Source organism: Colossoma macropomum, unplaced genomic scaffold, assembly GCF_904425465.1.
Source record: "Colossoma macropomum unplaced genomic scaffold, Colossoma_macropomum, whole genome shotgun sequence".
Classification (NCBI taxonomy): Eukaryota; Metazoa; Chordata; class Actinopteri; order Characiformes; family Serrasalmidae; genus Colossoma; species Colossoma macropomum.
Genome location: NW_023494793.1, coordinates 33,931,949 through 34,056,415, shown reverse-complemented (window position 1 = coordinate 34,056,415; position 124,467 = coordinate 33,931,949). Strand labels below are relative to the sequence as shown.

At 38.3% G+C, this 124,467-nt stretch overlaps 6 protein-coding genes across 10 annotated transcripts; 2 read left to right on the top strand and 4 right to left on the bottom strand.

The window, feature by feature from the left end:
- Window positions 1-3,153: 3,153 nt before the first annotated feature.
- Window positions 3,154-8,475, bottom strand: LOC118813793 (pepsin A-like). Its single transcript, XM_036579339.1, has 9 exons — window positions 8,353-8,475; window positions 7,738-7,879; window positions 6,389-6,506; window positions 6,052-6,170; window positions 4,903-5,102; window positions 4,467-4,580; window positions 3,718-3,862; window positions 3,482-3,580; window positions 3,154-3,340 (listed from the first exon to the last, which is right to left on the bottom strand). The coding sequence occupies exons 1-9, from the start codon at window positions 8,403-8,405 to the stop codon at window positions 3,206-3,208; spliced, it is 1,125 nt and encodes a 374-aa protein (XP_036435232.1). The 5' UTR covers window positions 8,406-8,475; the 3' UTR covers window positions 3,154-3,205.
- A 3,640-nt stretch (window positions 8,476-12,115) lies between these two features.
- Window positions 12,116-15,737, bottom strand: prok1 (prokineticin 1). The gene is made up of 3 exons (XM_036578066.1): window positions 15,404-15,737; window positions 14,198-14,323; window positions 12,116-12,608 (listed from the first exon to the last, which is right to left on the bottom strand). Exons 1-3 carry the CDS (start codon window positions 15,473-15,475, stop codon window positions 12,489-12,491), a joined length of 318 nt encoding a protein of 105 aa, XP_036433959.1. The 5' UTR covers window positions 15,476-15,737; the 3' UTR covers window positions 12,116-12,488.
- A 6,176-nt stretch (window positions 15,738-21,913) lies between these two features.
- Window positions 21,914-25,616, top strand: lamtor5 (late endosomal/lysosomal adaptor, MAPK and MTOR activator 5). The gene is made up of 4 exons (XM_036579338.1): window positions 21,914-22,056; window positions 22,374-22,435; window positions 24,068-24,185; window positions 25,327-25,616. The coding sequence occupies exons 1-4, from the start codon at window positions 22,022-22,024 to the stop codon at window positions 25,385-25,387; spliced, it is 276 nt and encodes a 91-aa protein (XP_036435231.1). The 5' UTR covers window positions 21,914-22,021; the 3' UTR covers window positions 25,388-25,616.
- A 4,015-nt stretch (window positions 25,617-29,631) lies between these two features.
- slc16a4 (solute carrier family 16 member 4) lies at window positions 29,632-57,300 on the top strand. Of its 5 annotated transcripts, none has more exons than XM_036579334.1 (11): window positions 29,632-29,934; window positions 30,726-30,800; window positions 33,729-33,854; window positions 39,669-39,798; window positions 41,444-41,576; window positions 41,757-41,900; window positions 42,148-42,309; window positions 42,681-43,265; window positions 50,152-50,363; window positions 54,559-54,652; window positions 56,836-57,300. In XM_036579334.1, exons 3-11 carry the CDS (start codon window positions 33,832-33,834, stop codon window positions 57,039-57,041), a joined length of 1,689 nt encoding a protein of 562 aa, XP_036435227.1. In that variant the 5' UTR covers window positions 29,632-29,934; window positions 30,726-30,800; window positions 33,729-33,831; the 3' UTR covers window positions 57,042-57,300. The 5 variants fall into 5 exon arrangements, with proteins under 5 accessions (XP_036435227.1, XP_036435225.1, XP_036435228.1 ...); XM_036579332.1 differs by having other exon boundaries at window positions 29,632-29,939; XM_036579335.1 differs by lacking the exon at window positions 29,632-29,934 and adding an exon at window positions 29,947-30,038.
- An 8,461-nt stretch (window positions 57,301-65,761) lies between these two features.
- Window positions 65,762-68,530, bottom strand: rbm15 (RNA binding motif protein 15). Its single transcript, XM_036579331.1, has one exon. It carries the CDS (start codon window positions 68,371-68,373, stop codon window positions 65,797-65,799), a length of 2,577 nt encoding a protein of 858 aa, XP_036435224.1. The 5' UTR covers window positions 68,374-68,530; the 3' UTR covers window positions 65,762-65,796.
- A 4,243-nt stretch (window positions 68,531-72,773) lies between these two features.
- Window positions 72,774-83,339, bottom strand: alx3 (ALX homeobox 3). Its single transcript, XM_036578065.1, has 4 exons — window positions 83,022-83,339; window positions 75,331-75,605; window positions 74,241-74,366; window positions 72,774-73,136 (listed from the first exon to the last, which is right to left on the bottom strand). The coding sequence occupies exons 1-4, from the start codon at window positions 83,308-83,310 to the stop codon at window positions 72,774-72,776; spliced, it is 1,053 nt and encodes a 350-aa protein (XP_036433958.1). The 5' UTR covers window positions 83,311-83,339.
- Between the last annotated feature and the right edge of the window lie 41,128 nt (window positions 83,340-124,467).

Sequence of the window (124,467 nt, the reverse complement as noted above, 5' to 3'; positions counted from 1 at the left end):
TACACTAATTAAATTCTCTGTATTATTAGTGATCCCTTGTTTTTAATGTATAGTGAATATGAATGTTTATCTAAAGCAACATTGAAGGAACGTATATAAATGTAACTCAGAAACTTTCTCAGTACGTCTAGAAAATTGAACAAATTGAAGAAATTGAACATTCTAAGAACCAAAACTTGTGATGTAGAAAGAATGTTCTAATTACCAAAAATTGTTATCTTAGAAAGAGGGGAAATGGTCATGTAAAATGAATGATGACTGTTTTGGTACATCAACACATACAAATATTGTTAGAAAGCTGAAGAAAAACATATACAATTCATGATATGAGCCCAAAAAATTGTTGTTTCTCAGAAAAAGTGGTGTTTTTTGGGGCGTCCATTCAGTGTCTTTTCTATCTCTTTTCATGCAAATCTCTCACTCCAGGTACAAACTGAGAGGAATACAGCTCAACTTTGGACACAAGACACTTTGCACAAGTACATTACTAGACAAGTACTGAATTACCTATATTCATGGGTTAACATACATTAGCATCACCGGTCTTAGACTCAGTGTTGGTTTGAATCAGCTTGATGGTGGAGTTGTAGGGATATTTCTTCCTGTGTCACTGATGTGAAGCGTGGCTTTTAGGAACCACAAAAACTAAAAATATGTTTTATGCCAGAACTTCATAACAAAACAATGTCTCCGGTGTCAAGCAATACATTCATTTTGTGTAATAACTTAATGGGATGTGGCTTTTAGAGCCAATAAAAGCTTTGGACGTCTGGTTCTTAGTATTATAATGATGAACAGTTCTGACTCTGTAAATTTCAGTCTGAATGATTTTGTTTACATCTAAACCATTGAATAAGTGAGTAATTTTGAAAAATCGGTGGAGATCCCCTTTAACTACTCAGGTCGCAGATGCTCGGCCAAAAATCAAACGCAGATCTTTGCTATTACTTTAAGACTTGTCTGTCATATTTTTTTCAGCTGCTGCTCGAGTTGGAGGAATGGTTTAAGAGCAATGAGAGTCTGTAAAGAGTCGGACGTTAAAACAGACAGATTATGCTGACAGTAAATAGTGCTGACGTGCAGCTAGAAGAAGAGGAAAGCCAGCTCTACAGATGAATTCCCTCATTTCATCATTGAATGCATTCCCACCAGCAGTGAAATGAACAGGGTTTGGTTGGAAGTGGACCGAGAGCCTCGAGTTTGTGCCGGACCAGTTCAGCTGTTTGATGCAGACCCAAATATAGGTGGAACGTTCACACACGTCAAAAGGGAGCGAACTAAAGAAAAATGTTTCATAGGTTCATACCGAACAAGTTAGGAGAAACACCCAGAGAAAACTGTCCATCCCTGCGTAGCTGTCTGCACTACGTCTCAAACCGATGACATTTAATTAGCCTGCAACGTTTTTATTTATACGTTTCTACCAGCCCACTGCAAACTAGTGCAAGAGCCGGTTTATGAGAAGCCTGGCCACTTCCTGTTTTCCCCCAATATATCAAAACACGACTGCGAAACGCTAGAAGGTGCACTCAAGCTAGTCCTTAATGAATGGGAGTAAATGGAGCTAAACAACTCCTGAGTACAGGCCCGTGGACCTCTAAAGGGTGCTGCACGGCCCAAAGGTGGTCCGCGGCCCACAGGTTGAGAAACCCTTTTCTACACGGTGAACATGAGTGAGTGACATGCTTCACATCTAAAAACTCAGCCACAAAGCTAGAGCAGTCAAACACTGAATAACATTATAAAGAAAGGAGAAACTGCAAGTGTGAAGGCACAAGATTGTAAAGGGTCACACTGTAGCATTTTTGAGACATTGTTATTCTTTCATTAAATATTCTGGATGTAAGAAACATCCAATTTTCAATCCTGAAGTCTCTGAAAGGGAATCCAGAGACTTTAGACTTGAAAGCAATTTAAGATGCATTTGAAAAACTAACAAAGAGATGCATCAAAGAGTGTGTCCTCCATGTTGCCTCAATAAATAAAAAGGTTCAGCACTTAATGACTCTGAAGGTGCCATTAAGGCACACAATGCCAGGATCAGCTGCAATGTCTTTGCAGTGATCTTCCTTTTGGGCTCATTGAGTGAGTACACATTCAAAGACTTTATTTCAGATTTTATATTCAGTCAGCTCACATCTTTAGTTTTCCTACTGCTGATCTTTCATGCACAGTTGCCTCTAGAGAAATCAAAAACATCCAGTGCATGGCACTTCTGTGAGTGGCTACAGTAACTCTAATGGAGTTATGGATTAACTGAAATTTGGAGGAGGACCATGCCTTAATCCCCTCCTCCTTCCTGTCTAACTCCCTAAAAATAATACAGTTTTCACGTTCTGGGGTTCTGGCCTTCTAGCCCCAAGCAAAAAGCACCCAGAACTCCAGCCAAAATTTTCAGGGTTCTGTCCCCTCTCTGTCAATCAGTCTCCCCTCATACTTTCACCATACATTGTCCAAACTCGCAAACCACTCTTTACAACAGCGGTCATCAGAAAAGCATTTGTGAATGCACAACAAATTGAACCTTGAGGTGGATAGGCTACAATAGCAGAATATCACATTTGGTTCCACTCCTGTTAGCCAAGAACAGGAATATAAGGCTACAGCGGACACAGGCTCAACATAACTGGATAGCTGAAAATTGTAAAAGTGTTGCCTTGTCTGATGAATCTTAGTTACTGCTGCAGATGGCAAGGACAGAATTTGGGATAAACAGCATGAATCCATGGAGCCAATGATAGAAATTTTGAATATTACCTTAATCGGTAATCAAATAGATTAGATACTGTAATCAATAACCAAATTGGTAGTATTGGCTAACAGAGAATGTAAAATGTAATCCAATGGATTTACTTTGAATGTTATATGACTTGTTATATTTTAAAAAGAGATCTGGAGAATGTAAAATGTAGACTGAACAGCTCATCTTAAGCTAATTCTCATGTCATAGAAAAACCTCAGCTGTTTTATATTTTATTGTTGATTCTAAATAAGGTCATCTGTGGGGAAACTGCACTGGAATAATACTTGCTCTCAAGCTGCGGTATTTCTAGTTAAAAGATGCTTTTTCATTGTCAAAATTAAATATTCACTTGATGAAGAATGATTAATAACTGTTTATATTCTAAACGTAATGAAAAAACACAGACTTCAGAGTTTTGATGCTATAGTATATATTGTATTGCTTACAAAAGGTATCAACAGTTTATGCAAGCTGAGCCAGGCCCACGCTGTTGTTCTCCCTGTTAAAGATGGTGTAGTAGTTTCTGATGAAAACATCACCCAAGATCCACAGTGAGTCACTGCTGCCACTAAAACCAGTCATGCAGCCATAGGAGTTCTGAAATAAAATCAATGAGCTTTCATTGTTATTTATGCAAAATATATTCTTTGAAATTGTTTTGTTGTTTTGATACAGCGTTAGGTCTGAGTAAACATTCAAAGTATGCAGTTTGTCACTAACAGATATAAAAGAACTGACCTGAGAAACATAGGATGAAGCAGGGATAGTGAAAGTGTAGCCGTTAAGGGTGAAGGTAACTGAAGGCATGCTCTGGATGTTGCTGCAGCTCACAGTAGCCTGCAAGACAAGCATGAGAACACATCATTTTCAGTTTTCAGTGAAATTTTGTGCCTGATCGGAAGAGGAGCAGAAGTTAGACTTTCTAACGTGACTCAAAACAGCTTTACCAAGCATCACTAAGTACATCAACTTACGTCTCCATACTGGTCTGTGGTGGCGCCCACCCAGGAGTTAATGTTGCTGATATCAGTGGTTGGCCCCACAATCATGGAGGTTCCAGTATCAATAATAGCCTGACACCCACCAGAGCAAGCAACTGTCTGCCCGTTGATGGTAACACTGCAAACATCAATAGGGACAATTTGTAGTTGACATCAGTGTAGATTTTGGTGAGTGAAGAAGTAAGGACTGGATGAAAACTGAGAATTGGGAGCTTGAAAGCTGCGGTGCTCACTTTTAGAGGCATGCAAAAATTCAATGTATATGTAGCTCTAAGAGTATTTGAAGACTACCTACGCAGGGACATCATAATACATGCATAAATAGTGAATTATGTATTTGTCAAGTAATATTTTGCACAAAGTATTTGATGAAGAAAACATCTAAAATGCAAAAGACATTTGCTTTTAAATGTGCCTCAGTAACTCAAGTAGAAATATATACAACTGATATCTGTTAAATAAGCCTCTGCCTTATGAGTTCCATTGCTTGGGAATCAAGCTTTATAACGTGTTATAAATAAAAAAAAAAAGTCCATCACTTCAGTTTGCCAATACCATTTCATTACATCAATAACATCTCATGTTAATACCAGAAGCTGTTCATATGTTCATAAATACACATACATAAACCTGTTGTTCAGTGCTTACGCATGTGTTATGGAGTACTGATATAGGTAGAATTCAAATAACATCTGCATGATCAGACTCTGTGCATAGCTCACCTGTCCATAGTGATCTGGTAGTAGGTCTCAGAAGACAGAGGAATCCAGTAGATGTCGCCAGTGTAGTAGGAGCTGTCAATCTCACCAAAGAGCACCACACTGCCCTCCTCCTCACTGCAGATTTCAAAAGGAGTCAAGTTGAGGTAAACCCCCATTGAAGTTTTTCAGACTCAAACTAAAGAACAGCTAAAGCTAAAATTCCTCCCAAATGTTATTTGAATTTAGCCAGACTAGAGATGATAATAATAATAAATAATGAAGAAATAGCAGTAATTTAGTTGAGTTGAAGTAAAGCTGTAATGTTCAACTAAAGCATGTTGCTGCTGAGACTTTAAAGGCATGGTTACAAACTTTTTCAGGGTTAGGTGATACTGTTGGTCACCTAAGCAACTAGTAAGAACTAGTTAGAAGCAAATTTTTTCAGGTGACATCTTACTTGCTGCTCAGGTAGACAGAGAAGACGTCCTCAGAGACCAGGCCCTGGCTCACCATGTTGTCAAAGACAGGGGTGGCGCCATCGGAGGCAATGGACTGGTAGGCCAGACCCAGGATGCCATCTGCAGCCATGCTAGCCATGAAGGGAGCCTCAGTCTCGCTCAGTCCAAAGATCTGATTCTGAATTGAGATTCCACCAACCTACAACACATGAATTTAGTTTTAGCACAGTGATACACGTTATTCAGTTCTCCCTTCACTCATTACTTTCAGTCAACTTAATTAGCTTTGTGAAGCATAAAGAAGTTAATTGTTTTTACCTGTTTTTTTACAGGCTGAGGTCCCAAGTGAAATGTTACAGCTAAAAGCCAGTAAAAAAATGTTTTGCTAAATAATATTATCTTAGAATAAATGAAATCTGCACTATTCAAGGTTTGGGGATTTGGAGACTTCTTTGGTAGAAATGTGTAATTGCACGCAACATGCAGAATAAGAAGATATTTATAATGTCGCTTTTGCTTCAGACCCCTTCCCAGAGAGGATGAATCTGATGATTACAAGCGTTTTGGAAGAGAGAACTTAAAACTCGGTGTCTACCGAGAATGTAAGTTCATTATCTTCTGTTACGATCATATCTTCATCAGTATAACGCTGATTTTGCATTTGAGACCTAAAAGTCGAGCTAGACCTTCCTTGTGAGTCTGTGTGTGCGATGTTCATATGTAAAGATGCATGATGTGGTATGAAGAACTACCGCAACAACTCCACACATTTTCCTCCACTTTTCAATTATTATTTCTAGTATGTAATCATACATAGTGCAGCTTCAAGCAAATGTATTGCTGGATAAAGAAATGTCAAATTGGCTTATCCAGTTGAATGATATAATGAGCTACAATATCAGTCAGCAAGTATGCAGGTTTATGTGTTACTATTTTTTACAACAACTGGAACCACCAGCTTTCAATTTACATTAGCAGCATTAACTTTGTATGTCTTGCATAAAACTAAAAAACCAAAACAAGATTTCAAAACTACGTTAGTGCTTTATGTTTTGAAGAAAGTACTAAACACCTTTTGATCTCTGTTAACGATCTAATTTTCTAGTGATCTAATTTTCAATGTTAGGATTCTGAAACGCAGTAAGTACCGTCACAGTGTCGTATCCCAGGTATCCAGTCATGCTGCCGGTGCCGTACTGAATGGAGAGAGCCTCATTGGCATTCTGGAAAGTGCTGGAATCAGAAGGGTTGAACTTGTTGTGGTTCTCTAAAGAAAAGAAATACATTTAGTGCTGAAAGCTAAACGAGTTTGTTGTATATCTAAACCGAAACCTTCAAGAGTTAGCTGACCATGAGCAAACACTAGATGAGATTATATCTAACCATGAAGTAACTTCAACTCGTATAGCTGATGTCTATGTCCCTTGTGTTCACAGCAAGTACCAGTAAATTACTATTATTATTTTATTATTATTTTTTACTTACGGCAGGCTTCGCTTGAGCAGTACACTGAAGGCACCCACAAGTTAGAGGAGCCACTATCAAAAATCACTTGGAAGGACTGTGGTGGGGTGCCAATGGAGATTGCACCATAGTAGGAGAGCTGAGAGGAACAATAACGTATTTGTAAGTATCAACAGCACTTTTATTGTTATTGCTCTGTCTTAGAAATGTTAATGTTTAGCATTTTTTTTATTTAATCAGTGAGTGAGCTGTGCACATGCACTTAATCATCCAATCATAATCAGATTTTTATCTGATTATTCAAGTGGTCATGTAAACAGCATACTCTGATTGTTTTTAGATCAGATTAGGGCTTAGAAATCTGCATAAGAAATCTGATGCTCTTACTCTGATTTCTTTCAGTTTTCTCAGTCAGTTCATATGCAAAAACAGCACACAGCATTTAACACAGGACCCACGAGAGGGCAACAAAACACTTTCAGAGTGATGCTGAAACTAACTACATGCTTGACAAAATGAAGAATTTAAATATTCTTGCTCTTCTAGATGATTAATATTGATATTTCCTGCTCAAGTGATTTTCTTTTTAAAAAAGCCACAGCTTAATGAGTTATACATTATGTTGTCACATCTTTTCCATTATCTGATTAATTTGTTTGCAAGTGCATGTAAATGTGTTGAACAGATTTCTGGCAAAATCTGATTTCCTACAGTTATCAGATTATTAAGTTCATATAAACTCACTCAGTGATTCTTCAGGCTCTATTGAAAATTGTTGCATGAAATAATGACTTTAGATACTTTGCACTTTAGACACACACGTTGCTTGATTTGTGGGGGGCCTGGTGGACCTGTTCCACCCCCTTGGCCCACCCCCCAGTGGAGTTCTAGAATCCTCATGCTTTTTTTACACTTTAAATAAACAAAAGAGGCCACCAAAGATCACTTTTGATCATCATCAGTTTTTGGTAGCCACTGTCACCATGGCAACATTTACATGGCTGCATGCCACGATTGGTCATGTACTATTGCAGATGTACCCCAACTCTATTTTCTCATTTTTTTTTCCCCAACAGTAACACATAAATATTGCATTTCACTGTTAGGCTACTACTTACGTACTTAGTGAGTTAGTAACCAGGCAGTTAAATGAGCACATGTGTATATAGTTTAATTTTCTTTTTTCTGGTTATGGTAATAATGGCATACTTTTCTAACAACAAAGCTACATTTAAGTGGGCTAGTTGGTTGTCAGCCTTGCTACAGCAATGGCTGTTGGATATAGTGTTTCCTAGCTACCCCCTAACTTCTGGCTTCGATCCTAAGATGGTAGAACACTTTGACTTGGCTTAGATATTTTGGTAACTTACATCAGCATCATTGGTCATGGACTCAGTACCAGTCTGCACAAACTTGACGGTGGGCCTAAAGGGATGTTCCTTCCTGAACTTCTCCCAAATGCCTTTCTCCATCATCTTCTCACGCACAGTCTTGCCTTTGATCAGAGGAACCCTAAAGCACAGGTTACAGCGTTACTTGTACAGGTTTAAAATTTAACCACAAATCAAGTGTAGAATAAAACAGACTGAATAGCATCATGAAGCCCAGAGAGAGAAGGAGCTGCTATGGTAAAAGCACAAGAAGTTTGAGGCTCATGCAGTACTAATGCCCATATTTATAGACCAGTCAAAACGACTGTATGATCATGAGGACAGTTGTGCCGGCCACACTGCCGTGTCCTCCATAATATTTTGGAGATATTTTTATATTCTCATATAGATGCTCTGGACATGAGTAACATTTTAAACCCCAAAGTCTCTGAATGGGATTTCAGAAAAAAGGATTTAAGAATAGGAAAAAATTTAAGAAGCAGTTTAAAATAAGTAATACCAGTCAATGTGTCCCCCATGTTGCTCTAATAAAAAAAAGAAAGAAAAATATAAAAAAATATAATATAAAAAAATAATAATATATACAGCACTTACCTGAGGCACTCAGAAAGTGCCACTAAGGCACACAAGGCCAGGATCAGCTTCATTGTCTTTACTGTTGGGCTCAAAGAGTGAGTACACACCCACAGAGTTCAGCCTTTATATACAGTCAGCTCACGTCTCCTATGTTTAGTTTTCCTTATCGGCCAGATTCTGACACAGATTAAGCCAGTGAAACTAAAACACGACCTTTTACATAACTGCATTCACATGATTTTCTCAATGTTTCATTGATATTTTGAACTTGAAACATCAGATATACATTGTGTGTGTGAGAGAGATTTTTTCTCCCCTTCCCTCAAGGTTGATAGTCTTGTTCATTTCAAGGTAAACTGTAGCTTATATCATGTTTAACTTTGATAAGCTTAACAAATGGTAACTAATGCAAACAAAATGCTTGAATATTCTATGCACTGTTTAGAATTTACATTACATTTATTCACCTATGAAAGAGTATTAGGTACAGATTTCTTTAAGCTTTAGAAATATGATGTAAATGAGATTATGTGTGCATGCTGCAAGTACGTATGTGACAGCTGCAGTTATTAGAGATGGTTGGTCTGTTACTATAGATTCACGTCAGTTTATTATAGTTATATGCAGTGTGTTATACATAAACATCTAATTTCCATTCCTCAGTTAACTTACTAATAACTCATTTAGTTTCCTTTGTTTTTCCATGTAGTTACTAAATAATACATTTTAGGATGTGGATGTTTGTGAAGGAGACAAAAGGGGAGCATCTAGAAAAAAATACAAGCATTCATTCTAAAAATCAGTTAGGACAGTATGTAGAATGCTAATAAAAACAGAAAAACGGTGATTTAGAAATCCACTTTCACCTGTATTTAAACAAGCACTACAACCACAGGATTTTTAATGTTTTACTTTATGAACTCAATTGTCTTTTTGTAAATATGTATTCATTCATATTTATAAATCATTCTGAGGGATAAAAAGGAGAATCCAGGAAAGGCCTCATCCTTCATGGGCAAGGATTTGAGCAGTTGCAAAATTCTTAGGTATTTCACCCTCTTTTATGCATAATATCTTCAAAAGATATTTTGGGAATCTGGAGCAATCTCTGTGCATAAAAATCAAGGCCAAAAACCGCAGCTGTATGTGTAATACTTTGACAAGCTGTTGTTATGAAACACCATTCTCTGGCCCCAGAAATTAAAGTTGAGTCTGTACTGTGCATAGCGGAAGCCATGTGTCAACAATATTGAGAAATGCCACTAACTTCTCTGGGCTAAAGCTCATCTGAAATGGTCTGATGCACAGTGGAAGTGTGCTGTGGTCTGGTGAGTCAACTTTTCAGCTTGTTTTTGGAGATAATGGACATCATGTTCTTTGAGCAAAAGAAGAAAAGATTGTTTCTAGATTGTTACTAGCATAGAGGACAAAAGCCAGATTCTGTCATTCAAACTAGTATTTGTGAGGTCAGGCACTGATGTTGAATGAGAAGGCCTGGCTCTCAATCAGTGTTCCAATTCATCCAAAAGGTGTTCAGTGGGGTTGAGGTCAGAGCTCTTTGCAGGCTGGTGGAATTCCTCCACCATGTGTTTATGGAGCTCACTTGAAATGCTAGAAAAAGGAAACGGCTTTCCTTAAACTTTTGCTGCAAAGTTAGAAGCAAATAATTGTCTAAAATGTCTTTGTGCGCTGTAGTATTAACTTTACCTTTCACTAGAACTAAGGAACTGAGCCCAAACCCTGAAAAACAGACTTAGAGTTATCCCTCCTTCACCAATCTTTATTGTTGGCACTGCTTATTCTGATAGGTAGCGTTCTCTTGGCACCGGCCAAACCCAGATTTGTCCATCAGACTGCCAGATAGTGAAGCGTGATTCATCACTTCGGAGAACACGTTTCCACTTTTCCAGAGTCCAGTGGCGCTGTGCTTTGCACCACTCCCTCCCAGTGCTTGGCATTGTGTATTTTGATCTTAGTCTAGTATGTAGCTGCTCGGCCATGGAAACTCATTTTATGAAGCTCTTGACACATCAACACAACATATTTTACTGATGTTGCTTTCAGAGGCAGTTTGGAACTCTGTAGTGAGTGATTTGACAGAGTATAGGCGTTGTGCACTTCAGCACTTGCTCTGCAAGTTTGTGGGGTCTACTGTTTTGTGGCTGAGCTGTTGTTGCTCCGAGGTGCTTTCATTTTACCATAATAGCACTTACCGTTGACAGGGGCAGATCTAGCAGGACAGAAATTTCACAAACTGACTTGTGGCAAAGGTGGCACCCTATGATTGTGGGTTTCTTCAGTGCGACCCAGTATACTCAATGATTATCTATCAAGACTGCAAGGCTGTGCGCGTAATTTTATCCAGTTGTTTGCAATGGGTTTGACTGAAATACCTGAATTCAATAATTAGGAGGAGTGTCTGTGTTCTTTTGACTATACAGACAATGAACACATTTTGAAGAAATGTGTGCTGCTTTCTATCCATGCTTATTTCAACATGCTAAGCTTATCACTCATGAACATGCCCACAAGGTTTTTAATCTAGTGTAGACAGTTTAATCATCCCTCAAAAGAGCTTAGTAATGGTGAGTACCTGGATTGTCACACTGATTCATCAGACTACTCAGGCTTTAGCAGGAACTTAAGTGGCAAAGAAGCTGTTTGTTCCTCTTTAGAGTTTGTCTACCACCTAACATGCGCCGATTTTGAAACAAGTATTAATTGATAGCATAAATAAACAAACACTAATTGTTGTATAAGTATTATAAATATGTTCTCCTAACATGTAAAAAGTAAGTGTATTCTGAATACTACCATTTTAAAATGTTTAGCATAGACTGAATACAGATCATTTCCATATTGTGGAAATGCATTCCGAATACTTGAATTCTTCTACATCCCAGTCCTGAACATTGTTGCATTAGGTTAAATTTTTGGTCAGTGCATAATTAATAAATATCACTTACAATTAGATTAAAAGAAATGCAAAGAAATGTAAATTTATGTATGTAAATGTGTATCACACATTTAAGCGATGGTAAAGTTTCTGTTCTTTTGTGAAACTTAACTAATCTGTGATGAATATACTGTTCCTTTGTGTTATTTATCTACTGGAAACATTTCTGTATGTGTCAGGGTTTTTATTGTTAGCTGTTCCTCCAGAGGGAAAGATTCGTGCAAGGTCAGGCAGCACCTGACTTTCTAGTCACCTGTGTTTTTTTCACATCTGATGATATGGAAACGTAAGAACAGCAACAAAATTTCATAAATTAATCAAATTATTTTCTGGTTTTCAAATATAAATTGTGTTTTGGGCTCTAAACCCAAAATAATAACATGAAATATGTCTTATGCAGTACAGTGATTATCTCTTATTATTTATTTAATTTTTACCAGCTCCTAATAACACTGCAAAAATAATATATTAATGAACTTACTGAGGCGCTGAATTAAAGCTCTTTATGTATTTGTTCATTTATGGTATAATTTATGAGTTTATGCCAGTGAAGAAAAGATACACATACTTAAAGCAGTGTTGTTTCGATCACCTAATTTCTTTAAAACTTAATCCTTTGTTTGCCTGCCTTACCCTGTTCACACCCTCTTAAATATTACCTGGAATAACCCTTATGAATAATAGTGTAGAAAACAGGCGTGACACAATGTCATTTTTCCCCTGTGAGAAGCCTATAAGATCTCATAATCCACACAGTAGAAATGTAGGTTTATAACAGCAGCATATCTTATATTACCAAGCATTGAAAAACATGGAGACATTGAATATGGAGCATTAGATTTATTTGGAAATATAATGTTCAATATGTTCTTATCTGCTATGAGCACACATTTCAGTGCATATGACTTATTACATGACCTAAGTTTAAATAGGCCTACACTGAGAGCCAAAGTAAACCAACTATGACTTTGTGTTTCTGAACCAAACACTGTTTTGTGTGGGTGAGAGTACGACAGCATTTCAGAGAAAACCAGATAATGGTGTGTTTAGTGCAAAGTGCATGAATGTGAAAACCAAGAGTCAGGAACAGTGGCACTTATTCTTGTGCTATCTTCATTTCTCCTTCAAGTAATCTTTTCCACTAGCTTGCAGTCTTCCACTCTCTCTCTCTCTCTCTCTCTCTCTCCCTTATATGCATTTAAAAGTCAATGTTTTTGTAGTCATTGGTACATCGGTATCTGTTGTCTGCGAATCTGGTGCACACCAAGTGAGGCAGGCAGGGGCAGGTGTGATGCTGTCTCTTCCCAGGGAAAGGTACCTGTACAGAGAAGTAGGAGAAATACACCTCAACATGTTATTATTTATTACTCCTAAATATGACTTTTTTATTAACAACACCATATTTGACCAAATATGCATGATCAAAAACAGTATCTTAAGAAAACAAGTCCCAATGCCATAGATAAAGATATATAGATCATAGAACACTAAACACAATATAATGCAATTCATCATCATCATCATCACTTTTATTTACATAGTGCCTTTTCTATGTTTAAGGACACTTTACAACCAATTCAGTGCAGTTCATTTCAATTCAAAAGTTGCAATTCAATTGATATACAGTGTATCATCACTGACTAAAGAAAGAAATGTATCTCCAAAATAGTAATTTTACAGGAGAAGTCAAAAATGTTCTGAACTTCTAATGTAAGTTACTGTAAAGAGGTTTCATGATGAGTGATTTTGGAGCTTTTCAAAATTTCTGGACAATGTGAGGTTCAGCTGTGGTGCTTAAATGAGCTAGAAATAATAAAATAAACAAAAATTGAGATTTTTTTTTGCATGGAAAAGATGTGTGAAAAGAGGTCAGTATTCATCTAACTGTGATGTGTCCTTTCCATTCTTTAGTTGAAACAGTCTTCATTCACTGTCTCTTTGGCTCTCCCACCTCAGCATCTGCACGGTTTTAATATCTCAGCATCAGCGAGATGGACAAGGAGAGAGATGTATAACACTGATCTCTGATCTCTCTCTCAGACAGTCAAGAACCTGATCTCAGTATAAGATACACTTGTCAGCAGCGCTGCAGCTGCCCTATAAGCCAACACGGCCTCACAGCTTAAAATGTGGCCTGAGCAAAGGATAGAGCACCTTTTATATTTTTGCTTTTCCGATATGTTAAACTCAACAAAGAAATAGAAATTGTGCACTAAAATTAAATTAAAATAAAGTGTATCTATAATGATGAAGGGAGCTGTAGATAGTTCAGATCATGAATTTAGCTATAAAAATATTTAGCGGTCATACATTTATTCCCAAAACATTTGGATGAACATAAAGACTTGGATGAAATAACATTTAAATCTGCATTATATAAATTATTATTGTATTTAAAACAACAAAAATTAATATGACAACTGATTCCAAACTTTTGGAAGGTAGAGTATATAGAGTCATGAAATATAATGCTGATATATTGTATTCATAACATTCTCTGTATTAAAATCAGAATCCTTAACGCTAATGGTACTCCATAATTTAATTTACCATAATTGCATGTTCCCTCATGCAGATGTATAAAAGCTCCATTGCTGGGTATCGGAGGCACTGTCCACCCCTGCCTGCCTGTACATAAGATCTGTCAGTAATCATTCCTTCTTCCACTCCCTCTCTTCCATTCTCTAAATATGTGTATGCTGCAGTTCACTCTTAAAAAATAAATATTTCTAAACTGTTCTTGGTTTCAATGTATGGGTCTATAAAAACTTACATTTTGCAGAATTTCTTTAAATCTTTAAAAAGGTTCTTTACATTCACAGTTATAAAAATCTATTGAACGGTTCTTTAGGGAATCAAAGAACCACACCAAAGAACTATTTTTGCCAACTTTATGAAAATGTGTACCTTATGGCTGAAAGGATGGCACTCATCTCCCTCTAGCCCTTGTGGCGTGCACATCCGCAGGCCCCTCAGCCACAGGCTGACTGCGCAGCACAGCCCCATGCCACACTGGACGTCTCGGTCACATGCCTAACACACACATATTAAGCATACGTTCATTCTCACACGTACACACATGCAAACATAACCATGTCACGCAGTGCGTCACACTGTCATACAGACACTCCATCATATATAAATGACATTAAAAATTATAGCCTTTGTACTCTTAACAAAAACATACTACACTGTAACTGAGGTGGAACCCTCAAGAGTACGTATTCAGTACCTTTAGTCAGGGAACATAACTGTACTAAATTTTGTTGCAATTATATTTTAATCTCTTGACCCCTGGGTTCTTATTTCATTTTTGTATTTTAATACAAGGAACAAATATGCAAATTTCCTTTGGGAAAAATACTTATTTAAGGTACTCAGTTGAACCTTAAGACCATCATTGTACTTTTGTGGGTACATTTACATTATTTGTAACTTGATGAACAAAAACCTGCACTGTGCTCTTTTTTTCTGTACAGTGTAACATACTTTGCTTGTTACTTAAGCTTAACTGTTAGCTAATACAATCAAAATGGCAATAAAATGACAATAATGGGCTTAACAGTAAAGAAAAAATCAGATCTAGTGCAGACACTGTAAAAGGTCAAAAATATCAGGCGTTGTTTGTATCAAATATACTAGACTCGCATGTGATATGTTATTTTATTTATTCATTTATTTGTTTGTTTGTTTCCAACCCATGAAGTCCTTTTGTATACATTATTTTATGTAAAACTCATTTTTAAGGTTTTTATAGTGTTTCATTTTGAGTTATTTTGAATTAGATGTAATAAACTACAGCTTTTAAACTATAGAAAAAATCATATTAATGCATAGATTAACTGAATTTCAGTGAAGAAATTTCATCTTAGTCCCTTTACTGTAATTCCTGTTTAATCATCTGTCTCATTTTTTTAAGCTATTATAATTTTGTTATAATATCATTTTTAATGGATGCCTCAAATTTGTTCAGCATGACATCTATTGAATTCAGGCAGTTGGTTGAAATGAAATGAAATTAAAACCTGCACTTGGTTCTTTTCAAAACAGATCAATGCTGTTAATCTCTTTTAAACAGTACTTGTCAGTAGTATTGATGTTAGGAGGACTTACCCCAGTGATGACAGCACATCTGCAGCCACTCAGAGACACCAGGAGTACTGAGAATAAGACCACCAGGCTCATAGCAGCAACTCCACACCAGACTATTAGGCTCTCACTATCTTTCCGTTTCCTTGCCCCCCCTGTAACCCTATCTTTCTATCTGTCTCTTTAATTTTCTCTCTCTTCTGGAAGAAGGCTTTCAGATGACCTCGTTTGTTTTAGTTTGAAGGAAATGAGATAGTGGACTCCTGTCCTACTCTGTGTCAGATCCTTTCTTCTTCTTCTTCTTCTTCTTGCCGGTGTCCTGGGTCAAAGAAGCTCTGGTAACTTCTAAAATCAGACTCCAGGCTTTCTCTCTCTTTATCTCCCCTCACCCCTCACCACCCCCTCCCCCCACCTCCATCTCCGCAGGGTCCTCGTCATCCCACTCTATATGACGCTGGACAGGTCGATAAAGCTACGCTATTCAGTGTATCTCAGGATGCTTCCCTTTAAATGTTCCTTTGAGTCAAATGGAGTAATTTGTGGCAGTACTCACAAGTTACATTGCGAGGCTGACGTCAGCGTTATTAAATATAAACAGTCATCATCAAAGAAATCATGGAGATGGCAATCTACATGACCCGATACCTTAAGAGGAATATATTATGATACATAGAGGAAGAAACAATTTCTCCTCTTTTGAGCTGATCAGAAGAGCTTTTTTCCCCCATCTAAACGTCAGGTTTTTTCGATTACGTACAGAATGGATTTTTCATGTCGAAAAGAATTCAGCAAACCTGCAATAACAAATTTCCTGCATGCAAGGCCCAGGTGCAGCTAACAGAAATAAATTCATTTACCATCCTATTCTTCTATTAGATGACCATCTCAGAGAACACCATGCCCTATGACCATGACCTTGTTATTTCCGTCATGCTACTCTTCCACCTTTATATGACCCTGATGTCTGTGGTCGAGGTTTTTGAGCTTAAGAATATCAGTGAACGTCACGTAAGTTCTCCGAAGATGAGTCATCGGAGAACAGAGTTGGCCAGAGTAAGTTTTTATTTCCGTTTACATGTAACCCCATGAAAGCATTCAGCTTGCAGGTAGATCACAACAAATTAAGCACTTGTCACTGTTCTTGAGAAATAGCAGCCTACAGTCACGCAGTGATATAATTCACCCTGTCGTTCACTGACATCCTCAATTTGCACGTCTAAGAATGCCACTCAGGCTGAGATGGTTAGGCGCATGTGACGTTGCGTCCACTTAGGCTTGGATACTTCCTTAACCAATGATACTTTACCACAGCGGCCTCATATGCTCACTGTACAGAATGTGAAACAGAACATGGATTTAAGGAAAGCTGAATCTCAGGGATTCAGGCTGTGGGAAATCACAGGTCTTTTTTGTTAAGCTCCTCCCTGCCACTATATCAAAGTTAGAGCTGCTAGGTTCATGGCCTTGAAGTGTGGCAAATGCCATGTTCATTGTGTACATTTCAGCTCAAATCAATCATGACACAAGATGACATTTTGACTCCTGAATAGCACGCTGCAGAACTGTTCAAACTGCTTACCGTACACTATACAGTACTGTGCAAAGGTCAGAGACCAACCTTTGTTTATTTAATTTCACATCAAAACAGCCATTAAGTACAAGTTAATCATTTTATATGAGATCTTTCTGAAAAGATCAAACATACGATAATCCACTTGCATAAGGAAGGGGAAGGTCAAAGGAAAATAAGTGTAAAAAAACATGAGCTTCCAAAACTGGATTCAGAGAAACTGGGACTTCTGACAACCGTGGTAGACCACCAAAACTATCACTGTCAGAAAAACAGTACTTAAAGCTTTCGTCTTTGAGAGATAAGAGAAAATCACAAAACCACAATTACAGACTGTAGTCCATCTGTTTCTCTGCATACTTTGTTAGCTGGACTAAAAATAGTTCACCAACCAAAAATATCCAGCCAACAGCGTCCTGTGGGCAGCGTCCTGTGACCACTGATGAAGGACTAGAGGATGACCAACACAAACTGTGCAGCAGCAGATGAGCTATCATCTCTGACTTCTTCATCTGCAAGGTGGACTGACAAGGTAGGAGTGTCTAATAGAGTGTACAGTGAGTGGACACAGTGTTTAAAAACTCCAGCAGCACTGCTATGTCTGATTCACTTGTACCAGCACAACACACACTAACATACCACCACCACGTCAGTGTTACTGCAGTGCACATAAATGTTTTGAGTTTACAGCACACGAAAATGTGCTGAAATTATTGTCTGTCATAATCAACCATATGCCACAGATGCAGCAGACAGATATTATGTTTAGAAAAGCTGGAGTATCCCTTTAAGCTGTGCTGTTGAATTTCAAATATAACATTCGATTAACTACAGTGAGGGTAAAGCCACATTAAAGGCTCCAGGGGTGAAAATGCGGGGGCGGAGTGGTGCTATTCATGGCAGTTGTATTTCATGTATCTCCCCGGCATTTTGAATTAGAGGTGAATAAATTATCCGAAGTGGCGGCGACGTGCGTGAGGTATGACAGCCTGGGAGGTGTTGCGTGTGCCTGTTAGATTCTGATTTAGAGCGAGTTGGAGCGTAAAGTGCCATAGGTTAGTCAGCAGGGCATCACTGGGCTGCAGTGGGGAAGATGTATGCCTCTGATTCACCAGCCAAATAATTATATTGCACCTTTTTGCCCTGTCAGCACAGCCGTCTGGCCTATGTCTTGCAGGAAAGGGTAGAAATCATCCATGGGGAGAGAGTCTGAGCAGGCTGAGAGCATCCTTTGGCTATAATATAAAACCACTGTAGAGTTCCAATTTGGCAATAGAGAAGTGGCCACTTGTATAAAGTAAGTTAATTGGAATTTTTGCCACCATTTTAATTCAGTGTGTGAACTTGTGATGGAGTATTCATTCATTCCAGTCCAAGTGATTCAGTTGAAAAGCCTAATGAGTAAGCCAAGCATGATAGTGGCAAAGAAAAACTCCCCAAGACCAAGGTATGAGAATAATAATGAATAAGGGAGTGAATAATGATAATATACAATAATGTATAACTAATAAAGAAATAGTGTGAGGCAGGTGTGTTGGAGTGAATAGTTTTAGTTAGGTGGTCAAACTAATATGTTTATTTATTTCTTATTATTTTTTTAATGACTTCATTATGTCACATTTCATAGCAAATGAACCACCAGAAAGGTCTAAAGACACTTGGATGAAAATCTCATCAAATTAACCTCCAGAATATTAAAAGATATAAAAAAAACTCCTAACAACCTTCAAGACCTGGTAGACAACCAAACCTTAACTATCACATAAACAGTAATTAAAGGTAAATCTTTGAAAGATAAGAGACAATCAAGCTCCACTCTTGCTCAGATCTGAATAAACCACAGGTGTTTCTGTCCATCTTTCCACTGTGAGAAGACAAATTTTGCAGAATTTGCAAATGAATCAAAGAAGCTGCTGGTGTTCAGAACAATGAACTGACCTTTCCACAGTCTAGACCTGAACATCATTGAATGCGTTTGGGATTACTTGGATAGTGAGAAGCAGAAAAAGGTACTATTTAGGTGGTGGATCATTCTCAGCACTGCAGTAACACTGACATGGTGGTGGTGGTGTGTTAGTGTGTGTTGTGCTGGTCTGAGTGGATCAGACACAGCAGTGCTGCTAGAGTTTTTAAGCACTGTGCCCACTCACTGTCCACTCTATTAGACACTCCTACCTTGTCAGTCCACCTTGTAGATGTAAAGTCAGAGACGATAGCTCATCTGCTGCTGCACAGTTTGTGTTGGTCATCCTCTAGTCCTGCATCAGTGGTCACAGGATGCTGCCCACAGGAAACTGTTGGCTGAATATTTCTGGTTGGTGGACTATTCTCAGTCCAGCATTGACACTGAGGTGTTTAAAAACTCCAGCAGCACTGCTGTGTCTGATCCACTCAGACCAGCACAACACAAACTAACACGGCACCACCACATCAGTGTCACTGTAGTGCTGAAATTGTGCCTATGTGGTAAGTATAGGTAGGAGGTGATAAAATGGATGATGAGTGTAGAAACAAGGAGGTGGTTTTAATGTTATGGCTGATCAGTGTGCCTTTTCAAAGAGGTCCCAGATGATACATTCAACAAAAAGAATGAGATCATTCCTTATCCTGTTATTTGACCTGTGGTAAAATACACATCATATTATACAGGGCATATTATGTTTATTAAACATATTCATCAAGAACACAAAATGAAGAAATGTATCTATATAGGAAGCATCCCATTTAAGCTGTTCATAAAACAGTATATTCAAGTTAGGCTGATTTGATTTTGATGCCTTAAAATAGTACTTAAGTGCTCTACTTGCATTTCCTATTTGCATAAATATTGAGTTCATAAAAAAACTCAATTTAAATATGATTGACCGCTGGCTTACTTGCCTAGGAGCAATAGGAGGAAATAAGAGGCATGTGAGATGAGAACTGGCATTTCTTATTGATCTGATATGGAAGATCTAAAACCTGTCCTTACACTAATCTCTCTGACTACTCTGCCAAGCAGTGATCAATGTGTAAAATGCTCAGGAGGATATACAGTCAGTCAGGAAGGCTAAATCCACAGCAGTGGTCTTTTCAAAATAATAAAAAAGGAAGAATTTGATAAGAAACTCCTGCAGGGTCTTCAAACAGAAAAGTCTTTCATGTCTTTTGAGCTAGAGTCTCCTTGTCAGAATCAATTCTTGAAAAAAAAAAAGATGTCGGCAAACACAAAAGACAAAGTTTTGCAGTATCATTGTCACTGGATGGAGAAAGCAATACAGATTTCTGATAAGAACATATACCCTTTTAAGAGTTGGTGAGGAGAAGAATTGGTCTTTTCATGGTATTACAGTCAGTGAAGAGGGTTCATCTGATATCCACATTCACAGTGGGCACTACCGTCCCCCAAAGACCTCACTGACAATAGCAGCTAAATGTGAGCTTAACATCCGGTTGCCGGGATGGTTTCCATGTGCTCTTGCAAAGAAAGGTTGACATACAGTGGTAGTCTGCTTATTTCCAGAGGTAAAAATGAGCTGTGTTGGACAAATGTGTCTCTGCTGAAGTCAAAGCAAGTATAAATAACTTTATACACGAAGCTATGGCTCATCTCAGTAAGGTTATATACATTCATATACACAGATCAGGCATAACATTATGATCACCTCCTTGTTTCTACGATCACTGTCCATTTTATCAGCTCCACTTACAACATAGGTGCACTTCGTAGTTCTACAATTACAGACTGTAGTCCATCTGTTTCTCTGCATACTTTGTTAGCCCGCTTTTACCCTGTTCTTCAGTGGTCAGGCCCCCCATGGATCCTCACAGAGCAGATACTATTTGGGTGGTGGATCATACTGAGCACTGCAGTAACACTGACGTGGTGGTGGTGTGTTAGTGTGTGCTGTGCTGGTCTGAGTAGATCAGAAACAGCAGTGCTGCTGGAGTTTTTAAACACTGTCCACTCACTGTCCACTCTATTAGACACTCCTACCTTGTCAGTCCACCTTGTAGATGAAGAAGTCAGAGATGATAGCTCATCTGCTGCTGCACAGTTTGTGTTGGTCATCCTCTAGTCCTTCATCAGTGGTCACAGGACGCTGCCCACCGGACGCTGTTGGCCACCACCACATCAGTGCTGAAAATAATCCACCACCCAAATAGTACCTGCTCTGGGGGGGTCAATGGGGGTCCTGACCATTGAAGAACAAGGTAAAAGGAGGCTAACAAACTATGATGAGAAACAGATGAACTACAGTCTGTAATTGTAGAACTACAAAGTGCACCTATATAGTAAGTGGAGCTGATAAAATGGACAATGAGCGTAGAAACAAGTAGGTGGTCATAATGTTATGCCTGATCGATGTGTGTATATATATATATATGTATGTATGTATATATATATATATATATATATATATATATACATATATATATATATGATATATATATATATGTGTGTGTGTGTGTGTGTATTGTATACATATATTGAAATATATTTGAATATTTGAAACATTTCCTGAAAGAGTCTTCTATTGAATCTCATCCAGATAAATACAAGCACAAACATATGCCCATTCCAGCCAGGTAGAGGAGAAAAAAGCCTTTATTTTCTCCTCCTGCTCTGTATCTGGCAGCAGTATGTCGACATTTTGACTTTCAAAATGACATTTTCTCAAACCTTTGACATAATGTCTTGAAATAATGACTTATTATCTTCCATAACATATAATACCTCGTTATTTCGAGATAGCACGTCTAAATGTCGAGAAATTTAATCAGTTAGAGGTGCTTAAAACGTTGCTGCCACAAACAGAGAATTAGGAAAAATACAGGCGTTTTCTGTCACTCCCTACCAGAAATCACAACAGGTTTTGTTTTCTGTCAGACCCGCATGTCTTTTAGCCGCTAGATGGCGCCGCTCTATTAACGCTTGCACTTGGCAGCGTTTAATCCTCATAGGCTTCCGTAGCAAACCGATCACATGTTATGCTGTCACCTGATTACTGAAGTTACCCGCATAGCAACTGGGGTAATAGTGCAGCTTTTCCACTTTCTCAAATTAGTTTAAAAATATTTTATTCGTTATTATGGAGGCAACTCTAGAGCAGCACCTCGACGACACGTGAGTGTGCATTTCAGTTATTACTCTGTCGTTGTTTCTCTGAGCTGTGGTGGTTCGTACGATTCTGAATTTAGCTTCTCTTTAGACTTATCGGTTCCTCCTTAAATGGTGCAGCAGTTACATTATGGTGCTTAGGCTTCGGGTTCGTGTCTTTTTTGGGTGGAACTGCTGCACCATTTAAGGTGGAACGGATGATTCCGGTAAGAAGCCAGCTTCAGCCTCACTGGTTTGTATGGTGTGATTGGTTTTTAATGTTTCGCTGTGTTTACTGTGTTTCTGAAGCCTGTAACATCTACAAATGTGTTTCTTTATGTTAGAATGAAAAATCCTGCTATTGTTGGGGTTTTATGTACGGACGCCCAGGGTCACAATCTTGGATGTAAGTATCACTCAGTACTGTATAGTAAATTACAACTTTTTTTCTTACGAAAATGTTTGGTTCCTCTTTAACACCCTTAAATGGCCAAAGTTTTATTACACAATTCTATAACTTAACAATATGTTTGCATTGAAGTCCCTGTAGTTACTCAATAATAAGCCTTAGTCTGTAATAAGCCTGGGTTTTATTGGATTTTAACTTGCATCTTTTTTCTGGTTTAAATGACCATGTGTGAATGCCCCCTCTACTTTTGACCGGTAAAGTAATTTTACACTATCAATTTTTCTAAGAAATGTGGAGATTTGTCCTAGTTTGCCTAAACGGTTATTGCTGGCATGTGCAGATACAGCAAACTTTTAAGTGTAAGCATTTCATATATTGTTGTTAATAACAATGAAACCAAGCAACCCTTGAAACCCTTGTCATGGGTCCAGCAAACAGCATATCACATCACTCATTTTATTCATAAATGGCATACAGCCCTGCCTAACCTCTAAAGTCTTATCACATGAGTTCTGTCATATCTGGAAAATGTTGCTTAAATACTTCCCTAAAATTCCACCAAGTATCCATCAGATTTCTCAGCCGTGTTTGTAATTAGCCAGGAGACATTTTGCTTCAGTTGTGTTGCTGATAGAGTGAGTTTGAATGTTTAGAAGGTGTTTTAATGTTTCATTTGGATATTTCCACACTGCAAGGTTTACATCAGGGATCAGTGATGGGAGGAAGTAGAAACAGTAGACTGTTATTACCCAACTTTTTTAGGGGATAGTGTAGAATACATTCACAGTTCATTTCTGATGCTCTGTCAGTTTGGAGTCACGTTCATAGTGATGTTTTAACTGTCCAAAACCAAGAAAAGTCCCAGAGTGTCAGTGACTGGGTAGTATTGAGGGGGGAGAAGTGCAGAAAAACCAGACTTGAGTGAAAGTAAGGGTTTCTCTATCAAAATTTTACTCAAAAAAAGTGGAGGTATGGAGACAAAAATGTACAAGGGCTGAAGCTATAAAAGTATCGACATTTCAACAAACTCAAACATCAGAAAGTAAAAAGTAGATGTTGTAATGAATAAATTAAAAGTTTTCTTTGGTGGTGTGTGGTGTGGTGACTAATTATCAGTACTGGTCTTTGTACAAAGACTAGTTAGCAGAGTTGAGCAGTTTCATTGTACACTGATGTGAATTTGGTTGGATGTTTTAATAAACACAGTAAATGAAAGCAACTGATTGGCAAGAGTAAAATAGAAAAAATCTCCTGGCCTTTTGAAATGTTTTTTTGAAATACTCTACTAGAGTAAAAATAACTGTGTACTTTTACTCAACTACATTTTCAAAGGAATATATATATATATGTATTTTCCTTTGACAATGTTTTTGAGTAAAAGTACACAGTCATTTTTAATAATACTCTAGTAAAGTACAAATCTCTCAAAAACAACATACTAAAGTACAGTACTAACTCAAGTATTTTCCATCCCGGATAGTGTTTAACTAATCAGGATTTTTAAAGCCTTTTAAACTATTCAAGCTGATTCAAACCAGTGTGTTGATTTCTAACAGGATAACTTGGAGTTACTTTAAGTTTGAAGAGTAGAAAAGAACTGTGTTTTTCACTTGTCGTGTGTGCCTGCAGGCCGTGGCTCCCTGTCTGATGAGCATGGAGGAGTTGTGTCTGTTTTGGCTAAACAGGCTGCCTCTCTAGCTAAAGACCCAACAGACTCCCCTACTGTGTGTCTTGAGTCTGACACTGGGTAAGATACATGTACCGGCTTATATAGTACTTCATACAGCTTCTAGTTCATTAGGCACACTGTTCACTGTAATCCCACTTTGTAGGCTTGCTTTTACTAACTATAGTCCATCTGTTGCTACACAGTTTATCGCTTCCCCCCCATGTACTCTGGTGGGTGGACCATAGGATGACTAGATATTATTTGAGTGGTGGACCATTCTCAGCAGAGCAGTGACACTGACATGTTAGTAGCATGTTAGTGGATGTTGTACTGGTGTGAGTGTATCAGACAGTGTTGTGGCAAGTTTTTACACACCTCATTATGCTTGTTTCCATTAACCCTACTTTTGGTGATAAAAATGCTTTATTTATTAAAGTCATGTCCTGCAAAAGAATTGCTGTTGTATAAGTCTTGGTTTATCAATCAAAAAGTTGGAATTGATATGTTTTCATCTTTAATTCCATGTGTACCTTTTTTCTTTTTCTCAAAAAAAAAAAAATCTAATAGGACATCTCTTAACAATTAACAGCTATCTATTAACACATTTTCTGCAAAAGGTGAACGAAAAAAGTTTTATCCACATTCATATTACCATCAGTTTCTATTTCCATAGCCTACAATGACAAATATTTTGAATTATTAAAGCATTAATGTTTTTTGTAAAAGTGGAAACATAGCTAGCTAGTGTCACTGCTAGGTTAAGAATAGTCCATCAACCAAAATATGCATGGAGATGAACTATAGTCTCTGACTGTACACGTACAAGTTCTGCCATCAAGGTAAGGTTAGTAAAAACAAAACTTTAAAAACAACATAGGCTCATCTTCAGTGCAATGCTAAGCTTAATTTAGTTCTAAAGGCACTGGCCTATGATGGATAGCCTAACTTGACTTTAAGTCCTCAGTTATCATCCAGCTGCTCAATAGAGAGGATATATTAATATTTCCTTTGAGTGTTACGTTTGAAATTTTTAAACTTTATTTTAAATACAGTGTCTGTAGACTAGTTTGTGGTAGCGATTCATGAGTGTACACTGCTTTCTGAGTTGACTCTACAAATGTTGTCTATAAAATAGTTAAATATATGTTATTGTAATTATTTTTAATTATTGTATAAAACTATCTATTATGTACTTGAATAATGCACTTTATTGTTGCAGGAATGTGTTGGTGAGAACACACGGAACCATCACAGTAGCTGTACACAAGATCGTGTCATGAAGTCTTCTGGTTTTTGCCACTGAACTGTAACTCTGCATGTACACATACTCATGATCATTGTTTTTTCATGATTTGCTCTGCTTTTAACCTTTTTTTTGTTTTTGAGTGGTTAAGAAATTTTTCAGTACGTATATTGTATATTTGTTTGCTAATGTTTTGATAACTCAGCTTTTTCAGTTTTTGTTCATTCAATAAATTATTAAAAAAAAACAAAAAAAACCCCAACAAAACAAATCCTGATTATTTTAGCACAAGATGTTAGGCCTGACAGTTAACACATGAATTACTGTTAAGTATCTGAAGTGCTTAATGTAGTAAAATTCATAACACAAAGGATACTATTTTAGAAGGATAGTTGTGCTCTATATTGAAAAAAAGTCTTTGTTTTAAATGTTGTTTGAGTCGGGTGCTGTTTGGGAAAACATCCATTGAGAGAAAAGAGACAAGAAAAGATTAAAAAAACTCAGAACCAAGGAGCTGCTTAAATTAAAAAGTCTTTTTTGTATTGACATGTCCTGGCTGGGCTCATCAAAAAGCCCATATGTGGCAGCTTGTGCCTTCTTCAGGGAATAATACAAATAAGCTAAAGGAAGGTGTGTATATATACATGCCAGGTTCATTAGTCAGGCACAAACACAGATGTCTGATCAGTCAGGTGAAAGTTGAGCCAACTAGACTAATTAACTTGGCCTGTATACAAACACGTTTATTAAGCTTATTTGCATTATGCCCTGAAGAAGGCATGAGCTGTTATGCGTGGGCATTTTTAAACAGCCAAGCTAGAACATGTCAATGCAATAAAGAAGTTTTAAGGAGTGCCTTGGTTGGGAGAGTTTTTTCCTCACTCTTTTTCCACAGTAAACAGATAACCTATTCTTAATAATGTAGTTTCCAACAAACCTTTATGCACTGACTGTGTGAAGTGTGGAATATATGTTTTCTGTTTCTGACGTGCAGCTCAGTGTACAGGACTTGCTTCCTTCTTGATCAGGATGGACCTGGAGAGATGGAGACTGTGGTCGTACAAAATGTTGCGCTGATCTGTAAATATAAACTCACTATAGACTGTTTCTCTGTATGCTTGATTAGCCCTCTTTCACCCTGTTCTTTAACGGTCAGGACCCTCACAGAGCAGGTATTACTTAAGTGGTGGATCATTCTCAGAACTGCAGTGACACTGATGTGGTGGTGGTGTGTTAGTGTGTGTTGTGCTGGTCTGAGCGGATCAGACACAGCATTGCTGCTAAAGTTTTTAAACACTGTTCACAAACTGTCCACTCTATTAGACACTCAACCTTGTAGATGTAAAGTCAGAGACAATAGCTCATCTGTTGCTGCGCAGTTAGTGTTGGTCATCTTCTAGTTCTTCATCAGTGGTCACAGGATACTGTTGGCTGGATATTTTTGGTTGGTGGACTTATTCTCAGTCCAGCAGTGACACTGAGGTGTTTAAAAACACACCCAGACCACATCAGTGTCACTGCAGTGCTGAGAATGATCCACCACCCAAATAATACCTGCTCTGTGGTGGTCATGTTGGGGTCCTCACCATTGAAGAACAGGGTGAAAGGGGGCTAACAAAGTATGCAGAGAAGCAGATGGAATACAGGCTGTAATTGTACAACTACAAAGTGCACCTGTAAAAGTAAGTGGAGCTGATAAAACAGACCAAGAGTGTAGAAATAAAGTGCTCAGTGAGTGTAGATCCAGCTAATTACAGCTATGGCCTTTGACTAGTCCTCCCATACATGTTGAAGTTATAAGAAGCATTTCAGCCTGGACTGTTTGGAAGGAGGCACAATACACGGCATCTCTATTTTTACAACACAATAACAGAAACAACCTCTTTAATTCTAAGGGGTAAAGAGGGGTTGGAGAATGGCCATGTGACCGTGAATTACAACTGTTTTAAGACAGAAAACCACACAAATGTCATAAGTGGACCTCAGCAGGAAAAATCATTTTAAATACAACACAAGAATAGTATGCACATTTTAGGTTGCTTAGTTGAAGTACCACTAGTTTCTCTCAAGGTGGCAGCAGTTGTAATACATTGTAACTACCCCAGCAATGCATTACAAATAAAGTGCCTGAACAAAGTACCCTTAAAGCACATTCAGGAATATTGAGAGAATCCTATCAAGATCCTTATCATTATACAGTTGTGCTGATGCAATACTGTTTGCATGAGCATTGAATTATTAACTCTTGCAGTTTAGTATTAATCCTCATTGCATTCACATTTCCACTCTCATGCATAACTGTAACAAGCATTTCTTGGATTTGAAATAATCATTGTTGAAATGTGAACGATCAGCCGTACCATTCATGTTCCGTTTCTGCTGAGCGCACATGTAGGCTGGAACAGTACATGCTCTGGATAACCTTTAACGGGAATCGAGATGATTAATCTGACCTCTTTAGTTTTTGGGATTTATTATCCATGAAGGAAGGTGACCTCTCTTTGGCCACATCCACTCCATATTGCACCATGACATAAGTCTGTGTGTTTCTACATGGGGCAAAGATCTTTTATCAGGGATGCATACTGCATTGATTAAAAGGTTCCGATTAATAGAACTTGGGACATTTTGGTTTTTCATTCGTTCCACTGAAATTCTACAGCCATTATGGACAGTTCCTTCATGCAAAGAATGAAGAGGTTATACTCTTAGCCAAAAGGGTTCTATATAGTACCCAAAATATTCTCTGACTGTGTAACAATAGTGAAACCCTTTTTGGTGCAGATACAAAACCATATGTAAAAGGTTAATTAAAGAACCATACATAACAGGTTTTCCATCATAGAGAGGAACCATGCAAAGAACCATTTAAGTGGTTCCTTGAGTTGTCTTGTTGGTATATATAACCACTGCCTTTACTCAAGAACACTTGAAGAACCTCCCTTCTTAAGGGTGTATGATTAATGTAAAGCTCAAAAACAGTAATGACGATCTAGGCAATGACAGAAATTAGACCTTAGACCAAACAAATATAACAGTATTAGCTGATAACTGGTGCCAAACAAATATAGCTATGGTCTTCTGCTTCCGTCTCAGGTTCTTCCTCTTGTGCATGCAGGAGTTTTAGGACTCATAGTTTCACTTGGATAAATGTATAGCATAAAACAAACTGTCCAAAGGAGTATTTGCCAAGGCACTTCAATGGGAGTGGTAGAATGCAATGGCTTATTACATTAACCACAGGTAACTACTTAAGTAATTTCCTGAATTATCAGATAAATGTAAGACAAGTGTTTTTGTCTTTTACGTGAGAAGATCCTGAGTATTATTGTAATCCATCTACATCCAGGATTTTGGATTATAATAATAAAGGTTATGCCTACCTCAAAGATAAAGGTGCCAACGAGTTCTTTGGAGCGATGCCATAGAACAGGCCTGCCAAAAGTGTAGCCTGCTGGCCAAAGTTAGCCTGTGAGGACATTTGATTTAACCCACCAGAAAGCCTCCTCACCTAATGAGAGAACAAACGTATTTTTAACACTATATACATTTTAAAATTGTACTTTGGAAGCATTTTAGTAACAAAAAATATAGTGCAGTGTTGTAAAATCCATGTTTGAAAGCTCAAATTTAATTACGCATTGTTTTTCTTTTTGGCTCTCAGCCCACCACAAACATTGCACTTTGGCCCCCTGATACAAAAAGTTTGGGCACCCCTGCCACAGAACAGTTATTGGTTGCCTAAAGAGCCTTTCACTGGATGGTTATTTAAGGAATCAGCTGAAACTGGGGGTGATCTGATACGTTTTCTTTAAAAACTACTAAGCTTAAAATTGAACTGTTTTTAATCAAAGCATTCTCATGATCCAGCTACTTAAACACTGTGCTACATTACATAATGTGAACATATTGTATTACAAGCTAAATGTAAAATAAAATGGGATTCTTTTTTTCAGTATACACTGTGCCATCTCTAGTTACATACTAAGCAGACTAAGCATACTCTAGTTACATACAAGCCAAGAACCATTTAGGAACCTTTATTTTAGGAGTGTAGGTGCTTCAGCATCTCCTCATGTCTGCTGTATCTCTGAAGTAGACATGACCTCTACACTAAGTCAAGACTAATGACACAGCCAAGTTGCAGGAGAGCCATTGCCCCGCTTGTAAAGGGTGAAAGTGTTGAGGCTGCTCTGGAGCTCTTGGCCTCTGCAGTAGGTCTCACGTCGAGTCTTATGGTGGAGATTGCAGTCACGTGGTGGTGAAATTCTCCCCAGGGCTGCAGTGCCCCAGTCCGAGGCTGCAGTGAGCGCAGGAGCCATGTAGCACAAACTGAGAACCCCACCTCACACAGCTCTTAGAGCGGGACAGGCCAAACGAGTCGGACAAAACTGCAGAAAAAAGCAGCCATGGTCAGGCATGACATTAGTACGGCATGTGGTGTTAGAGCGGTAGCTGTGCTGAGGGTCTGTGCGGATGGGGCGCAGAGTGGAAGTGTAGATGCCCAGAGGAGCAGAACACTCCCGAGCTGCCTGCTGCACGAGTGACCACAAGGAGGGACATATCGATGACCTTTTCCACACAGTAAGGTGATATTCGTCCTTTTTTTAAACTCGTTACAAACTGTTCTGTATTCGAGGACAAAATGTGGCCTCGCGTTAAAGTCACAGTGATTTTATCAGAGCTGGGTAGGTGTTTTTCAGTATTGAGAACTCTTTTTTTGTATTTTTCTGAACATATTTAAGTGAGAATTTTAGTTATTCTTGAGTTTATCTACTAAAAATCGACTTTTTACTCAGTTTAATCCTTAACATTTGCTGAGTAATTCTCTTTTTGAATATAATGTTATTCTGTTGGTTGCTGTTGTTTAACCCACTCACTTTCGAGCTTTAAGCTTTTATTTCAGTCCAAAAGGCTCACGAGACGAGAAGAATGACGGCTAACAAACTCTAACTTGCTCTTGCTCATAGATGCTACATGTTCTGTGAAGTTCCACTGCAGTTCTGTTGGGAACTCAGTACTCGAGGGGCTGTTTCGGCAAAATGTTTCCTTCGTCTCGTTATTTAATTAAAGAAAGTACAGCCTACTCGTTCTGTAACTGGGAGAGGCTGTATGCCCTTTAGCCACCTCCTCACACTGTGAGGGAAAGTGAATGTATCGTAATGCTGAGACTGAGGCGCCTAAGGGAGAATCGAGCCCTGACCGGGGCTCCCCTGATCACGTGACCGCAAGGGAGTTGTTGGACCGGCTAACAATTTAAAGAATGATCCGTTCTGCTTCTGTACATAAAGTGAGATAACTCTGTTACGTTCTGTCAGCTACCCAGTCGCTGGTGTAATTCCTAATTATGCTGAAGGGTTGCCTTTTGCTCTCAGGTCTGAACTGAACGTCCACTGGTCGGATGGTGCGCTGCTCTGCAAACACTGTGGACAACTGCGCCCGGACAGCTGGTCAGTACACTACTCTTGTTCCTTTTATCCCTCCCACCTCACGTTGGAGAGGGTAAAAAATACAATACATGTGTTCTTCTTCTTCTTCTTCTTCTTCTTCTTCTTCTTATTATTATTATTATTATTATTATTATTATTTCTGCTCCTGAATTATAATTTAGGTCATTACCTTATGATGAAGTCCATCACAAGCACAGTTATTTAACAAAGCAGGATTTCTCAGATAGCCTATAACTTGAACCCAAAGTCAAGGCTGTCCAATGGGATGAGAGGTCAGGGACACTACTATTGGCCAGTTTTCACATGGGCTTTAGCATACTTTATGCATAGTAATGCATTAGCATAGTAATGCTTTTTTTATGAAATCCCCCAAGTGTGTTAGGCAACCCACATTATGGAAAAACAGTTTTCCTCACTTTTCTGATGTAATCATGGTTAAAGTTTCATAACATGCCTTTCATTCCCCTAACTAAGCTGTTTCAGTTAAACATTTTTGTGATGTCACAGAGTCTAACGCATCTAAAGAAATCCACCTGTTCTGCCTACAGCAGTTTAGCTCTGCAATTGTCACTGAAGTTCTAAGAAGTGTTTTAGAGTCCTTTTTGAATTAACCACAACTCAGAGAAGCAAGTGAGAACAGAGCTTATTTATGTATATCAGTCTTAAAAAGGGGGCAGAATCAAAGAGAGCCTGTTCATTTGGAATGAAGATAGGAAATGGTCGCTTAAAAATTATGACTGTTTTTGGTACATAAACCCATCCAAACATCATAAGTGGACATCGAGGACAAAAAGATGATGTGGCCCTTTAAAGCAGGAAAAACTTGCTAGTTAGTTAGGAGACACTGTCTAAATATAACTGCATTCCTAACATTATTTAAATCACTAATCTTGTTTAGTCTGAACGTGTATGTAATTGTGTTCAAAAGAGAATAGAATCATTATAGAAAGTGGTACTTTCTTTGTTATACGTGTTTGACCATGAATTTTCTGTATTTGGTAATTTTCTCACAAAGGGAGCTAGTCATCAGAGGAGTCAGCGTCACTTTGTATGATGAATAAACATGCATTAAACATGCATTTAACAATATGTTAGATGGTCCTGTGAGGTCATCTGAAATGAAACATTAAAACACCACTGTAATGTTGTAATTAACCACTATACAGTATAATAGAAGGGTGGTAAATTTCCCACGTCATTCCCATACAGTTAAAGGCTACATAATAGCCTAAGAACTCTGTCCAGCTACAATTTCACAAAGCAGTCCTGTTTCTTTGAACTAAACTGAACTAAACTGAAGGCTGAAGTGAGAGATATTACGTAGAAAGTAAGCATAACCAGCATTTTACACAAAAGCCAAATTTGAACAAACTTGTTTGTTTTTCCAGCTCTTGCTGTGACTGCTGAACTACACGCAGTGTGAGGAAGCTGAGGATCCTCATTCTCTCGTTTGGTTAAGGTTACTGAAAATTGACAAACACAGAGATACAGGGCTAACTAACCAGTTAAGCTGGTTTGTATAGTCTATGAAAACACTCATTTTAATTCAAAACAAATTATTATCAAACACGGAAATAACATGGAGGACACAAATGTTGGTACTCGTGAAAGGTGTTAGAGTGAATTCCACATGAATAAACAGAGACAAAAAATAATGGCAAATGGCATTTTTTGGTATAATAGCAGCTTTTTAGTGTCTGAGTCAATTGGCTTATAACAGGCTTCAGGGACAACAGCTGAAAATTAGCCACTTGGCTAAACCTGACACATTTTGTTTTGGGTTTAATGTGCATTGTCTCTGACTTATTAACCAAAACTGCATTAATAACTTAGTGTGGGCATTAATTTCTGTGTTACCCTGGGAATGTTCTTTCCTTCGAACTGACATCACAGTACAGAATGGCTTATTAAATGATGTTTTTGATGTGGAAGGCTCCTTTAAAAATGTCTGTGCACTGTTCCCTCTGCACTCCAGCACCACACAGGCCATCGGTGCAGTGGGGTGGAGATAAGAGCAGGGCATGTCCTCTGATACTGTAGTGAAGCCTCCTGCTCTACCTCCTCCCCCAACAGACAAACAGCACTCTCCTCCCTCTCTCCCTCCCTCTCTCCCTCCCTCTGGAAAAGCCTAGCTTCACTGCAGCATGGACATACTGTCTGCATTTCATTGCAGCACTGAGATGACAGAAAACGTGCTAATACCTCGAGAAGGACCACACGCTAGAGTAGTCTGGTTGTAACTTGCCTTGCAACTTAACAATGGCTTAGCACTCCATTTAACAGATGTCAAAACAAAAGCAGTAGCATTAAGGACTTCAGGGAGGTCAAGGCATACAAATATGAGAATTATATCAGAATTATTAGAATTTATTAACCTGAATTTAAAGAAGCAGTAGGCAAAAAAGTGAGTGAGAAAAAGTCTAGCTAAGAGAGCTGTGCTCCAAGTGGATGGCGTAGAAATAGGTAAGCCAAGCTTTTTGTTTTGCACCCTCCTTGGCCTCTCTCAAGGACAAGGGATGGATTTCACTTTGCTTCACACTTGTTTTATCACAGCCTTCTTAGGCACTTGCTGCAGCACTTCTTTGCCTGCTCATGAATTGTGTTTACATTGAGGAAGATGATAACAGTTGAAGAGCACCAAATACCCAGACATAGATCAGTAATTCAGTTTCTCACTTCAAACTCTGGACACTGAACCCCTCAGGGGAAAGAGATATCCATCACAATCAGCATGTCTGGGAATGACTCTTCTATAGATCTTCCTGTAAATTTCTGCTGAAACAGGTTTGGCCAGGGTGCAAAAGTTCCCTTGCAAACATATAGATTTTGTTGGACCTTTTACTTAGATCCCAGGGTGAGGTACTGATGGCTCAAGTCGTGTTGCTCTTTACTTATTTTAATTGTTACTGAATTGTTCTTGTGTTCTAGGTTTTGTGTTCCGAGGCCTTCAAGCTAAGTTCACAGGTCAGAGGATGGCACTAAGAAAATAGACTGTATACAGTTTCTTCATTTCTTCCACATTGCATCAAATATGCTACCCAAAGAGCACAACAGGTAAGACTGCAAACTATACTCTACTAGCACTGCTTGGTGAGGTCGTGAGGCTTTAATTCATTGATTTTATTGTTCCTGCTGAATGGATAGTATACACTTGCATGTGGAGGTCTGGGCACCCAAGTCAAATTACACGTTTTGTTGATTTTCTAAGTGAAAATAAGCTAACACATCCTTTATAGAGAACACACCTCAGCACATTTAATAATATGCATTCATTAATAGAACATAATACATAATTACTGCTTACTTGCTTAATTGGGCAACATATTGGAAAAAACATAAAATGTGACCTGTACAAAAGATATGGAACATTTTATATTTTATGTATTTTTTGCTCCTAATATACTAAACTCAGCAAATAAATAGAAACCGTGAAATAAAATTTGCAGAAAAATACCAGATTTAAAAAAAATTATGTTTGTCCAGTGAAGGACAGCAAATAAAAACCATCACACATTAGTAAAATATGGAATATTGTTTCTGAATAACTATAGCTTTACCAACTGTTAATGTCAGTTTCATTCATGTACTTATTTAAAACCAAAATACTAACATCTGACAGACACTAACAATGAGAAGATCCTTGTTTGGATTTTTTTTCTCTTTTTCATTTTAAAATCTGTGTAAGCATATGGGACAAAAATGTATTTGTCTTTGTTTACTAAAGGTGGCTTAGTTGTAACGCTGTGTAACAACTAACCCTGCAGTATGGAGGCTATACTTAGGCTTAGCTAGTACTTGCTGTAAGCTTGTCACATGCTTCAAAACAGTGCTACGTTGTAGGAAACAAGGTGGTGATAAAGTAATACAAGATTGCATTTTGTGATTTACGCAAACAGCTCAGTAACTGAAAAAAAACTTGTGTTGAAAAAAATTAATTACTTGCCCGAACACACTCTTTGGCACAGATCTCTTTGGAACACTCTGATGGATCGCTCTAGACCATGGCTAGGAAATGTGGTAATGTGGCCAGAGGCACACGCTGCTTGACCGTTTATGACAATACTAAAAATGTGTTTATATTGCTGTTAGATCTGTCATAAGTATATTTTTTGCAAGCAACAATGTCAAAGCAGTTTCCTTTGTTTCTTTCTTCTCAGTTTTGGTACTACTTATTAACATCATTAGGCTACTAAGTTTTAGCAGCGACCACCTTCCATCTTGCTGAGTGAACCCTGAGAAGTGTCCATTAGATAAAAGCCTGTGATCAGCATTTGTCACTGTCAGTAAATTAGAACTAGATTTTAACTAGTGTCCTACTTTTCAAGGTAGTTGTAGTGTAACTAACAACTGTTCACAGTGAGGTAATCCTTCTACAGATTTATTGCTCCCAGTACACACTCTAACTCAATTTTTGTCAAATATTCCCAATGTTGATTCTGTCAACAGTAACTGAACCTCTGTCAGAACCTTCTCAGTACTCTCTGTTCTTCACTCTTCTAAGTCCTTTCCCATATTGCTCTGTTTAACCATCTAGATTTCGGTCTACTGTCTGTCTTCTGTTTTTCATTACAGCAGCACTTGTCCTGGAAACTCTGCATCTTTTTGAGCTTCTTGTAGAGAGTCTTCCTGTTCTTGGAGAATGTTGAGCTAGTCCTTCCCCTGCTGCCTTTGCAGGCTGCAAACTTGACTTTATGGATTACTAGATTTTTTTTTACATGACCCCTTAACTTCAAATCTAATCGCAGAAAAATGCAAGCTATGCAGAAGACCTGTGGTTAAGCAGGGTAAAGGAGAAAGCAGAGATTGTATTCTCTTTACATTTGGGTGACCAGTTTGTGAAGTATTTGCTTACCTTACACATCCTGTAAGACCTGAACCACAGGGTATGAACAAAATACTAGAATCGCAGTTATCATTCTGAGATTGCAGTGTGCTTTGCAGTATATTAATAACTGCACAAATAACTAATAACTGTGGTGAGACATGGTAAAAAAATTGCTTTATTTTGAGCGAAATAATTTACTTTTTTGACATACATAAGGAATTTGGTTCCAGCCATTGATGTCTCTCTAGAATTAAATGCAATATACAAGCAATATACAAATAATTCACAGACAGTACATAATATACAATATACACAGTGTACACAGAATACAAGCAATATGCAGATTCTATATGGACAAGTAATATGCAGACAATGTAATTAATTACAGACAATACACAATATACAAGCAACATACGGATTATGTAGGGGCAAGCAATATACATAAGTGTGTGTAATAGACTGCAATATCAGTGTTGCAAAAGCCAGTATTACAATAACGATTTGGAAATTATATATTGCACAGCTCTACTGCAGTCCTTTAGAGTGTTACACATGTTAACCTTTTAAATGGCCACAACCGGCCAGTGTGTCCAAACTTTTATTACACTGTTCTGTTGCATTACTACAATTTAACATTGTAGTCCACATAAATACTCAGTAATAAACGGCAGGATGTAATAAGCCTGGAATTTTAAGAGATTAATATTAGGGATGCACAATGACATTGGAATCATATCGGTATCAGCAGATATTTGCTTTAAAAAATTGTGATATCAGACCAATATTTTAAACTGGTATTTTATGATGTATTTATTGTACTCCATATGAGCAGAAATTTTAGGTGACTCCGGGCCACTGGCTATTTCTCTGTACTGCAAATTCATTTGGATCTAGTCCAAGTTTCTGCATTTTACAAATGTTTATGCATCAGCATTGGCAAGTATGTATATGAAAAATATTGGATATGGGCATCAATTCCCAGCTGCAAGAAGCACCATACGTGTCATATTGAGAAATGTACAGTCTTAGTAGATTTAGAGGAGAGAGTACAGCACTGTATGAGGCACCAGAAAGGTTTCTTTGTGTGATGCCGTAGCAGAACCACATTTATGTCATATTCTTTAAGCCTTTAAAAGGTCCTTTACAACCAAAAAAAATAATTCAAACATGGTTCTTTAGGAAACCAAAAGTGGTTCTTCTATGGCATCACACCCTTTGGAACACTTTGTGACACCAATTTTTTTTTTAAGAGTATAATGTGGCTACCACTGCTTTTCTGAAGCATTTGCTCCAGACTGTTCTCATAAAGTTTTAAAGAGGGCCACAGTAAAGATTAGGATCTGTAGACTGGGGCTGCATAGTATGGACAAAATACTAGTATTGCAATTATGTTGAGTTCCTGCATTGTGTGTATGTTAAAAACAGTAATATGACATGTAAAAGACTGGCCAGTTTAAAGAGGACTACAGTAGTACAGCACTCGGCCACAACTACGCCCACACACACACACACCCACACCCACCCACCCACACTCCTGTGAAAAGCACATGTAAAGAAATGCTTTTGCCTGCAACACACAGGCGCAATTCATTGCTCTCTAATCCGCTAAGCAGTTTCTGCCTGATTTGGACTAGGCCTCTCAACATGTCTGCTTCTGCTTGAGTTAACATTCAGAAACTCTTTACAATATGAACCGGCATTTTTTAATACTCCGGGTCAAACAATGTCAGAAGCATTCCTGTCTGATGTCTGGCTGTTGTTGCGTCTGGGTTTCAGAGTGTGTTGCTATGTAACTGTGTTGTTGTGAATGAACTGCTTTAACATCAATTCTAGATCAGTCATCATTTTTAGAACCTACATTGAACACAATCTGAAGCTTATGAACCCTGTCGACTTGAGAGGGTTAATGACCCCTGCTCACTTACAGTGTAGATGTACCTGTTGGCTGAGGCAATAGGCAGGTTTTGAGCTGCCTTCCTGTTTGAGGAGAGAACTGGATTACACCAGATCGGCTGGGTTCCACTGAACACCTTCAGGGCAAACACAGATGGGGAAAAAAAAAACTGGCTTGTGTTCATCTTTACACACTCCTTTTACAGTCTTGCTTGTGCTCTACTGTCTTTTTCTGATGGAATTTTTAGGTCTGTATATATTCAACTGCAAAGCTACATGTTTCTGGTATCACAACCCACAAAAGTACATACACCTCTGCATGTATACCAGGGCATATGCAAAGCTGTTAGTCAAAGTGAATGTGAATCAGAAATCAAACTCATTTTCATGCCGTACTGTGACATATTTCCTAGTTGAGTGTTTTCATCCAGTGATGGTGGGGTTGATGGGAGTGGAAGGTGAAACATGATACTGTCTCAACTGTTGAAACTGTTGTGGTTGTGTAGTTGATCTATTTGCTAACGGGCAATGACAGGTTCAGAATATCTGCCTGCTTTCACACTCTTTTTCAGAATCTGACTAATGGGCTTCAGTTCAAACGTTATAAAAATTATCTATTATATTTCTTTTCTGATTTTGTATGTGCTAAAGTAGCAGCATAGAATGGAAGGGAATAATACAGTTTTTGTGAAAAAAGTGCTGTTATTGTGATAATAGTATGCTTCTCAATCATTGTGTGGTCAGAAATAACTGCTGTATAATGGTTAATACAAACCTCAATTTCAGTTAGGTTGGGTCAGTAGGTAAAATGCAAATTAAAACAAGGAAGCAGTGATTTATAATGTTTTTTTTTATCAGCTTCATTGTTTTGTTTTTTTTCCATATGCTCATTCTAAAATCGATGCCCGCAGCGTGTTCCAAAAACATTTACATGGGTTAATTTAAGACTAGGAATGTTAAGAAAACATCTTAAACGTGTTGCAATCATGCTTGGGTAGAAAAGAAAACATCCAGAAAAGTCCTTGTCCTATATGGGCAAGGATAAGTCCAGACTTGCCACAAAAATATCAGCAAAAAATCCAGAAAAAAAATGTTCCTCGTAAGCAATTTTAGATGTTTCACCCTCTTCTGAGCATAAAAACAACGAAATATTTAAACAACTAAAGATATTTTGTTGAGGCATGAGCTCTTGAGCAAACCCAAGTAAATGTTTATTTAGATATTTTGTATTCAAGACACTACTGCAAATAATTCTCATCTCCGCTCAAATTGTAACCACCAGAAAAATGTGTAATGCTGACGGTGACAGTCTGCTGCCATCTGAGAAGGAAGATGATTAAAGATTTACAGTGACTGCAGAAGATGCGACCCTGCAAGCTCTGATAGATGCCTAGACTTTCATACACTTTCAGTAACTTAGAATACATTCAAACAGTTCTTGTTAAACAGTGAGGACACAACGTCTTACACAATGTGTCCTGATTAGACTTGTTTTCCTTTTGAATGTTGCCCTCCAGAATCTGTTATTGCTGCTAAGTGTTTGTGAGTGAATGAACTGGCCTGGCCTGGTCACTTTGTCTGTAGAAATTTACTCTGAATCTGAGAAAACACTATGGTCGTGAAAGATGTTGTTCCAATTTGCATTTCACACTTTTACTGTGGCCGATATTGGCAGTTGTTAAATGATAAAGCCATTTTCCACTAAAGCTAGCTATGTTCTAGAGCTGGGCGGTATGACAATATTTATCGTTATTGTGTACATATTGAGTACATTGTTGACCTTATCAGTACTCAAAAATCACTTGCTAACTGCATGTTTGAACTTAAACAGAGAGCAGAATGGATTTAGTGCAGCACATTGTGTAAAATGTTGAATACAAGTAAATGAGTTCATAGTTTTTGATAGTATTTTTAAAATGTGGCACTGCTTTGTCTGTTTTAAAAACGTCCTAAAGTATCGTGATATTACATTTTATCATATTGCCCACCTCTACTATGATCACTGAAACCAGTGAAAGCAACTCGAGATGCTGAAAAAAAGAGGTGGTAAAAGAGGTGAAATGTAAGGTGATACAGATATTGATTCCTCATGTCCACTGCCACTAGTTGTTGTTGCTGTTAAATGAGTGTCAATCACTGTGTGTTTTTAGCGAGGGCAAAGCAGCCAAACTCAACCAGTATGAGCAGAAGGTCAAAGCTGCCAAGAAAGAGGAGGAGTTATGTTACGTGAGTCCACCGGATGGAGGATGGGGCTGGATGGTGGTTCTTCACTGCTTTCTGGTATGTGCTGCAGAAATAGTACTGAATAGTACTGAAAAATGGTTTACACAGTTTTCCCTTTACTGCAAATGTAGTCCATCAGCCAAGATCCCATGTAAGCTTCCATTAGTTGTTAGCTGTAACAGCTTCATAGTTCATTACAAAACTAAAACTTCAGTGATGTCCTGGTTGATCTGACTAGATTGGGATAAGAGGACAATTAATGAACTAAATGAAAAAGGGGGGACAGTTCCAGTTTCATGTATTTCAACTATGATAACTGTTGTACTGTAATAAACTATTGTGAAGGCCGACTGATAAATTTGAGTACTAACTAAATAACTAAGTAACTAAGTAACTTTTTAACCCGTCCGTCCATGGTGAGTGAAGCTATGGAAAACTATTGAAAAAGAGACCCGTAGCCACAGAAAAAAGACCCCTGGCTATAGTCCAACACGAGATTCCAGGCAGCTCCAGTTTTGGAGAGACAGAGATGGCTGTTATCAACATATTTGTCATATATGGAAGGCTGAAAAAGTGACACAGTTTAAAAAAATTATGCACTATTTGTAGATCGCATGGTAGCCTGCCTTCAAGTAGACTGTATGCCTCTACAAATCAAAACACCTGGTAGTACGATTCAAGTCTGATGACCCCACCGCTGCTTTTAATCCCTTGACACTTGCACTTTTTTTCACACAACAGTATTCTCTAAAACTAGGTGAGCAAGTGGTAGAAGTGGTAAGTAAATAGCGACAGCCAGCGCCCTCTGCTGGCCAAAACAAGCACAACGCCGGACATCTGCTCATCTGCTCTGCTACAGGTCTTTCTTAGGACTTTCTAGTGTGTTTTTAATTGACGATTAAAAACGGGGACATTTTTGGCAATGGCTCCAGCCAGAGACAAGCCACCAAAAACAGGGACTGTCCCCAGAAAGTGGGGATGTCTGATCACTCCCTGCATACAGTTGTTTCCTAAGGGGCCAATAGACTTCTTTGGGCAGGGGAGAATATGTGATCAACGTCAGGAAGCTGTAGCCATCATACAGCAATTCAAACGTAAAAATGGCTAAACAAAGTATACTTACTTTTGCAGTGATATACAAACTTATACTGATATCTCATGCTCTATATGTCAGTATAAAAACACAAAATAAAATACTAATACTATACTATACTAATATAGTAAACATTCAGTAATTTTGTTGCCAATTACAATGGCATTTTTCTTTCCACTGTGTCCACAAAATTCTTAGTCTGCATTATAAAGATTTTAGTAAAATACCCCAGTAATGATAAATATGACGATAATTAAGAACAAAAGAGGGACTATTAATAACTGTATATTAATAACTGTAAATGATCGTAGTACGGTAAAGAGGAAAATGATTCCAGGACTATAACTAAACAACAAAATCCATTTTGGCTTTAATCAGAGTTTTAAATTGTAATTGACAGCCCTTTTGCAACTCAGCTATGTACTTTTTTCGACATCCATCCCACAAACCCCAAAATATCTCACGCAATTTCAAAAAGTGGGAGAGACATGTCCCCTTTGAACACCAGACCCCTCCCTAATTTGCACCAGCATCTATAGAACTAATATATATGTAACATTAACTGTAGTAATGCTGCCATTTAGCTTTGTGCTGTTTGCTGCCTATTAGGTGAACGTGTTGGTGATGGGGACCTTGAAGAGTTTTGGGATTTTCTTCGTAGCGCTGCAGGATGAGTTTGGTGGCTCAGCCGAGAGTATCAGCTGGATCGGCTCCATCATGTCCAGCCTCAGGCTCTCAGGAGGTGATCCCTCTCTTCTAATTAAGCCCAGAAAGCATTCCAGTTTACAGTTCTTTGTCTATGTATGAAGGTAATGCTAACTCCTGAAATGGCTTACTAAATGGAGCAGGCTGCAGCGTGTTTTATATATTTCTTTATTCCCAACCTCCTGGTGATAGCCACTTAAACTGTTTTTTCCCTCAGGTCCTCTGGCCTCTGTGGCCTGTGCTAAGCTGGGGAACAGAATTACCTCCATCATGGGAGCGGCACTGGTCAGTGCAGGCTTTCTTACCAGCATCTTTGCTACCAGTGTGGTCTACTTGTACATCAGCATGGGGCTGGTGGTAGGTAAGTATTATGGTTGTAGCACCTTTAGAAACCTGCAAAGAGGTGATGAGTATGTGATGAGTATGTTGAGGTCTGAACAAATGAAGCTTTGTAAATGGGCATTAAGGTCTGATACTTTAATGTGCTACTGTATGATGGTCATTGTATATAACAGTAACTTAACTGCTAATTTTGAGGTGTTCTATGTTTAATTGTATGTGCTATAAAGTTATAAAATTGATTAATTTGTTTTGATAACTTCTCCCAGGTCTTGGCTTCGCACTGTTATATCAAGCCACGTCTGTTGTTACCGCGACTTATTTCCGAAAGAGGTTAGCAACAGCATACTCCATTGGCCGCTCTGGCATGGGTTTGACCTTTGCCCTCGCCCCCTTTACCCAGCTGCTCCTGGATCAGTATGCATGGCAAGGTAAATATAATTCAGAGGACTAGGAGCTTTTCACTATCTGATGTGCTGTGTGGTGATTTTGTGTATTGTTCTGTTGGTTGGTGTATCACATTTTCATATACATAAAGATACAGATTTGTGTAAGCATTATTTTCAGTGCTATTTCTTCTTGGTCATGAGGACCAAAGTCTTTTTGACATATTCTTACTGATCCATGTCATGTATGTAAAAAATCCTTTAAAGTTAAAATCAAGATGAAATTTGTTTCTATGTTGGATCTTCTAAAAATATGATGTTCAGTTTTTTATACATGCACCTGGGTATTATGGGCAAGTGCAGCAAATGTTCATTAATTCTAGTCACATTGAATCTCTCTGACTGTCTTTGTCCAGGAGCTCTGTTGATTTTGGGTGGTCTGATGTTGAACCTGGTAGCCTCTGGAATGCTGCTGCGACCAATCCATGTGCGACCTGCTGCCTCCTCTCCCCCTTCCTCGTCTAGCCTCCGCAAAGGTCTGACAGGTTCTCTGAGAGGAACTAAGAAGGAACCTCTTCAGAACGGCCTGAACGTGACTATGGCTATGTCTAATGGCATTGCAAAAACAGAACCCTCTCCTTCTTTTCATGCTGATACACTTATCATAGAGAACCCATCCCTTGGGCAGAAAAACCTTCAAGCTGCGGAACTAACTAGCCTGGTCCAGAATGGTGTAAATGGACTGGACAGTGGCCCAGTAAAGGTTTACCCAGAAAGTAATGGCAAGACAGTTGTGGATTCATTACTGCATGAGAAGACTCCCCCCAAAAAAGCCAAAGTCTTGGACTTCTCACTCTTAAAGAATCCTTTCTTTTGCATCTATACCTGGTCGCTGGTCTTCAGCCAGCTAGCCTACTTCATCCCCTACTTCCACCTATCAGCGAGAGCTAGGAATTTGGGAATCGACCCCATGGATGCATCCTTCATTATATCTGTAGCAGGTGAGTATCGGGGGTTGGAATTCTATCCTGTATTTGATGATATCTGTAACTTAGAATCTCTGCTTCCTAATATATTTTGCACTAGGAATGATTTCATTAATCACTGTTTCAAGTTGATACATTTCAAATGTGTAATTTGACCAGTTTTATGTGGTTTGCAGATTTTCTAAGTGGAAATAAGGAAATAAACCTATCTACAGAGAAAACACCTCTGCACATTTTAATGTTTTAATGCAGAGTTGCTGTTTATTATCTGAAATTAACATATTGTTAAAAATAAAACATAAAATGTGGCTTGTGCAAAAATTATGGCACATGTTATAGTATCTGTAGTCTGTAGAGGATGTATTAATGTCTTTTCGCTTAGAACATCAACATAACATGTAATTTGACTTTTGAATTTTCCCATGACACACTCTATCTCTCTCTCTCTCTCTCTCTCTCTATATATATATATATATATATACAGACAGATAGATAGATATAATATATATATATATATATATATATATATATATATATATATATATATATAAGCCAGGGTATATGTGTAATTTTTTTTTCTTATTATATTTTTTTCAAAGTACATCTATTTTTATTATTTATTTTCAGTCATTACTGTCCATGTGTTTGCTTGTGACTAGGTAGACTTCTGTACAGACGTAATTACCAGTACTCATATATTGTTGCACTGGTCTAAGAGAGCTAAGTAGCTTTTTTAAATGTGTGCTAACCTAAGCAAGGGTTAGTTTGTGCAGTGACAGTTCTAGCAGAAAGTAATCAGAGGGGCCACAGTGATCTTTGGGCTTGCACATGCTTGTCTTTTGAGTTCCAGGCACAGACAGAGAGCTCTACACAGAAAACATGGCATGGTGCACTCGGACCACTGTACTTTGCTGTGACATATTCTAAAGGCTGGTTAAAATTAGATGCAAAAAAAGCACAACTCTGTCAACTTCTGCACATTAATTATTTGTGAGCTGCTCAGAATCTGCAGGCTTATGTAATGAATGTTCTTACATAAAAGCTGAACTTTACCCCAGTGGCCAGAGCTGTTGAGTTCAGAAGTATCCTATTGATGAAGCCACACTATACAAAAAAATAAGAATTTTAAAAAGAATAATAATAATAGCCATCTTTTCTCGAACTGTGCAAGTTCAACTATTATTTGGGTTCGATAATGTTTTTTCTCCTCATTTTATGGATAAATTGCAAACTGATTATTTAAAAGGTCTGTTTTATTTGGTGTAATAGTAAACACGAGTATTGCTCAGAATATATGCTATATTATTGTAATGTACTGGCAAGAATTTCACATTATGGTCAAACATGTGCCATACCAAGTAAAAGTATCAATTCAGTACCTAGAACACAAGCTGCAGCTTTTGTCTTTCATGAAAGCTGGCAGAATACACTGAGTCATAAATATGAGAAGTGGACTGGACAGGATCTACGGCAGACTGGGCAAGGTTTAAACAAAAACTCATGAAAAGTTATCAATCATTGTCTTCATAATATACAGTGAGCTAAGAGGTAAACATATAATCTAAGGCTAACATATAAAATGAGAGATAAGCAGCATTGAATCTATTACTGCATAGCATTTAATGTAGAATACAACACTAGAATAACACTACCGTAACCTGCTGTTTTAATAATTATAAGTGGGCTTGTGGCAGTCTTCTCATATAGACAGCGTGCATTGTGCTTTTACAGAAATGCAGTCCAGTGCAGCCCCTCCCTTTCAATTCAGACCTCTTTTCAAACGGGACAGCCCGGATCAGACCAGGCGAGTACAGCTCAGGCCTCTAAAAGCGGCTCCTGATGGTGGGCCGCTCACTGTCGCTGAACCAGGGGGAGTCGCTAAGCAACGGGCCGAGTGGCTGCCGTGGCGACAGCAGGGCTTCCCAATGCGGCGGCCAGCTCTAGAGTGGCTGACATTGTGCTGGGGCGCACTGAGGCAGCAGCAGTGCACAATAGCAGGGGGACGAGAGGAGCCAAACACGTTTGTGTTTTTAATGAGTGGGCCGGGAAATTGGACATGCATTCGGGCCCGCTGTTCCCCAGTGTTTGCTCTTTGTCTCACTTTGATGTAGTGGGGAACATTGCTTTTTGTGGCCATTCAGGGAACTTCATAAAAGGCATACAAACACCTGTCACATGCCTGATCACTGGACTGAGACAGTGCAGAGTAGGGCCCGACCGATATAACGTTCTGTAAATGTATTGGTGCGTAATAAAAAAAAGCCGTCAATAAGCATCAATATTGCTTTATGTATATACAGTAGTGTGTGTTAAAAAATTTTAATTTGAATTAGCAGAAACCAACAAACTTCTAAAAATTGCAAAGAACTTTGATGGCGAAAAATTGACAATCATAGTCAGTGAAGCACTGTTTTCTAAAACCATAATAGTATAAAGTTATCAAATCAGATATGTGGCATTTTATTTATCAGAATTTTTAGCTCCTTAAAACCCATGTCAGATTGGCGACACCATTTTCATATCGCTTAAGAGGACTGGATGGCAGGCTTGTAAAAGGAGGGGAAAAAGGGGTCTTTTTTCTAAGCTTCGCTATTGAAGTCTATTGTGTGGAGCTTGACAAAGACAGCTGTGAACCTCACTAGACCCACTGCAATTTAAACACACAAACAACTCGCCAAACGTCTCTGTACTCAAGTGGGGACGCACCGGGAGACTGCCTCTGGTGATGCGCCAAGGACACATAAACATTGACCAGCTGTTTCGCTTCATGTTTGACCACTGCTAAGAACCTCACAGGGTGTGCTGTAATACTGCCACTGCATTAAGAGTCGCGCAAACTTTTCAGAGTTGACCTCATTGACTTGCCTCGTCAGTAATGTAGCGCATGCACACGTCTGTATTTGCATGAGGCTCTTGACTGCATTTGGCACGGCTCCTTCCCTCATTCTGCAACTCTCCATTCAATTACCATTGTCAGGTCTAAAGAGATTTTTACTACACCACATTCCGCGATCTTTTATTTAACCCCTTAAATTTTGAGTTCTCAACTCCCAATTTCTTTGTCTACAACTTACCAGCTACATAACTCACATAGTCATTTCATAGTATTTACTTCACAATGATTCAGTATACTCTTAAACATAAATGTGGTTCTAAGAAAACCCCCACATTGTGTGTAGGTTCTTTAAACCTTAAAGCACCCCTAAAGACATAAATTAAAAACCAAATTATTATTGTATTACTGCTTTGGCCATAAAGCTTCTAAGAATGGCACAAAAGTGTCCCTAACCTCAAAACCTCAACACTCATTAAGAATGCTAAGACCAATGAATATGCACAGTTATGCAAATTGTAAATGCCCCCTTTTCTCTACCTTTCTAAACTGTCCCTTCTCCTCACTACCCTGCCCAGTGTAACTTTAATAATGCAAAAATTCTGTCTTTCTGTCACTCTGGCACCAGTCGATTTTACTTGCTCAGTTTTGAGTATTTATCATCTAAAGTTGCCTCAGTGCAGCATCAGTGAGCCAGAATTGCTGGTGGTTTAGCCTTTTTGATAAGCTAACAGTAGCTTCTGGTGCTAATGAGGATATGAATTAAAAGCAGCTTAAGCCAACAGTTCCACAAACAAAAAAACACAAGTTTTCCTTCTCTTTTTCAGTGAGGCTTCAGGGAGCCGGAATGAACCTGCGTGGTTGTGTGTACAGCTACATAGGCCTTCTTGTTAAGCTAATGCTACTTTCTAGGCTAACGTCTAGCGGCATGGCTGCTGGTGATATAGGCTTTCAAAATTTAATGCTGGTAGCATTTTTTGTCAATTTAATTCAGACTGTTAAAATATCCTGCTTATAGGTTTAATGCTGGTAGCATTTTTGATATGGTAATTTAGGCTGTTAAACCATCCTGCTTATAGTTTTAATACTCGTAGCATTTTCTGATAAGCTAATTTAGGCTATTAAAATATTCTGCCTATGATTTTAAAGCTGGGAGCAGTTTTAATAAGTTAGTTAATTTAGGCCTTTAAAATGTCCTACCTAAAATTTTAATGCTTGTAGCATTTTCAGATAAGTTCATTCAGGCTATGCAATTGTCCTATCTTTTATGTAGGGGTCTATTTAGACATCACAACAAGGTAGGACAATTTGTCTGGTGGCACTGCTGTGGGACGCGAGGGCTGAGACTACGAGGAACTGCAGATTAAAGCCGCTTCCCATGGCTCTTGTCGGCACTTAGGTGCTGGTCGCTGATAGTGGACCATGATAGGTTCAAGTGCATTTGTGACATTCAAAACTGAGCCACTACGTCGAGCCCTGTTAATCATTTTTTCGGATATACTGAGAAAAATTTGAACACTGTGCTATTGTAACATTTGACGTATCAGTCTGTATAACTGTAATAAGTCTTCCAAAGAACTTTGGAAAGGATTTTCACACTTATATCTTGTTTACAAAAGTCATTCCCTGAAAAGCCATCTATTGAAAAAGTACTGAATAATAGGTCTAAAGATCATTTATGAAATAATAAATCTGCCAGTTTTAAGTGGTTAATAAGTTGTTAGCATTTTGTAAAGCATTATAAACCTAAAACAATGCTACAGAGCCAAATGCTAAAAGTACTTATCATCATGCTGTATTAGCAAGTGCGCTGCTGTGCCTGCGACTGCTGCCACTGATCCATAAATGTTTTCGCTGTTGTTTTGTTCCATTGATCCCTGCAGCCGTGCTGCCTCAAACCCTTTCCTGAACCGATCAATAGCCCACTGCGGCATAGGCCTACAGTTATGATTTGCACAGGCAGTCACCCCGCCCCCAGCCACTGACATCAAAGAGCAAGGAATTAACTCCTTTAGAAACTGCTGGAGGTTAAAATTCGTATTATCCCTCCATTGGTTCTTTTCTGCACGTTCTGCAAAAGAAAAAAAAAACAGTTTGTTATACCTGCAGGACTCCACAGAGATAATAACATGTTTGAAAGCATCTTTACATGCACATGTGAAACACATTGCTGTGCAGGATGATCGGCTGGTTTTAAGGCTCTTGAGACTGGGGCCTGTTCTCTTTAGCGCTGGGTGCTTGGCTGATTGATAGCCTGCAGGGTCATGGAGCCGGTGATCCAAGTGAAGAGCCCATACAGATGTTAGGCCTCTTAAACCTACTGTTGGCCTTCAACAGCAGCTCATCCTTTTACACACTGTACACAGAGTGGCACACTTTAACAATGACACAGAGGTCACTCACCGCTGAGCGCAATTGACTGATGCCCTGAGTGACTTTTACACTAAGGCTGCAAAGCACTGTGCAAAAGTCAGAGATCACCCTTCATTTATATTTCCAGTCAAAATGGCCATTACGTGTTAGTTATTCAGTTTTCAGGAGACATTTTTTTAGCAGATTAGATATAAAATAATCTGCTTGCATAATGAAAGAGAAAGTCAAAGAAAAATAAGTGAAAAAATAGGAGTTTCAAAAATGGGGCAAGGCCTGTTAGACCACCAAAACTGTCTGGGATTTCTTGGATCATGAAAAACAGAAAATGCAACCAACTTTTAAGACTGAACTTTGTAGGTATGGAAAAATAACCCTGTAGATTTCTTTGAAAACTGAAATGACTATGTTTTCTGTTTTCCCCTTCTGCTGAAAAATGTATAACTTGTACTTAATGGTGGTTTTAACTGGAAATTAAATAAATGAGGGGTGGTCTCCAACGGTGCATACTAATGTAAATATTTGACCTCACAATTCAATTTAAAAATCTCACATTTCACCACACATTTAATTCAGTTCATTTGTTAGGTTATTGATGTTTTAAAAATGCATTTATTACACATATAGGCCTGGAGGGACTGCATACAAAGTAGAATGAAGGCATTAAAAATGGAGATTTTTATGTTTTAAAATAGCCTGATGATCTTATTTTGTCCACAAATGATCGAAGACTTTATTGTAATTGATTAGAATTGATTCAGACATTTCATGTGGTTGAATTACCACCCTCAGACTATGGCTGAACAAGACCCTGTAAAAAATTACGAAAAAAGTAAATTTAAAATCATAAGGCAACTTAGTTCAGCTTTTTTGTTCACTCAGTTTGATGGCAGGGGTTGATCTGACTTCTTTTGACTAATTTTTACAATACCACACTGCAATTCTATTGTATTTAATATGCCTTACAACAGAGGTGGGCAGTATGATGATATTTATCATTATTTTGACAGATTACATCACAACATGCTTTTCTGAGCATATTGTAGATGTCGTCAGGACAGCATATTGTAGATATTGTCAGGACTGAGCTGTTTTCTTAAAAAAAGATCATAATTAGGCTTGTTTAATTGATTTAGTACAGTGCAGTATATGCAATGTTGTGAAAAGTCATTGTATTCCTTTTTTGATAGTGGTGCTTTTTGGTGTGTTGTCTGTTTTTATCAAACTTCAGAAAAACTAAATATTGCAATACCTTATTCTGTATTGAGACATATTGTGATGTTATATTTTTGTCATATTGCTCCTTATTTTAAAAACGCTGGCCAGTTCTTGTTCAGACCAAAAATGAATGATATTTTTTGGATCACATGAATGCCTTTATTTATTCATATCCTATCAAGAAACGTTGAAGATTATTAAACACAATAAACCAGTTTGTCACTGGTTCTAAGGTTTATTTGCATATTGCAACCTTCTGGCTAATATTGCAAAAGCAGCTAACAAAATACTAAGCAACACTACTCCAGATCTAAACGCTCTGACGCATTTTTATATCCCTTCCCATTGCTGACTCAGCATAGGTAAATTGGATAAAGTTATTGGCACAGCTCTCAAGCTCCTACATGCTGCTGCTTAGATGACCCTTTGCACAGATGTAAAATGTGTCAGTGTGTAATGGCTGACCTCTTTCTCCTGCAGGTATAACAGAAACCATGGCTCAGCTGGCATCTGGCTGGGTGGCGGACAGGAACCTGGTGCATAAATACCACTATCACAAGGCCTATCTGATCCTATGTGGTGTAGTGAACCTGCTCTCCCCCCTCGCCACCTCCTACATCCTGCTGATGGTCTATGCAGTCTTTTTTGCCATCTTCTGTGGAGGCTACATGGCCCTGCTGCTGCCCGTCCTGGTGAGTACAAGACTGACACAAAGAGAACACAAACAGTGCTGTCAGAATTTAGTATAGTTTTAGCTATAATCGTACATTCTGAGGGTCGTAAACACATGAACACGTGAATTTCCAAGTTTACTGAAGGGAAATTGCACGAGAATGGCTGACAAAGTTGTAAATACAAGTGGTAAACTTGTATGTTACTCGAGTTTACGAGTTGTGATGGATCACCAGCCTGTACATTCTCTAATACCACGGCAATACAATAGACCAATACAATTGCGTGAAATTAATGAACAAACATAATGACAAATATATCAATGACTGTAAGAAGTCAGTAAGCACCCAACAATGCCTAATTTGTCCCTGTCATAATAAAACTTCACATCGCTGAAATACTAGCTGTACTTTAGAAGTAAAATACATTAACTTTTAATTTAAGTCAATATATACGGCTTCATTTGAAGTCATTTTGGAAACATACTGTTGGTCCATTCGTCATGAAAAGTTCAAGCACTGTAAAGGGCAGCCAGTCATGACCACCCAAATGCAAACAATGGTAGTTACGATTTGGTGACATGACAGTGTTGCTTTGATGAGTGGACAAGGGCCATCCAAAAGTACCATTAAGGCAAGGCACTGCAATCATTCCGGTCATTCCCTTCAAGGTTCCATTAATAATTTTCCAATTTTTTGACAATTGCATGTGTGACATGTCTTCTTTTAAACCACAATCATAAAAAATGTCAAAATGTTTATTTCAGCATCCTTTTTTCGGTTTGCTTCCACTTCTGTCTAACCTTATTCTCAAAAGTCAGCAACTTTAATGAATACAGTTGAATCATGTACTGTAGGATTAACTAGAATATCCAAATATGTCTATTTCCCTTGTATGAAACAATGAAAAAAATCACATCACGATAATATTATTTTATAAAAATAATTTTTACAGAGTATATCACGGAAGAGACACGATCTGTTTATAGTTTATGGCCCAGATTTGAGGAAAAATGGGTCAACTTTCAGTAGACAAAAAAATTGTGAGTTCAGCTTCTTTTATAATAAAGTTTAAAAAGTACATTACCCATCTATTTGACTGGAAAGAAGACAGTTACAGCTCTCATACGACACCCACCTTTTGATTGTAGCTTATGAAATATGAAAGTTATGAAGAATATGATGAAGTGCGTTTGGGAACCACCGGTGGTCTCAAGGAGTTGAAGAGGTTTTAAGTACTGACAATATCCTCAATATGCTCAGAAAATCTGTTCTATAAAATCCTTTCTCTAAATTGTGTCTTGAAATAAACATTTTAATTGTAACATCATTCAAAGGGTAGATGTTTTAAAATATGCAAATGTATGCATGTTTAATTAGGCAGTGTCTCATTTGTGTATATAAATGTAATGTTTTTGGAAAACTACGAATAAAACAGTACTCACTGGAATATCAGTAACCAACTGGCAAATATTCGTTGTGATATCTATTGTTTTAAAATAGATATCACTTGTAGTGTCTCGCCTTTAAGGCTCCAGCAGTGCAGAATGGATTGCAGTGTATTTTGGGGAATGTAGTTTTTCAGTCCACTCCAGTATTGATGAAGATGATGCTTAGCAAAGCCCCACATCTCATTAAATGCCCCATGGTTTTGAAAGCACTGTGCATGTACTTTTGCTGGTAGTGTTAGGTTGAGGTGTTGTTTTCAGTTGCTGAGACTCTGCGCTGCGTCCAGGGTTCAAATGTGGTGTAAATTGAGAGGGCTATCTTGCTAGAGTCCAGCTCTCAGGGCAGCTGCAGTAGCGGTTGGCTGCCGTTTGCTCACTCCTCTGGTTAGGTCGTATTTTGCCTTTCAAGTATTTTTACAACCACTTCAAACTAATTCCCACAGTGTAAGGCAGCCTGGGCACTCTGAAGATGGGGTCCACGTGATAAACGTCAGTCAGTCTTTGATGTTATGCTAGTCTTAAGAAAAAACAGTGCACCTGGGTGCAGAAAAGTCTGTAATTAAAGATAATGACGTTTCATTTCAGAACTCTGTATCTAACTTACAGATGTCTTTGAACACTCTTATTTCTTAAATGCTTTAAATCCCTTGTCCTGGCCTCGGCACAGTGAGGAGTGAAAGTAGACAGAAGAGAAATATAGCATATTACAATATAGTGAAAGTTAAAGAATTCTGGGAGAATTTATCTAGGTTTTATTTTTTATTGGAAAAGCAATCATTTCTGCTGACAGATCCTCAGTTGTAGCTGTCAGAGTGAAAAATGGAAGATTTTAAGTTGCCCCAAGACAGGTGAAAATTATGAACCTGAAACCTCAGGTATATTCCACACACGTATCAGAGTAAAAGGGAGTTGGCAAAAAGTGTTCATAAAAAACATACAGAAGATAAAGCCAGTGAGACGTTTTAAAAGTAGAGAGTTTCATAGCCAAGCTGAAAAGAAGGACATAACTTGCAGTGCTGATACAGTTTTAATATTATTTCTTTTTCTTGGTAATTATTACCTGTGGGATTGTTGTTGCAGTAGCAAGTCCTAGTTTACAGTCCAGTCGAGGGTTCCACCTCTCAGGATATTGGTGGGAAGCCGTGCCATCTTGGTAGTGTGCACATAATGAATACTTTCCAAAGAGGCACTTCAAAAGGACCTTTGACTTTCAGAATCTGGTCTAACCTTATATTTGGAGTGTATTGCTGAATAGATCACTTTACCCAGTAGAAAAACAGGCATAATCAGTCTCTAGATCAGGGGTGTCAAACCCAATCACTGAAAGGGCCATATTAAAAAATCTCAACAAATCTGTGTGCTACAGAATGTTTTTATATCATTTTAAAATAACTGTTAATTTTTTAAATAACAATTTCTGAGCTGCTGAGCTGAGTGTTTGTATTGCTTGACCTGTAGCTGAAATGCATCTAGTGTGTTTGGTGATATGACTGGTGTGGAATTGTGTAGAATTGCCTACAGTTGTGGTGTAACCGCTGTCCCATAGATTGTTGTTGGGGGAGGGGGGTGGGAGCGCACAGCACATTGCTGCGGTGCATGCTGGGGATTGTAGTGCAGCACACTGTGAAATGGGCTTATATCAATAGAAAATCAATAATAATTATGTGGGCCAGGTAGGATTGTGCCACAGACCTGATCTGCCCCACGGGCCTTGTGTTTGACATATGGGCTATAGATCATCCTATAGCAACTCTATTTCAAGATGTTGCCTAAGGGTAATAAACCCATTTTCCACACTTTACAGTGACATTATACACATTCAGTGACATTAAAAAGCTTAATAATGAAGAGACTCATAAAAAGCTTGTACATGGTCACTGGATCTCTTGGTATGCTGCAGAGAAGTTTGCACTGGACAGTTCCCCTCAGAATAATGATTTTTCATCTATTTTTATCCATCAGAAAACAATTTGAATGTGAAGTTCATTATTTAGCTTTCAGTATCGTATAAATGATTTTTATGTTATGAGAAACTACTTAAATATATGCATCATTCTACCAAATTAGTTCAAAGTCAGAGTTAAAAACACATTTTGGACTTTTAACTTGTACTTGGACTGGGACTAAAATTCCTTTTGCTTTGAGTGACCCTACACCTTAATTATGTTTACTTTTTCTAACTTTACTTGACTGCAGAAAATGTGATTCAGTTGTGACAGTTCTTCAGTTTATACACAGATTTTCAAACTTTGGGACACATTTACTTCAAAACAATGGGATTTAACTACTGACCTTGTGGCCATGAAGGACAGGGATGCAGATGCAAATGTCACTTATGTAGCCTCTTGAGAAAACAATGCAGTTACAGTTTAGTTTTTCCTTTTAGATTTTTATTTTACAAGATTTTTGTAGTTTTGCTTATTAAGGAAATCGAACTGTAATATTTTATGCTCACTTAATAGTAGTGGTTAGAAGCCTATTCTAGTCAAATATGTATGTTTTACTTGTGCAATTAATAGTTTTTGTTTAGAAAATTTTGATTATTTGACAAATGACTTGATTATTTTTATGTTTTAAATTGTTTTACTTGGTTTTAACAGATTGTTTTACTTTACAATTGAGTAATTGCTTCACAATGTTACATCATGAGATAGTTTTTTATGACTGTCTGCATCATTTTAGTCTCATCATTTAGTTTTATTGTTGCACAACACAAGCTGATCAAGTCACATATACCACTATGCCAACTGTTTGTTTTTTTTTCCCAGGTTGACTTGGTAGGACCTGATAAGTTGAACAACTCCATGGGATTTTCGATGTTCTTTGTGGGACTTGGATGCCTAACAGGTCCTCCTTTAGCAGGTAGGTGTTTTTTTTCTTTGTGAAATCTGTGCTGAATGTCGTAAGTAATAAATATTAGCTAAATGCCACATGTGACATCATGGAATTGAGAGTGTTTCTAAAAGCCAATGCCTGAGGTGCCTTCAGGCGGTGGTAAGACGTGGGAGTTGCCCCCCGCCGGTGTACTTGTTGACCCACTTTGTGTGTGTGTGAGGACACACATGTGTGAACAGTGTCACCTTTCTTAAGGGAGGAAATCTTCCAAGAACAGATTTATCTGCTTTTGACACTGTTAGGCAGATCATATCACCTGTCTTTATTTAGCAGCAGGTTAATGTCTTTGGTTAGATCATGGATGTTTTTACCATTGACCTTTTATTTCTATAGAACTTAGCCTAAGTGAATAGACAGTGTCTCTAAATTTAGCGTAAACGTTAACATTAGCTGCACCAACAGAAGTAACTTAAGATTCAGCACTTTGATCCAGTTGCCATTCTGTTCACATGGAAAATATGAGTTCATTACACAGTAAAGCACTGGTAGATGTCTGTACAAGCAGTCTGCTGACAGAGCTGCAATTCTTGGAAACGCAAGAGGCTCTCTCTCACTTAGAGGGGCCCTGTGTGGGAGGGGGCTGTGTAGGCCCTATTTGGACAGAGGGTATGTAGACCCTCTTTGGGTGGGGGGCTGTGTACGCTCCCTTTGGGAGAAGGGTGTGTAGACCTTGAACTTAGCCCCACATAGTCACTCTAACCCAAACCATTTTGTCAGGAACCCCCCAAACTTGAGCCCCAGCTGGGGAAGCAAAATGTGATTAGTTAACCCCCATGTGGGCTTTTCCGGACAGAACCTTTTGCTGTTGACTGGCCCTGCTGGTCACGGCTGGAGCGCACCACAATCCACACTGACCTCTGCTACATAGGAACCAGAAACATGGTTCAGCCTCCCTCAGCTTCGGCTATATGTCCTATAGTATTGGCAATTAGCAAAACAAGCGAAGAGAGAGATTCTGTAAAGCACTTTTCACTAACGTTCCACAAGACCTAATAGTTTTGCAGTTGGTCCATTGGCTTTCCCATCCTGGAAAAGACATGTTCTGGTCTTGAAGGGGAACTCCACCAATATTTCTAAATTTCTGCATAGATTAATCAGTGAGATGTAAACAAGGTTTGATGTGAAATATGGTTCATTATAGAGAAACGTACCGACTTCTTTACAGTGATGATAATAACCAAGGGATGCAATGTCTTAAACGCAAATGTAACAATTTTATTTAAGATCCAAATGATAGAACAACCTTATACACTCTCAGAAATAAAGGTACGAAATTCACTGGGGCAGTTACCCCTCTTGTCACTGGGGTGGTACCCTCAAGGGTAGCCAGGGAACATAATTGTACCATAATCCACTGAAATCATATTTTCTAAGTTGTATTGACTCCACACAGCCAGTCTCGTCTCCAGGCTTTTTATTTTATTGTTCTGTTTTAAAACATTAGATTATGAAAATGTACAAAAATGTTCTTTTCACATGGGAAAAACTTATTTAAGGTACATAGTTGGACATTAAAACCACTGTTGTATCTTTGAGGGCACATTTCCATTGTTTGTACCTTGATGTACAAAAGATGTACCTGCACAGAACCTTTATTTCTAACAGTGTAGAACACCCTGCAAGTACCTTTTCGGCATGAACGGCTTTTAAATAATACATTTTTGATCAAAACCTATTGCAAAATGATCACAAAACAATGTCTTGGGCATCATGCAATGTGTTTGTACCCAATTTATGTTAGTCATAAACGCTTTGGGCATCTACCTCCTACCAGCATCACTGAGAATAATTCTAGCTATTTCATATCAAACCACCCTGAATGACAATTTTAACCAATTAATTATTCCAAATTTTTTGAATAAATGTAAATCTTTAATGCCATTTCTTGATAGAGGGACCTAAAAAAGAAGTAAATTGTCTCATATGAATTAGCTGGTGGATTTTTTTCATGAATGAATTGGCAAAAAAACAGATTTACACAGTTTTCCTTTTATCTTAATTGTGTGACATACCGCTGCTGCCGTTCTTAGCTATGGGGCATAATTTTGTCAAGCTTTTATAGGTAACAGTGATCAGAAGCGAATCTATTTTGAGATGGGCCCCATATCTCAATCAGATTAAAGGTCTGACTCCTCATCTGTATCCTCCAGGTTTTCTGTACGACTACACTCAAACGTACGACTGCTCCTTCTACCTGGCTGGCGTGTGTTACCTGCTGTCATCAGTCTCTCTCTTCCTGGAGCCACTGGCCCAGCACTGGCAGGCAAGAAAGAAACGACAGGAGCTGCTCAATAAAGAGCTGATGTGGAGCAACGGCTGCTTCTGTCCAGTGCCTCAGAGAAATGGGGTGGTGTAGATGAAGCAGAGCAGCACACCATGGCCACGTCTTTTCTCGAGGTTTCATCCTCCAAGAGTTACCCTAACCTCAGCTTTGGGGTGGACTACAGTACTAGCCTTTTTGAGGGAAGGACGTTCATTTGAATGGCACAGATATTATGACCAACACAGTCTTAAAATGCTTGAAGACACCATACTGGATACTGCTTTTAGTTCCAGAGAACAGACGGTCAGGTCCGTTCTGTAACTTCCAATAAAGCCAAATTGATTTCATGTTACAGTAAAGTAGTAACCTTCCCTGTGAGTGAAAAACTGTCATCTGTAAAGGCTTTTTTTGCCCAGTGGGAGAAACAAAAACAAGTTTTTTTTATTGTTTTACTTTGATTTAATGTCTACATCTTCACTTTTTGTGTATTGCCAACATCCAGTTCAATATCACCGGAAAACTCTGTGCTTCCATTGGTATCGGTGCATCAGAGGGTATGAGGGTTACGCAATAGATTATTCAATGAATGAGTAAGTAAATAAATAAAAACCTCTTTAAAGTTTTGCATACAAAACCATGCACTTTACTAAATGCTGATTGTTCTCTATGCAACTTGTCTGCTGGTTTGAGGTAATAAGCAGCCAGCAATCCACATCAGTTTATTTTTGCTGTTTATACACACAAACACAAGGTCCAGTACTATCAATCAGCCACATACATACTCTAAAATGAGCTCATCTAAGAGAGTCGTTTAGATTCATTATGTTTTAAAGATAAGTTGTTCCTATTGGGTCACAGCCCTGTTTCTACATCTTAGACATGCATTTTTTTCAGCTGGTGGTGCCAAATTATGGTCATGCCATTAACCACTAATAATAGTCCAGCAAATTTCCAAAACAAGCTGCTTTATTCATGCTATGAGTAAAAATCCCTGCCACTAATTAGCTAAGGGCTGAGTCTAAGAGATTTAGGGCACTGTGTGTAGATTTACCCAGTCTTAGATATAAGTTCATTTTACCTTCTTTTTTACCACAAACTGTAATTGTACTGAATTATCTGTAGTGTTATGTTTATCACCAATATTTGTCTTTTATGTACTGCCTAACTGTACTAACTGTTCTGTAATATGAGCCAAAGATGCAACTGAGATTAGGAACTATGCATATTACCCACAGACATGTATAGAATTTCACTTTTTCATTTATCTTTTGAGTCAAAAACTTTTAAGTTAGCAAAAGTTTACTTGACAGATGGTCAAATACCACATATGGGGTCCTCTATCAGGTAGTGCCCTCTAGTGGCACCACATAGTCCCGCTGAAGGGGAGCATTAATTTTGTGTATAATCCTTCTTCTTAAATCCTCCTCTTGCTTAAGTGCCTAGCAAGATTAATTGTTTAGGCCTCATTTTTTTACCTATTTTTATCAGGTCTAAATAATTGTATATGTTTTGGCTTGGCAAAGGGCCTACAGGACAAATTCTTACTGAGCTCACCCTTAAAAACACTCCTGTTGAAAGGCTGGCTTTGTGTTCTCTGAATGTCTTTTTACTTCAGTTAGATGTTAAATACTTTTGATGCTTTAAAGCATTTTTTGTATCACTTTTATCTTTGAAGGCAGGGCTTTCAGCGACCTTGGACAGGTGATGTAATGCCTAAATATCATGTAGAAAGTGTTAACTGTGGAAAAAGAAAACCTCCAAAGACTTTGTCTTAAGGGGCCACAATATTACACAATCATGGAGCCTCCAAGGGCCACATGACATAGTTGATGGATAAAACGATTACAAAGCACAGTGGCCGATTTGTCATCTCAGTGGTAATTTGCCACTAACTATCTGTGAGGACAGAAGGTCCGATTTTTTATATTGATAAATATTACAGTGTAAATTCTGGAACTGGTTCAAAAAAAGTTGATGTCAATCATTTTTTGTCAAGATTTTCTTAACTGAAATAAAAGCCAATGGTGAATTTGGCAACACAGTCTAAATTCCATGTAACGTGATACGGCTCTGCTGTTCAAAAATTAAACCAGGTTTTCCATAAAGTATTCTCTGTTGATATTGCATGTAATCTTATTACTTGCCGCATGCAGTGTTCAAGAAATTACACAAACCAATATGAAAACATTGTTTATTCACATTTATGATAAATGTACAGACATCACAGAGGTATTTACTGTCATTTTCCCCACAGTAAATATTTTACCCTCCCTTAGACAAGTTTTATTATTATAATAGGAAATGCATTTCCAGAAAGAATATCATTGCTGTTGCGGCAAAACTTTGTATCTCCCTTTTTGCCGTTTTTTCTTTTTTGCATAATTAGAAAAATCTAGTTGCCTTTTGCATTGTGCTAAATTTTATAATGAAAGGACCAACAGAATTGGTCCAAAATAACTTAGGAAAACATCCTTTTACAGTAAGTACCTTGTACATTTTGGAGATACAAGGTTTTGTTCTGACAGTGATAATATATAAGTTTTATAGTTTACATTTACGTTTTAAAATCGATATAAAAAGGTCCAGTACTTACGATTCCGAAGCAATGGTGACAGTCTGTGGTACTTTACTGCTTTTGTAGAACAGATAATTTACTGGACGATGTGATGTTCATGATCCAACATCTGACTGGGGGGGGAAAATACTAATAGGCAACAAAGTTTGAAGGAGATTAACAATAAAGATCATATAAGCGTGCACACAGACAGAAAACGGGTCACCACTGCATCCTTCCAGCCATGTCAAAGGTCCTCCATCATCCTGGAATGGATTCAGTGTGGAGCTCTAGGGAGGAAAAGCATGATTTAACATGAGGAAATTTAATAATGTGATTAATGCATGAGATCATTTAAGGTAAGATTTATTCTCCTCTATTCTTAAATTGTTCTTATGGTCTCTCTTACAGAAAAAAACAGAGCCTAATGAACACTCATTCATATGTTGTTACTGTTAGAACAAATTGTGTATCTATACTTTTTTCTCCATCATTTGAAGATGCCAGCGCCCTTTGCATTGTGTGAACAATTAATGATGAATGCACCAATAGAAATGGTCTAAAATGACTAAAACATTCATTTACATTACTTTAAAGGCTGCCTAGTTAACTTTTTTCCAATGAAGTTTTTTATATCCATGAAAGGTATTGCGTTATTACTGTTAAGTCCACTTTTAAAACTGATTACTTCACTGTTAGATTATTTCATTCCTAATATAATCAATAATGACAACCTTAATTTTTACAGTTTGTAATGTCCAGAAGTTTAATTATGATTTACCTGTAACTCATTTCCTGAATTCTATAAAGAAAGTGGCAAAGCAGTTTCTAAACAGAACATACAAGTGTGTGTTTCTGTGGATATCAGAAGGCAAAAGTATGAAAACATACAGATGTTCAACCTGGTCCATAGCTAAAACTAGTGTTCCTTAACTGTCTAAACGGCCTTTTCTTACCTAATACAGCAGTTCTAAGTAGATTTTTATTTTCTCATTCACTGACCAAATTAACATTCATATTAATCTATATGTTCTAGGGACTGTAAATAGAACGATAAGCCACATTAAATCATATACTGACAGGAATTTGCAGTTAATAGTTCTGTATAACTGCACCCACAACAGTGCCTTGTTTGACACTCCACTGCCTTATGTTGGCCCAGATTCAACTGTATTAACTAGGACTTAAAGATTTTCCCCTTTATATCCAAAGTTTAAGTAAATAAGTATGTATACTGTTCTTTTCTTTTCTTAGAGGTTATTTACATTGCTTTAATTACTGGATTATATAATTTCTAACTAACTATCTTATTAATTCTGAGAACGTGACTTTCATAAGCAACACTAAAGGAGTATGGTATGGCAAAAAAATAATACATACACTCATTCTGTATGATATTTCAACTACATTACCTGCATTTATCAGTTAAGATTAAGATCAATGAGACTGGAAACAAACTAAGCATTCTGGAGAAGAACAAAGCTGCCAGCATACAGTCTTACAATTTAGTCCTAAATATCGGGACTTATTCAAGCAAACACTGATCTATAGCTCTGTTATCCCTAACACTCACAAGCAAACTGTCAGCTTTGATGCTAAACTGATGATTTTATTCAGTACAACATGTACGTAAAGTTTACACTAAATGCTCCAATTTTCACTCATACAGGGATAAATCCATGAATAAACACTTCTGTGGTTGAAGCAGCAGAGATTAGGGTCACACATAATTGTGCAACCAAGTAACAACAGTGCGTCATTCATATGAGCGACATCACAGAAGTGCATTACTGTATTTGGACTTCCTATTGATTTTACACCGTGTGCTTTTTTTTATTATTATTTATCATTGCGCATTAAATGGTTTGTGTTCTGTGCAACAGTTTTCTCATTTCCACTGGCTTAATTACTGATGCTACTGTGACACAGAAACATATAGCCCTGGGCTGCCTGGCAAGATTTTATGGACTGATTAGAGCTGCATCTTAATTGGGCTGTTAGTTATTAGTGAGTGTAGCTCAGACCACACAATGAGGCATATTTATGTTTAGTTACTTTTTCTCTCCTTTTACCTCGGTGCGATACTCAATTCAATTAACTCTGTATTCACGTTAAAATGAACATGTATAGGGCAGGTTCACCTGTTTCTACTGGGCTGGACCAAAATTTATCATTATTGTGATCAATTACATCAAATTATATCAGAATATGAGTTTTCTGAGCATACTGCAGATACTATTAGTACTTAAAGAATACTGACCAATTGCATGTTTCATTGCAAAGACAGCACTTTGTCCTATTGAACTGAATTCACACCTAATTATAGTTTTGTTTTTTTTGTTTTTTTAATGTGGCCTCACTGATGCCTTTTTATTTTTTCCAACTTATCAGACCTGAGAAAAACTAAATATTTTGACAGTCAGAGGATGCTTCCAGGGGCTCTTTTTGAGACTCAAAGACGCTAACATTAGAAAGCTTGTTCCCAGACACTGACTAAACCTACTTTTGTAACAAAACTGATCTTCAATGAACAATCAGGGACATAAAAATTAACCAAAAAATAACCTAAACCTGAGGCATAACATATGTATGCCTAATTGGTGGCATGGCATTCTCCTCTCAAAGACAGATCGAAACAGTGATGTTGGAATTTGCTGTTACTTCAAAACTAAACATTAATCCTTTATCTGTCACAGTGACACTTGCCTAAGTTGATACTTACCTTTACCAGGCAGACTTTGAGAAAAGGCCCTGGCATGAAGCAAACTAACCCTACTCACCACCACCTGGCTGTCACTCACTCTACCCCAAGGTGAGCCAAGGTCCTTTTTTCTGGATCATCTGCTGGAGAGCTGCTGAAGGTGAACAGACATCTGACTAATGAGGGAAGGAGGGGTCTCTTTCTCTTTCTCTTTCCAGCTGAGGCTCCTTGCAAGCAAACTCCTCCATATGTTAACTTTTGTGCAGTTTGAGGAAACTGGCAGTCTAGTTAGGAACACGTGAATTTCTTTCCTGGTTTCTTCACTGATGGACGGTCAATTTAAAACTGAACGTTTAAAATTTCTTTTCACAAATAGAAGTGTAGGAGGACAAAACTATCAGACTCCCTTCAAGGTCAATACAAAACTGAAGGCCTACAAGTGCTTTTACTTTCTATTTCGCTCTCCTTTTTTCTGATCATGGAAATCCTCTTCCTTCACTGCTTTTTCAATGTGGTGAAAAATAAAATCAATTCTGTAGATATAAAAGGTTGGGACAAACAAACGCCTGCTCCTCTGAAATGGAAATCATTCAAATTCGGCCTTTAACTTGCAGGTGGCAGCGCTGGCAATGCAAAGCGGGCAGCAGCAGTGCGGCCGGCCAGGTTACTGCAGGCCCGGATGCTTCCGGCTGATGTATGTGTGTGGGCGGCTCGCAGTAGGCCACACCTTGGAGCTTCAGGGCACGAGTGACAGCGCTGAAACGAAAAATCTCTGCTTAGTTGAAGGTCTGCAAAATCAACACTTCTCCTCTGACTTTGGTCACCAGCAGAGAAGAACACTGCTACATGTACAACACACGGTAGCACCGTCTCAGCTCTCGCTTTTCCCTTGGGAGTGGGGGTGGGGGCGGTGGCAGTTGGAGCAGGAGCTTGCACAAATAGGGATGTTAATTAGCAAGCCGGGCAACTCCAGGCCACAAGGTTGGAAAACACTGATCATCAACAACTCAGAGCAACAAAAGCGCTTTTGCCCTCGGCTCCTACTGTCATGCCTGATCCCGTGGTGCAAACATGGGCAATTTCTCTTTCCTGAGCAGAAAACAATCAATCAGCAACAATTCCTTCGAAACACAACCGAAAAGCAGTGGGAGATGTTCTTCAATTCATTTCCAACGAATTAATATTTCTCCCTCAAATGAAACAATTTATTGACAGCAAGACAAAATCAAATAAGTGCCAGTGCACTTTTTGTGTGTATGTGGACAGCTACTTCTGAGCTGCGCAAGGTGTGAATGACCGATTCCTTTTTTTTTCTTTCTCCTTCAAGAAATCAGGTAAACACAGCACAAAGCATGAGGGTCATTTTTCCGTTTAAATATGGGAACTGTAAGCACAAAAACAATTACACAAGTGTGAAGCTGCTCTCTCAGCGAGAATACACAATCACTAAACGGAAAGCTCTTGCTCTGCATCCAAAGGGCTCCTGCATCAATTCAAAACAATCTTTTCTGATTCCAGCCATGGGAAGTCCTCTGGCGCAACGGTCCTTATCTCATCCTGTGAGATGTCTACTGAGGGTACAGTACATCCAATCATCCATACATATAGTTTTGAAATTCTTCATTCACAAACCAATCAATTTTAAAAAATGAAATTTAGTGTGATCTTAAAATGATAGAAGTATAATACAGAAGACACCTAAACATTTGTTAATAATCAGATCAGACCCCTTACACTTCAAATCAGTAACATGTAAAGAAAAGGAATACGGAAAATTTATGTTGTGGGGTTTAGAAAAACAAATGCTATACGCTACCATTATGAAACATGAAACACACTGAGCATCATAAAGATGGTGACCTCCCAAAACACCCAATCATTCAACCTGAAACATACTTAAACGTAGGGCTGCACAAGTAAGATATGAAGCAAATGCAAAATCCTAATTTTTAGGTTTACAATTAATGTAACTGATGGATTTACCAGTTACACCCAGCACAGCTACAACACTGACCAATTTAAGAGCTTCCCAATCTTTTTTTGAAAAATAATCATAACTGTTTCTACAGAGCACTTTTTCAGATGGCCTACTGGAAGATGCTAATCACTTTAATAATCTCTCTTTAAATTGTGCAGCCCTGCTTTAAGTATGATCTACACTTACATCTAAGGTAATATATGTAAGGTATATTATGGTTAGATTACATCATTAATTACATCATAATTCAATGAACTGTTTCAACTCACATGTACCTACATGTCAATTTAACAGTATCAGTTTCCTCAATGCCAATAATGTGGCATGCATAATAAAACTGTGGCCAATGTTGACAAAGAAAATGAAGGCCACATGCATGAAATTGCTTTTCCTGTCAAATGTTCACATTTTTTCCTGTTTTTTTTTTTAAGTGTCCCAGGGCTGTGATTACTTAAACAAAGATAACAATAATGATAAAAGCAGTGAAAAAAATAGAAACTAGTGGCTGACTAAATCACCAATCTTTATCAGAGATCATCAAGTACTCAGTGTATGAAAAGGAAAAAGCAAATGAGAAAATTGCCAATATCTCCACATTACTTTTAGAATTTAAATGACCTTGAAAAAACATGTAACCTGAAGATAAGACAGTAAACCATATCTCACATGACTGAATGCTTCACTGTTACTATGACAGTACGGTACGAAAAGCATGACAAGAATCGTACATTTTACCTCTTGAAGCACATTATTAGCTCTGTGCATTGGTCTGACTTTTTAACATGTTAAAACTAAAGGAATTAAGCCAAAATAATCAGTGATTCATGTTATAAGAGGTCTTGGATATAATAAAATCTTTACACAAAACAATAATTTGTAGCCTCATTAACTGCTTGCCCTGTTCCACACTGATGAACATTTCAATACTAAGGTACAGTTTGTGTCTGTCATTGTATACATTAGCCTGTATTATGCAAAAATTTGAACGTGAAATATCTGTGCAACAGTTTCAAAACAGGACACTGGAGTCAACATGCAGTTCTATGTGAGAAATATCTTGACTGCTGCAGGTGCCTACACAACTACACACCTAGGCCTATGTTACACTTTAACACTGGCTATCATTAAACTGATTGTTCCAAGCATTAAGTCACAATAACTCAATTACCCTTTTAAATCAGAAAAATTAATATACCTACATGAATCAATCAACATTCATGTGTTGGCTACTGCTTGCAATCTAACAGTGAAGCAAGAAAACTATAGGATTCTGAACAGAACAGTGTATTCTGGCAAATACTCAATTTTCTAATTCTATGTCTGTCTTTTATCATCCACTGTTTCATACAGCTTTGCACAAATATGATTTGATTTGGACAAAACACTCAAGTTGTAATAGTACTCAAATATTGTAATATCAATATGAAACCCAATTCTGCTGTTTGAGACATTTTCTTCTTTTCTTTTCCATGCACTGCATTTGGCAGAACAAATGACACACACCCCTTTAACCCTTTAAATTATAGTTTGCTGCACCAGGCTTAACAGAGCATGCAAATGAGACATTTTCTTTCTCTCTCTTTTAAACAATGCTTTTTTTGGTGTGTTCTGATTGTTAAGATGCTCCGCGGACGATGATCATGACCAGGTAGTCCTCTTCTGTTTTGGCAAGAGCTTTTGCAGAGGAATCTAAGAACTGCTGAGAGAAATCACAGGGCGGAAAGGCGTGAAGCACCCCCGTGTTGTCCTTATCGCGACTGCCCCCAACAGGCAGGCTGATAACCCCGGCTGCCTGCTTTTGCTTCAGGTATGACACAAGGTTGCGCAGGGGCCGCTGTGTTGATGCTGCTGGATCTGTTGAAGATGAGGATGATGTGTCCTCGGAGCTGCCAGGAACTGCTAGAAGGATTGCATACCCGCCCGGGCCTGCGACTTTGATGCGACGAGACACTTCATCCATCTTGGGCTGGTCGAGTCGGAGGCGCTGCGTGATGCGGAGTTGGGTGACCTTGCCTCCTGTGGTGCCGTCGACAAGGAGGCTGCTGGCCACGTTCAGGTCGCCCTCCAGGATGTGCATGCTGGCTGGGAAGTTGCTGTTCTTAAGCAGCAGCATGCCATTCCAGGCCATGCTCAGTTTTCCGCCAGAGTCTTGCTTGGACGACTGGCTGCTCTTGGAGCCCCCCTCAGCTCGCTCTCTCTTTGAGGGGCCTTTACTTGCTTCCCCTGCTTTGCGCTTTCTCTCTGATGGGCTTGTTCCGATGCTGGACTCTGACAGGCTGCTGCTGCTTTTGAGGCGCTTTTCCCCAGGCCCTCTGTCCAAGCTGCTGCGGCGCTCTCGTGCCGGGGATGGTCGCTCGGTCCTAAGCGGACGTTCCGAGTCACTCAAACGGCCATCGCGGCTGCTGCCTCCAGGGCTGCCCTCCAGAGAAGGAGGTCTGCGGCGCCGGGCTGCCCACTCGCTGCTGCTGTCAGGCGAACACTCCAGGTGGCGCCCGTCCTCCAGGAGGCGCCGTTTGCGCGCAGCATCCCTGCCAGGCAGCTCGCGCTCCAGTGACCAGGGCTCTCTTGGCCGTCGCTCACGTTCTAAGTGCTCCAGGGGTTCGAATGCAGGAGTCCTTACTCGTTCACGAATGGCAGGAGCTGGCCATTCAGCTCCAGCATAGAGCTCTCTCTCTCTAAAGTGCAGCGGCGGGGGAGTCCTTTCTCTGACCCTGATCGCTTCAGGAGTGGCACGGTGGACGAAGGATTCCGTCACAAGGTCATAGTGTGGCAGTGGCAGTGGCTGTAAGAACTGCTGCTGGTAGCGATGCTCTGTGTCAGCGAAGTCCACCCTCAGCCGTCTGTCTGGTCCGCCCAGAGGAAAGCCACGCATGTGGGTGCAGGCTGCCTGAGCTGCATCCAAGCTTTCATACTGAATGTAGGCCCATGTGTCCCCTTTTCTGTAGTCTATAGTCCTAATAGTGCCAAAGCGGTCAAATTCCCTTGCTAATGCAGCAAGAGGAACCCAAGGTCCGAGGCCCCCAACCCAGAGTCGCGTTGTTGGAGTTGCTTTTCCATAGCCGATTTTAATAGCATTTCGGCCAACCACTTTCCCAGACATGCTGATCTTTGCTCTGTGAGCCATGTCCAAGTTCTCAAACTTAAGAAAGCCATACGTGCTGTTCTGACCGCGGGTGGGCCTCTTGATGTCCACCTCAGTGATGGTCCCGAACCTGTCAAAAGCCCTCCTCAGATCGCTCTCTGTGACCGTGATGTCCAAGTTACCCAAAAACAAAGTTCGGTTGGCTCTTTGGTCGTCTTCTGGAGAGATAAAATCCTCCTCGCGGAACGCGGCGGCCCGCTCAGCAATGTAAGCAGGTCTTGCTCTTGCTTCGTAAAAAGCAAACTCTCTTTCTCTTTCCAGCTCCCTGGGTAAAGGAGGGGGAGGGGGTGGAGGAAGTCGACCGAGGGCTAGCTGCTGTAACCTGTAGTCTCTATAACCCAGTCCAGTCGGGGACAGCGGCCTCTGGGTGTGCAAATGTCTGTGGCCAGCCACCGCAGAAAAGTGGTCTTTCTCCACTGGAGAGCGACTTCTCCTCCTGTTCATGTACACCGCCTCTATTTTCAAAGGACGGTCATACAGCACCAACCGGCCTCGAGCATGTTTCGCAGCTCTGGCATCGTCTGGCCTCCTGAAGTTCACAAAAGCGATTCTCTCGTCGTTCACACGGCTAATTTTAACACTCACGTCACCGAATTTTTTGAACTCATGGAAGAGACCGTCTTCAATTTCCTCGTCGCTCAACTGCGACCCCAGTTCACTTATTTTCAGCGTTTTGTACTCACTTTCGTTCGCAGGAAGCTGAGTTCGTTGCTCGGCGCGAGAATTGCTCCTGGCGGCCGCTTCGAGGGACAGACTCGAGTTGTGGTTCTTGCTGCTAGCGCTGCTAGCAACGGGGCTGGTGTAGCTGTGGCTGTTTCCAGTGCGACTAGAAACGTGTCCGTCAAAGTCCCGACTGTCTCTTTTGTCGCCCAGCAAACTCCTTCTTGCCGAGCCTCCTTCACTTTTGGAGGAACTGTTGCCATTGTTGCTTCCACCAGAAATGGAAATGACCCCCATTTTCTTGCTGGTCGGATGGCTTCCTCCTCTGTCTCGTATATCATCCAAGGCCCTTGGACGCTTTTTCACGGGCGACCGCTCCTTTCCTTTCATGTCGGACACTCTGTGACTTCGCGTCGTCTAACAAACACTTAAAAAGCTAACGCGCTACCGAAATTAAGTAAATTCAGACGAAAAAACACTGTATTTCGTAAACTATCATTGCAGCAAAACAACCGCATACGCCATCTTGTCTAGACTCAGGCGTACCTCGCCCGAAGAATTTGATTGGTTTGAATTTCTGAAAGCGTCCGTTTCTATTGGCTGTTGTACATGTCAATCAAGGACACAGTACAACGCCCAGCTGCTTTCGGCTCGCATTCACAAGACCAGCCCTCGTGGCATGCGGAAATAAGCGCTGAGAAAGGGCATTTGCTTCTTTAACCAGTTTGTTTATTTCCTCTACAAAACTGTAGACACGCCTCGCGATTCAAATCGATTATTTACAATATAAATCTTACATAGGCTCGATAAAATATATAAGCGTGAGTGTATTTCACGTGCAAACCATTTGACCTTTGCAAGAGGCGATGCAGCATTCATTAAACTGGGTGTAGTTCACTTTATGTTCAATAGATGTCGCCCTCTGTATTTCGTACAGGTCCTGAGGTGTAAAGAGACGTTTTTAAAAATACAAATCATTAAAATAATAATAGATCATAACCCCATAACCACACACTAAACACACTTTCATTTGTAAATTTAGTTTACCTCCAACGGTTTACGATTAGCAGTGCTTCCATAGTCAGCAAGAGGTGTTCGCTGCAAATATGTTTACAAAAATGTTTAAGTTGAACTACTTAAGAAATACCTTATCTGTGTATTGGCTTCTAGTATTTGTGTATCTAGTGCAGTGCAAGAGGTTAATGCCTGGATGGTTTTTGTATTATTTCAGATAGCCTGTAAACTGGCCATTTCAAATTAAGCATGCTCGACCATTGTATTCAGTAGGCAGTATTTTTACAGCGCAGTGTTCCTTAACTCTCAAGCAAAAATGAAGGCCATTTTGACCTACATTCATAGATTCATAGAAACCAGCTTGTCCAAGGTCTAATGACATACCTGTATATTTTTTTAATATTTCAGATAGCCTGTAAACTGGTTATTTGGAATTAGGCATACCCAAGCATTGTGTTTAGTATGCAGGATTTTTTACAGTGCAGTGTTCCTTAATTGTCAAGCAAAAATTAAGGCCATTAAACCGTACTGACCTATAGATTCATAGAAACCAGCTTGTTCAAGGTCCTAATGAAGGCCTAATCTTGACGCATTTCCAACAAAAAGCATCACATTTTGGTACTTCTTGTCTATTCTATCAGCTATAGTCCAGAAAGTTTATGTCTACACTACAGCCTTCACCTAGAGAACTTTCTCCCAATAGGAAAATGGAATATGCTGCAATATGATGTCAATATATTCCTGAATGTAAGCAGAACATATCTACGTTCTCAGCCTAGGTCATTCTTGTATGGGTCTGCATGCATCCTGTTGGCTCCAACTCGTCCTACAGTTCCTTTGCTTGGCTCATCTGTTTAGTGGTTCTTATGTTTTTTTTCTACTTTGCTTTATCTGCTTATCTCATTCACTTAATCTGAGACCTAATCAGTTTGCCTGTGTGGCTGGAGCAGGCCTCGCTGTCTCGACGGACCAAGCTGGAATTCTAAGCTGTGGGTGTGGAGAGTGTTTCTGACAGCCTCGCTCTCTGCTCTATTGGAAACACATGTCAGCTCTCACAAAAACACGACATGGTATGCTAGACTGGCACTTAATGTAGTCCAGTGCTGCCGTCATGCTGAACATACAATGGAAAGAAGCAGTAACAAATGCTTGCCCCAAAGCAATCCTCCATCGCTCCTCACTTGGAGAGTCGGGTGAAATGAAAATGGCTTTGAACAGGTTGTAACTGCAGCTGTTTAGCTTTTTTCATTGTGGCAAGAGCTACATCTCAGGCATTATGTAAATTAGGCTGACTGTCCTGAAAAGGTGGCTGGCATGTGGTCATTAGATCCAGATGGAGCTGTCCCATGCAGCACCACATATTAGGCCTTGTCACATCTGCTGTGTGCTACCTCTGCAACTATTAGCTGGCCTGGATGGGGCTGCCATGTATGTTAACATAGCTATTTTCTACACTGAAAAAGTGATGATTGGATTGCCTTGATTCAAATGTGTACACTATTTTCAGATGAACAAAATATACAGTACAGTGCAAAAGTCAGAGACCACCTTTCATTTATTTCCAAAACAGCCATTACATAAAAAATATTCATTTTCCACTGTAAAAAACAGAAAACATTTAACAGAAAACTGTACAGAAGTCTCCAAAACAAAACATAATACCACATTTTTCATTATTCGGTGTGTCCAGTCTTTGCCTTTATTACAGCTTCCATTCTTCTCAGGAGGCTTTTAGGGACAGTTTTTCACACCTCCAAAGTTCAGTTTTAGAGGATGTTTGTATTTTCTGCTTCATGATCCAAGTGATCCCCAATACATTCAATGATGTTGAGGTCTGGACTCTGGGGTGGTCAGTCCATTGTTCTGAGAACACCAGCATAGTGTTGAGTAGGCGTTGGAAGGATGGACAAAAAACACCTGTTCTCTGTATCTTTACTTTTTTTGGACACCAGTATTTTTTCACTTATTATCCTTTGACTTTCCCCTGTCTTATGCAAGTGGATTATCTTATATCTAATATCTTCAAAAACATCTCCCAAAAAATTAATAACTTGTACTTTATGGCCATTTTGATTGGAAATTTAATAAATGAAGGGTGGTCTCTGACAAAATTGTGTGCATGTAATATATTTAATGAACGTGGAAATATACACATTTGAATGCATTACTTTTCTTCGGTGTACATCCATGTTAGGCGTTATTTACAAAAACAGCAGTATGGAATCAAACAATAATTTCATATAAGCCAGGATGTACAAAATATAAAATGTTACTCATGTTTTCCAAATTTGGACATGATAGCATCATGCATATTTCCTTCAGTATGGGTTGTACTTTGCACCTTCAAATAAAGCACCCATGAATCCATTCTTATTGTACAGTAGGTTATGTCAGCATCCATCAGGCCTACAGTTCATCCCTGCTAAGAGAAAGCAGTCTTGTGTAGGCCTGTCACGATCATGGCATTTTAGCTGACGACTGATTGCCATGTAAATAACTGTTCATTGTATGCAACTAATAAGGTAAAAGCCCAAAGTGGCCAGATTGGCTAACTAGCATTCTTACTTTTTAGTTGTTGATACTTAGTAGCTCCCAACTAGTGCAGAAACAGCTTAAGCTCCTGACTGCTGCCCTCTATAGTCTTAATATCTGTTTTTTCATCTGCATGCATTTGTCTCAACTCAACTGCTGAAAAGGCAACTTCTTCACAATCTGTTTGCTGTGATGTAAACATATGGTTGAGAGAGCTATCAAATGTGGAAAATAACTGAGATCAAGTTATTGATCAAAAATTGTGACAGGCTTCATTTTGTGGTTAATGGGATGTGCGGAAAGTGGCCCTGGAACGCATCATCAGCACTCTGTGTGAGGGGTTGTGCTTGTTCAGTTGAGTTTGCTTTAGCAGTGCTGTCACTTTCTGATGAAACATTAGCTGATTTCTAAAGGCCTCTTGAATTACAGCAGGCGCACAACACCTCTGCTTTTTACTCTGCTGAAGAGCGGAAACAGCACTGTAAAACAATATGGTCACAATATCACCATGGAGTACATCTGTCACATAGAGTAAAGGACTTTACCAGACTAAAGCCACTGAAAAATATCCAGAAATCGTACAAATTATGTGGTGTGTGCAGGAATACCATAGGTTAAATGTTGACGATTTGGCAACGTGCAACCTACTGGAAAAATACCAAAACATGGTTAAGGTGTATTATCCGTATCTGTGGGTTATAGATAGAGGGAAGCAAATAAACAAATTTTTGTGTTGACAAACTAACTTTAATGGCAGCACAACTGTTTCTTCTTCCTCCATATAAACAAATTAATGAAGTATAAAAGAGATATAAAAGCCATTCATTAATTGTCTTACTACTGTAAAAATTCAGCATACATTGAACACAAGATTAGTCATTCTGTTCATCAGTTCTTACAATGTTTATACAATTATGCTCAATATCAAAGAATACATTCTTAAACAGTCTTTGATCTTAAGGCGCACATATTTATAAAACGGTAACCAATTGCATGCTTCCGTATGGAAACATACTATTAAAACAGCATATACAGGGCATGAGGCATTTATCATTCTTATAATAACTGCAAATGTAGGAAAAATGTATAAGCAAATCTGTTCCTCACACAGGATGGACGGTGAGCTCTGTGTCCAAAACTGGGTCTCCAATGTTTGAATTTCTATGACGCACAAACGCACCACTGTGTATCCAACGATTACTTGTTGGCTCAGTCATTTCCTAGCTGAAGGCCCAGTCATGCGGTCACGTTGGCCAGGATAAGAGGCTGCCAGGGTCTTTGGTCTTCATGCGTAGGGCCACCAGACCTGAAGGCTTGTAGTCAGACTCGGGGCCTGGCTCAAAGGAGTGGGCCCCCAGGCCCCCCTGAAAACTGTGCAGGGAGTAGAGGCCGTTGATGCCGGGGTGGTGTGGGTGAGGATGATGAGGAGGATGAGTAGGGGATGTAGACATGCTCATAAGGCCAGGAAGGTTGCCATGGGGGTGGGAGTGGGGGTGGTGGGGGTAAGGGGACATGCAGGAGGACGACATGCTTTCTGTGCCCAGGACGCAACCTCCACTGGCAGTGCCTCCACCTCCTGATCCTGCTGACCACAGGTTACTCTGCATCTGTGTAGTAACAGAAAGAGTTGTTAAAAAGACAAATTTATAAGATTTTACCCTTTACCCCAAATGTAGTCAATCAGCCAAGATATGTTTGGTGTCTGAAATATGCTTCTTAATTTTAGAGCCACAATGCAAATGTAGCTAACGTGTAAGCAAGCTTATACTCTTTACCAGCGTGCAAACTGCATGCCTATTTCACCTGCCTCAGGCGAGCTTTGACAGACTTCCTTATGTATTATCTAACACTGTTTGAAATACAGTTATCTGTAAAAAGTGGAGAAATTATGTTGACTAGTTATAACAGTACTAGCAGTCATTTTCAAGTCTTGTGTCCATAATGTTTTCTAATTGCATAGATAATAGTATGTCATACAGTGTCAGAAACCACATTCTACTTGGCTTTATTTATCAACCATGTGTGTTAATCTCAAAGTCCCTGAGTTGTGAAGCAAATTTCAGATACCAAACATGTATTGGCTGATTAGCTACATTTGAGGAAAAGGGAAATTACTTCAACATTTACGTCATAATGTGAGATAATGATTCTGCACATGAAGCTGTGCTGGACCTCATTTCAGGCATTACTGCCTGTCTAGACCCTTCGCTCAGCTGATCCAGGCTTACTGCAACCTCCTAGGATCAGCCCAGTTAGTGGAAGTTCATTTTCTTATTCGTCTCCTAAACTCAAACAGCACTCAGAGAATATGAAGAATGCAAACTTGATAGGTGTTTTGTAACTGTTTGTAATTGTACTGTTATTTTCATTTACAGCATAGTGTTTTTATGCATCTTGTGCTATATGAATAAATATTTATTATTATTATTGTTATTATTATTATTATTATTAATCCAATCTTTAAAAAGTGCCAGCTTGCTGGTGGCCACACATAAGACTGTAAACATGAATACACCCAAGTTTACTCTATAAACGCTTTGTTGGTCATTTTTAACTATATTCTTATTTAGATTTAGAATTAGCTCACCTAACTTTCAAGGTCTGTTATTATGATACAGCTAGCAAACATGTCATCTTCTAAAAGAAATGTACTGCATGTAAACCCATTCTAAACTCTGTAATGCTTATACAATGTAGTGTGCATGTTGTACCTGGTACGTATCGGAGCGAGGGAGGAGCGAGATATCATATGTAGCAGCAAAGTGGTTTCGCACTTCCTGCATCTTCCCATAGCGCTCCCTCTTCCTCCATTTTGCCCGTCTGTTCTGGAACCAAACCTGTCAGAGTGAGAAGGTAGAGGATCATGCAGGTACTTTCATATGACTTATTTCTTAGGCATTAGCACTAGTCAAATGATGATAGAGATGAATTTAGTCATTTCACAGAATAAATTGTGTTTTGCTTTACAACGATTTAAAAAGGTAGCTACAAAAATGAACAAATATGCACCGTTCCCTTGGGGAAAGTGAGTGGTGTGTATTTTAAAACATATTTAAGGCGCACAGCTTAACCTTAAAGACAATGCTGTGCATTTAAGGGTAGATTCACATTGTTTATACCTTAAAGGACTAAAATTTACCTGGACAGTACCTTTTTTCTGACATTGTACAGAGAATAGCAACAAAGAGAAATGACCCTTTACCCTCTTCTCTGAGCCTGCTAAACTAAATATTGTGGTATACTGCTGTAACTTAAATACACTGGTTCCCAATCCTGGTCCTGGATATTGCTTGTGAAATATAGCAATTACAGTGTAACAGTAAGAACAGCAACTACTGTTGTCACTATTTATGCTAAAAATGCATAACAGTGGTGTTGGCCTGTAGACACCAAGGATCCGGGAATTTTCTCAACAGACCACTAAAAGTTGGATAGATGTAGAAAAGTGGTTTGTGTTAGACAAATACGGAGATGTTTATTCTTCTTTCATGAAGAAAGCTTTTTGGGTTTAGGTCCCTGTGTGTATTCATATGAAGACATTCTATCCAGCTTTATTAGACAATTTCACTCTTAAGAAAGACCATAAACATCTAATTTAATACAGCACTTAGCCTAGATTTCTTTTTTCTTTTAATGTTTTCTAAAGTATTACTTGGGTGTTTTCCTTGCTGGAGCACACCTAATCAAGACCTTTGTGAGCTGAAGTGGTTGTGTTTGTGCAGGAAAAACCCTAAAACGAGCAGAACAGGGGTATTCCAGGACCAGGTTGGGGAAGAACTGTTGTAACAGATAGCATAATACCTGCACACGTGCTTCAGTAAGTTCGGTCCTCAGGGCCAGCTGCTCACGCGCATAGACATCTGGATAATGCGTCTTCTGGAAGACCTTCTCAAGCTCCTCCAGCTGAAAGGTGCTGAACGTGGTGCGGTTCCTTCGTTTCTTGTTTTTGCCTGAAAGGTCGATCGAGTCCACAATGGAGTCTCCCTGGTTTAACCCGTTTGACGGCTCTTTCAGTTTGCCGCAGCATTCTGTGTCCAGGACTGGATACCCCAAAGGCTTGGACAAAGACTTCTCCCCTACAGAGAATAAACAATATAGATTGATCATACTGATCTGAATAAGACTTGGTTCTTAAATTGCAAGTGGCTATATGTGGGTCCACAATTTAATTCATGCATATTAGTTTCACTGAAGTTACTGAATGTTTAGTAGGTGTTGAACAATAAGTCTTGAAATGGTTGCCTGAGTGATAAGGCTGCCGTTCACTAACACACTTAAAAAGACCCCAGATTACTAAGGAAAACCGACCCCAAGCCACAACTGACATCATTTATAGGCACATATAAGGCAGCTCTTGTGTGAAGGTATCATCTGAAGATGTACAGTATGGTATCAAGTTTCAAGTTTATTTGTCATTTGCACAACATCAGGACATTCATGCATTGAAATGCTTGTGGTGAGGCTCAGCTAATCACTCTATAGAAAGTAAAAATAAAAATACAAAGAAAATACAGAAACTGAAATATGTTAAATATACACAAAATATACACAACATATAGAGACAGGAGGGACCTATGTAAGGGGGAAAAAAGACCTCTCTGCTATGTACAAATATATTTATATTAAACAAGGAATAATCTGTGAAGAATATATACATTTTAAAGTGACTTAAGTGACTTGGTGTTATTGTTATTTACAGTGTGTCACTGTTTTCTATAATACAAAACAATCTTTTGCAGATGCATGCATAAAATGTTTCTATAATGATGTTAATACTCTGCAATTTTTAACGATTCAACTAATTGGTAGGACATTTTAGATGTGTCCAGACTCTAGAATGATAAACTATATATAGATATATAGATAGATATATAGAGCTATAAATGCTTCCATAACAACTAAAAAAGCTGTATAACATTGAGAATGAAGTTATACTAAAATTAACATCAAGAGCACCTATTGGAAAAGTGTTGATCATATCTCAAGGTGGATAACTTATCAAGGGATAATAATTATAATAATAATTAAATAATGATTAATACTAAATCATTACAGCATATTATTTATGTAAATTCTTAAAATTTTAAATAAAACATTAAAATATCTTCTGGTACTTAGCTTATAAAAAATCTTATTAAATCTTACTAAAATGTCTACATTTTTTTTGAATAAAATAACAGCAATTATAATTATGACAGGCAAATACAAACTTTTGAAAGATAGTGTGTATCAGATTTGATAGAAAAGTAATATTATCCTTAACTTTACACAAAAGTGAATAACTCTATGCACTACACCACAGAAATAGTGAAACGAGGGAAAGAGAAAAGAAGATGCCGTTAGACGTTAGCAGTGTGGATAGCTGCAGACAGTGTTTTTCCCTACTGTTAAAAACAGTTTAACATGGCGAGTTATAAACAGGATGCAAACAGACTTTAGTCAGGAGATGCTAGAGAGGAAGCAGCCTTAAAACGCAGCGGACTTTCCTCTATCCTCCTTTGGCACAAGCATTTAGCAGATTTGAAGAATTAGAAGAATTGAGACCAAGTGACTTTCAATAATGAGCAAACCAACCTTTGGTTCTTGTATAGTTGGCTCACATTAAAACAGACACTTCTAATATGATGCACTTTATCAAAGCAAAGATGTCTTTGCATACACTGAAATAAGAAAATGGATACATTTAGACATATATTAAGTCTATATTAGACATTTACTACAAGTTCTTAATCTTTGCGAGGGAAACTGCCTCATAATGCCGGACAGAATATGAGAGCTTCATTCCAAAATGCTGTATCCATTTGTAACAATTTTAGATTTAATGAGCTTTTGAACAGAGTAACAGCTGATGTATGAAAATGGTATTAATTATAATGTAGCAAAGATATTTATAGCATGTTTAAAGCTCACTCCCAACTACAAATATCATGGAAAAAAGAAAACTCTTGAAAGTATTCTATAGTGCATTTTGGAACAAAACCTCCTAACCTCTTATGAATAAAAGAACAACAAACTTCTTAATGTTTGTCTAACACACAACACTTTTTTGCAATGAGCCAGCATTTAGTGGTCTGTGGAGAAAATCCCCCGACCTAGATCTTTGGTATCTACAGACCAATACCACTGTAATGTAATTTACACACAAATAGTGGCTAACATTTAATTTTTCTGCTATTCTGAAAGTCCTACATTTCACAATATATAATTCCATGCTCGTCAAACACTACATGGAGGATTTAAAGCAATGTGCGGTATGTGAAGTTTCATTAACATGAATTAATTTACAAGTTATTGTTAGCATAGTACAGCAAAAAGGGTTCTATAACTTGTACCAAAATAGATTCTACAACTTGTAACAATAGTGGAACCCTTTTTGTGAAATATAGAACTTTTTTTGAAAGGTTCTTTGAAGAATAATTTACAGGTTCTCCATCATACAGAAGATCTATTTAACTGTGTAAGGATTAGGGATTCAAACAGTTGTTGTCAGGGTTCTGTATTTAATCATGGCTCACTTTTTAAGGGTACAGCCTAACAGCCTACAGCCTATCTTTGCCGATTAAAGGTTTTTCGTAGAAGGTCAAACTGTCCTATACTGTCAGATAAAAAGATACTGCACCGGTTCATTTTTGTTCATCAAGGTATAAACAACATAAATGTATCCTCAAAGGTACACCAAATTGTGTACTTTAAATAAGTTCTTCCAGGGGAAAGGCATGTATTTGTACCTTTTTCATAACAATGTTTTAAAAGAGAAAAATGAAATGGAAAGCAAAGAGCCAGGACAAAGTGTACAGAGTCAATGCAACTTAAAAAAATAATTTAACTGCAATGGAATATGGTACAATTATGTTCCATAACCAAAGGCACTGAAGACGCACTCTTAAGGGTACCACCCCAGCGACAGTTTAGGATCTTTTTGTCTGAGAGCGTATCAGGTCAAAACTCCCCAGCTGAGGTTTGTTAGGTGCTATTCTTCTCTTTTTTGGCATCCTTTTAGTTTAAAATGAAATAATATCATTTAAAAGAAAATTACCAAATAGTCCAGGTGTTGAACCAACAGATCAGAATAAAATTAGATACAAAATAATGGATGATGAAGTATATGCGAATGACTAAAATGTACATGTATAAGAAGCTGATATTTTTCTTCACAAATATACTTGAGCATAAGTAAAACTAGCATTTGAAAATTCTCAGAAAAGTGAAAAATGGAACTGTGTAAATGTGACTAGTTACTACCCACATCAGGTCTCTGTGTATCTTAAATAAACTCTGAGAACAGCTACACTGTAATCGACAGCCGTATGACGTACAGTCCATGTGCCAGCATCATCTGCTTGTAATTCATCTGAATTAGAGTGAAATTAGGAATTAGATGTTTCTGTTGATATTAGTGACATCTGACCTTGGAGGGTGACTTGTCACTGGATTGTGCGCTTTTAAGTCCCATGGCCTCAGCACAGACAAGTAGCAGAAATGGATGAATGAATATCTTTTTAATTCAATCTTCTAGTAAACAGAGGGATGCATTCACTACACCGAGTTATCTGTCAAGACTATTTGGACTTGACCCTCTGAGAGAGTTCAGGCTGAAAGAGCTTTTCACTTCTCACGAGCTAAAAATACTGAATACAGTTTTGGGAGAAGACGAAAGTTGCATGCGGTGCACTATAGCTTCATGTGCAATAATCTCTGTCCAGATCTTTTCTATTTTTCCAGCTGTGGCTGTTAGCTTTATTAAATAAACTTAAGAATTATGGTCATAATTTGTAGTTAATCAATTGTGGTCATATTTTTCAGTTCAAGAGCTAGTCACTTCAATGATTAGTCAGAAAAGCTCAACTGCTTTGTAGCTTTTCAAACCCATGAGGGACTCTAGGACCTTTAGCCAAAAGACAAAACAGGAAGAACAAAAGTCCTCCTAAAGCTGGAGAGCCTGTGGAGGCCTCTCAGCGTTTTAGAAAATCAGTGTCATGTTCGGAATGGCTTTTTCACTCTATTGCCTAATAAAAAACAGAAAATTAGGCCATACTGTAACACACGCCCCTAAATGACTGGACTTTTATTCTCTCAATTGGACCACACTCAGGAAATGTGCTACAGTCTTTAGACTTGGTAGTGTGGTACAGTTAGGGCTGAACGATTTGGGGAAAATATCTAATTGTGATTTTTCAACTAGTATTGCATCTGTGATTTAAATGCAGTTATTATCTATAAATTAAATTCTGAGCCTGTTTTTTCTGGCCAAGAAGAGAAGCATGTCAATTTGTTTGGGCTTGAGACTTTTAAAACAGAATGTAGTGTGCTAGTTCGCGAGCTCTGCATTTGTTAGGTTAAATTTCCCTTCTGAAAAATTTGAATTACATTTAGATTATATGAATAACATATATTTAGGAATAGCATATAGTTAAATAGTTCTTGCAATTTGAAAATTAGGTACAATGTCAGTTAGTAGGCTTACACTTCTGTATTGGTTCTTTGCTTGGATGTGAGGTTTTAGCAACTTAAAATTTGGTACAGAACCTTTCTACTATGTGGAGGTTCTTTAAACACACACTTGCACATCTCATTTACAATTTCTTCAGGGAACCAAAAGAGGTTCTTCTATGGCATCGCTCCAAAGAACCCTTTCTTTCTACTTAAAAAAAGTACGGAGTTCTCAGTAATGAACAGTTTGCTATAACTTGCACAACTGAACTCAGAAAGTGCTTGTAAATCATATGATGATATGAATGGGCAAGGTTAAAGAAGGGAGAACGGTGAAATGCCCAGGACGGTGGTACTCCAGGACCAGATCTAAGAACCACTGGTCTAGGCAACCAGATTTATTCATTTGTATTTTTCCTCAATGGTTTACTTCAGATAAACTAAACCTCCCCTATTAGAGCTGAGCGACTTCCCTTTGACAGATTCCTAGAGATTGTAATTTAAAACCAGAGGAAGTGACTGTTTGTGTTAAGAGCCTGTCACAGTGCAGTCCACACAGGGTGACACTGTCTCAGGCCTGAAGAGCCGAAGGTCATCCGCCAAATACTGCGGCTGTTTTTGGCAAAGACATGGAAGAAAAAAAGAACAATATTGTTCCAAATGTTACAGGCCTCGTTTCAGCTTAGAATCTGAAAAAGACTTTTAATTTGTCATCTAAAAGAGAGAAAAACGAGAGAGAAAATGAAGGTTCAGATGGGTCTGTAACTGCTCCATTTAACGTCCCTGAAGCATGTGGAGTGTTTTGAGGACAAAATTAAATTCCATGACATTTCATATCATGATGGGTCTGTTTTCATTCAACGACCTCCTGATGTAGGCAACCCAGCCTGTTAAAACAATGGTTTAAGCATATGGCCCATGTATTACTGCAGCACTAAACTGAGCTAGCGCTTTAGCTCACAGCAGTAAAGCTCCCAGTTCAGTTTAACTCCGGCTTGTTTCGGGTATTTTTTTAAGACCGTGAAGCTGTGGGCTTGCAAATATGAGCCAAAAGTGAAAAAAGTCAAATATATATTTGAGAAATTGCTAACAAAAATTAGAAATATCTAGGTATGTTATGAATTATATAATATCTCACTATAAGCATAATAAAAGTAGACCTACCACATGCTGATATCTTAATTCCAATAACGTCGATATTTTGTTTTATTTTATTTTTTAAAGGCCGCTAGCTAATTTTTTGTGGCTAGTAGCATTTACCTCAGAAATGTGCTCATTACCCAGGCAGCAAATTCAGGTCTCGTAAATTCACAGCAGGTCTTAAATCACATTTCCACATCGGCAAAAGCTCGATAAATTTACTTTTAGTTCCTTTTCAAAGTCTTAGTTTGTTGGCGGGGTCGCCTCAAAATGGTTTCTGTCGCGTTTCTAGTAGGAAAGCTTTAAAAAAAAAAAGCTTAAGCTTTGTTGACCAACTGACAATAAAGAGCATCATGGGAAAGATAATTTAAGATTAAAAGGCCTCTGGTGTTAAAATGGATTTGGTCGCCGGACAGTCCAACTCAACCCACATTTATCCATAATTTTCCTCGCAGTAGGCCTGTCTAATTTATTAATGAATTATTAAATTATAAATTATAAAGTATAAACGGGCAGTGAGAGGTCTAAAAGAGCGAAATAAATACACGGACGCTAAAATACTCTCAGATTAACACGAGCACCTTCAGCCTTCTGGCACGTTCACACAGTAACACTGATATGAACTTCCTGTAAATGAATCGACGCGCTCCGTCAAATCTTAATATAATTCACAGATGTTTTAAAGGGTTTAATCTTCAGTGTTGTGGAGTGGAGCCTCGTTTTTATGTGGTACACTGTAAAAACAGACTTTTCTCATCAGAAAGTTTTTTCTTTAGTCTAGTCCTGTTAGAGTGACGATGTTAAGATGATGCTGAGATCCACATCTGGAATTTACAGCGTGTTTACTGTTGGAGTGTCAGTGAGGTTAACATGATAAGACTTTATAGGTTTCTTGTTTTTTTTTTTTTTTTGAAGTAAAATAAACTAATCAGTTTTACAGTATATTTTACATTTTTCGTTTCGTTCACACTTTATAGCACGCTCGTAAAAATGTTAATAAAATTTGAGAGAGTAAAGCATGAACAAAGCCTTTGGCTCTGATTGCATTGCATTGTGAAGCTGTTACACCTCATATAAAAAGCCAACGGTGGATTAAAGGAACTGTGCAGTTACATTCTTCGTTCATGAAGGTACGAACAGTGTAAATGTACCCTCAAAGGTACAACAGTGGTTTTAAGGTCTTTTTGTGAACCTTAAATACGTTTTCCCAGTGGAAATGTACATATTTGTATCTTTTCATAACCTAATGTTTTAAAACAGAACAATAAAATAAAAAGCCTGGAGACGAGACTGGCTGTGTGGAGTCAGCACAACTTAGAAAATATAATTACAAGGGATTATGTTCCCTGACTAAAGGTACTGAGATGTACCCTTGAGGTACTACCCCAGTGACAAGAGGGGAACTGCCCCAGTTTTTTTTTTTGTTTTTTTTTTTGAGGGGGTACGAGCAACGAGCAAAGGAAACTGTAGGTCTATCAGTGATCAGGAAAATAGTGACAATCCTTATTATTATTATTAGGTTATTGTTATTATTCTTATTATTAGTAGTAGTATAAGTAACTGGTAATATTAGAATGTTACTGTTTAATATTACTATGTTGGATATATTTCTGCTGCTACTTATTACTATTATTGTTATTATTACTAGGTAAAATTATCAGTATTAATACTAGCTTATATTATTAGTAACATTATTGCAACTACTATCCTATTAATATTTTTATTTTTTATTGTAATTACTATTATTGTAGTCATTGTTGCTGCTGCTGCTTCTAATGATGATGATGGTGATAATAGCCTAGTTTTGTATTGTGTAATTCTAAGTATTTTTTAGCGTTATAATTGTTATCTCTAGTGCCCGGTTGGTTTTTGGCAGTTCTGCTCGTCTCCTCATCTGTCTGGTTTGCTTATTCTCCACTCACCCTCCGAGCTGTCATGGTAAAAGGGACTCTTGCTGTTGGCTGTTAAGCTCCTTATTCGCTCCTCCTGAGCGCTCGGCGCGTATTTGCTGTGTTTGGCTGGAGAGGAGCGGCTCAGGGGGAAGTCCGGCATGAATCCAGGCCGCTGAGGGAGACCCTCGCAGGGGAAGAAGGAGCCCGAGCCCGAGGAAGAAGAGGAGGAGGAGGAGGAAGGCTCCACGGCCGAGGTGGGCTCCGGAGTGCTGCGGTGAGGAGGAGAAGAGAAAGGCAGACAGCTAGTGTCCGAGTCCATGGCGCAGACGGAGGAGCAGCGCGCGGGGAGAGAGATGGAGGGAGCGCGCAGAGAGAGAGAGAGGGAGAGAGAGAAAGAAGATCATTTGCTTTTTTTTCTCTCTCGCCACTTCTCCATTTCGAGTGGGTGGGATTTAGGAGATCAGAAACAAAGAGCCGTGAAACAAGGAGGGGGGAGGGAGGGGGTAGAGGGGGTCCTGATCCAATCCGCCAAGAATCCAATCACGTGTAGATCCTGTCTGTCCGTTAACTGTTTAATTTCTCCACCATATTCAAGCAGACAGGGAGTATCAGGAGGCTGAACCGAGAGGTTAACTGCGCGGAAAGAGCTGCCAGTTATTTCAGCGTTTAGAGCGAACCTGGGCTGAAGACCCTGAACAGACGAGAGCTTTTAAAGAGCCCCTCACTTCACTTCTAATCTGAAAAGCTTATATAAAACACTATGACTGAACTGCTACTGAACCACCAGCAGAAAAAAAACTCTTCAGCGCGCTATCACCACTGTTTGTACTGGGTATTACTGTTATCATGCTGTAGATATTGGAGAAAACCCAGAGACTCAACCAGAACTAAAACATGACAGACTGTCGTTCATTATATTTCGTCTGCCCTCTATTAAACACAGTGGAGTTAAATTAAACCTACTAAAGCACTGAAAGCTGGTGAAGGGGTTTATACTGCAGTGCAGAACAGCAGAGCTCATCTTTCAGAGAAATGAAAACAAAATTAAACACCTGTCCGAGTCAAAAAGGTAAAGGATGTTTCAGCAGTGAAGATCTAAACGAAGCTCCTGAGTGGCGGGACTGTAGGTGATCCAACGGTGATGTACAGTTACTATTAATTCAGTAACCTGTACTGGCATGACCACATCCACTCACAGTAGTGTATTATTCATGAAGTATTTTGAAAATCTGTGTCATTATACTATTATTTTCTTAAATAATCTTAGGAAAATTGGGCACATTATTAGTAGTGATGGAGAAATATGTTATCGTTGTGGTAATAATAATGATAATAACAATAATAACAATAATAATAATAATAATAATAATAATTATTATTATTATTATTATTATTATTATTATTGCGATTACTGTTTTTTTATTGTTTTATTGTTGTTACGATAACATAAATATTGCAACAATAATATTTAATATAGTTATTGATAATATGGTGTAACAATAATAATAATAACAATAATAGTATATATATATATATATATATATATATACATATAAATGTGTGTGTGTGTGTGTGCGTATGTCTGTGTGTGTTATATATTTAGTTTGAAAAAAAAGTCATGTGAAATTAATATAACAAGTTACTGTAAGCTGAAACACGTTGTAGTTATTAAAAAAGGTCAAGTTAACAAATTAATTTCAAGTCTAAAAACTTCTGAAAACTTCTATTCTTTGAGTGAAATATGAATTTGTATGAATTTGTTCCACAATAAGTAAACTTGTGTGTAGTGAAGTGTGCTATCACCTTTTTAATTGATAAAGCAACCGATAAGTACAAGATTATGGATAAACAAAATAATGGTTATCAATAACTCTGTGAGTTCTGTTCTGATCTCCGCGTCTTGAGCGCTCATATTCAACCATAACTGTTTAATCTGTCCAAACAAATGAGAAGTCTCCAGTGTAGAAGAGCACAGAGCGGGTTTGTTTTCTCACTTTAGAGAACCGAAGATCATGAACGAACCTCTTACAGCTCAGAGACATCAGCCCGGTCTGCAGTGGTCCACAGGTTCATTACTCAGCACACCTGAGCTTTCATTATCAAACACAACAAAAAACAGAATAATACAAAATAAAGAGTTTTAACACTCAGGTATACAGGTTTGACTGTTTCCTTAGTTGCACTGTAAAGTTCTCAGGAGGAGGCTAATGACAATCTGTTGGCGAGTTCATGTTGTTGGTCACATAAACATGAGCTATGGAGCAGCTCCATCAGCTCTGACTGCTCTGTATGAACCAAACACACAACAGGCTCAGAACACTTAAACTGATTGAATTAAATTTTCTTTTTTTCTCCAGCTTCTTATTCTAATTTTCCGTTCCACCTTAAATGGGGCAGCGGTTACAGTCTGCCTCAGTGTGACTGCTGCCCCATTTAAGGTGGGACGGAAAATTTAGCTTCATTAACTTCATTAACACCGTAAGTGAGACTGTAATTAACTGAAGAAACAAACAAACCGCCTGCATCTCTCTTTTTTCCACCTGCAGGATGAAACACACCCCAGTGCCGCTCACACACTCACATTCCCTAACTTCACACATACACACACTCCCGCACGCGCGCGCGCACGAGCTCACGGCTCTTTCTGTTCCTACAAAGAAACTCAAAACTGTTGATCCTGACGTGGCTGCGCCAATCTGCGCGAGCGATCTGTAAACACGGGGCACTTACGGAGCTTTCACTGCTTTTGAAGACTCTCTCAGAATCTCTCTGGATGCCCGTAAGGCCACACGGAGCCCGGCTGACGGACAAGTGTGTAAACAGCAGGTCCATTTGGTACACTCAGCGCACATAAGAGCCATTTCATACCGAACTGAGCCCTAAAACCGCTCCAGAACGGCGTGTCACCCCCTGACAGCCCACCGCTCTGCAGCTCCGCTCAATCACTGCTTCACTGATGGAGCGAGACTGACCGCATCAACACAGCATCAGTACAGCAACTGCCCTCTTCTCATAGCAGAAACAGCTCATACAACAGAAACAGCTCATACAACTCACAGTAGCGGGCAGACCTGTTAGTGCTGATCTGTAGCTTTTACAGATCATTCTGGAAATCTCTGCACAGGCATAAAGCTAGGAGCCTAAATGAACTTGATTAGGATCGTTCACTAATATATATTAAGAATAAACGTTTTTGAATTCGAGTTCTTGAAAGAATTTGAATTCCAAAAATAATCAAATGAAAATGAGAAAAACTGGACCAGAGAAGCCTACAGAGCACTGAATGGGTAAATTCACATGAACACAGTCGTGTTCACTGCAATAAATAAATAAGCAAGGAAGTAAGTAAATAAACAAATTTCTTATTTTATAAATACCTAAAAATAAATAGATAACTAAATAAAAAATAAAAAACGTTTATATAATTAACAAAGTAATATACATTTTCATTTACTTTTTATTTATATTTATATATATACTTATTATTCTTAAATGAAATAAGAAAATTTGGACACTATTAGATGTGCATAAAGAGCAGTAGGCGTTAAATTCACGTAAATATTGTTGTTCACTGTAAACTAAATTAATACATAATGTAATAGAAATAAATTATTTTTAAACGAAACATCTAAGAAAGTGTATACACACACACACACACACACACACACACACACACACATATATATATATATATATATATATATATATATATATATATATATATATATATATATATACACACACACTCTATTCAAAGTTCTTGTCAGCTTTCCATAACGGTATATGGAATATATATATATATATATATATATATATATATATATATATATATATATATATATATATATATATATATATATGTGTGTGTGTGTGTGTGTGTGTGTGTGTGTGTGTGTGTGTGTGCGTGTGGAAAATACTGGAAATCAGGATGTCATAGAAGCAAGAAAACCGGTTTTTAATCAGCATAAGACACAAGAGAAAAGGAAAGAAACTGTGGCCTTTAAAAAACACAGCAACTCGCTTAAAGACGCATAAAAGGGCCGGAGGAGGTTTCTGAGCGCTGTCGTTCATTAGAGTGACCCAGAAAGAAGCAGCAGCCCTGCAGACATTAAACAGACAAGACCAGAGAACCCAATTAATAAGCAACGTGACTTCAATTAGGATATAACAGGAGAGGTGAACACACTGATCTCTGTACCAGTGTCAGCTCAGCAAACCACACAAACTGACCTGTTTACCTCCAAACTGACCTGTTTACCTCCAGACTGAGCTGTTTACCTCCTCCTCCTTTTCAGTGTTCTTTACTGACTCCTTAATGACAGTATGAGTGCAGCTTTGGATCTGTGCCTGCTCATCTTCACTGTTAAAAATAAAGGTGCTCAAGAGGGTTCTTAGGAGCCCCCGAATAACATTTTGGTTCATGAAAGAATCTTCTAAATGGAACATTTTTTTTTGTCATCGAGATGTTTTAAAGTTTAAAGAAACTCCACATATCGTAAATGTTCTCCACTCTTAAGAACCATTTAGAACCGTGAGTGCTGTATGGAACCGTTTCATGCCTGGTTCTTTGCATGGCGAACTTGTTCTTCAGATTGATGGAAAATGTGTTGCATATAGTTCTATATAGAACCTTTTTTGTTGTATACAGCACCAAATAGGGTTCTTCTGTTGTTACAAACTTGACATCGTAACAATAGCAGAACACCTTTTGGTGCTACATAGAACCATCGTCAAAAAGGCTCTACATAGAACGATATACAACACATTCGCCATCAATCTGAAGAACGATTTCATTATGCACGAAACCATTTAAGTACACAAATATTTTTTGTTTGTTTGTTTGTTTGTTTTTTTTTGAGTGTTCGTAGTTCTATATAGAACACGTATTGTAACTGAAGAACCCTCGAAGAACCACTGTACCACTGCACCACTGAAAGAGTTTCCCCTAAAGCCATTCCTTTAAGCCTAAAGCCAAACAGTAGTTTTGGTTTAGTCAAAAGTATCAAAAACTCTAAAACAGCACCGAGTTCCCTGAAGAACTGCAGTGCTGAAGTTTGTTAGCACTACTCCTCTGTTTGTGTGTTTGGACTAAAACACAGTGCTAAAGCTCGAGAACGAGAGGAGTGAGCAGCAGCAGAGCAACCCAGGTGAAACCGAACAGAACGAAATCTAACAGAAAATACAGAGTTTAGGGTCTAAACTGTTGTCTGAAATACATGAGCACTGCTTAATTAGATTACATTCAGCAAAGGGACAGAGCAGAGGTAACACACGAACAAGTCTGCCGTTTTAAACGTGCAAAGCTTGAGTTATTTATAAAGCAGTGTAAAAATGACAGTCAGGAGGAGAACAACTGGATGGCAGACGTTAAAATAAAAGAAAAGAAAAACAGGCATTTAAAAAAGCGCTGCATTCTCCCAAACTGAGAAGCATCTGTGCGATCTTGGCCCGGTTCGCAGAGTGACTCAGATCACATAAAGCGCGTTTCCACTGTAGCCCGAGGTGATGGAGCGCTCTTGAAATCAAAACCCCAGCGGAGAGAATGCGCTCCAGAGGACGGCGCAGAAATGTCACTGAGTTCCGCGGGAAGGCCGCAGAGCAGCGTTTCAGCTCCACGCTGACACAACTGGCCGGCACACAACTGTATATAAAACAGCCATATCATTGGCATCAAAGCTGGAGTAAAGAGAGCTGAGCCGCTGCCATTTGTCTGCAGGCTTCACCGCTGCTGAGCGGCTAGAGGAGCACGAGTGAAGGAGAACCAGGCCTTTACTTACCAACGAGGGATGCGTTCAACATTTCAACATCCGTTCTGCAGAAGAGCAGCTGCAGTTCTTCATATGACTGAATCTCAGTCAGTTATGGAAAATGTAAAAAACGTGCAAGCATAAATATATTTTCAGAAGTACATATCAATTATATATATAACTCAATGAATGACTGAATGTATATATATACATATATATGTATATATATATACAGTCAACAATTATGCTGATGTAAACCATTCAAACGTCAGAGACCCTTCACTTATTAAATTCTCAGTCAAAAAGCAAAAAGCACAGTAAGTTATTCAGTAAGTTCATTTTTCAGATGCTATTTTTCTGAGGATTGGAAAATAATCCACTTGTATTCAAGGAGAAAGTCAATGGAAAATAAGTGAATAGGACTTTGCAAAACTGGAGTGTGAAATATCCCATAGAAAGAAAATGCACCACCAAAACTGTCACTGTCAGATAAACAGCTTTCATCTTTGAGAGAGTGGAGAAAATCAAGCTCCACTCTTGATTCAGATCTGAAAAAGTCCACAGATGTTTCTGTCCATCCTTCAACTGTAAGAAGACAACTCAGCACTATGGGTATGAAAGCATGTGTAGCTGACAAGAAGCTGTTACTGACTAAACAAAGAAGCTGCTGGTGTTCTCGGAACAATGAACTGTCCACCCCAAAGTCCAGACCTCAACATCACTGAATGTGTTGGGGATTATTTGGATCATGAGACGCAGAAAATGCAACCAACTTCTAAGACTGAACTTTGGAGGTGTGAACAAATATCCCTGCAGATTTCTTTGAAAAACTGAAAGTGAGTCTCCTAAAAAGAATAGAAGCTATAAGAAAGGCAAAGAGTGGACACACTAAAATACAAAAAAAATCACAATATTTACTTGTTGAAGATTTTGCATAATGCTCTGTTTCGTCTGTTTTTCCCCTGATGCTGAATAACCTTTGTGACTGGAAATTAAATAAATGAAGGGTGGTCTCTGACTTTGATACAGCACTGTAATATATTTTGATTTATATGTAAAAGATGTACAAATTTAAATGCAGCAAGTTCAATGCAACACTGTTTTGGTGCACCAAAATGTTCTATAAACATTCTTTCCAGTGTCGTAATGTTGCTCAGAGAAGTACCATTTCTATGATTCACATAAAACTCCGTAAGTCATAACTCAGTCACCTGAAAACGAAAGACTGCAGATCGAGAATTAAGAGAGAACACTTTCTCCTGAGCTATAAACTTCCAGCGGCTTTAGATTTCCAGTAAGTGATCAAACGGCTGACCCTCGCTCTCCTGCGCACCGCGGCTGCTCTTGTTTCCTGATCCCGAGGCTGCTGAACCTGTCCCTGGCATGACCCTGCACAGGAAATCAGTCCAGTCTGTGGTCCACAGGCCCAGACTCTCTCTCTCTCTCTCTATCTCTCTCTCTCTCTATCTCTCTCTCTCTCTCTCTCTCTCTCCAGACAAGGCCTGCCAGTCCAGCATGATTCAGAGTACAAAATCAGAGTTAAAGGTGAGCCCCCTTAAACCCTTTAACTCTCACTTTGTAACCCCCTGGGTCAGTTCTTCTGCAGTCTTCTCACTTCTCTTTCCTCTCCATTCAGCATTCTCCTGAAATGTTTTTGAAATGTTAGTTTAGGTTGCTAGTTCATCAGCATTTATTCAGGGTTTTTTCTCATGAGGACTTTTATTGTGAAGGCGGGGCTCAGAGTGAACTGAGTTTTCTTGTGAATAACAATTTGTACAAGAACAGAGTAACTGTAGGACACATAAAAGCTCAACATTCACATATTAAACTGAATTTATTTATAAAATATCAACAGACGAAAAGCAAAAAGACTAAAAAAAAAGAAAAGTAGAAGAAAAAACTAAAACGAAAACCATTGGGACTCTATGGAGCCCTGCTGGTATCATCCAGTATCAATAAAAATAATGCGTGGCCACACAGTGTTAACACATGGGAACGAGATCCTAATGCATGGCCCTGACTTAGTAAATCATGGGAACAAGATAATTAAGTCATGGCCACAACTTAGTAAGATGTGGGAACAATGCCTTACTAAGTTGGCATTATTATTTTCATATATAACAGGGTGTCATCAGCAGGGCTCTGTAGGAGATTCAGATAAAACTGAAAGCCTTAACACAGCTTTTGTTTTGCTGCAGTGGCAAAATCACTAATGTAGAAATGTAATCTCTCAGATCTGTGTGTGCAAAGGTCATATGTGTTATTTTTCTGGAAAATTTCATCTTATGCATGTAAAATGTAGCTATTATTGTCATTGATCCATATATATATATATATATATATATATATATATATATGTATATGTCATTGGGCGGAGATATTATTGTGATCTAGTTCATTATAAAGTGCTCATCAGGGTTAACTAAAAGATCTTCAAAAAGTAATAAACACAGTCATTCTTTTGAAGTCTAATAAGAGATCAACCCAAAAAGATTAAGAAAATACACAATAGATAAATGAGTGTTCAGGAGATTCTGTAGCCTCTTTACAGAAAACACAAGCACCACTCACGTCAAATAATTTGCGCAAAGCACCATTAACAGGGTAGCATCTATGCAATATTTTATAAAGCAGCTTTTTCATCTTATTATTAATAACATACGTATAGTGCACATAAGTATATCGCTGCTGTCAGAAGAAAACCTTGTATCTCCATTTTTGTCATTTTTCAGTTTTTGACATAATTCAAAAACGCCTGATGCTGTTTACATTATGTGTAAATTTCATCATGAATGGACTGAAAGAAACGGCCCATGATTACTTGGAAAAAAGTCTGGTTCCATTGACTTACATTGAAAGTGCAGTGGGTTTTTTCCTTTTCCTGTAAAGTTAGCGTTTTGGAGATTTTCTTCCAACAACAGCGATATGCTTATGTAGTATGTAGTAGTCCACATTGAACATCTGTTTTGCCTTTGTTGAGCTGACCACTGAAAGCTCACTAATGGAATGGATTTATGAGATAATACCTGCCTTATAAAAATATTGTACCATTCTGTACGCTACTATATTATGTCCATTAACAGAAATCAAATAGCTTTGTTAAGAAAAATTTGTAACCTTGTAATTACCTTTAAGTAAAGAGAGGAGACCATCAGAGTAACATCCCTCACAATGTCAGTATTTGAGCTAGTAATACCAAATTTGTTGCAAAAGTTGGAGTAGATAATAATATAATGATTATCATCAAGTAACTGGTGAATCAACATATTGTTAGTATTAAACCACAAATGTGAGAAGAGTGATCTTCCCTTGCAGGTAATGTACTTATAGTTCCAAAGTAAAGACTGATAAGTGAAAAATTATGTTTGTAAATTAATAAACAACTTAACAAAGCTTGTCTGTGGAAGGCTGATAGTTTAATGAGTAGTTTATTTACGCTGTAATGGCAGTAAGAACTGAGAGTCAGTCAAGAGCTGACAGCTGTTTGCATAGCCTAGGCTTAGAGCAAACAGAGAAAACTCTGCTTATGTACGGTGTAGCTGTGGCCATAACAGCTGGTTAACCAAGCACCAAGACTTATGCGAAAGCTGTGTCTCTTTTAATAGCGGTGAATGCTACAGTATGTCTTAAAGGCCCATTTCAAGCAGGATCTGAGGCTCCACACACCGCTGCAATTTATACTCATAATCATTCTGCTCAGCCAGTGACAGACAGAAAAATAAGTAGAATTTTTTTTTCATTTGAGGCCTTTTTCTATAAAGGAAACAAATAAAAACAGATACTATGAGGCAGAGAGAGAAGCACAGAGTAAAGTAAGTTTGATAAGTGTTTTTGATATGTGTTATATTATGTTTATTAATTTTTAAATGTATTATTTCTATTCAGGCCTACAGTATAGAGCGTATTTAAAGATTACATTTTACTGGGGATGCTCCGCCCACAAATATGTTGTTTAACAGTGACAATAATCCCATTTAAACTAACAGTATGTAGGACTAATTAAAAAAAAAAACGTTTTTTCAGTTTGTACTACATTTTTGCTTTTTTTTGTTTCTTCAAAACAAATGGTTTGCCAACATGCTAATGTTAGCTTGATTACGGGACAAAAAGAAAAGCCTACACCTGATCTGTCTTATCTGTGTGATCTTTCACACTCAATCACATCGCCTCTAAATGCTGCTCACTTCAAAAAGATGGTTCTTCAAGGGTTTATTTAGTAAAGGCAATGGTTCTGTTTAGAACCATGTGTACTATATAGAAGCATTTCATGCTTAAATGTTTCTTTGCATAGTGAAATGGTTCTTCAGATAGATGGAAAATGTGTTATATATGGTTCCAGCATGATTGGTTGGAACCATGATTGGATTATTTTTGAAAATAGTTGTATATAGCACCAAAAAAGGTTCTTCTATAGTCTATGTCAAACTTGTGATAGTAGAAGAACTTTTTTGTTGCTATATAGATTAATTTTGGATGGATAGGCCAGTTGTATTGTGTTTTGGACAAAATGTGTCATTCTTATCATAATCTTTTGCCTGGTGTGTGGTGAGAGATAAAGAGAGATGTGATCATGATAAACAACCTAAACTGCTTTATAAAGATGTTCAGTGGCCTGGAGTCTCATCTGCTCAAAAACACACACAGTTTTAACCAGTTTTGTGTGATAAGTGAAAGCACTGTGTGCTTTCAACAAACTGGTTAGTGCACGCTCTGAACATATGTGGGGGTCTTTGTTCCATCAGTACGTCCAAATGCTTCAGACAACCTGAGGTTTGCATTAAAATGTGCAGGAGGAAAGGGAAGGGCAGTAATTAGATTACATGCCCTGAATGTAGAGACATGATCCCAGGCGAAAGGGGACTGCTCTTCCTCTGAAGGCTTTTCTCTTTCTCTCTGTCCGGCATGATGACCAGCTGAGGCTTTGACTGACAGCTGACCACCCCTGGGTCATAAGACAGGACAGAAGCAGTCTGGGAATCAGCTTTATTCCAAGTTTGTTTCTGAGAACCTTAGGAAGCAGTAGTGTGCATGTGTGTGTGTTTGTGTGTGTGTGGGGTAGGGTGTCGGGTGAAAGCAGGGTGACTGTCCTCTCTGTGACCCCACACTTGGCCACAAAAGGCAGTGAGATGTAGTCACATAATATGATATGATCTAACTGAACATAAGTAAATTTTTTGGAAGTCGTTTGCAAAGTTTAGCAGATTCATTTCTTTGTAGTGGGCGATCGATCGATCGATCTATCGATCTATCTATCTATCGATCTATCTATCTATCTATCTATCTATCTATCTATCCATCCATCCATCCATCCATCCATCCATCCATCCATCCATCCATCCATTTCCATTTATCCATTCAAACATTCATTTATATAACTACTCATCATCCATCAGCATGGAATAATGGCAATACAAATGGAACTCCATTGGATCTTCTCTTAGACCATCAGCATGGAGAGAAGGCTCCAGCTATCCATGCATCCATGAGCATTGAATAATGGCAATTGTCATCCATCCATCCATCCATCCATTTTTATATTCATCCTTCCATTCATCCCACCATCCATCCATCCAACCATCCATCTGTCCATCCATTCCACAACCGCTCATCCTTCAGCATGGAATAAAGGCAATTGCCACATTCTTGGCAATGCAAATGGAAACTAAAGACTACCAGAACTAAGCATATAGCTATCGTGCATTCTTATATGCAAAACTGACTCACTCTAATCAGTGACAGACTGAAGGACCCTCACTTACCTCCTACCAATCTGCAGGAATCCGTAAACAGGCGCCTCAGCGAAACCATCTGGGTATCAGTTGACCTGGCTGCTGTGGACGCACGCCATTGCTAAAAATAAATAATCCCTAAATGTGTTTATAGTGGATGGGGAACCAGTGGCGAAGCGTCCCTGTGACCTATGGCTCTGATTAAATTAGAGGTGGTCGCACAATGACCATGAAGAAGTTTCTGGAGCACGGATGCTCAGCCATGGGATTTTCATTAGCTGGAGCCTGAGGCCGGGAACCTCTCCACAGACAGAGCTAAACCTCTGGAGAGCTGGCTCAGACCCCCAGTTTACATCTTTTCCCATTTGGGACTTCCACTCTGAGGAGCCAGCAGCTTCCCAAACACCAACACTATTAGCATCCTCTTGCTAGATAAATTCCACACATCCCACTACTAACCGCTCACATAGTACCAGAAGCCCTAAACCATGGAAGAAAAAAGAGAGAAAAAACAAATGATGGATGCTTACAAATAAAATTTTTTATTTTTTGGAGTTTAATTTATATTTATTACTGTATTTATTTCTGTATTTATTTATTTTTTTGCACTATTTTATATACCTAAATACTTAATAACTAAAAAATACCTCAATACCTAATAACTAAAAAAAATAAGGAATACAATTTTGTTCCATTAATGCACCTTAAAAATAAGAAAGATTGAAATTATTTAAGTTAAAATTTAACTATATTCTATATATCGCTGCTGTTAGAAGAAAACCTCGTATCTCCATATTTGTCGTTTTTCAGTTTTTGACAAAATTTGAAAATGCCTGTTACTCTTTACATTATGTGTAAATTTCATGATGAATGGACCAAAAGAAACGGCCCAAAATTACTTGGAAAAATTCTGGTTCCATTGACTTACATTAAAAGTAAAGTAGGTTTTTTCCTTTTTCCTGTAAAGTTACCATTTTGGAGATTTTCTTCTGACAACAGCGATATACATCCATCCCTCCGTCCATCCATCCATATATATCCATATATAGCAACCATATTGTGACACATTAAATACAGAAAAATATGTTTTCTGGTTTGACACTGAAACAGAAATAATTTGTACTTAATGGTTGTTTTGACTGGAAATTAAATCGCCTAAGGCTGACGTTTTCACAGTACTGTACACAAATAAAATATTTTAGACATAACGGTATTAGACAAAAATACATTTCCCAGCCTGAGCAGAATAGCCTCTCCTACTGGTATAAGGCCTTTTCAGTGGCTTGTATTGTACTTCATGTGGAGTCTACAGAGACTCTTTTACTGTCTCTAAAACTGCTTCAAAGCGCATTGTTAAATCCGTGCCAGCTTTGTGCCTCTGTGGAAAAGAGGCCAGTTGTTGTGGACTCTGCAGAGTCATCAGTGATTCATCTGCCTCATAGTCAGTCTAATAATAGCCTGCACTGGAAATCGTGTTTGTTCACACATAGACTAATTTGGGCAGCAGCCTGCTGGTGGAAACATTAGGTCAGAATCCTGCACAGCTTGTGATGTGATATTCAAAAAAGATGTAACATTAAAAACACAATCGTCAGTATAGGTTTATTGAGTATGATGTACACTATGTCTTTTTTATACTCACAAAATGAAACTCTTAATGGCCATGTTCTTTACAGTACTAAGAATTTAACAGGCTTATTTACTTATTTATAACATTACAAAGGAACCCATAGAGTCTATACAGCACAAATTGCATTCATTCTGGTATTACTGCAGGAAGCCCAACAACGTGCACATGATCTGCACTGCATGTTCCGGTCATTCATGGCATTTAGCAACTGCCGAGAATTTAAATGAATTACCTCAGTTAACTCTTGTTTGTTTAATAGACCTAACACCCAAGCATATGTCTAACAAAACCAGAGTGGATGATGGGATTTTTTAAAGAAATCAACGTTTCCTGTTTTAGCCCTGAATGCATTCTTTTGGGGGTTGCGTTAAATTGTGCAGCATTAAAGAAATGTCAAATCAAATGGACATAATGTAGTCTAATGGTCTGATATATGAGCTGTAAAAGAATAGCTGAGTAAACCTCCAGACAGCAGGGGACTATTGTAAAGAATTATCCGTATCAGGGTGAGGGAACAGGGATTAGTTTTTATATTCTACAAATTTGAGTTCCTTTTGAGTCTGAGGGATATTAAAGGAACACGATCGAGAATTGTGCAGAACGGCCTGCTTTCACTTACCATACGTTTAGGATAACACGATGATGGTCTACAAATAGAAATCTAATAAGAATAAGTGGTGCTTAGGAATCTACAATGGTCTTGGGTAACTGGGCACAGGCCACTTTTTGGTACAGTGGTTGACAAAAGCATGTGGCTAAATGGGCTACAAAAGAGTTATGCAGTGTTTTTTTTTTTCTTATAAAACCAACACGGGGTGTGATTTTATCAGAAACGGATCTTCTGATGGTTCAGCTCATTTCTCCTGGCAGAAGCCAGGCAAATTCAGAACAACAATACAAAACTGAGAGTTGGAAATCAGGATTTGCGCTCCATTGTGGTCTTCATTGCTGCTGAAAGCAAAGTTAAAAGTTTTATGGTGTGAGACACAGCAGACATTAACTACACATTCACAGAAAAAAACAACTCATGTTGGATCCAAGCCGCACTCTGGAAGTGTAGAGTTTCCAGTGAAATTATACTTAACTTAAATATATGTTTATCTCTGTGTCAACTCAGAGAATGTCACTTTTTGCCGTTTTGGGTTGGAGATTTATAACCAAGTCTACCAAACTATGCAACAGCAATCTTGGCACACTTTTTGAACCTGAAGGGCTACAGCAACAGGCAGCAGTGGTGTAAATGAATATTCCATCTTTCCCCATTTCCAGCAGTTCCAGCGATATCCAGTTGAACTGTGTTACAGGTGGACGCAGTGCAGAAATATATCACGACAGGTTTTAGGCAAGTTTTTATCAAAAACAAGTTTTTTTTTAAATCTTCAGCCTTGTAACTTGTGCAAATAATAAACAATAAATTGAATGGATTTGCCCAAACCATGTGCCCAGTCCCTGCTGAGTTTGCTCCATAGTTAGTTATGTGCTTAAAGCACAGAGGACATTTCAGTTCAATTTGTGTTATTAAACTTTGTCAGTTAAATTGAATGAAGTGTTGGATGTAACTTCCAGTCAAAACAGCAATTATTTGCGAATTATTCTTTTTAGCATCAGAAAAATATAAGTAGAAAAGAAAATTACACAAAAGGCTCAACAACTAAATATTAGTGTTTTCAATATTTAGTGTGTCCACACTTTGACTTTATTACAGCTTTCTTTCTTTTTTGGGAGACTTTGAGTGAGACTTTGAGGGACACTTTTCTACATATCCAAAGTTCAGTTTTAAAAGTTGGTTACATTTTCTTCTTCTCACAATCCCAGTAATCCCAAACACATTTAGTGATACTGAGGTCTGGGCACTGGGGTGGTCAGTTCCATTGTTCTGAGAATGCCAGCAGCTTCTTTGTTTAGGTTTTTTGTTTATTTCCTTTTCTTAGTAACAGCTACTTGACAGTTACACATCCTTTCAGACTCATAGTGTTGAGTTGTCTTCTCACAGTGGAAGGATGGACAGAAACACCTGTGGATTTTTCAGATCTGAAGCAGAAGTTAAGCATCTCAAAGATGAAAAGTTACAGTACTATTTATCTAATGGGGACAGATTTTGGTGGTCTTCCAGGTCTTGCATGGTTAATAGGAGTCCCATGTTCCCTGAACTTTTTAATCGTTTTTTAAATGATTTTTTCTCTTATTTTCCTGACCTTCTCCTTTCTTATTCAAGTATATTATCTTATGTCTAGCCTCCTCAGAAATATCTCCTGAAAAATAAATAATTAGTACCAAATAGCTCTATTAACTGGAAATTAAACGAATGAAAGGTCTCTCAGTACTGTTAGTATCCAGATTTTATTAAACTTCAAATCAAATGAATTAAGTATGTAAGACATGTTCTCTTACACTACTCAGAATTATAAGGCAGCCAAGTTACTTTTATAAGTTAAAATAAAATATTTTTTACAGTGTATTCCAAAAGATAGGTACATACTTATAATACATTAAACATTATGCAGTGCATACAAACTATCAAAGCCTGCAAAAATATACTGTCTAAAAATTACCCTCCATGCTTCATGCATAGTCTTAATGTAATATAAACATTTCTTGGGAAATTTTTGGGAGACTTCAAAGTTCACTTATTTTTATTCTTTTTGAACCACATCTATAATCTAATACAGTCATAGGAATTTGAGCGTCCCCATTCAATTGACATGTTTTTAATTTTCTAAGTGAAAATCCACTACAGACGACACAAGAACTCACTTAAATATGTCAGTTTTCTGATTTTTCTGCAAATTTCTGTTTATTTGCTGAGTTTAGCTTTTTTGGAAAAAAAGTAAAACTTGGTATAACTTTTGCACAGGCCACATTTATGTTTTTTTTTTCCTGATTATGTTAAATTTAACAAATAAACTGTAATTGTGCATTAAAATGTGCATTAGTTTGTTCTCTGTAGAGGATGTGTGAACTTATTTTCACTTAGAAAATCAACAAAAACACAATTTGAGCAGGGTCATCAGAAATTTTGCATACAACTATATATAATACAATATATTTTCAAGTGTAAAAGTGAGGATAAAATATCTCCAGCGCTGGGCCGGTGGCAGTGCTGTGAGAGTGCCAGGCTGTGAGCTGGCTGTCCAGCAGGATGAGAGGCAGCTGTGAAAGCCAAGCTGCGCAAGAACAGCGTGGGTCATCCTCACTTGGCCCTCACTTGGCCCTGCAGCCCATCCTCATCCTGATGCCCTGAGGGCCAGGCTGCTCAGTATGACCCTTCACACAGCCACCCATACGCTGGCCATAATACAACCTTTCATAAGTGTCCAGTGTGCCCTGCCCGAGTATCAGATTCAGACATCCGCAGGACTGCAGCTTATTCTTTTACAAATGGCACAGACAAGGCCACTATAGGTCTGGGAATTTTGATCCAGACTAAATGGTCCATTCTACTGAATTAGTTTAAACAGCATCTCACAGTTAAAACACTAAAACAACAATTCAGTATTCAGACCTTACATATTTACAGTGATTGTGTTATGATCTATTTAAACCAAAGACAACAATTAAAATAATTATGTACAAAATCGTCATTTATGGGTTTTATTCATCATTTATTACTTTCTGTTGGGGGGTGGCTGTTCCAAACCCCAAACCCTAACTTTCCACTTATGAAAATAAAACTTATATTTCACATTTTAATATTGCATTTTTTTGCAACATTTTTGGTGTTTTTAATTTCTTTTAAAGTTGTGCTGAAAGATTTATGTTCATAATGGATTTTTGAACATTCGCTTTCCCATGTTTTCATGTCACTACCGAAACAAAGTGTTTCAGTGTATATGCAGAGTCTTATTTTAGCCACACCACTGCATTTAAGGCAGGAAGTGAGACTGCATCCCTGTCCCTCATGGCCACATGGTGAGCATGTAGATCCCAGTATTTTGAAGTAGAGTCCCAAAGTCTGAAAATTAGTGTGTAACTTTAAGAATTGTGACCACAGAAACACATTTCATGCAATGTAGTAAACTTTTTTTGTGTTTTAATAAAAATGTTATGATTTTATTTGTGTACAGCTGTAAAACCTAATAAATTCACTAACTTTATTTTGGTTTACTTTACTCATCTTTTAATCTTGCTAGTACATGTTACTAGACTAATGCTAAACTAGTAACACGCACTATTCCTTGTATGTTGTCTTAGTTTCTAAATCTGGATCAATTAAGTTGGACAAGTCCTTCTCTTTTGCCCAAAAATCTTCCCAGCATTCTTAGCAGTTTTTTTTTAATTCTAATTCTAATTTTTTCTCTTCCCATAATGTCATTTTTGTGTCACAGAATATTCTAATGCTAAAATGTGAAGTTTGGAGGCATTTTATATGTTTTGTTATTTTTAACATGGTGGTGTTTTGTATGTTCGTGCACACCAACCCCAAGCAGTTTCTACACAGAATGGCAAAACTTCTTAGAAATGGGTGACTCTGGTCTTATCCATTTCTTCTCTACTGTATGAAGAAATGGATAAAACAATATAGCCATGGAACTTGCAGCCATTTTTTCAGTATTGTATGGAACAATGCATTTAAAATAATGGAGCTATTTCACAGATCAAGTTAACCTAACTAAACCAAGAATAAAGAGAACTCAAAAAAGCCAGCTCAGAAGACACTAAAGGTTATTTAAGCTGGAATCATCTGGCGAGTGACAGATAAAGAAGCTGCTATTTGTTTCCTACAATTGGAGTGGGCAGATTGATAATCCCTGTCCTTTTGAGAACTGATATGGAGATATTAATGTCAATATGAGGGTTTTTTTTAACCATTGATTTAATACATAGTTGCTGTCAACAAATTCTCCCACCAATTATTTCTTGAGGAGCATAATTTTACAATAATAATCAATGAATAGGCATGTAAAGGTAGAGACTGAGAGCTCAGTTAAATTTTGTTTAGTTATGACTATGGCCAGTTTAGTTATGACCTCTTTAAGGTTTAAGGTCTCAAATTCTACATACGTCCCAGTCTAATGTGTGTCATTCAAAGCTAGAGTTACCATGTTTTACAAGGTTTAGTTTAGGATTTGTGGAGGTAGTGTGTCTGAGAAAGTAACCCCAAATTATCTTAACTCACCCTCTACAGTACTGTACAAAATTCAGACATCACCTTTCATTTCCAGTCAAAACCACCAACACAAATTATTAATTTTCCAGGATCAGAGACAAATCAGCAAATAAATATTAACAGAAAATGCACAGAAGCCTCAACTAATTATACTATCAAAATATTCTGTATTTAGTGTGTCCGCCCTTTGCTTTTATCATAACTTCCATTCTTTTCAAGAGACTTTCTTTTATTTTTCCAAAGAAATCTGCTGGCAGATCTTTTCACAGCTCCAACGTTCAATCTTACAAATTGGTTACATTTTCTGCCTTTCATGATCCAAGTAATCCTAAACACAATCAGTGATGCTAAGGTCTTAAATCTGATCATCCTTTCGGAAAAGGCTCCTGAACAGTCAGAAGACTTTTAAATGTATTGATATTAGTATTTTAGCCTTGGTATTACATGGTATCGTCCAAAAAGAAAGTCAGTGGATGAGTGGTATCATCCATCCCTACACATCAAAACTTCCAGAGAGACACTGTGCAAAAAAGTAGGCCTTATCTGTATTTGTATCTGTTTAGAGTGAATTAGCCTATCTGTTCAATAATTAAATTGTGCTTGGTTACATCCCTGAAATGCATATACAAACAGACTCAGAGAGAGCAAAAAGCTTTTTAGTGAAACCCCAAAAGTAAAACAGAAATGCGTGTCATTGTGTGTGTTTGAGATGAACAGGCTACACAGGCCAAATGCTAATCAAGCAGACACTCGGTACAGATCTCAGAGGAGGACTTCTCTAGCAAAAGCCACAGGCAGAGCTCAGCTGGAGAGAGAGAGGGAGAGAGAGAGAGAGAGAGAGAGAGAAAGAGAGAGTAAGCTGGCGTGACTAAGAGAACCAGATCACAGGGCTCAACTGAGGAACATTACCATGTTGTCTGAATCTGGCCCTCTCTCCCTCACTCTAAACGACAGCGGTTGACCTTGAGTTACATACTGGTCGCATCGAAACGTAAACTGTTTAGAAATCCTCAGCACTTAGAGCTATTGGAAGCAGATGCTGATTGAAAAGCAGCATCACTCTTATGCTTTATTGGTGGAACGTTTTCTACACAACAGAGCCTGGCCAGAAAGCCAGAGTAGAGACAAGAGTCATCGTACAGTGTTCTCGCATAGGCATTCCCAATGTCAACTAATCTGTAAACGTCCTCAGACAAATGTATACGAACTATTCATGATACAGTGAGCATAAAGTACCATCATCCGGATCTAGGATTGCTCTCTGGCATTGATAAGGCCTCACATTGCCGGCTAAGAGCGCTCTGGAGACCTGCACGCCTGGAGCACTGCAGAAAATCTAATTTATGGAAGCTCTGCAGCAGCTGGATTTGCACTTCCAAGACAGGGATACCATTACACCGAGCGGAACCTGGACCGCGGCTCCAGAGCTCTGGAGTTCTGCAAGAGAGCGGAGCGTACCGAATAGTCGTGGGAGAGCCTATCTACGAGGCTTTTTCATAGTGATAAGAACGCTTGAGGCACAAGAATAGTTCACAGGAATGTTAAAGACAAGGAGGCTCCAAGGCCTTCGGTGATGGATAAGTTTGTCTGTTATCTTCTGCATCAACATCAGAAACTGATGACCATCTGAAACTGCCAATCAATCCAATTCTCCTCACTGTAAGAGAGGGAAGAAAACACTGCAGGCGATCAGATCCAATGGTAAAGGCTACCCAACCTCATATTTCAACTACTGTACCATGGCCAGTTCCACTGGAATGTCTTAAAGATACAAAGTTTGACAAAAAAAATTCCCTTTGTAAGAAAATAAATAGATTGTTACAATACAATGACCAACATGCGTTTAATTTCCAGACAAAACAGCCATTACAGCTTTCGTCTTTGAGAGAGTGGAGAAAATCAAGCTCCACTCTTCAGATCTGAAAACATCCACAGGTGCTTCTGTCCATCCTTCCATTGTGAGAAGACAACTCAACACTATGAGTCTGAAAGGATGTGTAGCTGTCAAGAGGCCCTTACTGAGAAAAGGAAACATTTGTGAGTCAAACAAAGAAGGTGCTCATGTTCTCAGAACAACTGACACACCAGAGTCCAGACCTCAAGATCACTGAATGTGTTTGGGATCACTTGAATCATAAGAACCAGAAAATGCAACCAACTTCTAAGACTAATCTTTGGAGGTGTGAACAAATATCCCTGCAGATTTCTTTGAAAAACTGAAAGCGAGTCTCCTGAAAAGAATGGAAGCTGTAATAAAGACAAAGGGTGGACACACCAAACACTAAATGTTGTTGAGGCTTCCGTTTAATGGTCGGTTAAATATACTGTATGCTTTCTGTTTTTTTTCTGACGATGAAAAATTAACACTTTGTGCTTAAGTACTGTTTATCTGAGGTGTCAGTTTTGGTGGTCTACCAGTAGAAAAAGTACAATTATCTTACATTCAATTTCCTCGCTAATATCTCTTTAACAAATGAGTAACTTACACTTTTTCTGCTTACCAGAGATGTAGTTAATTAGCCAAAACATGTTTTGTGTCCAAATTTTGCTTCTTTAGTTTAGTGCAGGAGCTGCAAATCTGCTGTTACCCAAGTCGCCCAAATCTTTGCTGTAAATAAATCCCCAAAAAACTCCCAACCCACTTGACCTGCATCCAGGTCTTAATTAATGTTGCACATTAGACACAAAATGACTTACTGTGAACTATAAAAATGTTGCTGTGCTGAATTCCAGCTCCCACTTATGTACATCCAGCTACATGGTGAAGTTTTTATTTAGTTATTTTTGTAGCTCACATTAAGTCATGCTGTGCTGTGAACCACATCAACATGTCTGTGTGATCTTAAAGAAGACCAGGTTTGGGTGGGTTGAAAAAAGTGGGTGATTATTGACTTCTAGTGTATTTTAACTAAACTAAAGAAGCGAAATTTGGGCACCAAACAATCTTGGCCGACCGACTACATCTAGAGTCAGTGGACAATTGTATCCACTTGATTTTCAACTAAACTGCTCCTTTAATGTCCATCTCTGACTTTTGTACAGTAGTTCTTTTCAATTGTTCCACAGATTAGTTATGGGAGTGATTATTCTTTGGTCAGATAGTATGTTCTTCACACTAAACGTAGCCATCGCAGGCACAAATAAAAATAATCTTACAAATAAAGGTGCCAAAAAGGCCTCTTGGGAGTGATGCCATTAGAAGAACTATTACTGGATCTCCAAAGAATCTTACAGTTGAATGGGTTTAATTGACTTTTGTAAAGAACTATCCACTGAAAGGTTCTTCAGAGAACCAAAGAATATTCTAGTATGGCATTCCTCCAAAGAACCCTTCCTGCCACCTTTATTTTTAAGAATGCATATGGAGGAGCACTGGCTGTGACCTTTCTATGGCCAGCCGCCCCCCAGACGGCAAGCCTCAGGCCCCAGCCTCCAAATGCACTATCAGGCCTGCGGGGCAGCCACCCCCTGCCCTTCCCTTCTCTCTCCCTCCCTCCAAACTCTCTCTCCCCAGTGCTTTCAAAAGCTCCCTGTGTCACCAGACTGATTAAAACAAACACTGGCCGTATTTTGGTATCTAATCCAATTGTGCTCTTTTTCTTCTAGCTGGCCCTGGAGCACAGGGTATTGGTGTCCAGGACCCCGTAGGCCCCCTATGTGGCTGGGCTTCAATTTCAAACACTCTGGGACATCACATGTGGAGGGCAAAGCGTAAATAAAGGCTTACTGCCGCTCTTTGAAAACGTGCAGGTAGAAGTACACTTTCATTCTGTTTGTGTGTGCATATTGAGTACAGTAAGTTCTGCTTAAAGGTCTAAAATGATGGCTTGTGTTTGAAGGGCGATATATGCGAATGTACGCATATCATAACTTGGCATAGTGTGTGATCTCATAAGTATCAGTCTATTGTGTTGGTGTGTGGCAGTGGATTGATATAAGGATGAAAGGCAGGGGTCTCTGAGGGATGACCCCTGGCTTTCTGGAGTGGTAGGCTTGGGCGGGGGCAGATCCTGAATTTTAGCCCATGTTTATTGTTTTATTAGAAAGGGCATGTTGAGCTTGTGGAGTCAAAACCGAGACTGAGCCTCCAGGAGTAATACCTTCAATAGCGGCTTTGTATATTAAGAAGACTAAATATAGACCGTCAGTGAAATCAGCTAGTTCACACTCTTCAAAATAAAGGCGACAAAAAAAGTTCATTTTAGCGTTTATTATTTCATAGAAAAACAAGGGCTGTAACAAAGTGTCATATCATATTATATTTTACTGTATTATACCACGTAATTGTATCGTTGATATTATGTTAGCTTGTAGCTAGGGTATTAGCTCAAGGCACATTAGATTAGGCCACTAAAAAGCACAGCTGTTGTGCAGTGTTTATACATTGAATCCAATCTGGATCAGTCAAAACTTCACTGTTCCAATCTAAAGTCTCAGAGACTGTTCTTTTATAATGTTGAATCCCCTATTAAACAAAAAACGAAAACAAAAAAGAACAACGTCCAATGACTGTAAAGCTAAAATCCACTTCCTGAGTTAAGAATTCATCAATTTATCGTCTAGGTTTTGCAGAATGTAAAATACATTGTGTTTGCATTTTTCAAAAATAGTATTATTAATTAAGGAACAGCACCAAAACAGTACATTTTCAAATGAAACTAAAAACGGGTTAGAAATAGTTAGTAATTAGCTTGTAAGCACCTTCAAGTCATTAATAAGCTGTTATAACACCTAAGTAAAACTGTATGTTTGATGAGTATGAATATCTGGTGAAGTTGACAGGTTTAATGCTGACTGATGGAGAAGACAAAGTAAGAAAAGTATCCAGAAAGAGCTGAGGTTTAACAGTATAAATGAAAGTGGGCTCACTGCTTGGCAGGCAGCATGTCACTGTTGCCATTTTATTTATATGTTATAACTGCTTATTAACAATTTAGGGTGTTTCTGACCTACTTATTGACCATTAATAAATGAATTTTAACCCATTCATAAATACTTTATAAGGGTGTTGTTGAAAAATGTAATTTTACTAAACAATTGAATAGTTATTCTGATTAGATGAGTTAAATAATTATATTACATATTACAATTAATACACTTCATATAATTGTATTATTATTACTTCTAACAGCAGTGTCGGTATTATTAATAGTATTACTATAGGGTTTATTATAATTATCAGTTATACTGAAACCCATGGTCAAATTCCTTGTGTTTAAACTACATACTTGGCCAATTGATTGATTGATTGATTGATTGGTTGATCGATCAGTGGATTACACTTCACATATAAACTTATTTCCATTAAGACAGCTAAAAATGTTGCCTAATTATAGCTAAAGATTGCTACAGCTAGCATGTGATAGAATATTACTAAATCATATTTTTGGGAGAAAATTGAAAGAGGTCTTTTGCCCCATGTCTGGGGGGACTTCTTTCCCCAGTTGTCTGAGCTTAGGTTTTCACGTCAAAAGAAATAAATCCTCTCATAACTGCTCCCGATACAAACTGGATCAACTGACCCCAAAAGGTTTCTGGGGTAATAAATCCCAGGAATGTAGTGGTCCAGATGAAATTTCATAATTAATTGGACCACAGCCATTCAGTAAATCAAGGTTAAGTCAAGGTTAGATTTGTCCCCATCATTTGATAAGGAGAAAAGATCCCCATCTCTTCATTGGGGGAAGGTGTGGGGGGGGGGGTCTTCCCTCAAATACCCCTGAAATTTTCAAGCACTCCTTATTGTTGCTGTATCAAAAATGTATTGAATTGTGTGAATTTGTATATTGTTTGACTCCTATGAAGAATACTTTTGGTTCCCCAGGGGAACATTTTGTTGATCCATCTACTGTAGGAAACCAAAAGTGGTTCTTGTACTGCTTTACTCCCCAAAACTCTTTTTGGCACCTTGATTTTTAAGAATGCAGTTCAGGTTAGTTGATTATCACATTGTTTGATACAAGTTTCAAGCTTTCTATAAGCTCTCTGTCTGTGTGTGGGGCCTCTCAAGAACCTAAACTGGAACATTTTCACAACTCTATTTCCAAAGAATGACAGGCAGCTGCATCTTGGCTTCAGTCTTGCTATCAAGAGACTTCCTCCCAAGGATCTGATCCTGAAATGTTGCCAGGTTATGACAAATGCATTCTAGCATTAGGACTCTCCCATCGAACACATACAAGATAAACATAAAGAGATTTAGGCTGAAACTAGAGATGCTCACAGCACACAGAGTACACTACTCACAGTGACCTGTGTAAAGATCTAGGCCTCCACTATTTTACATTTACAGCCTAGCCACACAGATCTAGAGGTGGGCTGACAATTGGTTTATTATTAGTTTATTGTGAATTGCTAGTTACATTCAAATAATGTTGTGAGCTTTTTATGTTACAAGTTATGGCGTATTATGACACATTAACTTAGTATAATCACTTCAAATGCTGCTTATTGAAGTGTCCATTGTAGACTGACAGTTGTGATAAACCTAAAAGGCCTGAAGAAAAATCACTTACTTTTGACATTTGATACACTCCTAGAGAATAGTCCACAAATCTATTGCCTGTCCCTGGCAGGCAAGTTCTCTGCTACTTCAATTCAGCAGTGCTCCTTTCACTCTGGAAGAATCTGAACTCTCTGTGTTATGACATTGGGCTTCTAACATTTCTGTATAGGCCCATATCTTGATTAGACAGATATAACTACATTCACTGTATATAGTTTTCATTATTAGTATATAACATTTTATACCAGAAAGAACCAGATAGAATTTACTGGACATCAACTCAGGAGCAGGAAGGGGAGCCATCTGTGAGGTGGGAGTTATTATATTAGCTGCAAAGTACAACAGCAAATGTATGGAAAAATAGTGTATAGAAAAATCAGATAACACATATGTAATATAAGTTATCAGATAATGTCTCATGCTGTGCTCTAAATAAAACTGTGTAAGTAGTTTCTTTAGTACTGTAGAATGAAAGCACAATGTTAGTGGATGTGGAAGGCATAGAATCTCGCCAAGAACAGTATGCAAAAGTTTGAATACCCCTGGTAAAATGACATGTTTTGCTATTTTTTTTAAGTTAATAAGTTAACACATCAAGGAATGAAATGAAATATTATAGTTTATTATAGTTTTTTTTAAATAGTTTTTCTGCAAATTCTAGTGCACAATAATTATTTTTTTGCTCATTTTTACATATTGGACCTATAAAATGTACGGTAACTTTTGCAAAGGCTGCATTCTTTTTTTTTCTCCAATATGTTAATTCAGGAAACAAACAGTAATTGTGTACTAAGTTGTGCAGAAGTGTATTCTCTGTAAATGTCGAGTTAACTTATTTTCATCTAGAACACTAACAGAATAAGAAAATGATGCAAAATTAATATCAAAACACTGCTATTTAGCTGTCATTGTCATCTTACGACAAAAAAAGAATCATTTCACGGATCACAGTGGTTGATTCCCAAGTCAGGCTACATTACATACTTACCTTACATTTAAAAACCTCTTCTTCTTCTTCTTCTTCCTCTTCTTCTTCTTCTTCTTCTTCTTCTTCTTCTTCTTCTTGTTCCTTCCTTCCTTCCTTCCTTATATTTGCATTCATAAGACCTCATAAGGCCAACCAGAGAGGCACACTGAAGGCTTTGAAGTTAACATTAGTTAGCATTTAGTAGAAATTCTGTAGATTTCCAGGTCCAGCCGCCTAACTAGCTAGGTAGATCATTTAACTACATAATTTAAGAGCACAGCATCATAAAGAATTCCTTAATGAACAATTAAATGTACTAATGTTTTACAAATTTGAGAAATTTTAATGTTGAATTGAATTACCAGCTACTACAGAAAGAATGTGTGTGTATATATATATACATATATATATATATATATATATATATATATATATATATGTATATATATATATATATATATATATATATATATATATATATATATATATATATATATATATATACACACACTCTCTCTAAAGTAAAATGAATCAGGTATCCAAAGCTCCAGTGTTCTACTTTATTTTCTAATTTTCTATTTTTCTGTTTCTATTTTATTTTATTTTTTTACTTTTTTAAAACATTATTTTATGTTTATTTATTTCAATTATTTATTGTATTCATTCTTATTTTATTTTGTTTATTAAATTATTTTCTGAAAATGGGCACTTATGCCAAGGAGGCCAAAGTATCAGAGACTTGCCACAGTTAACACCCCAATCTGTACATTTGTTATACAAGAGGTAATGCAAAAGGCACTGGGGGATAATAGATCATAATGATGGTCTCAGTATTATTAGCTCCCTCTAGTGGAAGAAGTATTGTCAGATTCCTGCTTCAGTATGACCTGCTGCACAGTCCCTTCCTAAAGAGCTCAGTCTTAAGAGGTCTCAAGAGATCTTTCTAACCTGAAAGCACAACTTCTGGCTGTATTCTGAGGCTTTCATCAGGGTTGAGGTCAAACACTGACAATGCTGCTCTGAAATCATTTATAGGTCTATAAAGTAACTTGTCTTGTCATGAAATTTTAATATCTATTAATTGTTATATAAATTATTGCGATTAAAGATTTAATTGACTGTTCATCTTATGAAACTAATAAAGCACAAGTCTAAAGTAGCTAAATTGGCTTATTAGCTGTCTTACTTAGTTAGTGCTTTACTGCGTAGCTAACAAGAGATGATATATTGCCCTGCAGTCTCTGAAAGCTGACATGCTAAAATCTGCAAAAGATGTTATCTTTCTTTTGGCCCAAGCCAACTGATAAACTCATTCTGGCTGACATTATGCCTGCAGTGATACAGTATGATGAATTGTTAAATCTAATGACTGTGGTCAGATTAAATAACTGCGATCGTCTCAAATAACTGCTGTCAGGTGATTATGTAATAATTGTTACAGGCCATACACTTTCACGCCTATAAATGTGTCAACACCGTAACCTGATTTTCAAATATAGCACATCTTATTGTGTAGACTAGGCCTGAGGCTTGACTAGACAACGTGCATGCACAACATTTCCAGTCTTTAATTCTTAGGAAAAGATTATAGGCTGAGCCCTGCAATCAAAAAATAAAGGCTCTCATATGGTTCTGATGGTCCTAGAAAATACCTTTCAATGATATATAATCTCTATTATGTTTTTTTTCCTACATTTAAAATACATGTTATATATAAATGTTATGTATATGAAAGATTTTTCAACCTTGAAAAGGTTCACACTCACACATCTAACAAAAATAGAACCATCAATTGAAAGGTTCTTCGGGTAACCAAAAGTGGTAGCTTTCCTAAGAATCCTTTTTGGTTTCTTTATTTTCCAGAGCACACTCAGCTTGTTGAAAACTGATTCAGACACTAAAAAAGCCAGTCTGCAGCAGTTGAGAACTTAAAGTTCTACTATTTTTTCATGCTCTCAAGGTTGATTCATGCCTCGTTCAAATGATTTCCATCTACCAGGTCTTAGGGCCTGGAACCCACCCAAATGCACCACCACCACACAGTTGGTGATGTATAGCCTATTATGGGCCACTGCCTTTGAGTCATAATGCGTCTTCTGCGCTGGAAGGGCCGAAATCCAGCAGTGACTATAAGTCGCAACTTCAAAAAGCGAGACAAGAGCATCAGGCAGGAGATATATGTCCATAATCATTCCCTATAATGACCATGCCGCTTGAAGTAGGGAATCTGAGCAGGAGTTTAAAAAGCCTAAAACTGTATATCAATCGTGGAGACCGTGGAGCTTTTTATGGTGCTTTACACCAGGTTCGACGCTGAAGCCAAGGTTGTTTATAGCCGTAATGGTGCAATATTGCCTGTTTTCATGAATACAGCAGCAGGCGAGGCCTAATGTAAAAAAGATGCTCCCCTTTTCTCTTCTACTTCTGCCAAGACAGCCTAGACCTGTATGTAAAGCTACCAAAGCCAGAGAAGACATCATGCACCACTGAAAGTGAAATAAATCTCTTGAACTTTCTGGAAAACTTACATTTTTTACCATTTCAGTTCTTGCTTGGGTTTTTAACGACTAGAAATATATTCTTGCGGTCGTAAGAAAACCATGTATCTGTGAAATGTTGAGTTTATAGGCAAAGTCTTTACTTTAATGTTTGTAAATGTAACAAGATTTTTATAGTAATTTTGGATTATTTTTATTCATCCACGTCACAAAATGTTCATACAATGTGAAAGGGGCTCACTCATACAGAGTTTTGATATGATATAATTTGTATACTAGTCTGAATACAAACCTAAGCTCACAGAGGTTGAACCAGGGGAGCTGCAGTTGTGTCCATGGAAAATTAAACGTAAAACATAAAACTATATGGAGGTTTGGAGCTTTAGAACGACACCAGTATATTGAACAGAGGCCTGTGAGAATGGGCCGGGGCTAACACAGATACACTGGAATGAAGAAGATGTCAGTTGAGGTCTTTATCTGCTGGAGCAAGAAGCGAAATCAATAGAACAATGAGGTGTGAAGAGGGGGAGGGTGGAGGAGGATGATAAGTCACGCTGCCCTCTGTGGTGTGGAGACATGGTCATTTGTCACTGGGTGGAGGGCTGACAACATAAGAAATAGAAGCAGATATGGATTTCTTTGTGTGTGTGTGTGTGTGGGGGGGGGCACTGACGGTCCTCCAGCTCCTTCATTTTTCACAGTCAGAAAGTACAATCGCTATATACGGCTATAAACTATGCACAAGCAGCAAAAGCCACTGATGAAACTTAAAAGTCATTTTAAAAGAAGACAGCAGGGCAAAATATTGCAATGTTCAGTAGTTCAAATCTAGAACAGAATTCCAGAAGTTTGGTCAGATTAAAGCTTCATTATGTACTATTGGTGTTACTAAGTAAGGAGAAATAACACTAAAATATGGTGTAATTATCACTGGTGTAAAGCTAAAACAGTATTTAAAAGTCAGAGGCGTCAAAATTCACAGGTGTTTTCGGTCCACGTCATACGTCTTTATGTATTAACGTCACACGCATGGGCTCAAAAAGAAGGCCTGGCTTGACATTTGGTTTGACACTTTCAAAAAGAAGGCCTGTCTTGACACTTTCTTCACCAAGTTTTGACTGAGTACTTTCTGAACTTGATGCATTCGCAATCATCAGATTCATCCACTCCAGGAAGGGGTCGACGTTACAAAATGTTTTTCTGTACATTGCGTGCAATTACACATTTCCACCCGAAAGGTGTCCAAATCTCTAAGTCCCCAAAACTTACATAGCTTAAAATATTTATTTGATATTGCCAGAATATAAGTGATTATCCTGGAGCTACAAAGCTATAGTAGCTAATCAAAGCTGCATATCCCACAAACTAGAACTGTGTAAACTGCACCTCTAAATCATCTCACATTTTCTTTCAACCACATCAAACTGTTAAGTAATCTCAAATAGACTTGCTCATTTGGTTTCACGATGCAAACTGGCAGCCTTTAATTGTTTATTAGCTATGTAGCTCCAGTGCGAAAATAAAGAGGCAAATTTCATTCACCGAAACATGTCTTGGCTGATTAAGTACATTTAGGGTAATTTTGTAAATTAAGTTTTTTGCCAAACTATCACTTTAATAGCATAGTGGACGATAAGGAAAGCTTCGGTATGGCTCAAAGTGAGCAGGCTCAGAGACTGCATGATATACAGCTGGCTCTGTTCTCCTATGTGAACACTCCAGAGAGGTGACCTTTAAGGAAGCCGAAACAAAAAGCACAGACAGTGAAAATTTTCACACACACACACACACACACACACACACAGAGAGAGAGAGAGAGAGAGAGAGAGAGAGAGAGAGAGAGAGAGAGAGAGAGAGAGAGATCAGCATGATTAGTAGAGAAAACCTGACCTAGACAGATGGAGATGCATTGTTAATGGAGATGCATTGTTAATACTCAGTGTCTGTTTTGACTGGACATTAAATAAATAGCAAATGTTCTCTGACGTTTGCACAGTACTATGCATATGTATACAGATAGATAAATAGACAGATAATAAGATAAAAAGTGAATGCTGATATTCTGCTTGTTTTTATATGATCTGAAGTATCTGTGTATGAAACACTGCCACTAGAGGGCACTAGAACATAAGTCCATCTTTCAGTTTACTACTGAGTTTCTTCTGATGGCAAAAATGACATTTCACCTGCCTGCCTGCTTCCCCCCACTATACAGCAGAAACCCCAAACAATTAATATTAAGGCATAAAGATACTGATATTAATACTCCCACATTTCAAAACAGGACACTGATAACCTGCTTCTAAAGAGATGGTAGACTTACAGTGCATTTGTAATACTTACTGCACAGATATAATTTGTACACGGCTTTTCCATCCTCCATCAAGTAATGGTGTTTTCCCATGTAGATTTAATTGGATAAGAGGCCGAAAAGCATAAGAGATGCACTCAGGTGTGATAAATGTGCAGACACATCCAGCATCCTCACACACCTCCTCACAGCCTGGCCTCCTCTCTGTGCGAGAGCCGGATCTGTGCCGCTGGTAACCTTAGACAGCTGTTGTATGAGGTTAGACTGAGAACATGGAGAGACCCAGAATAGCTCATTGATCCCTGGCTGTTTGTGAGGCTTCATCGTCTCAGTGCTCTTAACTATCCCATAACAAGCGCCTGTTTTGCTTGCACGTTTATGAGTGGCACTATAATGAGTTTTACCTTCAGCTTACATGGAAATGAGATTCATGAAGCAGAAAGCAAATTACCATTCTCTCTCTCTCTCTCTCTCTCTCTCTTTCTCCCCATCACCATCCTTCAGCATATGTGCCCTTCTGCTTAGTTAAACAAGAAATGAAGAAGGTAATAACCCAGGCTGAGCTGTAAGGAGATGAAGAGATACAAAGACATCCAAAAAGACAAGTCATGAATTTTTTCTCAGAAAGCCAAGAAACATTTTGTTGCTGTCCAAAAAAAAACTTACATGCATCTTCATTTTTGTCGATTTTTATTTTTCTACACCATTTAAACGTGGCAGCAGTCTTTTACAATGTGTGAAAATGGCTTGATGAACGGACCAATAGCTCCAAAATCACTTAAAATAAAGCTTCTGTACATTAATCTACATTAAAAATGTATAGGTGCCTAAAACCTTTGCATGGAACTGTGTACATGTATATAAGTTATGGCACCCCTGGTCAAATGACATTTTGCTGATTTTATAAGTGAAAATAAGTCAACAAGTCAATAAGTCAATAAGTCAGTAAGTTTATTTGCTGAATTTAACATGTTGAGAAAAAATAAAAGAAAAATATGGCCTGTGTGGAAGTTATGGCAAGAACACAGAATATTAAAAGTTCATGTTTTACTTGTTTCCAAGATGATAAGCTCAGCAAAACAAAAAGAAACTGCACTAAACTGGCAGAAAATGGTCATATTTAAGTGTGTTCTCTGTAGATGATGTGTTATTATAATTGCCATTTGACCAGGGGTGTTCAATCGTTTGCACACGACTGTATGCATAATCTACTGTGGCCCAGAAGAGTGTGGATTTCCCTGTTTGAATCTTGGTTCATCTCAAGGTTTCTTTCTAATGCTGCTATAAGAGTTGACAGTCATGTCACTGTCACCTTCAGCTTATTAGACGTCTGGACATGGACTTCTGTAAATCTGCTTTGGGACAGTGGCTGTTGTTAAAAAAATGCAATATAAATCAGTTGAATTGAACGGAAATAAATTGAACTGAATTGAATTGTGCTTTTCCTCATCTTGGCTATCATGTCACTTTGTATGCTGTGCGCTGTGTTGTTTGCTGTAGTGAGCCAAACTTGTTTGTGTAATACAGTGGTGTGTGAAAAGCTCTGGCTGGGTAGTCAGTCTATTGTTAAACTGTCATACTGTCTCTCTCTGTCTCTGTCTCTCTCTCTCTCACTCTCTCTCTCTTTTTATTTTCATTTATCAAAAGGCCCCTGTGAACAAACCCTGTAGTCATTAAGCAGGTGGATTAACAAGTGGAGCTTTAGGTTACAGATTATGAATGAACTGTGCTCAAGTGAATTGCCTCAAATGGATATTACACTTTTAATATGTTATAATGGCCACAGTTTTATATACAGTGGTAGTACTGTATAGGTTCATCACTTACCTCACTTAGCAGTCGTACGTGCAATATGGTATAGCTGTTATGCTCTATTATTAGTATTATTGTTGTTGTTCTTGTGTATTAAAATAGGAAAGTAAATAGATATATAAACAGACAGGCAAAGATAGACATTCTTGGATAGAATGACAGAAAGACAGACAGCTAGATAGACAGCTGTGTATTACTCAACTTACTGAATGAACAAACAACAATGTATATGCATATTTATTTATTTATTTGTTTATTTATTTATTTATTTTTATTTATACCTACTTTTAGCACTGTAGTGTTGTCAGAAGCCTGCACAAAAGATTTTCTCTCACTTTTTATACGGTGTAAATTCTGAGGTAAATCTAATCTGATCTAATCCTATCTACTACTATCCTATCTAATACTTCCTCCTTTCGAAAAGCTGGTAGAATGTTACCTTACAGCGAGCTCACTCTACTGTTTGACTGGCATCCTCGTGTGTGGCAGGAGAGGCTGTGCATCTGCTTCATTACTTTCCTATGAGCTAAAGCCTCACTGCAAATCACAGCGTGGAAGGGTCAGTAAACATGACCATCATGAAGGCTGAGCCGCGTGTGACTCAGACTGACACGCCATTTCTGCACCGACACATCCTCGGCTCACAATGGATGACTCATTACTAACACTTTCCCTCTGTTTCCCCCCCTCAGTTCATAAATGCTTTGTTTTGCTCTTGATCATACCCTGCGTGCTTTTCTGTTAAAAATAGAGACGGGGAAGCTGGAGAAGCACTGAAAATGACCACTGCTCCTACTTACCATGAGATTAGAGATCATTTTAGAGCGTTATATAAGCCAGGCCCGCTGTCTATGCTCAAAGTCTGTAGGAGGCCATCTGCCGTAGCATTGCACCTCACACTATCACAGTAATATGGGCTTAGGCCTGACTTAACCCTCGCAACCCTCTTACAGCGACTAGTCAGAGTGGCTTACGTAACAGAGACAAGCATCGTAGTTCATATTAAAGATGACTAACACAGTACAGGACACACAGTTTATTCTGCATGCATATACTGGTTTCCAAGGGCAAGCCTGCTGAAGAGGGAAAGAAATGACAATCAATGAGTATGCCTCCTTAGGGGGGTTGGAAATGAGTGAGTGATATGTTCATGACAGTTCTGTGAAGAAGAGTGTCACGTATATACAAAACATTCAGATTACACAGAAACATCAGAGGCTATTTTAGTATAAAGAGCTATAAGAACGAACTGTTATTCTATTGGTTATCTTTTTTAAGTATTTTAGTGCATTGAAAAATGAAGAGTAGCACCAACTATTTCGAGCTAGGCTTATACTGATTTTTTTTTATATGGGTATGCAACTGATGCCAGTGAGGGTTTTTTATGAAGCTGCCACTTCATAATATTTGCAGAAACAATATATGATTTCATGATATTCATATCATATCTTGGTCAGCAAACAAATGTGTAAGAATGTTGTATGTTAATACATGTTTAAAATGGTTCTTGGATTTCCAAAACTGCTGCAGCAACTAAACCTGTTGCACTCCATTTTACGTGTCTTTGATGTCGACTTAATAAAGAATGAAGGGTTTCTGACATGATGTGTAAATCCTTAGTGATTTCCTAAGTGTCCACTGGTCAGTTTCAACAAAATGTAGGCGGACACACATATTCACTAATTATACATGGTGAGGGGCAGATGACGTGTACCTCAACCCCTCTTCATAGGCTCATGACTCCGGATGTGTGTCACGTACAATCTCGTGGTTAGATGGAATCGAAAAGGCGGAGTCTACAGATTCTAGAAATGTTTGAACTGTGTTCCTGCGCTGTATAATCGAAAAGATAGAGAAACCTAAATAGAAACATTGAATTAGTTAGAGAACCTCCAAAGTTCAGTCTTAGAAGTTGGTTGCACTTTCTACTTTTCCTGATCCAAGTAATCCCCATTACAAATTTAGCCTCAGCAGTCCTAAAATATTTCACATATCAGATGTCCAGTTTTGTGTTCTAGCACAAATTTACTTCTTTATTGTCAATTCCTTGTCTTTTTAACAGCTTCTTGACAGCTACACATCCTTTCAGACCCATAGAGCTGAGTTTCCTATACACAGTGGAAGGATGGACAGCAACACCTGCAGATTTTTTCAGATCTGAAGCAGCTTGATTTTCTCCTCTCTCTCAAAGATGAAAGCTTTAAGTACTGTTTATGTGATGGGGACAGTTTCGGTGGTCTACCAGGTCTTGCATGGTTGTTAGGAGGCCAATTTTATTTTTTATTTTTTTAATAATTTTTTTTAATTCCAGCTTTGGAAACTCTTGTTTTTTCATTTATTTTTCTTTAACATTCCTCTTCCTTATGCAAGTGGATTATATCATTTCTAATCTCCTCAGAAATATCTGAAAAATGAATAACTTGTATGTAAGGGCTGTTTTAAATGGACATTAAATAAATGAAGAGTGGTCTCTGACTTTGTCTCTGACTCAAAGCCAAAGGTGTTCTTCACTCATTAACTATATATTGTGCATATTAGGCCAAACAGTTATAGAATGTACTTAAAATCTGCACTTTTAGCTATCGTGCAGCATGCAGGCTGCCTCAAACTGCTGACGCCAGGAGTACTGTATACTGAGGGATTATCTGAAAAAAGTTCTGGGAAACTTGATTCTGCTCAGTCTATTTTGGGATCATAGATTGTGAAGGTAAATGCTTCTCCTGTGATCTTTTAACATACAATAGCAGCTCTGATTAATATGTATTTCTTCAGATACAAAAAAAATCAAATCCTTTGTGAACAGGTTTGCCATGAAATTACAACAGCTGAGCAGAACCTTGAAATTAGAGCATGCAAATGATCCTAATCAGCGCTTTATTGTCCAGTGACACATACTGATTAAATAGGAGAGCACATATGAAGTGTGATTTAGTTATTCTGCTGCATAGTGTTGGCAACAATATCCCATGTACACAGCAACACAATCCTCAGAGAGCTCCTGTCAGCATGCAGGATGAAACGGCTGCCTCGTTTTCTCATAGATAAATGATATATTTAGGTTATTATTGAAATGCATGTTCACTGGGATCTTATATTCCTTTCAGTATAGTAGATCGATGAGTCACAGTGTTCCTGCTCATGGGCACATACACTGCTGGAATCATCATAAAGCACTGTGTGGGTTTTGCCACTCATGAATAAACCCTCAAATAAAGATTATGGAAGCAGTAGTTTGAGCCTTTTCAGAATAATTCATATTATTTTGATTTCTTCTATTGAGCACATTTAATAAACAGGAACATTAAGCATTTAGTTTACCGGAAAAGCAAATACAAGGTATCCTAAATCATCGTCTTATAAATAACAACTCTACCGCATATAATGTTACCGAGAACATAATGCCTGCTAAGACAGCTTTGTTTGTATATAGGTATATCTTGTTCGTAGTGACTTTGTTCTGCAGATGGTCGCATGTTTTGCTGTGTAGGCAGATCCACCATTCCAGACACTCATTAACTTTATGACTTCCACAATTTGCAGTTAGCGCAAAATTAAATGTGCTGCCAAGCTTGCATTCAATCAGAAGCAAAAGCTGTCACTTCTGCTTATGATGAATAATGACAAATTGTTATTTTTTTTTACCAGTAAAAAGCCCATATCCTACTCTTTCATCCACTTATGATGTTTATGTGGGTTTATATAACAGAATAAGTCATCAGTCATTTCTACATGTCCATTTCTTACTGCTCTTTAGTCCTTAGAATTAAAAAGGCCGGTTTTGTTTCTGTGCCTTTAAGATTGAAAGGCCTAATTCAAAAAGCAGTCCAGGCTGAAACACTCTTTATAACTTCAGCATAAATGGGCAGGGCTAATCTGATGTAGGCTGACAAGATGGACATACACAGATCAGGCATAACATTAAAACTACCTCCTTGTTTCTACACTCATTGTCCATTTTATATGCTACACTTACCGTGTAGGTGCACTTTGTAGTTCTACCATTATAGACTGTAGTTTGTCTGTTTCTCTGCATACTTTGTTAGCCCCCTTTTACCCTATTCTTCAGTGGTCAGGACCCCAAAAGGACCACCACAAAGCAGGTATTATTTGGGTTGTGGATCACTCTTAGCACTGCAGTAACACTGAAGTGGTGGTGGCGTGTTAGTGTGTGTTGCACTGGTACAAGTGGATCAGACACAGCAGTGCTGCTGGAGTTTTTAAATACTGTGTCCACTCACTGTCCACTCTGTTAGACACACTTACCTTGCTGGTCTACCTTGTAGACATAAAATCAGAGACAGTAGTTCATCTGTTGCTGTACAGTTTGTGTTGGTCATTCTCTAGTCCTTCATCAGTGGTTACAGAATGCTGCCCACAGAATGCTGATGGCTGGATATTTTGGGTTGGTCAGTCCAGCAGTGACACTGAGGTGTTTAAAAACTCCAGCAGCACTGCTGTGTCTGATCCACTCATTACCAGCACAACACACACTCATCAGCACCACCACATCAGTGTCACTGCAGTGCTGAGAATGATCCACCACCCAAATAATATCTGCTCTCGTCCTGTGGGGGTCCTGACCACTGAAGAACAGGGTAAAAGGGGGCTAACAAAGTGTGCAGAGAAACAGATGGACAACAGTCTGTAATTGTAGAACTACAAGGTGTGCCAGTATGGTAAGTGGCCATGAGGGACAGGGATGCAGTCTCACTTCCTGCTCTAAAATGCAGGGCAGTGGCAAAAAAAAAGTCTCCACTCATGGACTAAAACTCTTTGTGTTTCTATAGTGACATGAAAATGTGAGACAGCATTTTTGAATATATATTTTTTATTTAAACATTAAACTCAACTTTCATTTTTTTAATGTGCAACTGCAGTTTGCAGGGTCTCTTAGTTACAGCTTCTCCTAATTGATAGTCTATTGTAATGTTGCAGCTTTGTAACTCCACCTTGCTGGTGTACAGTTAAACACAGTAGTCACATAATTTGTGCTAGCCATCCTCCAGACTTTCATCAATGGTCAGTTTCTGACCTTGGCTGAATTTTTAGCGGCAAGTCACTCTAACCCAACAACTTAACACCATACACACAACCTTGTCAGTCTCACTGCTGTGCTGAGAATGATCCACCAACCAAATAATAAGTGGTCAGTGGTGGTCCTATGGAGATCCCTTCCTAATACATAGTTGATGAGAGCTGGTAAATTGTGGGGCAACAGATGGGCTGCAGTCTGTAACTGCACACCTATTGAGTGGACCTCATTATGTGGCCAGTCAGTTTGAAATACAAGGTCGGTGTTTTTCTAAAGTGGACAGTGAGTGTACTCTGATACCACAGGACATGATGTAGTAGCTCAGTCACTTGTAATGCACAGACTTTAAGAAGTCATTTAATTTCAAAGGCGTTACTTTTAATGATCTGAGGCAATGCTGTCTTCTTTCTGTTATCTATTCTTAGCTCTTTTCTCTGGTCAAGGTCATTACTCGCTAGTCATACACTGATAATTTTACTCTTTGTGGCAGAAGAAGCCAGTTTCAGGTGGTTAACGATGCTCTTCATGTCTGACATTTCTACAGGATGAGGAGGACACACGCTGAATACAAAAGAAGTCTGCGCCTTCTCTATCTGCTGCTCTGACACTGTGATAGCCCCCTGGCAGCAGCCCCTCATGGCTACTGTGACGTAAGAGACTGTGAAAAACAATATGTGCTAAGGCTATTTCAGTACCTCTGAGATGAGGTGTAGATTGTGTGGGCTGTGATGTTCATTAGGGGTGGGTGATACAACTGAATTTCTTTTTCGATTTTGATAACGAGTAATATGAAAAAAACAGTATCCTGATGATCATACTTGGAAGTTTTTGCGTGCACATAGTAGTGGCTCACAATAAGTGTGATTTCTACATTCAGTACCAAAGAAAATTGACCTCCCTCAAAAGCAATGTATTCTGAGTTTTGCTGGGAGTTTGGTTTATGTGGTCATGGATTGTGTGAAAAATAAAAATTAAACTTCAACAAGACATAAGTGTTACACATTTCAGGCACTCTGGGTTAGAACTTCGCTTGTCTGCGAGAGCTTATATGGTTCTATATAATGGCTTTTTCTACATAAAGGTAGGGAGATGTTAGCTTTTATCAGGCTTAGGTTTATATTTTTAGTTTACACGTGTCAAGCTCCAGTTCTCAACAGCCAAAACACTGCAGACTTCAGCACACTGCCTCATTAAACACACCTGATTCAGCTCATCAGCTAATTGGCACGGCCATCATGAACTGAATTCAGAGCGTTAGATGAGGGTAAATTCTATTCTCTGCAGCACTTAGACCTGGAAAGTCCCCAGTTTGACATGCCTGGTTTAGTTGGTGCATTTTGTATGTTTTGTTATCGCTCATTGGACAGTCATTTTGTTAAGCTTTGGCTGTTGCCTTCGAATTTTACTATAGAACAAATGCCCCCACATCTGTGTCTGAGGGGCTCTGAGTACATGTGTTTATGCTGTAAGCAGTGGGAACCCTCCAGGCCTTCTAGGCCTTCAGTGAAGGCATTCATTTTTATTTAATAGAAACAACATGCTAGTTGTACTTAAACTCTATTATACTACTATTGTTATTTCATGTTAAGTTTTGGTTGGAAACAAAAAGCGTTCAATTCTTGAAACACCAGATAAAAGATTGTCCAATCATGGTGATTTTTCTCCATGGTAGGTACAGCCAAGTGAGCTCTCCCATTGATTAGAACATCCGGAGCTTGACAGATGGCCTAAAGTATCAGATTAACCACTATCAGAATTTGGAACTGACAGTGGGACATTTTGATAAACAATGGGTGAGACTAACTTTGGCTCTGTGGAAGTCCTAAAAATGTCACTGATTGCAAATACGAGTGGTACACTCTCAAAAATGATGGTTCTTCAAGGGTTCTTTAGTAAAGAAAATGTTTTTATATAGAACCATGAACACTTCACATGGTTAAAACGTTCTTTGCATCATGAAAGGGTTATTCAGATTGGTGGAGAATGTGCTGTGAAAGGTTCTATATATAAAACCTTTTTCAAAAAGGTTCTATATAGCACCCAAAAGGTTTCTTCTATTGTTACAAGCTTGACATTGTAACAGTAGAAGGAATCTTTTTGGTGCTATATAGAACCGTTTTCAAAAAGGTCCTATATAGAGCATCTACAGCACATTCTTAAGAACTCTTTCATGATGCAAAGAACGCTTTAGTCATGCAAAGGGTTCTTTGCGTGTTCATGGTTCTATATAGAACCATTTTCTTCACTAAAGAACCCTTGAAGAACCATCATTTTTGAGAGTGTTGTCTAACTAGATTTCAGCTGTGGCAGCTCTATGCCAGGAGTCACTGTGAAACGGTTAAACACAAGGTAGAAAATGTTAATATAATTAGAAGCTTCAAATAAAACACAGATCATCTTTTACAAGCTTCAAGCGTCTATGTTTAATCTAGAATTGGCAATTTCTGATTATTCCTGGTTTTTGACCTGAATTTTGACATTAAAGGCCTGAACTGAAAGACTAGTCGTCAGAGTTCACCACTGGTAGCACATGTAGGTTACTATGCTCACCATTGCAAAATACAAGAGCCGTGTTCTACTGTGTAGAATGTGATACATTTTCGGTGCACAGTGCAAACAAAATAACATCTGTAGGTACCTATGCATGTCATGTTCAGACATGTGTTTTCCAGAGCCAAAGGTTGGATCACTCCACCACTATAATTGTATTGTCAATTTCAAATACACTTGAAAATACAAAACACCACGCTATAATGTGAGGCTATGCATGCCTGTACGTTATGATGGATCAAATCTGGGATGTCTTGAAGAGATCCCCTGAAGATGTAATTCAAATATGGGTAAAAACCTTTTGTTGTAAATTGTGCTTCGCAAGAAATAACAAGAAATAGAGCTGCTGAAAGGATTCTTTGCAGTGATGGCATAAAATAAACAATTTTGGCTTCCGAAAGTTATCACTGGAAGGTCCTTTCAGGGATTATATATGGCATTTCTACAAAGGAACCTTTACCTTTTCATCAGCATCAAATACACATTCGATTTCATTGAATATAACCATATAAATATGTTAAAATCACTGGTTATTCTCAAGTAACATTTGTGTCTGAAGCACATTCAGTATTGATCTGCCTGACTAATGGCAATAATGTGATTGCAATCTAGAGATGGTTAATCTTTTTGATTTTTAAAATAATACTACTAGCAGTAAGAACTGAACTATCCAAGTCAGCTTGGCCTGTAAAAAGAACAAAACAGCTATCAGTTCTTTGTTTTTCTTTTGTTGTTGAGTCATTCTTGGACTCCTTTCTGTTGTTATTTGCTCTTGTCTTCCCCAGAGTTCTGGTGTTGTGAAAAGGAAGAGTGAGAGGGGCTGGCTGAAGCATCCTCTTCTCCTCCGTCTGGCACATCTTCCTCCCTCGCTCTCCCCCCCTCCATCCCTCTTTCGTCAGCACCTGACATGCGTGAGCGCAGTGATGCTGACGAAAAGACGTTCAACACCACTCCGGAAGAGAAGGATCAGGGACAGCCAGAATTCTCAAAGCCAATTTGGCATTGTGGTGCAGTCCCACAGTGCACTCGGCTCAGCATATCTAGCGGCATCCGTTTGATGCCAGGTCTAAGCCTGCCTCTATTGTTCTCTTGTGGATGTTCTGTGGGTGTTAATATTGTACGGTCTTATGTGTGGGATAAATCATTCAGCAAAAGAATTCACACTAGTACTTTTTTCATTTCAAAAGCACATTTTTAACGTCACTAAACCGGCACGTTACAGCACGGTCCACCATATCACAAGAATCACTCCTGTTAATCCAATATATCACGATTGCATTTCTGTTTAGATAAGATGTGGCTAATTAAAACAGGCCAGAGTTCTGCTTTTCAGTTGGTCCTCAAATCCTAGACTGACTCATGGGGACTGACTCAGAAAACTCATTTAGTTCTTTCATTTCCCAACCACAGCGACACCAGCAGCATGGCTAATTAATGTCACAGAACTCCACTGAGGCCATCCACTGTGAAGCCTTTGTCAATAGAGGGTACCAGAGGGTGAACCCTTGCTAAAAACAAGGGCAAAAACAGCCTTTTTTAATTCATACATACATCCTATAGTAGACTGCCCATCCAAGCTGAAGCG

Excerpts from the sequence above, each read along its gene's own strand:
- prok1 (XM_036578066.1), bottom strand. The coding sequence starts at position 15,475 with ATGAGCCTGGTGGTCTTATTCTCAGTACTCCTGGTGTCTCTGAGTGGC. Across the intron at positions 14,324-15,403 it reads GATGTGCTGTCATCACTGGG|GCATGTGACCGAGACGTCCA; the intron begins GTAAGTCCTCCT and ends TGTGTGTGTTAG. Across the intron at positions 12,609-14,197 it reads GCCATCCTTTCAGCCATAAG|GTACCTTTCCCTGGGAAGAG; the intron begins GTACACATTTTC and ends TTCTCTGTACAG.
- slc16a4 (XM_036579334.1), top strand. The coding sequence starts at position 33,832 with ATGCTACCCAAAGAGCACAACAG. Across the intron at positions 43,266-50,151 it reads CTTCATTATATCTGTAGCAG|GTATAACAGAAACCATGGCT; the intron begins GTGAGTATCGGG and ends TTTCTCCTGCAG. Across the intron at positions 54,653-56,835 it reads AACAGGTCCTCCTTTAGCAG|GTTTTCTGTACGACTACACT; the intron begins GTAGGTGTTTTT and ends TGTATCCTCCAG.
- alx3 (XM_036578065.1), bottom strand. The coding sequence starts at position 83,310 with ATGGACTCGGACACTAGCTGTCTGCCTTTCTCTTCTCCTCCTCACCGC. Across the intron at positions 75,606-83,021 it reads TTACCATGACAGCTCGGAGG|GGGAGAAGTCTTTGTCCAAG; the intron begins GTGAGTGGAGAA and ends TATTCTCTGTAG. Across the intron at positions 74,367-75,330 it reads TTACTGAAGCACGTGTGCAG|GTTTGGTTCCAGAACAGACG; the intron begins GTATTATGCTAT and ends TCACTCTGACAG.
- lamtor5 (XM_036579338.1), top strand. The coding sequence starts at position 22,022 with ATGGAGGCAACTCTAGAGCAGCACCTCGACGACAC. Across the intron at positions 22,057-22,373 it reads GAGCAGCACCTCGACGACAC|AATGAAAAATCCTGCTATTG; the intron begins GTGAGTGTGCAT and ends TCTTTATGTTAG. Across the intron at positions 24,186-25,326 it reads TGTCTTGAGTCTGACACTGG|GAATGTGTTGGTGAGAACAC; the intron begins GTAAGATACATG and ends TTATTGTTGCAG.
- LOC118813793 (XM_036579339.1), bottom strand. The coding sequence starts at position 8,405 with ATGAAGCTGATCCTGGCCTTGTGTGCCTTAGTGGCACTTTCTGAGTGC. Across the intron at positions 7,880-8,352 it reads GCACTTTCTGAGTGCCTCAG|GGTTCCTCTGATCAAAGGCA; the intron begins GTAAGTGCTGTA and ends CCTGTGCTTTAG. Across the intron at positions 3,863-4,466 it reads TACCAGATCACTATGGACAG|TGTTACCATCAACGGGCAGA; the intron begins GTGAGCTATGCA and ends TGATGTTTGCAG.
- rbm15 (XM_036579331.1), bottom strand. The coding sequence starts at position 68,373 with ATGAAAGGAAAGGAGCGGTCGCCCGTGAAAAAGCGTCCAAGGGCCTTG.